The sequence below is a fragment of the Rhinolophus hipposideros genome, assembly GCF_964194185.1.
Source record: "Rhinolophus hipposideros genome assembly, chromosome: 5".
NCBI classification, from domain to species: domain Eukaryota; kingdom Metazoa; phylum Chordata; class Mammalia; order Chiroptera; family Rhinolophidae; genus Rhinolophus; species Rhinolophus hipposideros.
The window spans coordinates 29,009,171-29,150,656 of record NC_138051.1 but is presented as its reverse complement, the minus strand read 5'-3'; the positions used below and the strand labels follow the sequence as shown (position 1 = coordinate 29,150,656).

The window sequence follows — 141,486 nt, the reverse complement described above, 5'->3', positions numbered from 1 at the left end:
TACATATCAAGTTGCTATAAAAGTGGCCCACCCTGCATTTCCGTATCCTCAGGTCACAGACTGGGGTACCAGTCCATGGTCATACTTGGAGTAGCTCTGTCACACAGCACCTAGCACGGCTGCGCACATTTGTAGTACTCAATAAATGGAATAGATGAATGAGTACCTCTGTGTAAAGATGGAGAGAAGCAGCTTGGACAAGATCAATTCTAAAATCTGTCCCAGCTCTGAATTCTAGAAATCCTTTTTTTCCATTGCTTGAGGAGTGCGCTGATCCTGAGAGTGCTCACTGTACTTCAGCTCTCCTTAGGTCCTTTGCAGCACCACTTGGCTCCAGCTGGAAAATTCTCCCCAAAAGCTTCCTGATGGATGAACTGCCACGAGTGGGTTACAAGCTTGCTGAGAGAGTGCTCAGTGTGACCAATGGGGCCTGGGGTCTGGGGCCCCTGCGGACAGCCCTCCCAGGCACGTGCCATACAAATGTCTCCTGCGTAAGTCAGGACATGACAACAGTTGGGAGGCGCTGCCCTAAAAACATAGAAGACTGACAATCCCACTCCTCCAAACCTAGGATTGTTTCTATTCTAGGTATATTTCTAGGAATTCCTTTGTTTCCCTTTCCCCCATTCCATCAGTAAGTCCTGTCACTTCTACCACGAAATATATCTCCAGTCCATCCACTTTTCTGATCTCCCACACACCCACACACCACCCCATCCCTTGTGAAGACTACGGCAGTAACCCTTGGACTGGTCCTCTTGCTTCTGCTTCTGTCTCTGGACAATCTCTTTTCCGGGTCTTTATGAAATGTAAATCAGAGGATGCCAGCTGGACCTCCATTCCTGGGCCCGTAACACCCTGCAAATGGTCTGACCCCTAGATCCTGGGCAGCCTCCGACACATCCTCTCCTCCCTCTCTCTCCCCTCAGCTGCAGTGGCCTTCCTTCTGGTCCTCTGTCTTCCTCACTTCTCTAGCTGCCTGAAAATCTGGTCCCGATTTTTCACACATCTCAGCTCAAAGAGGCTATCCCTGGCCATTCCAAGTAAATTAGTCACCACCCTCCCAGAGCCACGCTCAGTTACATCTCTGTCTTATTTTCCCTCGCATCACTATTTAAAATCATTGGATTAAGTCACATTTGTTATTTGTTTGTCCCATCTCACGCCCAAACACACGCACCATAATATAAGCTCCAAGACCTTGTTTATCTTTTCCCTGATATCTCCTCAGCCCTAGAATTGTTTCTGCCACATAATTGACAATCACTAAATATTTGTGGAACAAAGGAATGCAACTTTCTCCACTTAAAAACTCACCATTGACATGGAGAAGTTTGCCAGATTTAGCAAACAAAAATACAAGACATCCAGTTAAGTTTGCATTTCAAATGAACAACAAAAAAAATTAGTCATATTTGGGAACGATTTATACTCAAAAAAAGTAGTCATTGATTACCTGAAATTTACATTTCACTGAGCATCTTGTATTTTATCTGGCAACCTGAAGCCTGGAGATATGAAAAGTGAACTGCAGGCTGCCCTGGGTGCCACCATGGGCATCTCCAGCCCCTGGAGGTGCAAGAGGAAGGTTCAACGACAGGGGCTGCCCCAGCCGTGCGGCTGCTGCCCAGACCGGCATCGCCACCTGCAGGCAGGGGTCGCCTCTACAGGGACACAGCCTTCTGGCAGAAGGCCATTTCAGAGCTTCCAGCGTCTCTGACATCCATAGGCTATGTGGTCCTCACCCAGATTCCTGGTGTCTGTGACTGCTTGATAGGTCATGCCCAGACTTGATATTTGTAAGAGAGCTGATCCCTTGCTGATCTAGGCGGTAACCATTCTCAAATTAAACCGTTACTCCTCTTTTGACTGCCCCACCTCAATCACATCTGACCACACCCGAGAACAGAGAAAAGGGCTTCAGACACACTCACGCAGACAGACATCCCTCCCCGTAATGCTCCACATGGAAGGTTCAGACACGGAGACCTCCTTGAGGTGGCAGAATCATGACTCTCCCTATCATGGTGTCCTTCCAACACTCCTTCAACGGCACCCATTCAGGAAAGGCACCTCCCAGAACAACAGCTCAGTATCAGGGCTAAGAGTGAGGTCCTGTCATAGAGACAGAGAGTATGTTGGTGGTTCCCAGGGGCTGGGGGGCGGGGGATAGGGAGATTTGGGTCCAAAGGTACAAACTTCCAGTTACACGATTAACAAGATTTGGGGATCTAACATACAGCATGGTGATTGTACAGCATAATGCTGTATTATAAATTTCAAAGTTGCTAAGAGAGGGGATCTTAAATGTTCTCACCAGAAAAAAGAAATGGCAATTATGTGACATGATAAAGGTGTCAGCTAATGCTATGATAGTAATCATTTTGTAATCACTGGTGCACCATAGATTTACACATTGTTATATGTCAATTGTATCTCAATAAAGGTAGGAAAATTAAAAATACCATTTTTTTAAATTAAAAAAGTTGGGATCTAGAGCACTGCTCGTGTTTATACCAGCTCCGACATTTACTTTCTGTGTAACATTAAACATGACCTAATTCTTCCAAGCTTCCTTTAATCCATCTGTAAAATGGAGGTAATAATAATAGCTTTTAAAGAGGAATGTTGGAAAATTAAATGAAATAACATGTGCAATGCACCCAGCAAACGATCTAAGAATGTTGCTGTTGCTGGTTGGTTTGTTTGTTTGCTTGTTTGTTTGTTTTTTAGTAGACTGATGACTAGAGTTCCTGAGAGCTTTATTATCTTCAAAGATGTTCAAAGAAAAGAGGCTGAGTACATCTACAAAATGAAGTTGTGAAATCTGGCAAATGATATGTTGTATTAATCAATGGCAAAATAAATAAAGTGACCCACATCTTTAATTTACTGTCAGTGCTGCAAGCACGTCACAGGGCTCTGTGCTCCCCTGAGACCTGAGCCAGCTGCGCTCTTCCCAAGTTCCTACCAGTATTGGGAGCATGAGAACTGCACCTTCTAGCCCCCTGTTCTATGCCCTCCAAAAGTTGCAAGAGGCTCGTTCATGAAAGACCACAATATAGAGGCCAAGTGGTCCCCAGAGTTTCAGGTAAGAGAGACTCTGAAGACTGAATGGCCTATTAAAGACTGGTTGCCCTTGAATTTGTCTACCCCAGCTCCCTTAAACCTACTGACATCTGCAGCCTGAGCAGCTCCCCAAGGCAGTGAGTGCCCTGGTCTGCCTTTCGGTACCCGAAAACCACGACTCGAGAGGGTCCCTTGAACCTGGTGGGGTCCAAAGGATTCTGTAAGCAAGGCCACTCTTGCCCCACAGCTTGGATCTTGATCACGACTATCACTCAGAAAGGGACTTTATTCCGTTTCCTTTGAGGTGGGCAGCTTTGTTTTTGGCCTTGCAGCGCCCTCTGCTGTTCTAATTAGCCCACCTCCATAAATAAGCCCTACTGGATGTCGATAGGAAATAGGTCAGGGAGGAAAATATTCTTTGTTCACAACTTAAGTCAAACAAAGCTGCTGCTTCTGTTCCCATTGCACTTTCAACCCTGAGACTGGCAGCTGCTTCTCTGTTGGCCCAACGGGCCCATTCTCCCCAGTCACTCAAAAAGGACTATCTTTGAGGATATGAGACAGCACCCTAAAAGGGTGGATGGACATTCTCCTGTCAACAAAAAGCTTAATGCAATAGAAAAGGATGTAGGGAAATATTTTTGGATGGATATGGACAAGTTCATCTCTTTTTCATGAAAGAATAGAAGCGTGATTAAAAGGGAAAAGCTTAGAAACATCTAAATGTGCAGTAATGGGAGTGAGTGGTCTCAAGAAAAGGTTTCTGCATCACTTTCTTCCTGCACCACATTCCATTCCAAGACCTCCGGGACATGCCTGGGCTGATGGATAACGAGAAACATGTCAGAGAGAGATCAAGGTCCAGTAGTCGTCTCCCATTCCCAGGACCCCTGTTTGGGGGAAAGATCTTGCTGGCCCTTTGGGCTAGAAGGAGAATGAGGAACCCTACCATGGTTTGTTGCCCAAGGTCCTCTACAAAAGCTGGAGTTTAAAGGAAAACTGTGAAGAAAACCAGACACTCCATGGTGTTGCTGTTGCCCCTCTGGAGCAGCCTGTGGAAAGAAGAGTCTTGGTCCAACCAGGTCAGTGATACATTTTGTGATGGGGTTGTGTGGTACGTAGCCTGACTCTTGCCAACCAGATTTCTCAAGCCTTCTACAGGGTCTTCTCTCCAATCATTCCTCAGGACAGGGAAGACTAACAGATTATATCTCACTTCCCAAGGCTAGTGATTGCTTGTGGCCATCTGGAACACATTGTTAAAAAGGATTGTGAGGCCACATCTAGACTCAGGAAAAGAGTGATGTGTCTATTAGCACTATCGGCAGTGGGAGCAGAAGCAGGAGGTAACATCACACCGTTTTGCATTTACTATCCCTGTTCTAGATGTCAGTCCTATAATGAGTCCCGCAGAGAAAGAATAATCAGAGCCAACTGTCTATTGGATTATCCTTTTGGTAAAGGGCAAATTTTTAAATCTCTCTTTCCCTTGCCTTCCCCTGAGCCTTCATGAGCCATTTCCCCCACTATCAATTGCTGTTTGCCTGCAGCCTAAGAAATAAAATGTTAAAAATTCATTAAGATGTTCTACATCTCTCTCTAAAATCAAACCATGCGTCAACACCAAACACCTCCCTTGAATGGAGTACTGTTTAACAGGAATAATCATACTTGGGCTGGCCAATAGGGTCCATAGGGATGGGACTACCCAGGGAAGGTCCTTGGTTTCCTGAGTCACATGAAGGGAGCAGCAGAAAACAGGACTGGGACTCAGGTGTCCTGAGCTCTAGCCCCAGCTCTGCCTCTACATACCTACATGACCTTCAGCAAAGCTACTCCTCAGGACTTCAGCTCCTTCATCTTCAAAATAAGGGCGTTGGCCCAGGCAGTGGCTAAGTTCCCTTTCAGGTCTTGCATTCTAGGATGCTAATGTATGAAGTTACAGATCTGATCTGAGAGAGTTATTAGTTTATATTCCCCTGTGGCTGTTGTCTGATCTCCTCATTGCCCAGCAAGGAAGAAAGCAAAACATGCTTCTTCAATGAGGGGATAGCATAATTTCTTGATTCAATATGTGTGACTCATCAGAACCTGGAGGTTCACGCCCAGATGCTAAGTTGGAATCCAGTTATTATTGTATTTGGGAGAGAGAAAGTGCTGAGAACAGCCTTTAGAAAAAAACATCAATTTGGCCAAAAGAAGACGAAGAAGGAAGAAGAGGAGGTGGAAGAGGAGGAGGAGGAGCAGGAGAAGAAGGAGAAAAGGAACCCTCTGCGTCGCGTGATAACATTTTGATATCTTATTATTATCTTCAACCTGAACTCTCCTCTGCTCCCTCCTATCTCTGTTCTGAAAGAGAAAAGGGCAGACCTTTCCCAGAAAAGATAGGCACCTGTGGGGAACAGATTGGTGTCTCAGCCTAGTGAGGAAAGAGAACAAAGTTGACGCCACATCCCTTTCAGCCATGCTGACGCTGCTGGTTTTTGTAAAGGTGCTCACTCCTGTGGGAACAGGGTTAATACGAAACTGACATTTGGAGCCTAGACTGGAGGAATCGTGAAACTCAGCAAGTAATAACTGGCAGAGCTAATTTTTTTTTTTCATCTGAAAATTGTCAGAGAGAGAATCAAGTGTTCCTTAAGGAATATGAACAAAAGATAAATGTTCAATACATTCAATTGCACAAATATTTATTAAGTGCCTATGGTTTTTCCCAGGGACCATCTGGTCCAGTTTCTGAGGAGACACGGTCATTGCCTAAGGGAGGGGGTGTGGTCAGTGGGCCAAGGACTAGATGCATAACAACTGACTTATCTTTGAGATCCAGATGCAGTTAACTGTGGCCCTGAGTAAGTCGCTTAGCTTCGGGGGGGAAAAAGGATGTGCACGACGCATGGATAATCTAAAACACCAGGTAATCAAAAATGTTATTTTACGATTGGCTTTAGCAGGTATTTCATTATTTTGTAGGGCAGGTTTATCGTCCCGATTGTATGTTTTCTTGAGCTGATTTGTAAAGTCCATGGGGCGAAAGCTTTCCAAGAATCATACATTTCTGAAATTAGGTTCCCAGCAGTCAACATAAGAGAAGTGCCACTTTTTATCTTTCCAATAATGAAAAAGGGGAGCCTGACATCCGTCGTGTACTTGATGGCCATGGGGGTCTCCTTCCCCGTTATAGGTCAGATCCAGCAGTGAAGCACCAGGCATTATGGTTCTATAAATCTGTACAACAGGGTGGGCGGCAAGAAAGGGCCTGTAGGTATTCAGGTACAGGGCTCTCCACTGCCCGTGAAGCCAGAGAAGAGCTTTGGGCCATCCTGACACGGCCGGTCCTCTCTCCTCATGGCCTGAGTCTTGGGTTGTATTAGTAGAAAACGGCAATCCTAAATGACCTTGCTCATGAAGCTGGCCCCCACGGGTGCCCTTAATCACACTAGAGACAGGCTATGGTTTGAGAAGAGGAAGTCACAGCCCAGCCCTAAGAGGGACTTTTAGTAAAGGGCCCAGGCACTGTGTGAAGAACACTGAGAAACCAAACTTTGGGAAGGGGACTCAGTTAATTGTAAGCCTGGGTGAGTACCACCATTCAGACTTCATATTAGCAGAACCCCCTTCATTATCTAATACCTGGCCATCAGAGAGCTGAAACTCTTAGCTAGATGATGAATTCCTTTCTCCAGTGAGAAAAGGCTGTAAAGATTAAACCACCTTTCCTATGCGTAAGCAAGAGCCTGTCGTTTATGTAAAGGCATCAGCTCCTGTGGAAAGGAAGGAAATAGGAAATTTACATTTGGAACTGGGACTCAAGTGAGAGTGAAATTTAGTAAGTACTATCTTTAAACCAAAGGTGTTGGTTTATTTGGTTTGGTTTTTTAATTATCTGGAAGCTCCAAAGAAAGAACACTTCTCCCTGAGGATTTGGTTCCAAAATTCTGACTTCAATCTTCTAAAAAGATCAATTGTGAAGGCAGATGGTGGGCTTGAAAAAGTCTATTTCCCTGTATAATAAGTAGAAACGTACTTTTCTTTTGTTTGCTTCTTTGTTTTATTCTGTTTAAGAAGTAGGGAGGAGGAATAGATACCTTGGGAAGGAAAACATTTGCACAGCAGTTTTAGATAAATTAGATCCAGAGAATCCAGTCAAAGACTATCAGCTCAGAAAAGTCCTTAAAGACCACCTAATTCACCTCTTTCATTTTGCAAACGAGGACAGTGAAACTCAGTTTGGTTTGTGAACTTGGTCAAGGTCACCCAGCTGAGCCTGAGCCTGGTACTGGGCATAGCCAGGACGGCTCGTGGCTCTGACCAGGCCAGACCCAAAGGAGAGAAAACACCACGGTCCTTGACCGTGGCAGCTCCATTTGTACCCCAAGCATCTCTAGCCAAGACTTAGTGAGCTCAAAACAGAACTTAGAGTTCTAAAGGGAAATAAAAATCATTGCATGCCTGTTGGGGGGAAAATCTAGCTGAAGTCGGGACAATAGCAGAAGTTAATATTAGAGGGAAGAGGCAGCCATCTACAGACTGAGGCAGGGATGGAAAGAGCCAAAATGAAAATGCTGATCTTGTCTTCAGACAATGACTATGACCATCAAACACTACCTATAAATTCTGCCAAGCTAATTTCTTTCCCAGTGGGAGTTCATATTCTATGATAGATTGCATCAGCTGTGCAATTGCTGGACCACAGAATATGTACAGAGAACTCTCTTGCTGAGCCTGCTGGGGTCTTAAAGTGGCAATCACACTCTGAACAGGCCTCTCAGCCCTGAAATTCTGGGCTACCAGAAAGAAAGACACCATCACATATCAAGTCTTGGAGGCTTGGAAGTTGAAGAAAAATTTTAGTTCTTGGGAAGCTCTGCAAAGCTGGGTTCGTTAAGTTGATGCCATAGGTTTTTGCAAAGCCCTTGAGCACAGTGTTCAGCAAACTGCTTCTAAGATTATGTTTGGGAAGGGAACTCAGCTCACAGTGAATCTTGGTAAGTGGTAGAGGGCATTGAGCCCTCTTCTTGAACGTTATTTGAGATCCTTTTTACTCCAATGAGGACATGGCTGTTTGGCCCATGTCTGCTAATATTCAAGTCCTGCCTGGCTAAATGGTGCCCTCTCCCCATCCCCCAAAATGGTCCACTCGTGAAGGTGCACCCAGGCAGCTGAAGACAGCTTTCACTAAATTCTCACAAAATCACTTAACCCCCTCATCGAACTGCTTGGTGGCTGTGCTGTTGCCCTTAAAACCCTGCTGCTTTACCAGTTAGAGGAAGAGAAGTGCCCACAGACTTTTCAATTTTTAGGTCATTGTGAAAAGAGGAATGTTGACAATGTGTTTGGCTTCTTGGGAGGAAAAGAATGATGATTTATATGAATTGCTTACTCTATGCTAGGCAAGGTGCTACCTGCTTTCTACCCATGATCACATTCAATCCTTATACCAGCTCTGTGGGTTAGGTGCTGTTATTAGCCTCATTTTATAGAAGAGAACTTTTTTATATTTGTATAGATGCATAGGAGGTTGCGTAACTTGCTCGAGTTGATGCAGTAAGAAAGAGGACCTGACATTTAATTCTTGGCACTCAGATTCCAGAGCTAAATGTTTAGTAGTGGGAGATTATGTTTGGGGGGAAAGTCACTGATGCTTTGGTCTCTGAAGTTGCTAAAATAATCCTTGCTGAGAAGTGTGTTCTCAGCAAGTAAAGCCAGGGATGGGTCCACAGGGCCACAGCCACCTGCTCACACATCCTAATCCTTACAACAACATCACCAAATAGTTATTATTCTCCCCACTTGACAGATAGGGAAACTGAGGTGCAGCAAGTTAAAAAACTTGCTCTGATCCCAAAGCCTGAGCTATTTCAAATTAACTGCAACTTCCAACCAGCTAAATTAATGGATGGATGGATGGATGGATGGATGGCAGCAATCTAACTAGCTATCAGGTAAAGATGGATGAAATTTTTCCCACTCTTCCTCTCCCTTTTCAGGAATAACCATACAATTGTATCATGGCACAATACTGTGTTTCTTCCTTGGTGCTTCCCCTGGGGGAGCAGGAGCTGTGGCTCCCAGTGCCTGGTGGAAGGACCTTGGCAGTATTTGTAAAGCAGTGTGTGGGGGTGTAACTCAGGGAGGATCTGAAAAAGTCTTCTTTGGAAAGGGAACGCAACTGACAGTAAACCCATGTAAGTCTAAATAACTAATGCTTCCAAATTTCTCTCTGGAACCCTGATTCCTAAATTTTCCATTCTATTTTATAACCCAAATCCAAACCACAGCCGCCCCATTGGCGGACTCCAATTCGAACAACTGCTGATGGGTTTCTGCCTCATGCAGGACACCGCTCTTTGTGCTCCGATGCTATTTTATCTAACAGATGAGGATGGTAGTGCTAGTGGAGTATGAAACTAAGGAGTCAGACTGTTAGAAAGCCTAATTTCTTATTCTAATTGGCAGGATTTTCCAATGGACTAAGAGAACACTAACTAACTCTCTAACCCTCTCTATATTCTTCTTCCCTAAAATAGGGAACAAATTCCTACTCCTGCTTTCCCAAAGCAGGCGTGTTATAAGGGGATTTCAGCACATATCCACTAACGTGACAATAGTGTAAGGAAAAAGGAGGGTCCCAAGTGTCCATAAACTCTTCCACCAGACCCTTATTATAATGAGCTGGCTTCATCAGAGGGATTCTTGGATGACAAGTCAACATTTAGGTAGATAGCAAGGGAAGTTTGGGCAACTGAGTTTTTGTAGAGTCTCGTGTCACTGTGTAATACCGGAGCCAACAATAAGCTGATATTCGGAAAAGGAACAACTCTGAGTGTTAGACCAGGTATGTTTTAGAAAAGATTATTTGTTTCTAAATGTAAGCCACCGCTCTTAGAAATTCAGCGAAAGATCACTGAATCACTCACCCACTTATTAACATCTTTGGGGGCTTGGTGCCATGTGTATTTCTGGTGAAAATAATAATGAGGGTAGCCTCTGACTGGGGCCCCTTTAAGACTGTTTCCTCAACACCTTTAAGCACTTAGAAATGTTAAGCTTGTTTTTATTATTGTTGGAGATGCGTGTCTGAAAAATGAAATCTGAATTGAAGTTTTAGTGCATAAGAACAGAAAGCATTTAGAAAGAAAGGAAAAGATGGAACAGATTAGACTAAAGTACATCGCAATGGGGGTGTACAAGGCAACCCGATCCAAAAGCAGACAGTGAGATGTAACCTATTGATATAAACAACTGAACGACCACTCTCACGTTATTCACTGTCTTCCCAAGGCCTCCATGTTGGTGCAATTAGGAAAAAAATTATCTAATCCCCATAACTCTCAAAATCTTGGAGCCAAGCTAGCTGGGTAAAGCCATGTAAGATTTTCTGGTGCTGATATTGATAATAAGCTGATATTTAGAGAAAGGGTAAGATTATAAGCACATATTCCAAATAGCAAGATCATGAACTTCTGAAAACATGCCCTAGGGTGCTGTTACCCGTTGCAATTCCAGTGAAGATATTTTTTATTCTTGCCCTGGCTAAGCTCTGCAGCAGAGAAGCCCCTTTCGACACTCATTCATTCCTGTGCTCCTTAGTGAAAACGTGGCAACTAAGCTTAGAAGTGTGAGAGAAGGAGTCCCTAATCCAAATGCAAAAACAACCCTTCTCTCCATCTTGCAAAACCCAGAGGGACATTTTGAATGCTGCCCACCATTCTCAAAACAAACCTAGTTTCAATTAACTTGCATATAGCTGAAATTTTGCTCCATGAGAGGGAGTCTATTTACTACAATGGAAGCTCATTCCAGAAATTTGTTTGGGGTTTAGTGTTTGCTTACAATTCCCAAGAGATACCAGCTACCCAATGGGTACCTCGAAGTAACACTTCTCCTGTCATGGCCAAATTGTTATCCATATTTGAAAGGCTAGAATCAGGATGTCTTAGTGAGGATCATGTTAGCTCCAGGTGACCTTCCTAACGTCTTTTATGCCTAAAACAATACAGGATTTAAAAAAGCATTTCCATGCTGACCTGTGTGTCCAGTTGCTAACTAGAGTCTAAAGAGCAGGTGGGTCAGCTGCTATGTTTTCAAACTGGGTTGGCTATTTAGAGTCCTGCAGATAGTATTAGAAACGATAATCAAGAAAAGCCCATGCCATTCCATTTTTATTTATAAATCTCATCTCTCCCAGAGAACTGTTATAAATTTTCTCCCAAAGGTGTTGGGAGAAACACCTTTTGGTTCCTGTATTTGTGATGTGTACAGAGATGAAATATTGGTTGATATTCAAAAAAAATCCATGAGATTTACCTTAAGCTTTGCCTGTCAGAGATTCTAAGAGCTAAAGAGATGGGAAGCTGACATTTTGGAACTAGATTTAAAAAGAAAATCCAAATTAATCCCAAGGAGCAATGCTCAGTAGATAGTTCTTTAGACATAAGCACGTGAACCCCACAAGCCTACTTGCTCAGTTGGCTGGACTTGCCCCTGTCCTGGGCTTGCCTGGAAGAGAAGCAATAACTTCTTCACCTCAGTCCTGTCTTGGGAAGAGAGAAATGTCAAACTGCAGCCCTAAAAACTCCTTGCGAATTGGTTTATTTCAATAGTTTATTGTTACACACAGTGTTCTGGAAGTAATAGAAAAGTGTATTAGTAGCTCCTGCAAATGGAAATGAAATGTAAATTTAGATTGTAAATATATGACTGAAGTAAATAGATAGCAAGAGAAAAAAGATGAAGAGATTAGAAACTTCCCACATTTCTCTAATCCTAAAGGGGATGTTTCTATAAATAGCATAAAACTGTTGAAGAGGAGGGGGGAGGAGGAAGGAGGAAAACAGAGGCGAACAGATTTTCTCCTAATCCTCTTCATTTTGCAAAACTGGAAATTGTTTTTCAATCAAATTTCCCTGAGCAGAGGAAAGAAACCATGTCTGTTTTCAGACTGAAGGGCACGTGGGTGGGTGGGTTTCTCCAAGACCTGATTTTGTGGAAGGCTCCCTGTTGGTGACAAGTGCTGGCAATGCCCTTGTTGGGGGAAGGGAAGGAGCACAAAAATAAGTCCAAGTCAGTGTGCAGGGACAAGAAGATCTCACAAGGCAGGATTTCTCTGGATCTCCTGCCTTCCCTTCTAGCCCGATGGATTAGGTCCCAGACAAGCAGGCCCCAAGATTCAAACCAGAAATCTTAAGAAGGAAGCCAGCACACACAACTTTATTCAGGAGAACTGGCATATGCTGACTTTAAAGGTTCTGTTCATCTGGCTGTTTTTAGGGAGAGCTCTGTAAAGGCTGAAAGAAATGTTTGAGAGAGAGAGAGAGAGAGAGAGAGAGAGAGAGAGAGAGAGAGAGAGAATTCTATGAAGTGGAGGTAAAGATGTTAAATATTTGACTGGCAGAGAGATTAAAAACCTGATCCATGTCTACAAAGGAGACTAAAGGAGACTTTGTCAAGGAGAAAATAGGCAGGCCCAAAGAGACACTGTCCTAAACCTCTCTGGCTTGTGAGATTCAGGCCATTGTCCGCAGCATCTCAGGTGCTAGGAGAGCAGATCAATCATCCTCCTCCAGGGGGAGAGAGAGGGGCCGTGCAGGAGTTTGTGTAAAGCTGTTTGCTATAGTGTAACTCAGGGAGTGCTGGCCAGAAGCTGGTATTCGGACAAGGAACCAGGCTGACCATCAACCCCAGTGAGTATGAAAGGGTGCAGCTACATGGGATTCCCTTCTAGGCCACATCCTCTGAGCTCCCCTGGAGAAGGAGGACTCGTTTTGCCTAGGTCGTCATAGGGAGGCAGACCAGGAAAGACCAAAAAACCCTCCAACTTCTCCCTACTCATGTCTTTATAAAAGCTCCCTCACTCTGCTCCCCATCTACAATCAGTTTCCAGTCAAACAGCATCTACTGAATTGATGCAATTTCAGTGAAATCGCCTCAAAGTGCAATAAAGTAGAAACTGTGCAAGTGCCAGCCAGGGGTAGACCATGAAGGAAGAAGAAAAAGAGATAAATTACTGAAACTAAGGCGGTGGCTTAGACATAAAAAGGAAAAAAAAAACAGTAAAAATTTTTAAATAAATAATGTAAATATTTATCAGGGCTCCATTGCCTTTTGGAAAGCCAGCTCCTGCCTGCAGCAACCACCTTCTGAGCTTGTTATCAAATGACCTGTAGTTCAGCTCAGAGTTGCAGATCAAGACCATATTGATCCTCTTCTGTAAAAAGCAGGTCCTGTTCCTGTTTTTGTAAAGCCCCCCCTGACTGTGAGAATAGTGGTGGTAGCAACTATAAACTGACATTCGGAAAAGGAACTATCTTAAGTGTGACTCCAAGTAAGTTTGAAGGCACTGAGGGCTGAGGGTGGGATGGTGAATTCTAAGCACTTCTTTCTTCTAATTTAAATTACTTATCCCCCCAAAACATCCAAGGTTAGTTTTCAAATCTAATGCTTGTGTTGGGATGATATGGTCCCCATCGCAGAGATTAGAACTCCATTGTACAAAGACTAAATTACCTTCAGCCAAAAACATTCCTATCATCCATCTTAAACAAGATTATTGGTACAGGGAGAAAAATTGAATACAGGATCCTGAGGGATTCAGCTAAAGCCAGGAACTGTTTGCCAAAAAGATAGAGAGGAAATTGGCATATTGGAACTATGCAAATTCAGTTGACCAAATATAAATCTTCTTGCTGCAGATACTAAAACTCCCCTAAATTTATCTCCTGAAATAATGGAACCCTGCAATTTTATTAACGAATGCTGGAAATTCTACAGTTGTTTTATTTTTTTTCTTCTTTTCCCTTCATTTTATCTCTTTTAAAGGAACAGTTTGCAATCCCCAGTCCAGTAACTGAGGTCCCTGTGGGTGGAACTTTCTGGTTAACTCAGACAGAACCTTTAACCCCACTTTTCCCTCCATTACCAAAATCATTGATTGAGCCTCCAGTTTACTTCGTTTAACTGTGGAGAGGGGAAAAAATTCATTTATCCTCTGAATCGTGAGAATAGAGCAGTACAACCTCTCCTTCAAATATGCACCCACCTTTCCATAATGGTAATGATGTGTGTAAGTACTTGGAAAAGTTTAAAATGCTATATATAAAAGTAAGGAACTTCTTGAAAAAATCTGTGTTCCTGGTGGGCTTCTGAGAATGATGCTTATAAACTAAAGCTGGGATGACTGACAAATTGGGTAAAGCAGAAATGGGTAAAGCAGAAATGGGAAAAATCTGTTGAAGGACCGCAGCCTCCTTTTAACATAAGCTAAGTGCCCTGGTTGCTGTGTTTCATTTATTTAGATGTGCTTTCTATGGTTAGGAGAGGAGGCAGCACCCCCTCCCCCCCCCCCCCCCAGAGGAGTGTGGCAAAACATCCAGTCCGAGCTCTTGAAAAGACTGGCTCAGGGGAGTGATGCAGGGTAGGCAGCTGAAGGAGGCAATGCAGCCCTGGTAGCAGACAGTTTGGAATGTTCTGGGATAGGCCCCGTCTGAAGAACATGCAATGTGGTTAGCCATGAAGCTGTCACGCGCAGCAGTGCCTCTCTCAGTGGAGAAAACAAGCACACGTCTGCAACAACGGAAACAATGAATAATACATGACATTGTTAAATCCCATGTATTCAGCAGTCTCTGAGGTTCTATCTAATGAAAGCTTCAAGGGAATTCATATGAACATCCTGGGAGACTCAAGGACATCACTTTTTAGAGAGTGGGCATCCGAGGCTGGAGAGTAGACAGGAGATTTTTATCTTTGGTGTCTTGCTAGAAACACACTAGAGCAGGGCTCTGCGGTGCGTTTTCCCGAATGCACGGAGAAGCGGGGAACCCCTCTCAGCACTTGGTTGGCCTCTACACTTTAAAATGTCGACAAGAGGCCAGGGAGTTTGACAGCCTAATCATGCAAAGGAAATATCTGTGCAAGGCAAGCATCCTTCTAGAGTTCTGGACATGCCAGATTTGCCATGCAATGGACAGGGTTTACAAAGCAAGGCTGGAGTCCAAGGGACTCACGGTTAAATTCTGTTTTCCCTCAATCAGCAGAACACAGAGATGATTGCCACAGCAACACTTTGGCTCGGTCTGTTTGAGGGCTTCAGCTGAGAGCAGGCATCTGATTCTGCTTATGTCCTGATGTTATGGTGGTTGAAATAGAGTGTGGGAAGCTCTTTAAGTAACAATGCTGCGATATCAGGAGGAGATGGGAAGACTCGTTTTGAATCCCTGGCTGCTGTTCTTAAAGCAGATAGACACTTCTTCATTGCTAAGTAATATCCTTTCTCTGACCCTTTTCATGACGACAAGCAAGCTAAAGCTTTGACCCTTGCAGATAAGTGGTTACTTGAAGAGATGACGGAGGGAGACTATAGCACAAATTCAGTGAAGACAGTTGAAGAGTTTAACAGTTGAATGCAATCACATTCATCCTATCATCCCCCAGAGCTAAATATTCATTTTCTCACCTTCTTTGGGGAGAGAGTTTGATCAACCTTGTGCTAATAATGAGAATGTTTGAATTTTGCTTCTTACTCTTTTTGTGGCAGCCACCAAACACAGCTGAGGAGACCCCCAGGCTTCCTATGGTTCTGACTGTCAGCAATGGAAGCTGGATAGCTGTGTTTGGTCAAAGGGTGAAATTTACAGCAACCCCAGGTAGATCTAGGAGAGCCTGCCTCTAAACAGAGACCTCACTTACCTCTACCACAATGGCTGCTCCTTTGTGATGAGACTGTAAGGTGACCAGCTGTCCCGGTTTGCCTGGGATTGACGGGCTTCCCAGGACACAAGTCTGTTTTTGCTAAACCCAGAATGGTCCCCAGGGTAGTTAATCACCATAACAAAGCTCAGGTGTAAACTCTGTGAAACATCACTAACATTTCACCTGGTTCAAGATTGACAGAAAAGCCACATAAAAAAAAAAGACTGAGTCGACTATGCCCATTGTATTCATTTCTTACGTGGGGCATGAAGGGAAGCTCAGGAAACAGTGTTTCATGAGGCTGGAGCCTAAACCTCATCTAATTCTAGTCAGCCTCCAAAAAGCTGAACACTCTCCTTCTGTCTCCTTGTAATCAATTCATTGTCATCAGAAATGTGTGACACCTAGAAGGGAGGGGAGGACATGTCTTGAAAACTGATCAGAGAAATTGTCTTGAAAATGATGCTGTAAAATGGAAATGAGACCTTTAGAAAGAGAGCTGCTGAACATGAGAAATCAGTGAGCCTCGGGATGGAAACCAGAGGAAGAAAAGAGAGACAGCAGGCAGGGATGATACAGCAGGTCAGTGTTCCAGAACCAGACGTGGAAATGGTCCTCTGACCTTCAGTAGGAAGAAACTGAGCCTCAAAAATCCAGGTCTCTTTGGGTGAGTTTCTTCACCCCAAAATTAAAAAGGAAGATGGCTGTGAGCCTCAGTGGTCCCCTGAGGTTCTTGTAAAGGCCTCCATTACTGTGTTAACACTGGTGGTGCTGGCTTTGGAAAGCTGACGTTTGGACAAGGGACCATCTTGACTATCCATCCAAGTAAGTGTACAGGACACTGTAGCATACTGGAAATTCTGGAATTTCGCCCTGATGTATAGTTTGAGAGAAATGTTTTTTGCCTGGGAATTAGTTGAGGTTAACTAGCGGCCTCCAAGGTCCTGTCCCTTCTTTAATCTCAATATTAATAATTCCCTTTTGGACACTGAGCCATTAGGTCTGTCTCTCTGCCATTGAGTAAACCACAGACCCTGAACCTGCAAAGATAAAATAGCATCTTTGCTGCTTTCAGAGCCTTCTCTGCAGATGATGCCCAACTTTGGGGGCGGAAGGGAGGAATGTTACCTTTTCCACCAGCTCCCCTCAGTAACCCATTCTAGCACTTAATACCGTCCTCTATCAGAAAGTTCTTCCTTACATCAATCTTAAATTCTTCTTAGCTCAGCTGAGACTATTTCCACTGGTATCCACAGTGGAGAGGAATAATTGAGAGCAGAGTTTGAATTGGTAGGTGGCATTCAGTTCAGAATGAGTTTTAAATGAAAGCCGAGTAAAAAACGAAAACTGAATGGGAATCTGAAGTCTTATTTCAAATCCCTCTATGTTCCCGGCATGTCTCCTGCTGTATCTATAGATGCAAAACTACAAAAAGAGGGGAGAAGCGGGGGGGAAGGATGGCAAGAAACACACATCCACTATGTTCATTTCTCTCTATGAAACCACCAGGCAAGGGATTACAATTCATTCCAGAGTTTCAGATACAAGGCTTAATACCTTTCTCCTCGTGGTGACTTGTATCCTTGCTGATAATTAGAGCAGATACAAAGATTTGGCTTTAGTGTGTTTGCGGCTGCACCCTGCCAGGAAGAGAGAGAAACTCTGTTTTTTTAAGGTTCATAAAGTTCCTTCTGTCAGTCGTAAAACGCCCTGCTGCAGGGGGAAGCGTGACAGCTCTGAGAAGCTGATGTTTGGAAAGGCGACATGGTTAACTGTGAAACAAAGCGAGCTGGAAAGAACCCCATGTCTTTTTGCCTCTTTGGCCTTTTGGCTGCTTCTTGCAGGCATTCTAATGGAGTCAAATGGAAATGGATCAAGGAGAGTTTGGAGCCCATGGGTGCTCAAAGACGACAAAAAAAAAAAAAAGAAATGAGAGAAATGAGGACAGGAGGGGGGATATGTCTTTCATCGCAGCTTGATTAAACTGAGATGGAGAGGTGTATCCAGAGAAGGGTTGTGATTGCAGGGCATTCCTTACTAGGCTTTCCATCGAGAAAGTGTCCTTCCCCCCATGCCAAAGGGAGCAGAGTCCAGTCCCTGCACCTCTGTGAGGGCAGAGTTAATCAGGCAGGCAACCTCGTCCCTATGCTGTGTGTGCACAAGGGGCTGATATCACTGTCTTCATCTGCTCCTCTGAGTGGCAGCATCCATTCACCCCGAGTGGGTGTGGAGCTAGAATGTGCGGTGCTGCTATAAGGCTGAATGTTGGATTGTTACGATCATCTTGAATGTGTAAGACGCTTCCAAGGAAAGCCTGGTTCTAATGAGCAGGGGGCAGGTTGGACCAATATTGCCCTGTTTTTGTTGATTTGCTCCAAACCCAGTAATATGAGAGCCAAAACGGAGAGGCTGACATTTGAGCCTGGGATCCCTTTGACTGAAATTTGCCAAAGGGTTCTGAAAAGCCAAAACTGCCTCAAGAGCTCTGCTTTTGTTGTTAACTCTGGCAGTTATCATTTCAGCAACATGCATCCACTTAGAAAGGTCAGCTCTTCATTAGCCAGATAAATGAGAACAACATATTGACCAGAAATAAGGAGCGGGGAACCCAGATCTCAGCCTCTGAGAGCCTGGCATTTCCAGTCCTTCAATCACAGCGTGCCGGTGAACATATGCTCTCTCAGAGAAGGCAGATGAATCGTGCCTGAGGACCTGGTGTCACCAAGTGAAGGCTTGGGGATGGAAATGAGATGCAGATTGGGCTGTTGTGTGGGTGGGGGAATAATAGAGGAGGGAGGTGGAGACAAGGGAGCTCACTGATGCTTTCAAAACCTGCCACATGTTAGAAATGGTAACGGCACCAAGGTGGAGAAGCACATACTCCCAGCAAGGCTCCTATTCTCCCCGAGAGAACCTGGCTCCACACTCACAGATCCCACCCCATTAAAAAAAAGCTCTCTGAGAGGCTTTTGAAGTGGTATCAAGAAAGACTGGTTCTAAGATCTCTGAGAGTCACCTGTCAGTTATTGCAAAGGGTTGGGTGGCTGTGGGACAAACTCTTACTCATTGACATTTGGACAGGGGACAAGCTTGTCAGTCATTCCAAGTAAGTCTCTCTGTGACTTTACCTGGGGGTGGGGGTGGGGGGTTAATAGTCACATGCATGGGGCTCCAGTGGCTGTACTGATGGCATGGTGGTTGAGGACACAAAGCAGAGGGGATCAAGATATATTAACTCGGATCAGAAAAAAAGGTCAAACAATGGCAAATGTAGGTTTAATCTTTAAAAGGTAGCATAGAGAGCTTGGGACTTGAAAATGGCAATTTCAAAAACAAGTCACCAACCTGTGTCCCCCCAACACACATTCTCACTGCACATAGGGGACAAAATATGGGGCAATGAACACTACGTAATGGTGATAATAGAGAAATGAGGCAGGTTGGAGAGGAGCAAGGTGATCAGAGCCTCATACTGGGTTCATTGGAGAAAAATGAATGTTCCAGAAATTTCACAAAGAAATAATAGAATCCTTCCCAGAATCAAAAGAGGTAATAAAGAGACCTAATTAAAATGCACTTCAGACTCATATGATCATCAGGAGAGAAATTAAATCTTAAAAGAAAAGAATGTTTTAAATACCCAGGCATAAAACAAATGGACCTATACCTTTAATTAGACAGCAAGCCACACAAGATGCACATCAGCCTTACCTTTAATTGCCTCTCAGGAGGACTCAGTCCCTCCAGCCATACATGGTCACAGCTGCTCTAAGCCCTCAGGTTCCATTCCATTAATGCCCTTGCTCCTGCCCTACATGGGGAAAGAGACAGACAGTCTGTCTGCCTATGTCAGTTGGTCAGGTGGGAGCCCAGGTGTAAGTGCTGGCTCTCTCTCTGCCTGGTTTTTGTTGAGCTTCCTATCACAGTGTAACATTGGTAACCAGAACCTCTATTTTGGGAGAGGGACAAGTTTGACAGTCATTCCAAGTAAGTCAAAGAAAATTTTCCATCACCATTGTGTTGAGCAAATCCTTTAAGCTCCAGAAAGAATCATCAAAAGCCTGCTACTCTATTTCTCTGCTTCTAGGTATAACTTTATCTGGAATATAGCAAAAAGACCCTCCCATTCACCCCAAGAATGATTGATGCCATAAGTCTTTATTTTCCTGCCTGAAAATCTCTGGGAGTAGGGGGACAGACAATGTTGTCTGCAGGCATGGCTGTCCCCTAGCTCACCCCTCACATCTGCACTGACCAGAGAAGTCTGGCCCTTTGTGGCACAAGCCATAGGAGCAGAGAATGGAGGGACAACTCTCAACAGAGAGAGAATGGACCAGAAGGCTAGAAAAGGGAAATGAGGCCCTGCAGAGAGAACTGAAATGTGGCATGGTATGAAAGGATGAGAAAGATGGCAGGGAAGTCCAGACTCATGCCTGTGTTTAGACCCAAGGGAATTCGCTTATAGCACCTGGAGAAAGAAAGAGGAGTTTTGTTCTCTCTGAAGAAAAATTTGGCAGAAAAATCAAAACAGATCTCATATGTCAAGCCTCTTCTAATTATAGCCTATTATCTCTATTTCCATCAGTTGTTCCAGCAGGAAGTGGTATGAAATGGTCACTGATGGCTTTGACATTGTAGAAGCATTGCAAAGAGGGGGGTCACAAGAAAAAAGACATGGGGGGCCTTGCAGTAGAGTTTTGAGTAGTTGGAGCAATGGTTTTTGTAATGACTTAGAACACTGTGCATTTTCATATGGAAATGAGAAATTAACTTTTGGGTCCGGAACCAGACTTACCATTATACCCAGTAAGTACTTTATCCTTGGTCAGGAAATCAGTTACTTTTTAACTTCCAGGTCACCTGTGTAAGATTCTGGAGTAAGATTCATACTACATCATGCAGGCGTGGAAAGGAGAGTTGCCATCTGTCCTTTTTCATAACTGGTAGAGATGAGTGTCAGCCAAATATCTGAGTTTTCTGGGGGAACTCCAGTCTTAAATATTTAACTCAAAACTAGAAAATATGATTCACAATTCTGTTTTTGCTGCTGCTGCCATGTGTTAATGTGACATATGAAGGGAATTCAGACAGAATGACTGTATCTTCACTTTTATCTTGTATGATCATTTTAACTTTGAATACTGTGTTTGGAAGAAATGGTAGAAACATAGGCTGTCAAAGAGACAAGCAAACCAGGAGACCCAGAAAGGAAGGCAGACAGAATGCCAGGCAGTATAATTTTACAAAACTAGACCATGTGTGCCTTTCTTTGCAGATGGCAAAGGGATCTGGAAAGGTGCTAAGAGCTGATGCTCTGGGTGGGGCTGGCTCACTCAATGGGAAGCTAAGCACTAATCCCAACGAGAGTGTTTAAACTTGGAAAACTTGGGTGGTGGGGAGGGGTTCCAGTGGAGATTATCAGTGTGGCAGCACATCTGCATTTAGTAAATTACAGTTTGGGCAAGGCACAGAATTAACTGATAAAAACAACGTCTGAGATAGATGATAGATGATGATAGACAGATGATAGATAGATAGATAGATAGATAGATAGATAGATAGATAGATAGATAGATAGATAGATAGATAGATAGATAATAGAGTAGATATACATACACAGAGTAATGTACCAAACATGGGCAAATAAATCTCTTGCACCTGAAATTAAAAGCTGTGGGAAATTTGAATACACTCATTTTGTAACCAAAGACAACCTCACGAAATGGAAAGAAAAGCATACTGAAAGAGCAAGAGCTGGAGAGGTGGAATCTTTCCAAGTCTGGATTTCCCAACTGTCTTAACCACTCAGTTACTTAGAGGAATCTTTTTCTTTTTCTTTTTTCTGCATTCAAAATTAAAGGCATGGGTAGTGAGGCTTTGGATGGCTCAGCCACTCATAGTGAAAATTACATGAAAAGCGCCTCCCAACTAGGCTAGATAAAGCACCTTTTACATCAGTTTTTGTCTTCTCCTCTCTCTGGATAGGATAGGAAAGTGGTGCTCTCTTCACTCTGTATCTAGGAACAGGGAGCTCAGAGGGTCCCGGAGTTACAAAGCAAGATGGTGGCAGACCTGAGCTTTGGGGTCTGGGGACCCACTGATGGTCAGTCTGCTGCCACAGATGCCGCAGTAGCCGGAGGTGAGGGAAATGTCCCAAGTGAAAACGGAACACACCAGGGAAAATGCCATGTTCCCTGTGCCCATGTTCCCAAGAGCAACTCAGTGTAAGAATGCTTTCCCCAGAGTGGCTCTAAACCAACTCAGAGCCCCAAATATTTGAAAATACGTGGAAGTCAGCAATAATGAGTTCATTTCCAAGCTGCGCTTCCAGAAATATTTAGTGGTTAGTAGTTGCTATGGGTTTTGAAATTAGAGCACATCACAGCAGAGTAAAATTGTGTGGAACAGGGTAGGGGTATGATTACGATTAATGAGATGAAAGAAAATTCTGGCTAGAGGGCTAGAAAAGTCCTGAAAGAAAAGACAAACTAAACCTTTGGCATGTTCCTTGGAGAGAAGAGTTGTAGCATTGCATTCACCCTAGTCCAAGAAGCAAAGAGCAAACACAAGCCAAATTCCATACACAATCGACCTTTTCACATGTAGAATTTTCTGCGATTATTACAGTGTCCTTGGCTTCTTAGCCAAATACCAGCAGGTCCTAAGTGCAAAGTGGAACAGTCCTCTGTTTCCAGGACCAAGCCATTCGCCCCCACCCCAGCCCCCACACACGCACCCACACACTGTTTTTGTAGAGGAGTGTGATGCTGTGTGAATTACGATGCAAACAAGCTGATCTTTGGTTCAGGAACCATATTGAGAGTCAAACCTTGTGAGTATAAACCACATGCTGGCCCACCCTAATCCCAACCCGTTTCCTTACATATTGAATAGACTCTGGTTTAGAAGTGTCTGATTGTGAAGGAAAAAAGAGTGAGATTTCAGGTGTGACACAAACACTTTACTGGTGCGATGCACTTACGAATGTCTGTGTATTGCCTTTGACAGAGTTCATCACACCAGTGAACTGGTGTGACGACAGCTTTAAAATAGAATTTACTTTTTTATTTTTTAAATGTCAGCATCTCTGTGGACCACCCTGCTTGCTGTTTGGGTGTCTAGACTTGCAAAATGGAAAACTTGGTCTGTTGTCTTGAGCTTAGAGATTGTGACTTAGAGAGCCTGTAACTTAAGATAGGTCTGAGAAAAGAACCATGTTGCTTGGCTTAGGGCATTTCTGGATCAGTGTTAGGAGGAAACTGGGTCAGAGAGAAGTTGGTGAGGTGACACTTGTGACAGGTGTCTACCCTGTTTCTGTAAAGCTGCTGACAACAGTGGGAAGAGTAGCAGTGGAGACAAACTGACCTTCGGGACCGGGACTCGTTTAGCAGTGAGGCCCAGTAAGTCTAAGAGGAAAGCGAGATCTTTATGTCTTTTCCTATCATGTGTTCCAGCCTGATGTTTGACTTGTCCTGTTTTAGATTCCAGATGTACAAACCATAGCTTGTTTTGTGTCCCTTGAAATATTTATGACTAAGGGCCTCCGTCCTACCCATCCTCCCTACACGATGGGGGAGTTTTGTGACCATGCCACTCGCAGATAGGAGTCAACTGTGGGGCAGTTAGTAGCTGTGTGATGGCACTCCCAGTCCTCATCTCTGAGCCCTTAGCCTTAGTGATGTGTGTTTTGAGCTTTTATGACCCAACAAGGGAAGGACGGAAATGATGGGCTATGAGCTCTCCCTAGGATTTGTAGGCTTCAGGGTGGCTATAGAGGTTCTGAGACGTTCACGGCCTGGGTCTCTGGCAGAGAGGTTTATGTAAAGGGTTGACCCAGGGTGTTGACACAAGGAGGTTTTAACCTGCTTGAATTTGGGAGAGGGACACAGCTCATCATTCAGCCCCGTAAGTGTTTCTACCAGAAGATGGGGATCTAAATGCCATCCCCCTGGGGACCTTTAAACGCTGCTGATGAGACGCTGGTACCATGGCTGCCACCAGCCCCATCCTAAACACACAGTAGGCTTTGAGCTGTATTGATGAGAGAGGTGATACAGTCTACTTCAGGGGACTCCTGGGTGCTTTTGTGACTGTAATTTGACTACAAGACCATTATTGGGAATTCTGGGTTCCTGCAGACAAAGGAGATCACTTAGGACTGGGGCACAAACATATGCAGGCCACTTTGTTAGCAACACCTTAGCAATGAAAATGGCTTTCACAGGAATGGTGGAAATGGCTGAGTAGATAGAGGTTTGATTGTTTCTCCTTTTCTGTCTTGATGCCCTCTTCTCTGCCTGACTTAGGGACCTTAAATTAGAACAGTTATTAATCATTTGATTTCTGAGCCCCATCGCTCATCAAGTCTGAAAACAGAGATCCATTAACATTAACATAAAACCCAGAAAGGGAAAGGACAAAGAGCTCAGTTCCCAATGTCTGTAGAGTTGAACTTAACTCCTCAGCTTAATCAACTAGCCAGCGTCTCATGATCAGCTGAAGTCAAAAAGGGCCACCAGCAGGTAGTGTTAGCCAAGCTAGCCCTGCTGCCCTTGTAAGGGTTAACACTGCAATGTTTGGGCAATAGAAACACTATTTCCTGAAGGCTCATCCAGGCTGCCCATCTGGGAAGAAATCAAGTGGAGAGGGTTCTGAGTAAGGGAGTAGAGGAGGTAACCAGAAGAAAATTCAAGCAACAGGTTTCTGTTAGGCAGTATCTCACAGTGTAACCACTGGCGGTGCCAGGACACTCATCTTTGGGACTGGAACGAGACTTCAGGTCACCCTTGGTAGGTAATAGGAACCGTGAAGTAACTTAACTGTGAGTTCCTTTAAAACAAGGGGCACTACAAAGTGGTTATCCTGGCTGGATGTAACTTCCTTACTGTGGGAGGTCAACTCACTGAGGACACTGCATTCGATCAGAGTTTGTGTTATTTTTATTTATTACTGAGGCTTTCTTTTCCACCTGTGAAAACAGACTTCTTCCCTGCTTCTTCAGTCGTCATTACTCTCTGTGTTTCCTCTAGAGCAGTGGGCTTGGGGATTCATTTATCATTAGGACTTTGTCAGTCTAGGCAGCCGAATGAAAAGAGTACTCAAATAGAGACTAGAGCATCCCATTTATTTTGATAACTTTTCAGGGGCGATGTGTGTAAATGAGAGGAAATGGTCTAAAGTGACCATCTAATCTTGTGGAGTGACTCTCAGGAAACTTGCTTAACAGCTTCTGAGAGGAATCGTTTGGTTAGATGCTGAGTGGAGTAAAAGAAAAACCTTGACCCACTGAAAACATAATCAAATACCAACCCTCTCCCCCAAAGCACTGCCATGTTTCATTATTTACCAATTACAAAATGACTACACGAGATTATATAGATGAGTAGTTTGAGTGGTTTGAACCCATAATTAAGATGTAAATTATACAAGTTCTGAAGCATGCCGCCTCACACATAGTGGTCCCTGGAGACAAACAGTGTGTTTGGGCATGACTTGTTTGTGGCATTGTTTTGTACCCAGTTCAGGAACCTGTTTGAAAGCTGATTATATGCCTCAGAGTGCCCATTTGGTGTCTAGATCAGCTGTGCTCAGTGTGCTGAGAAGTGTCCACTTTTACAGCCTAGAAACATTACAAAGTGGCCTTGGTTCTGTAGAAAAAGGAGGATGGGACTGTTGTGTTTTGTGGAATTAGTTGGTGCCTCTCCTCCTTGTCTCTTCCATGCTGGCAGCCAGACTGAACGGTGTCCTAAGGAGGTTTTTGTTAGAGGGTGTATTGCTGTGCCAATAACAACAATAACCCACGCTTTGGAGCAGGGACCAGACTGACAGTAAAACCAAGTAAGTGAGGGATTCGGTGAATCTCAAAAGCCAACCTGAGTGGCAGTGCTATTTTGTGCAGTTTTAGTGGGATGAAAACACTGCCACTCCCAAGAGGATAAATGAACCTAGTTTCTTTGTGCCTAAGCTGGTGGGTGTCTGTTAGTTGGTGAATTCTGGTAATCCTAAGAGTTAGGTTGTGAAGGAGTAGAAATTTTCACTGGCTTCTTCATTGGCTCTGGATATATAGAAAAGTTAATGATAATATGCAAAACCTGTAATCTGTGATAAAACAAACTAAAAAGATCTAACCACTCAGAAATCAGGCATTTCTCAATAGGAATCCCTCGTCCCCAAGAGGAATACAATCAGCTATTTTATGTTTTGGGTTTGTTTGTTTGTTTGTTTGTTTGTTTGTTTGTTTGGATTGCTGTTGTTATTATTCTTTTTAAGAACTCTGGCTCTGAAAGTGGTGTGGTCCCTGGTCCTGAAAACAGCCACTCTCTGACCCTAATGACCACCTGTGATAGGTGGCATGTCTCTGCCTGACCTTGCGATTGTCCCATGTGTCTCAGACATGAGCAAGCCATCAGAACTCAGTGTTCTGGGAGCAAAACTGGTGGTTTAAGGTCACACTCAGATCTATCTGCACAGCCGGCTGTTATTTTTAGAGCAATGTCCCAACTCTGCCAAGCTGGGAGCTGAGACTGCAAAGTGGTGAGACTTCCACTAGAGGGGAAGGTGATCTCACTTGCTCAGCCTCCCCCTCAGCCCCTCCCACCCACTGATTATTGTAAGGCCCCATATGACTGTGTGAATTATGGAGGCGGCCAAGAAAAGCTCATCTTTGGAAAAGGCACTAAGCTCTCTGTTAAACCAAGTAAGTGTTGGGGTCTCAAAGACTAAATCAGTGAGTGCAACTAAAGTGCAACCCAGAGTGAATGAGAAGAAATTTACCAACTGCTTTCTCAGTAATGTCTTTCTGCCCTTCACCTATGAGCCCACAGAATCACTCCTATCCATTGCCCCTGGCTGTCCTCAGTCCAGACGGGCACTTCCCTCTGCTGAACATAGGAAAAATCAACACGTAACATGGTCCCCTCCCCCAGGATGGTACTTCTCAGGAGTGATTGCCCACCTCACTGTGGTGAGTGGGTGACCTTCTCAGCAATGATCTCATGGCAGATGACCGCGGTCTGCGTGACTGCTGGGTGATTGGTTTTTAGGCATTAGATTTAATGGAGGATCACACGAGGAGATGAGGCAGAGTGCTACTTGAAGGGGTTTTTGTTTAGGGACAATGCACTGTGGAACTCAAACAGCGGGTATGGACTCAGCTTTGGCAAAGGCACCTCCCTGTTGGTCTCGCCCGGTGAGTTCTTGTGGTTAACAAATTATCCTTTCTGGAAAGAAATCCAATGGGAACTGTTGAAACACAGTAGAATTTAATCGATTCGTTTAGCATGCAGTTGTTAACTATGTCAGATGTGTGAGCAAGATATGAGTACATGTTTCCCTGGAGGCTGGATTTTGTTATCAGGTCTATGGGCAGTTTGATAAATTGTATTAATACTGCAGTCAGTGTTTCTCAAAAGTCCGCAAAGCACGTTGAGGCTTTGGGAAAGCGACAGAGATAAGAGGAAGAAAAGCTTTACGATAGAGACAGAAGCGAACCAATGGAAAGGGAGCCTGCCGAAGTGGCTGTGTGTAGCCAAGGAAGCGTGTCCTTAACAGATAAGTGATGAGGACCCAGTTGAGTTTATGCCCGTGTCACCTGGGACAACTGGAAAACCCGGCAAGTGGACTGAGGACTCGGGTGAGGAAAAGGCAGTAAGCATTACTAGTTTCTCACGGCTTTTCTCTCCTGGCACAATAGCAGAACGATAAAACTTTCTCTGGAGAGAGGACAGCCCTTGATGTGTCATCTCGGTAGACAGCCCCGTTCTTCTCCCCAGGGACAAAACAGTTCCCCACACGGACTTCTCCCCTTTACCTTGGCTGGTTGAGTCGACGCTGTGGAAGGAAGAAAGAATCCCAGTACCTTGGAAGGCTCCTCCACTGAATTATCTGTGATAAAGCAGAATGTTTATCTGAGTTGTGAAGCTGTCAGGGAGAGGGTAATAGAGATGAATTATAGAAAGCAATACTGAAAATTTACAGGCTATTGCCACACTTGCAGAGTTCAGTGGGTGTTTTGTTTTGCTTTATTTATTTATTTATTTTTCCTATTAGAATTATAGAATCTGGGGTGCTTTCCATGCAGGCACACTATTTGCAGAAATGCCTGCCATCTCACATTTCGCTATTGTTTCATCCACAATCCTCTGTGCCTGAACCAGGTGTGACAATAAGGTAATGGAGCCGATTTTGTTAACAAGTAGAGTTTATACAACTAAATGAGCGGCCCAGGGAAACCACTCAGCTTGAAGTGGCTCACACTTTAGTCCAACCTGCTCCGTTCATTGCTCGCTTCCTCTTTTGATTTTGCCCCCAAAGGTCAAGGCACGTTCTTCTTGTAGCCTCCATGATGGCTTTCTCTTTTGAAGGTAGATTTTATTTTTGTTAATAACCAAAAGCCTTCTAGAGCCATGACTAAAGGAGGGACTCAGACTAGTTACTAGTGCTATTTTGGTTCCAAAATGAGCTATGACTATAAAATAACGTCACCGGTGTGTTTGTGGAGCTCATAAAGTGACTCTCATAAAAAATCATAAAGCAAGTATTTTGAAGGGTTCAATAATTATTTAGATGTTTAAATCCTGATATGTTTGTTAAAACAGCCTCTTTGCTTAATAAACACACTTAAGATAAACATAGCATGAGATTTAGGAAGTTTGGCAACCTCAGACCTAATCAAAGCAGTGATGACTTTCTGTTTGAACTGAGATATTATCCCAAATAAATTCCTTTTACAAAAACATGAGGTCAAGACCTTCCAACAGGGAAAGTGCGTATGATGTCCTACTAATTGACAGCAAAGCTATTCCAAGAAATGGTAACCGTATGTGGGTTTATGTAGAGCCACATAACACTGTGATACCTCAGGAAACAACAAATACGTCTTTGGAGCAGGCACCAGGCTGCAGGTTCTAGCAAGTGAGTATTACAGGAAAGATGGACTTTATGTTACAAGTTGTTGATGTTTGAGGTACAATGGAAAGTAAAATAAGGGAAGTGCTTGTTATAACCTATGGAAGCAAAAATGACTACTATCTGAAGTGACAGTTCTGGACAGGAGGGATGAAGGAAAGCTCTGAGGCTCAGCAGGATAGACTTACTACCAATTTCATAAGAATTGTATTATCATTAAAAAAATATTTATTGGCTAAAGCCCTTGAGAGACTCTTCTAAACATAGGAATTCTGTATTCTTTTGAAACTATATCACCAGTCCACATTTTTCACTCGCGTTCCCTACCCCTCTCCTCTGCCCACCTTCATCTGGGCATTCATATTTTAAGAAACCATCATGCCCACTTCTTAGCCAGTCACTTAAGGCTCTCTAAAATCTGGGCCCTTTCTGTTCTCCAAATTTATTTCCAGCTATTCCTTTTCACTAATGCTCTGCTCCAGGAAAACTGGACACATACATCCCCTGAATACTTGCACATGCCCACACCTGTAATTCATCTCCATAAATCAGACACCATGGACACACCACTGAAAACAGACATGTGTGTGAAACAAATTGTTTCTTAGCCAGGCGACCAAGCAAGCACAGGTGTCATCAGACTTAACTTCATAGGGAGAATTTGAGTAATGATATCCCTTTTGAAAAATTAAGAAAGAAAAAAAAAGAAAAATTAAGAAGGCTTGGATAAGAGGTGAAAAGCAAAGTAGGAAGGAACGAGATTCTTCTGTAACAGATATGGGAAAGTGGTATCTGTCCATGGGAGATATTCTCTAGAAGAACATGCCATATGAACAACACTGATTAAATCCAATAGGACATTTGTGGGCTGCCCTATTACCTGCTTGTTTCTTGTTTTCCCTCTAGAACGGCCCATTCCTAATTGGGCATAATTAAGCCCCTGGTCCTCCAAGCAGTCAGGGGGGGAAGAGTGAAGAGCCCATGTTGTACACTCAGCAGTGGTGCCCAGGGAGTTTCCTTCTCAGATTTTCCTTCACATTACCTCCAAATTGAAAGAGGCTCAAAAGGATCCCCTAGATAGGATAAGAGACGCTACGTGTAAGAGAATGATTTCAGGTTACTCCTTGAGTTGTGTTTTTTCCCTGGAAAGTGACAGAGAGAATGGGAAAGTGTCCACTAGGACAAAGATAGAAAGTGGTGAAAGTCTTTTTCCTGATGACTGTCTAAGCAGGGGATGAAAAAGTCTGGATTTGGAGTCAGGAGTTTATTCCAGGGCTGACCAGTGCCTGTGATTATTTCTAGTTCTGTGAAATGAGAAAAGCTAGGAAGCCTCTTAGATGTTCCAGAAGCTGGACTTCGGTCAGAGATGTCTGGCTCCAGCACCATCAGGGGTGGACCAACATGCTGACCCCGCTTGCCAGGTGGGAAGTGGCAGCACCCTGAGTCTCTAGCATGGTGATGACAGTATCTCTGACTGTTTTATCTTTGGTGCCATGGGAATGAGCTGTTCCTACTTTGTCTAAATGAGGTGTATGATCTTCAGAATCCCTGGAGAATTATTATCTAAAACACCAGAGGATATGCTAGGATTTTGGCAGCCAGTACTCTGGGCTTGTGCAGAAAAACTCCTTCTTTAGAATATTCAGAAAGAATATCCTTCATTTATCCAAAGTAGAAACAGTCCTGAAATCCAAGGCTAGGATTCTGTGCCAGGTTATTACTGTGACAATTACTTAATATTCTCTGTGCTCACGGTATCGCTCCTTCCACAAGATCTTTAGGGAAAACTTAGTGCAGTTTCTAGAAGGTTTTTGCTGAGCTGAAGATCACTGTGTGAATAATAATGCAGGCAGCACACTCACATTTGGAGGGGGAACAAGGTTAATGGTCAAACCCTGTGAGTATCTCTGCTGAATCCATATGAATGCTCTAATTTCCAAAGGCAGCCATAGCACTGAGTTTCATTTGGAGGCTGTTTTCTCTACCCAGTTTTATTTTTTATGTTAATTCTAATTAGTAATCCTAATGATTATATAGTGTATATACATGCCATATGTACATGTGAGAATGGGCACAGGAACAAACGAATCAGAGAAAAACAGATTCCTTGTTCTTTTGGTCTTAACCATTTGGGTCAGAAAGTCTGGTTTTGTTGAACGTGGGGGTGAGTGAGCATTGGAGTGGGAGAAGCCTTCTTAGGGCCTTTGTCAGGATTGAGCCTCTCCTTGCTGGCCCAGTCAGCTGCAGCTCAGTCTGGAGGTACAGGAATAAACTATTTAACCTCAGAAAAGCCTTTCCATCCTGACCATGCTGTGAATTGACCACGATACTAAATAGTCTTCCCTGCGCCTGTTTGGCCAGGGTCCCAGCTGGAGGAGCATGCCGCCGCTGGATTTGGGGATTAAAAAGGATTTCCTGGTACACATTGGCCTGGTCGGTTTCCGTAAAGCTTTCTATGACTGTGTAATATTGGCAACAGCCGTAAGCTGATTTGGGGATTGGGGACAAGTCTGACAGTAAACCCAAGTAAGTCTTCAAATTAACTCTCACAAAGCTGTCCATGCAGTTTGAATTATCTCAGAAACTGTCTCCTTTTTAAGCTCCAATGTTTAAAATGTGCAGTTATGGGTAGTGTTTTTCCCCTGTCCACCCAAGCTGAGCCCTTGCCTATCCTATGCTTCAATCAAAATAACTAGATGGAGGGCTCCATGAGTGCATGGCAGTTGGGGTATGAGACTCTTTTCTTACAGAGCAAACAGTTGAGTCCATGCCAAAAAGAAGGCTATCAGGGAGCAGTGCGAGTCAGAGAAGGTGAGGATATGCCTCACCTACCACAGCCTTCTTAGTCCATATGCGCCAATCTCACCATGGACCCGTGGTAAATACTGTCCCTCCAGACTCCAGCCAAAGATAAGTCATGTGCTGCTGGGAATACCCAGGATTTACATGTATCCCAGGGACCTCCCTAGAGAATATCTCCCCAGCATGGATTATCTAGAATTTCTCAACCTGCTATATAATTTCTTCATCTTTCAGTCCTTGTTGGCTTACGACCTTAGGGTGGATTTGCTAGAAGTAACAGAAAAGCAATTGGTTTCATCCTAATTCTGGCCTCCCCTGAGAAGTTCTCTCCAAGAATCTTCAGGAACATCTTAGAGACCACCTACCCTCTTCAGAATTGTGCACTGTACAAGCAGACTGTGTTCCCAGCAGTGTTGGCTGTGGCTTTGGCTGGAGGTAGCTCTCGGCAGTTCTGGAGCTCCAGGCTTGGCAAAGCTTGGGGAGAGGAAGGGGAGTTGTGCAGTGGAGACAAGGGGCTGCAGGAAAGGCATCATTGATACAGGCGTTAATGAATTTCTAAATGAGTGTCTGTGTATTAACCTGATAAGACTTCCCAAGAAGGCAGTCACCCTTACCTTTGCAGCTCTAACTGTAAGACATGTGTTGCAAGAAAAAATGGGAAATGTCAATAGCAGTGCCAAAATGAAGAGAGTAGATATAAATATTAAACCAGTTTTAATGTTAAGTTTCCGAAATGTAAGCCTTTCAGAAGAACTGATTCAAGGTACATTTATTAGCATCAATGAGCTATTTAGTCAGTTTTACTGGTACACGCACTTTAATGGAGAACCCAAAACGGGAAGAAGAAAAACAAAAAGCTAGTGAAGATATAGTGTGGTGGTTAAGAACATGAATTTTGGCATCAGACTACCTAGGCAAACCTAACTCTGCTACTTATTAGATGTGTGGCCTTGGGCAGGTTACCTAATCTCCTCATGCCTCATTTTTCTCATCTGTAAAATGGGGATAATAGTAGTACCTCGTTCACTGAATTGTTAGGAAATTGAAAGAGTTTATACCTGTAAAGGGCTCTGCATAGTGGCTGGCACATAGTAAATCTTCAATAAATAGTAGTTATCATTACTAGATCAAGTTTCTGGAGGGAAAGAAGGGGGGAAATGATCTCCTTTTGAAGTTTTTGTAAAGTGTAGTATTAGAGTGTAGCTCTGGCACAGGAGGAAAACTCGTCTTTGGGCAGGGGACAGCATTACAAGTAAAACCAGGTAGGTTTGAATGTTCCCGAGTGAGCCACAATTGCCATCTATTTTCATTTTTTTCTTGGTAAATCTTCTCTGCCTTTTCAACTTCTAACCAAAGAGCATTATTTTTAAGTTTTATTTTTCTTTTATGAAAGTTAGTAGAATGTGTGTAAACTACTTAATAGGGTCTTTTCTAACCCCTTTCGTTTCAGCTAGTGGCAAAAAGAGTGGCAAGACTTGAGGGGAGTGGGTCTGGAAGTTCTAGGCTAAGGCAGAGAATATCAATTTGGCTGACTTAGGAGAAATAAAACATCAAATGTGAGAGTGTCACAAAAAAATAAAGGTGACTTTACATTTATAGTATGTTAGAGTAGAAACCACCCCTGTAGCCACTAGAATTCTTTAAGAACTATCTTTCAAGGAGAAAATTGTCTTTCAATCGTGGGAATGGCTAGCTTTTATTTGGGAAAAAATGGGGAAGAGAGAAAGGAGACTGTTAGTGATTTGGATTTTTTTGGTTAAAGAGGCATGGAAGATAGCCTTTTCCATAGGATGCTTTTTAAAAGACCATCACCAAGTAGAAGTCAAAATGTGTAGAGCATACTCCTGGAGAGTGGTACAGAGGAAGAAGAAAAAGAAAATTTAGCAGAGCAAAGTGTTTTTGTACAGGGCAGAAACACTGTGCCAATTTCTGGGGCAAACAAGCTTGTCTTTGGAACTGGAACAAGAGTCACCATTATTCCCCGTAAGTCCTTTGCCACTTGAAAAAAGCCCTTAATCTATAATGACCAGCTCTCACATCCCAGGCACCTAATGAATTTCTAAATGAGCTTCCGTGTGTTAACCTGATAAGACTCTCCAGGGAGAAGGTCACCCCTACCTTTCTGGCTCTAAACGTAAGACGGGTGTAGTAAGGGGAAAAATAGGAAATGTCAGTTGCAGTGCCAAAATGAAGAGAGTGGGTGTAAATATTGGACCCGTTTTAATGTTAAATTTATAAAATGTAACCCTTTCAGAAGAACCATCTCAGGAACATTTATTAGTGTGTGTCTACACAGCACAATTGTCCGGTTAATCTGATTAATGTCAGTAGCTGATCCGGATATTTAGGCACTTCCTTGAGAAACCTTCCTTATGCTTTAAATTGCCTGAATTGACTATCACATTACCTAAATAATTGCCAGATCTGTTTTACTTTGTGCTTTATAGACTCAGCCTAATAAAAACAAATGCTGTTGTGTTTTCTCCCCCAGTCTGTCTCCTCTCCACACAGAAAGTTTCCCTTCTATTCAACAGCATCTCTTCACACAAAGAAAAGATATCCAGCAAGCCGGTTGATGTATAGTGGCTGCTATTTTGCATTTATATGACTCCTCTCCTTGGAAGAGATTAAGACACTTCATACGACTTATTAGCTCAACAGATTGACAGCTTAATTAGAAAGAGAGAAACAGATTCTGAGTATCTTTTTGTGGCTGCTGTGCCGGCCCCTTATGTGGAACATTTGGTCAGATGACTGCGAGGCAGAAAGAAGACAGGGAGGTGGGCTCTGTGTGTAGCATGGGCCTTCTCAGCTGCATGTGAGAGGTTGGTACAGGAGAGAAAACGGCACTAAATAGGTCAGGGCAGCTGACAGAGCCAGGAACAGTTCTTTCCCCTAGAACGCCTGTGTTCTCACAAAGCAGAGCATGACGAATTTAGACATCAGCTGTGTGTCTACTCTTCTTACTTTTGTTTTCAGACCCTTCCACTCCACGGCTACCCTTCCATCTCTGACTCCTCTCCTTTCTCTTTCCTTCGATTCCTGACGACCATGCATACCCCATGCATACCCCAGCACCAACCCCACCACATGCTGCCGCCCGCCTCCTTAGCCTGTCTGTTGAATTTCTGAGAAGTTTGTTAGCTTCTTGCATGATCCCTAAATGGCTCAGGCAACTGAGGGAGTCCTCCCCAAGGGCGGACCCCAGCAGAGTTCCCACCGAGGTGGCAGTGGCCACCATGGGCGACCAAATGCCTACATGGAGGCCGGAGCTGGGCCCTGGATGCCGAAGAATCTCTGGAGGAAAGTCTGCCACAGAATAAGGAACACCATGGCTTTCACGATACATGTGTCTGAATCTTCTCCTACCTGGAAAATTGTAGCTTCCACCTGGGCACGTGTGATGTGTGGCTATGAAGAGGTGGCAGGGTTTTTGTAGTAGAGTCAGTCATTGTGCAGACAGGTTTTGGGGGTATGCTGTTTTTTGGGTCCGGCACTCAAGTGATGGTTACACCAAGTAAGTGTGTCTTTTTTCATTTCTGTGGTGTAGTAAGTCTATAAATCATATAAAGGAGGTCTTCTGTGACACACACACACACACACACACACACACACACACACACCATTTCCCAGGTAAGCACAGGACAGATGGGATACAATTTATGGACCTAACTACACTACAAGTTTCACCATTAAGATGGTCAAATTCATTTTTAAAAATAACTTTGGCTGATTTCATTTAATGCTGCCAACAGCAAAGGGAAATTAGCATGTCATGGAAACCTAATCTATGCTCACTGACTGCTGTGGGAGGGCAGTCATTTCTTCTTATCCCCTGGCAGTTAGACCTCAGAAGTCAGCGAACCTTTTCCAAGCCTGTCTCTTCTGGGAGATGAAGGGGTGGTATCCACTAACTTTCTTACGGAAAAACACAGGAGACAGATATATTCTCCTTCAGTTTTTACGAAGAAAGCTTTTTGTTAGTTATTTTGACAATAAACTTCAGCTAACATATTCCCTCCTACTCGTGTTCATAATATCTTGCCTTGAACAAGCACATTTCCCCCACATTATTCAAAATGCATTTCTATGCTGTAACCCACTGCACTACCATTTTTATCTTCATAACATTCTCTAATAAGGTAAACAGCATCACATATCATCAAACATAGACAGAAAAACCGAAGCACACACACGTTAAATAATTTAAATCAAGCCCCAAAAATTCAGAACTGGAGTTAGAACTTGAGATTCCTTGTTTTCTTCCAGTGAATTATCTGGAGCTGTTGTCTTTGTGAATTGGAAACATAATCAGCACACGCCACAGGCATTTGCAGAGAATGAAACTTAACAAAAACTGATTGTTTTGTTGCATTGGTGTGTTAAGTGCATCCGCAAGTCTTCTTTGCAGTTAGTAGTTATTTGGTGCCCGGGATGGATAAGAGCAGAGAGGGCAGACGTGGAAACAGAGTGCCCTGCTGGGCCCAGGGGTTTTTGTAGGCCCTGGTATCACTGTGTCCAACAACTACAACAAGGTCATCTTTGGGGCTGGAACCAGATTGCAAGTCTTTCCAAGTAAGTAGTAGAAATCAAGGAGCAATTCTGAATAGGTGTTTTCTAGAAGCAGCCAGCTCGCTTTGGTACGTTCTCAGGGTGGTGCAGGCCACTGTCCCCCACACCGCTCAGTGCAGGGGCTTCCATGATTCTAGCTGCCTGCATCCCTATTCCTCAGGATGCCATTTCTCACAGATAGAGCTGTCTGTACACCAAATCGGGTTACTCTACGCGTGAATATCATGATTCTGACTAAAATCTTATCAGCAGTGAAAGTAAGACACTAGAGAAGCAGATGCATTATGACTCCAGACAAATGATCTGTTTCTCTCTTTTGCATTTTTATTTCAAAATGTCAGGAAAGGTGAAGCAAATTCAACTTCTCCAATTTGAAAACTGTTTACGAATTATGCTTCCCTTATATGCAGAGAGACCTAGATTAACTTTAGATGTTTAGTCGTTCGATTTCATCATCTGTGTCTGGAATCTATAATGGGCAAGGGAATCAAATGTAATTAAATTGAGCAAATAATCTTCAATAGTCAATATTCCTACATTGTTTCATGTGCTTTGCTCTGGACTTTTTATCTGGGATTTATCTCTAATAGGCTCCCCAGAAGGACAGTGAAGGTTTTTGTTAAGGTTTTTGTGTCTGTGTAGATAGCAACTATCAGTGGATCTGGGGCTCTGGAACCAAGCTGATTATAAAGCCAGGTAGGTCTCAGAGATGTGACGGTAAGGGAGAAGAGAAACGGGTTGAATAATACATGAAGCATAGCGTGCAAATTATATTTTTAAGAACAATCCAGCCTGCTGGAGACAATGCATTTGACCTAAATGGGGTTTTCACTCCCAGCGAGAGGCAATGTCAGCCACCCACTCTCTTGTTTGGTCTAGTCGCTTCCAGAATAAATAATGCTTAACTTGCCCGCTAAGGGAGCAGAGCTGGGTTGTTGAGGAGTATCTAATTCCCTCTCATGTGGTTGGAATTCTTTCCCAAGGATAGAACGAGCCTCATTCCATTGAAAGAGCAAATTTGAAGAAAAGAGAAGGGTCCACAGTCAAAGACCAGTGGGTGAAAAATTGTGTGCCGGCTGCTTTCCCCCAACTTGCTTCTGGCTGCTGTCCCACGTGGGGAAGAGATACCTGCAAAGCTCTTGGTCACTTACTGGTGAATCACCCAGGGTTCTGGGCCTTAGAGCAAACCCCACAAGGACATAACTTAAAAGGCAGTGTCAGGGCATGTCAGCGGAATATGGGAGCTGAAGGGATACCTGGCAAGTCAGCCTTTGCTGTAGTGGGACTGATGTGCTCTCTTAACCTGGAAAGATGAAGCCCATTTTCACCCCATGCCTCCATGCCTTTCCTGAGGGTTATTGTAAGGCTCTAAAGGGCTGTGTGAATTATGGGGGTGCTGCAAACAAGCTCATCTTTGGGACTGGCACTCTGCTTTCTGTCCAGCCAAGTACGTGAGTAGTGGGATTCTGTGTGACAACTGGGCAGTAACAGCCACTCCGGTGAAAAGGAGGGCTGAAGGCTGACTTAGTTCCCCAAAGTCATCCCTTATCTACGACAATACGGCAGGCTCTCAGAATTTCCCATTCTCCTGGATGGCACCCCACAGTCAGAGAAGGGAAAAGGGTGCTAGTATCTAGATAAATCCCAGGAAGAAAAACTACTGTGGGAAAATTGCTCTCATCTAAATGGTGTAGGTTTTCTGTTCTGTGAACCCTATGTTCAGGCCACTTCCCAGCTCTGGTTCTACCTTTACCTGTATAGATAAACCTCTGCTAACTTGATTCTACAATTGTGTGTCAGTTGGTCCAAACACCTTCGTCTATCAGCCATATCTTCTTTTTCTTCCAAAAGAGACTCTAAAGGTATACTGGGGGGATTGCTGAGAAGGTGGGCAAAACTGAACTTAGGATGGAAAGAAGGAGGGGTGGGGGGGAAGAAGGGGTGAGAGGAGGGCAAAGACGAGACTTGGGGTAAGTCAGCTCAGTATTCAAACTGACCCCTATATATAACAGCTTCCCTGAATTTCCTACATTTGCTTCCTCTTCCATTTTCCCTAGAAGCCTTTTAGTTTGTTCTGGACACCTACTGCTCCCAGGCTGAGAGGAGAGAAATAAAATCAGTTTTGAACTCTTTCTATTGAAATCTGAAGAATCAAATCACAGTCATGTTGGGGATGAATTCAAGTCTCCTTCTCTCTCCACACTTAAAATTCTGTCACTTATGCTCTACTTTCAACCAAGACCTGGTATCACTATCTTGGACGCTCACCCCTTTCTCTCTTTTCTTCGATACTTAGTGTATATTAAAATCCAGCCAATGCCCAGCTTTGTAATAAAGGAGCTCTTGTGTGTTCTCATCCTTGCCTTTAAGATACAACCTTTCTTATAACAGAAAATGTTCACTTCTTTCACTCATTTCAGGACTGGACTTTAGGGCTGTGGCAGATGGTGTGTCATAACTCCCTAGCCTTGTCTGTGTGAACCATCATGTGAGGCCATGGTGGAACTTCTTTGGGGATAGATAGGACTGTTCACCTTTTGTTACCCTTCCCTGGTGGAATCTGTGCTTAGGCAGCCACATCGACACTGTTACGTGGTGAGAAAGCCTTTGAAATTACTTGACCAGTGACTAGGGGACAGGACTGTGGAGTTTGGGCGGAGTCTGGATATGTTCAGATGGCTGTGCAGATGGAAAGCATCCCTGTGGATATAGGAATGCAGCATCCCTTCAGACTGAGTGTCTAAGGCTGAGCTCACACATATGAGAGCAAGAATTGTTAACAAATTATTTGATTCAGCTTTGGCAGATTTAAGCCTAGAAATGCAAAGCGTTTTAAAAGCTCATAAGTTTGGTCTTTTTAAATAGAAATGATCTGTTGTATGTAGCAGAATCAATTTTTTTCTTCCTATCATAAAAGGTCCCTCTCTAGAGACACAGAAATTTAAAAATCACGGAGAGTCCAACTGCCTCATCACCACGGGGCCTTATATTCGTGGGGTTTAGTAGGGGTTTCAGTAAAGGCAGGAAATACTGTGGGAATGATAACACGAGACTGTTCTTTGGAACTGGAACCCAGCTGGTGGTAAAGCCCAGTAAGTGACCATGTTCTATTTATTTTTGACCCAACAAATCCTGTGAAGTTGGTGGAGATTTAATATGTAGACGATTGTACGTTTTGGAAAATGGCTTTTGCAAATGCATAACACATTTGTGATTGTTGAGAATACAGCACTAATGATAAATAATGCAAAATGAGATCATCCCAAATTGCCTTTAATATGATAGCTCAGCTGTCCTTCTTCCAGAGATATAGGGGCCATGAGTTATTTACAGCGAAAGTATCTCAACTGTTCAGCAATGATTTGTGTGTTTACTGTGATTTTGAGCACAGAATTTGTCTTCCATTCTATTAAAAATGAGAATCTATCTCATTTTAAATGCCACTAATATGTAGAAGGTACCTTCTTTGTCTTTCATGCCTACATACGTATTTTTTCTAGAAGACTTAATAGGAAACCCAAACATTGTCTCATTTTGACAAATGTCCACATCTAGTCCCATACATATCAAATTGCACTAAAAACAGCTGTACTATTCAAATGCAATGGGGGAGGAAACAATTCAGAGATCAATTGATGATCCCAGATGGCTTTATAAACACCTAAAAGGAAATTCAGAGTGATATAAAATGGCAGGCATGATGGAAAGATTTTTGCTTAATGATCAATTCCTCCATGGGGAGTAAAAACTTTTTAAACATACCTCATTGGAGAGGAGAAAAATAAGAAATTCAGGAGCTTGACATTCCTGAGGGTGCACCTGGGGTGTCAATTCCTCCACGGTGCCATTTTGGGGACAATAGAGCCCATCAAAATGTCAGTCAAAAAATAATATTAAGAGGCAGGTGTTGACAAATTGACTGATGGGGTTATTCAGCCCTACAACAGGTTATAATTGAGACTATGGAATGTTCAATCCAAGGAGCTTTAAAATAGGATAGGCTATTTTTGAATGGTTTACTTGTGGGAAATGCCCAAAGACAAGGAAACCAGCTAGCTGACTCTATAAATTTGCTTTCGATCGAGTAAGCATGACCAACTCATGTTAATCTTTTTTAATGACTGCAAGAAAAAGTGTTTTGGGGATCAGGTGGACAATGAGAGGGAGACAGTGGGACTTGGTTCTTTATGAGTCAAACAAGGGTCCATTAGGGCTAATGGTAATGGCATCAGGTTTCCGTCACTTGGTGGTAAGAGACCATAATCACAGCCTGTGAAAGGAGAATCTTCCCCAAAAGACTGGGATTCCTCTGGGCCAAAATGAATGACGCCCCACTACCCCCAGCTAGGGCAGGGCTGTAATGAATGCAGTGAATATGTACTTGGCCTAAGGTGAGGTATCTTCAGAGTTTGGTGATATGACCACTCTAGAACAGAGGGCTCTGTAATGCAGTTCTATTTCAGATGGAAATTTAGGGGTGTGTCTGACATGATCCTTTCCTGCCCTCATCTTCTGGGGGGCTCTGAGAGTGGATTTCTAGTATGGCTGGCTGCCCAACTTTTTTTTTCTTCCTGAAATAATACAATTGTGTTTAATATCACAAAGGAATTTATGGAATTGTTGCTTTTATAATTCATTCTCAGTTTCAAATGAGGTTATCGAATTTCTTCTCTGCACATTTGCAATAAGCAGCATAAAAGTCAAGCAAAACAACCAGAACACACAGAGAAAGATGGCTGAAGAGATAGTGAGGCCTGTTTATTAGAGTAGAGGAGGCAATGTGGGAATTTAAGATCCATGAAGATGAATCATCCATCGGGGATGTGTAACTTTCTTGAAAAGAGTCATTAGGAGTTTTTGTTATGTCCCCAATCACAGTGTGAACAAAATTATAACAACATTGTCTTTGGAAAAGGAACTCAACTTCATGTGCTACCCAGTAAGTGCTGTTCATGTGATTTTCTGATATTGATTCCCACTGAGTTCAAAGTGTTTTTGGTTTGGATGGGAACGTTTCTTAGGCTCTAAGACATGTGGGTCGTCTCCGGGTCCTGGGCCCCTCTGCTCTCCCCGAAGCCTAGTCCTCAGCCCTTCCACAGCTTAGCCAAATACCAAAGTCTTCCCTTCTAGAGCTGGGAAACTTGCTGCCTGTGTTCTGCTGCTTAAATATCAATTATCTTTGTTGATGTGTATATATTACAAAAAGTAAAAAATTGTGAAACTGTCCAGAATCCATCTTCAAGTATCCCCCACCCCCCGCCCAGGTTTGTCCCCAGTGGACTTGTTTGGACACGTTGTTAAACCCAGTATGATTTCTGGCTCCAACCACAGTGGTTTTGGAAAGGAATCCAGCCTACTAAGACCCCTCACCTTCCACTCCTCATAAAAGACCGATTTCTGCCTGTGCTGAGATTCTTGGCTCTGATACCCCATGCTTTCTCATTTCCCTCGTTCCAGGGATGGAAGATAACTTTTGTAAGACCTACTTTAATGCCAGAGGCAAACAAAGATGGTCATCAGCCAAGAGCAACATCTCGTGTTCAGCCTTCTCATTCAGTGCCATTTTCCAAATCCTTTTCTTTGTTTAGGAAAAGTAGCCACTCCTTTTTATTTCAAGCCCAGCAAAGAGTTCGTTATGAGGCCAAAGACAGGGGTTTCCTTTGGAATATTTTTCATAGGCTAACAATAAGCTGGAAGTTTGCAGGTGGTTCAGAAACGCATTCTTGGGCCACAACTCCACGTATGAAGCTCTCATCGGCGAAGTTGAGAGTCAAAGCCAGGGGCATCTTAATCATACCACATTTTACAGAGGACCAGGGAGAAAGAGGCAAAGACATGCTAAGGGAAAACAAAAGCTATGGGTACGTGGGGAGATTTCTGGCTGATTCTACCAGGGAAGAAGGTTAACAAGAGGAAACATCCAGAACAAACAGTGGCGTTAGGAACTCAGAGTTTTTGTTCTGGAGGCGACCACTGTGGGGCCTCAGGCGTCAAACAGCTTGTCTTTGGAAAGGGCACAAGACTTTCTGTGACTGCACGTAAGTGTCCCTGCCCATCCCTGGTTTACATCAGCAACGGCTTCCTCCCTCAAATAGTGTGTCAGTGCAGCTAGGAGTACTTCTGCCCTTCAGAAAGGTCCGTTAGGGGCTGGGAGGTTAGTGCTGAACAAGAACATGCATAGGGTACTCTGGCATAATTCCAAAGCCACTCAGATTGTCATGGGCAAGCACATGTATCCCATCGTGGCCTCAGCACCCCCAGCTTGCTCTGACCACACACCCTGGCCCCGTTCCCTCCTCTGATCCCAGGGGACCAAAACCCCAGGATGGAGAACCTCAGACTCCTTAGGCTGGGGAGCATCTGAATGAAGGCTTGTTGGAGATCCCAGATCCGTTTTTAAATATATCGTGGGTTTTTACTTAATATTGTTATTAATTTTAATTTGAGTAATACACGAAAATGTCTCATCGTAAAAACAATTCGGACATGACTGGTTAGCTCGGTTGGTTAGAGCACGGTGCTAATAACACCAAGGTTGCTGGTTTGATCCCCACATGGGCCATTGTGAGCTGCGCCCTCAAAAAAAAAAAATTCAAATTACAGATACAGTCAATATTCACCTTGACCCCCTTCCTTCAATATGAGTTTCTTCCCCAAAGGTGACCACTGGGACTGGCTAGGTATTTTGTGATGAGTTTCTATTTGGGGTATGTTGACAAGAACTCTGTCTTCAAGAAGGGAAGCTTGAGACATAAAGAATTCAGACTGCAGGTTGCAGATTTCAGTTAGATGTAAGGAACAGTTGCTTGAATGCAAAGGCTGTTAGCAAAGGAGAGCCACCTTCCCAGGAGCTCTTAAAGACGAGCTAGGTCTTTGGTCAGACAGCATCTTGTCTGAAGACAGGAAGATGGACTAGATGACCTCTGAAATCCAGCCAGGTCTCTGTAGGACTCCAAGGCAAGCCTCTGTAACCACGCTTCTCTTTTGCCTGTCATCTGGTTATTGTTAGTCTGAGCTTTCGTCAGCACTACGCCTGTGCTTTGAGTGGTTTGATTTTCTTAGCATCTTCAGGGTTTTTGCAAAGAAAGGAAACTCTGTGCATACTCTGGAGTTGGGGGTTACCAGCTCACTTTTGGGAAAGGCACCAAACTCTTGGTCACACCAAGTAAGTTCTTCTTTCTGGCTAATTATTCTTCCCAAGAAGCCCATCTTCCATCATGCAGAAGCTGTCAAAACACAGGTGGTGTTTTCTTTGCTTGGTTTGTGTTGGGTGCTTCGTGATACCGGTTGGAAAATAAGGTTATTAATGCACATATTCCCTGGGGCACTGTACTTGGCTTTTAATATCCATGCAGTCTCTCCCTGAGAAAACATGTGAGCCTCCACAAGGAGGAAGTTCCAGGGAAAGTAGGGGGGCGGGGATCGGCAGGAATTGGATGAAAATAGACAATGGGCCTGCAGAAATAACAAACAAGATGGGATCCCAGGAGACCAAGCAGTAGCCACTTGAAGTGAATTTCCCAGGAGTTGCCCCTGCGAAGGCCTATTCCTTCAAGGAACATTATGGCAAAGAGCACCAGGCTGGGAACTTGCTAGTTATTCGTATTCATCCCACGTTCTAACCTAATTACAAGATTGCTTTGGCCATGGGCAGTCATTTCAGGTTTTGTTTTCCTGCTAGCCTCCTCCACCTCCACCTGTCTTCCTGAAGCCCCAGTCAAGGTTATTGTAATAGCACTGAACACTGTGTAACAGCAACACAGGCAAATTAACCTTTGGGGACGGGACCACACTCACTGTGAAGCCAAGTAAGTTGTGTTCTTCTTTGGCTGGGCCTTCAGGGGCTATCAATCAACTCATTGGTTTGAAAACGACTTTAATCCTGTGCATCTGCTTGAGCTCTTTATTAATATTCTTTCCCCAGGACAAAGAGAGTTGGTTCCCTTCTCTGCTTTAAAATGAGATGCGCGTGTGCGCGCGCGCGCGCGCGCGCGCGCACACACACACACACACACACACACACACACACACACTTGGTCTGGCTCATGGTGAGGGACCCTCAGGAGCATATACAACATTTCCAAATGGATAGAGATGTAAACAATAATTGAGCCAATGAGAGTGTGACGACAGACCTCCGGAGGGGGCCCAGTGCCCTGCCACCCCTGACTTGGCTTCCCTACATGCTCCCTGGCCATGTGGGATATGCTTTGGCTCCGTCTCATGCTGTCGGGCAGGAAATTCCTCAGCTTCTCTCTATAATTCCAAAATTGAGCACACCTTACTGCTAGAAAGTACTTTTTTACATCTAACGTTGACCACTCACCCCCACCTCCACTGCAATTTAAGTCTCTGAAAAGAGCCACTAGAACCTTGAGCATCTAGTTAAGAAGAAAGTTTCTATTGTAGGACATTAGGCTCAGCACTGAGCCTACTTCTACAGCATCTTGAGATGCCATGCGTCCCCTCTGGAACATTTTGAAACCAATGATTACGGATTAGGCAGTATAGCATGAGCTTTGGAGACAGAAAAACCTAAATTCAAGTCCTGGCTCCACTACTCTACTAGCTCTGTGACCTTTGGCAAATTGCTTAACCTCACTGGCCTCAGTTTCCCCATCCAGAAAATGAGGATAAAAATGTACCTATCTTACTGAATTATTGTAAGGCTCAAATAAAATAATACAGCTAAAGTATTTAGCATAGGGCCCCAAACATAGAAGAGCTCATTAAACACTAGCGATTAATAATAATGATAAACATCATCTACAACACACAGTAGAGCTTTTGTTTCACCCCTCGGGCTCTTCTGTCAGCCTGTCAGGCATCAGGAGAAGAGCTGGTGTGAGGGGAAGGTGGAGAATGTCAGCCTGTTCTATGAAGTTCTTCACCTGGGATTTGAAAGTGTCTAAGTGGAAATAGAAAGAATCGTGAATAGTTTAAATACAAAATCATGCCAGTATCAGAGGGAGGAGAGAGGTTTCTGCAGAAAGCTGCATGGCTGGAGCTCCTGAAGCTACATGCAAACCCCTGGATTAGGGACTCAGCTCACAGTACTATCCAGCGAGTGCTGCAGAAACTGAAACCTTGCAGCACCACCCTCTCACCACGCTGACCCCAGTGTGACTTCCCTCCAAAGTGCCCCAAGCCCCTTCCCAAAACACAGGCTCCCCATGTGAAAGGACAGGGACAGAGAGGATAGAAGCTTCACACGGAACAGCAACTTGTCCCCAAATTGTCCTTCTGCTTCTCTGGCTAGTGAAGCTCATTAGCAATATGGCACCTGAAAATAGCCCCTTAATGAAATTCTGAGACCCAGAGACAGAGAATCAGAAAGGCCTATAAAGGCAAATTGGGGCAGTTAATGTTGAAGAAAAGAGATTGAGTGTAAGGTGGACATTGGGTCACATATCTAAACCTGGGAAAGGAGGCTTTGAACAAAAGCTGCAGAGGCTGTGTTCTCCAGTTCCGCCAGGATTCAGACCACAAGACACAGCTAATATTGCAAGAAGAAGGGAGTGAGGTTAGTGGTAAAATCTTCCTAATAGGTTTTTGAACAGTAAAAATGAGCTGTCAGGCATAGTTGCCAGAGCACTCTAGAGGGGTATTGAAAGGAGATAGACACCCTCCTATCAGGGGTGATTGAAGTGCAGCCCTGCCTGGAGGCAGGTGGAGAAATGAGAGAACCTCTTTCAGCCTCTTCCCAGCCCCTGGAGCCTCTCCCTGTGAAAAAAGAAAAGAAAAGAAAAGAAAAAAACCCTGGCTCATTAATGCTGAGCTGCATCCTTCCCGACACCGCAACACCAGAGTTGCTGGGTTAAGTTTTGGAACCTTTGCTTGGCATATGCCAAACACCCTTTGTTCTCAGGTCTGGACAGAACAAATGGGCTGACTTTTTCATCCTACACAGGTGCTGGATAAAAACACAGGTGCTGGGTCCTGGGTGGTTTGTGGTGTTGAGATGGGGCTGGAGGGCACCATAGGGGTTTTTGCAGAGCCCAGAGGCACTGTGGGAATAACTATGGCCAGCGATTGGTCTTCGGTGGTGGAACCAGATTGTCTGTGCTGCCCTGTAAGTACAGTAAGGTGGGAGAGGAAAGCAACCATGTGTTCAGCATGGGAGTGAGCTGGAGGGGCTTGAGGCATGGGTCCATGGTGACCTCAGGAGCCCAGATGGAGCTGGAGGAAGAGAGGGAGTGACAACAGAACTTGAGGACAATAAGAAGTGGGAGGAATGCTTATTCAGGGAGGAAAATCACAGGCCTTTGTGAATAATACTGGAAGAAAAATACATTGGAGATTTCCCTTCTCAAGAGGGCTTTGTGTGGGGGAAAGCTGAGTTGGCAGGTTTTTGATGCTGAGATAATCACTGTGGGAAGGACAAGGCTTCTCCTTTATCTTTGGGAAGGGGACAAGGCTGCTTGTCAAGCCAAGTAAGTGGCATATAATTTAAAATTATGCACTGAATACAATTATCTCCAAAAGCAGACCTGCTGTCTTTTCCACAGAGACCTTTTAGGGTCAGAACCTTGTTAAAGGGGCTGAGCAGACAAAGGCCCAGTCCCTGGCCATCTTCCTCATCCTTAAAGGAGCTCTGGAAGGAGTGGAGGGGAAGAAACCCACCAGGATTTCACCCATAACCTGGCCTTGGGGTCCATCCACTCTCGCAAACTTCTAATAGTGAAACCACCTGAGAGCAAGTCTTCCTCAGGAGGAGATTCCAATAGTTATTCCCATTTCATAGACTTAAACATTGAGGCAAGTAGAGGCCAGTGATTGATACAGTTCCAACAGGAACAGAGCTCAGGGATACCAGAACAGTTTTTCTAGTAGACTCATTAATTCAAAGCATCGGGTTATTTAAATGAGAGCATAGCAGTGGTAATCAGCTATAATCTGAGCCCCTGTGGTGCTGAGGACTGGGTTTGGTATTAGGTAACCTCCTAGACGTGGGATTTTGTCACTGCAGAGTCTAGAGCACTGGCCCAGCTTCTTTAACCCTGGCAGTGCCATTCTCTAGCCCAGCTGCCCAGGAAGTGCAGCTCTTGGCACATGTCATCCTTGGCATCTTGAAAGAAGAGAAATTAGATGAGAAGTGGGGGGGAAAAGCTTATATCTCATATCATGCAGTTACCTCATTTTGTAGCAAGATTGTTTCCCCATGAGCAGTTTGTCTTCATTTAGCAGCTGTCTTCTCTGGGGAAGCCATTTTGTAGAGGTGTTTGTCACAGTGTGACAACTGGCGGCTGGGGGAAATTGGATTTTGGAGCAGGGACCCAAGTTATGGTCACCCCAGGTAAGCCTGATTCCCTGGAGCCTTAATTTTAACACCTGTGTGCCAAGTATTTCTAGCCAAGACCATGAGGAACATATTTGAAAAGAAGCCATTTCCCTGAACGGTAATAGCCAGAGCCATTAAACAAAAATGAGAGATTAGTTTGCTGTTAAATAGAAACATTTTTGGATAAATAGGAATTCTCATTATTCTCTACCAGTCCCCTGTGTAAGTACCTTACGCCCCTCCTAAGGAAAAGAAGTTACAATAATAAGTATAGCCATGATTCATGCTGGGGTGGGAAAGATCTGCTGTGGCGTTTTGTGGGTGGAGGATTAGAAATGTGTTCAGGAAGATTGGATGTGTTCTTGACAGGATATGTAACACAGTGCGAATTATAACCAGGGAGGAAAGCTTATCTTCGGACAGGGAACTGAGTTATCTGTGAAGCCCAGTAAGTATAAAAGTATATCCCTGGACTAAGTAGTTTCTGTAGATTAAGGGCTGATTTAAGCCCAATTATACACTATAGGAAGAATGTTTAGAAAGGGTGAATGAGTATCAAATGGAAGGAAGACAAAAGTCTCCCCGGCTAGGAGCTGACAACTTGGTGCCCCATGGGCCATGGAGGGGAGTCTCTGGGAATAGATCCCAGAATATATGTGATGGAACTAAAGATGTGTGACTGATTCCTTGGGGTCCTGGCAGGGCTCTGTAGCCCTGGATACAATAATTAGTGACAAGACTTTTAATTCCTTAACAAGCCTCTTAGGCACTCTTCTCTTTGGCTAAGATTATGTCAGTTTATAGAAGGAACCCTGTAAACAATGATTATTGACCAAAATCACTGTGATTAGCCTCTCCCAAAGTCTGAAAATAACTTAAAAAGAACAAAAGTTTATTCATAAGTACTGTGGAACACTTTCTGTTTCTGAGACTTTAGGCCAAAACTTTGTACCACATAGCCTCATGGAGCAGAGAGAACCCTTCCGATCACGCTTTCTGACTGTCTCCTTTTATGAGGAAACCGAGGCACGCTGAGGGAAAGACTGATCATGTCTCCACAGATGTTTATGGCTGAGCTAGGGCTAGAACTTAAGTCTCCAGTTTGCTGAATTAATTTTCCCGGCCGGAAGTTTGAGGAGTCCCCAGGACTCATCTGACAAATATTGTTGTGCACCTATTTTATGCCAGTCTCCGTGCTCAGAGTGCTATTGCCCTCAGGGTAACTTATATTCTGGAAATAGATTCCATTTGTCCTCTCACATATCATGGTCCATATCCTGATCCCTCTTGGGCATGACCCTTTTATACCATCCTCACTACCTTAGGAAATATTATTACAAAATATTATCATAAAAATATTGATTTTTGTTGCAGTTTTAAATCAACATAGGAACCACTTTAGTCATGAGAAAGGAAATGGCCCAAAAGTGAAGTAACAACTAGAAATTTCCCCGATAATTTGATTATTATAAAATTATTTTATCAATATCAAACTAATTGCCAAATTGACTAGATAATGCCAGCTGTATACCTCATTTAGATCCTGCAAACTCAGTCTAAGGAGGACTCAAGAACTTGGGCAGTTTCCTGGTGGTATAACCCAGGGATGTCCAGAGTGGAAGAGAAATATTCTCTGTCCTGGGCTTTATGAGTCTTCTTAGAGGAAAAGATAAATGCCGGTTTGACATCTAAAATCAGAGGGCACTTACTCCACATGTATATTGGAAGCTTGTTTGATACTTAGAACTCTATAGTAGAAAGTGGGAAGCAAAGATTCCCCAAGAGGGAGTGGGAATGTAAAGACAAAGAAGGATTTACTTAGGATCTGTAGACAAGCAATTTGGTTACTCCAGATCAAATCTAGATTGACAGTGATACAAGCCTAATTCATAAAGCAATTGCCAACTTTGTACACGGTGCTCTGCCAGTCTGGTTTTTGTTTTGGGGCATATCACAGTGTTTCTTCTGGTTCAGCCTGGCACCTGACCTTTGGATCCGGGACCCAACTGACTGTTGTACCTGGTAGGCCACCAAAATAAGATAATATTTGCACTGATTTATTAATCTATAAATGTACACTGTACACATATGTAACTTAATGGGCCTGGGGTTGAGGTGGGAGAGATACACCAAGAATGCATACTTGAAAGGGTAATGTAGGAAGAGAATTATTTATCAAAGACCAAAGAGAAAAAGGAGCCTTATTGCTAAGATTGGAATAGGAGTTGATGAAAAAGGGTAGGGAAGAATCTATCTTAACCTAGAAGAATTGCTGAATAATACAAACAGATTCCATAAAGGGAACCTGTTTCTCCTAATATTCTCCCTGGAACCAGCAAAATGCTACAAGATGGTTTTACCAGGAACTATCTTAAACCAAGTCTAGTTAGCCAGCTAACATTTCTAGCCTGTTCTAGCTTATTTCTACATAAGTCACTAAACATAAAGGTGCTTGTTTAAGATATTTAAATGAAGCTCGATTTCTACAGCTCTCTGATGTCCTTCCAGCAAATCATTCCTATTACACACTGCTTCTCATTTCTACAAGTAAGAACAAGTAAGCCCCTCGCCCTCTAAAACTGCATAAATATTACAATTTCTTGGCTTAGACTGAAGTCACCTCTGTTTCATTTCTCATAACTGTGTTCATTTGTTGAGATTTGTTTAAATCCAAACTGTGTGGGTGTCTTGTTGGCACTGAGGTTTCCTATCTCTTGAAACTGTCAGCAAAATATTTTGCTCGTAAATAATGTTTCATCTAGACTTGCAAATGACAGACAACACTGCAGCCTCTTTTTTTCCACCTTGCTAAAGGGAATATGCAGGCAGAAAGCAAACAAAGAGCCAAAACGTACAGTTTCATTGTGGGGGTTGGGGGGGGGCGGTGTCAATGTGGATGTTCAAGTACATTTGGTTATATAATGTAGGTACTTTGACAGGTAGAATATAGTGATCTTGTTAGATCCTGCATACAAAATACAGCTAGCTAGCTGGCATGGTTCAGGACGTCATTAAGAGAAGCTCAGGTCAAGTTGTCAAGTACAACACAGATGCAGGTACAGACTCAGGGAGAGAAGCTTCCAGACAGCCCTGGAACTAAAGGCAGAATAAGGACTTTCCTCACAATCCAGTCCACCTGAGGAGAATTTTCATTTATAATTAGAAAAAGGTAAAGAGCATTTACTCTCAGTGCCCTTGTCTCAAATATTGTGTGTATGGAGCACAGAAGACACAGGAATGAACCCAAGCAGAAAACTAAAGAAAAGAAATCGATAAAACCACTGATGAAAATCAGTTGCCCTTTCCTTGCCTGTCTCTGATAATGAATGTGCTTTCTTGGTTCATTCCTCACTTTGGTTCTTGAAATGTTCTAAGAAAATAGCAAAAAACTGATGGGGTTGGGTTAGTCTTGGCTAACTTGGTTAGATATCTCTGAATAAGACACCTCCCTTTTAGGAAGTCCAAGGAGACTTTTTGTAATGACAGTAAACATTGTGTACAACAATAATAGGTTTTACTTCGGATCTGGGACCAAACTCACTGTAAAGCCAAGTAAGTTATAATTGTCTATAAGAAAAAGTCACCAACGTATTATCCTAAATTCCTCTTAGCAATCTGTATGTTTTGAGCTATTCTGTGTTTTGGGTCCCCACTCATAACATTTTATCATTTCTTGTTCATATGTCATTAAAAACAGATCTAAAATGTAGTAAACAAATCCTATGATTCAGTAAATATTCTGAAACTGCCAACCATCATGGGATGTTATCCTATGTAAGGAAAATTGCCAAATTTTAACTATTGCTAGTTTTACTCATTGACAAAAAAAGCATTTGGATATAATTTAAAGTAGCGATAAATATCCAGGATTTTGGAGAGGAGATAGGACAAATTAAAATTGCACATATTTTTAAAAGATGAAAAGAATTAGTCTTGATAATCTAATAATTAACATTTACTGAACACTTGCTATGTGCAAAGTACTGTGTGAATGCCTCTCATACTTGAACTCATTTAACCTTCCTCACAACCCTCTGGGGTAAATATTAACATCCCCACTTTCACAGATAAGGAAACTGCAAAGGTTAAAAACAAAGAAAAAGGTTAAAAGTTACCCAAGGGCTCATAACAGAGAGGGGTAGGGCTAGGCTCGGGGCAGCCTACCTGTCTCCTCACCCACTCAACAGTGTTGACAAGTTGACAAGGTTTGTGTCAGAAGACCTAGCACTGTGGTAATAATAATAACTACAAGTTCACCTTTGGAGCTGGAACCACAGTAACTGTAAGAGCAAGTAAGTAAAAAGGAAAAAGTCAGAATTATTTTAAAACAAAATGGTGGGTACAATTATGAGCAATTTCACCTGGGAACCGCAATGGTCAGTAACTAAATTTTAAAAAGCTTTCCCAGTTTGTATAAGCATCATAACCTTTCTACCTCACATGTCTCCCTCAGCTCCTCTTCTACCCCAGGATGGCTCTCCTTCTTAGGTAGACCTTTACTATGATTCATTTGTTGAGGGCAGAGGCTTCATGGTCAGATAAAAACCAATCTAGCTATCTAAAATTGTCTCAGATCCCTGAAAATAGCGAGAAAGGATGTCACGGGACTTTATTAAGATGAGATATAACTCTTTTCAAATATTTGAAGTGACAAGGAAGAGGTTAGGACAGAAGGCAAAATCAAAACCAATGGATGAAAGGAGATGTGTCTCAGCCTCCTGTAGAACCTTTTTGAACGAGTAGAACCAGCCTGTGGTGGAAAGGCTGGCTGCTCTGCGAAGGGCAGAACTCTCTTTCCTTGGAGATCCTCATGCTTGGTCCTTAAAGCTAATCATTGAATGTTATAGAAGGGATTTCTATGCCATTTTCGATACTGAACTGAATCATCTCTAGGCTCCTTTTCAACTTTAAGTGCCAAGATCCCATGACTCAAGCCCACAGGATGAAAAGGTGAGCTCAGACCTGTTTCTTCTATTATTTTGATAGCCCAAGAAATAGGTCATCAAATTATTCATGAGCTAAAGCCTATCTGGGATTTTTATGTCTAGAAGATGGTGGGCTATGATTTCCCAATATAATAAGTGGAAAAATAAAAGGAGATATCAGGGAGAAAAAAAAGAGAGAAAAGAAAAAGGGAATGCCTGGAGGGAGAAGCAGAGGTTGCATGAGGAAAATGAGGTGATTTTATGGAGGACAGATCTAGTCTGTCAAAGTGTTCACAAGTTTAGCTTTGGGAAGGGAGCCAAACATAATGTCAATCCAAGTAAGTGAGTAGCCTTTTATACTGGGAAATAGGGCCAGGAAAACAAAGTTCCTTCCAATTTAAACACTCTCAAAAGGACAGGTAATTGCTTTCTGCTGGGAGGGAACTCTGAAGGTGGGAAGACTATTGTTACCACAGACCAATTGTCCCTTAAAAGAGAGCCTCTGATGACTGACCATCCAGCTTAGACAGCTGGCTGCACAAGAAAAAGACAGAAGGACATTTAAAGAGAATGGAGGGGAATTTTCAACCTATCCCCCAGGGCAAGGGAGAGGGTGCTGTAGAAGAGTAAGCCCATGTTCATGTAAAGGGGGCCGGCACAGTGCCGATAGAGGCTCAAGTCTGGGGAGGCTGTACTTTGGAAAAGGAACTCAGCTAACTGTATGGCCTGGTGAGTGGATTGCTTTTACTCCAGGGAAACATTACTGTAAAGAAATTGAAAAGAAAAAAGAAAAAGAAATTGAAAAGGGAGATGAATAAATTCCCTTAGTCTTGAAACTAAGAAAATATGTGTATTGCCCCTCCTGGAGGACACTCTTTCCTAAGTAGACTGGGAGGGGGAAGTGAAAGGGAGGTCAAGAAAACTAGGGTCCCTTTTAAGAGCCTGATGATCTGAAAGGAGACTTGTTCATCCCACCAAAAGCAAAGGGCAGCCCCACTACAGTGTGTGAGGTATTCCGAAACACCCACCCCTGGTCTACACCTTGGGGAAGAATATGGCCCTCAGCACAGAAAGGGCATGCCACATTGGAAAACAGATTTACAAGGTTTCTTTTCCATGAGTCCTGTTATTCTTGGCCATCTCCCTGTTAGACGCTCCATCGACTATTGCAGTCCTTTCTCTTCAAGAATGACCTTTCCATCGTACTTTGTAAATTTTCCCCAAGAAGCCTCCTCACCTTCTTCCTTTGTACAAGTCTCGCCAATGGGTGGGCTCTAGAATAGCTGGAGGAAGTCTGGGTCTGAACTTGGACCAAGGAAAGTAAAGCTGATCCACAGTGCACAGCAGCTGGGAGAGCTTGGGCGAACCCAGGACTTAAAGTACCCTTCCGCTCTTTGGGGCCTTCCCTGGGCACTAACGTGAATATAGAGACCCTAACAGGGTGCATACCTGTGTATGCGTGTGTCCATCAGCATGGGTATATGAACAGTCTGACCCCGAAGGTTTCCTGAGCTTATAGGGTGTCCTGTTCTCAGGTTCCTTTGTGGGTTAAAAATAGTCAAGTGGGTCCCTGAATGAGGTTATGTTTGAGAACGATTATCCTCATTCACACAGATCCAGGTCCCAACAGCCAAAACAAAGAAGTAAGTAAGTATATGAAAGAATCAGACCCAAATACGTGCCCACTTGAAAGCATTCCGGCTCTATCAAGTAGGTACAGCACTAGAACCCAGGATTACCCTGAGCAGCACACACACTCCACCACTTTGCCAAGACCATAGGAAGCGTCCTACACACACCCCACCATTTTGCCAAGGCCATAGGAAGCGACCTTCGTCAGGTATTTAGAGTGTGATTTCCTTGGTCCTTGTGGTTTTCGCTGGGCCTCAAATCACTGTGTAAACAATGCTGCAGGGAACAAGCTAACTTTTGGAGGAGGAACCAGGGTGTTAGTCAAGCCAAGTGAGTACTGGGGCTTAAGCCGCAATTCTGTTTCCAATATTGAAGGAGGAGCCTGGTCATCAATTTTAAAATGAGTGTGTTGTGTTGGCCCAAATTAATCTGTCTCAAACTTGCCTTAAAAATGTTTAGTGTTGCTCTTCTGCATAAGCACATATGTATGTACAAATTCAGTGTGGATAAAGGATATCACTATCTTAATATTTCCTGGGTTCTATCTTCATAAGAGAAGAAAAATAATTAAGGTACTTTCCCTATTTCTTCATATCTCTTATCTGAATGTCCCAAGAGGCAGAAGAAAGTGGAAAGGGGTGATTCTCTCTATTCAGAGTGGTTAAGTGATTTGAACATAGTCATAATATCAGGGCAAGGACCCGCGTTTTCTAAGATTCAGTATATTGCCATCCATACGAGGCTGCAGCCTCTGTAACCACCATTCTGATTTCTCTCCTCTGACCCTCATTTTTCCCAATTAATGCAACCAAAATATTGGTAACTCTTTTATCTCCTGGCTCACAGAAAGCATGTGAGCATTAAAAAGACATGGCTCTGAAAAAGAGTTGAGCTAGAGGTTCATTTGGGTTGGCTATGGGGGATTTGGGGGAGAGGGTGCAGGAGTAGAAGTATGGGTTTTGTTGTTGATATTGTTTTTTTCATTGGGGAAGGGACTAAGAAATGGATGGATACCTGAAAGGCAAGGTAACATGACCAATACATAAACATGTACAAAATAAATCATGAAGACATTCAGCTAGGACACTGTGGACATTGGTTGGCTATTACCAACCACATGGCCATAAGAAGATGACTCAAGCCCTCTAAGCCTCAGTTCATCTCTAACATGGAGTTCATGATTCCCGCTCTGCCTAGCTCAAAAGATTCTGTGAGACTCAAATAAGATAATATATGTGAAATCTCTTTGAAAAGCATGTCAGATGATTCATAATTTTAAAAAGTTAGATTTTATGAAGAATTTCATTGGAAGGTAAACTTGAGTGTGCACAAGCTCAATGGACTTCAGCTATGGCAGAGAAAGGGTTGAATTTGGAAATAAGGTGAGCCTTTCTAATTATGAAAAAGTAAAACATGAGATTTGGTGACTAAGACTGGCCTTGAGATCATCAAAAACCTGAGATTGCTCAGGAGGGAAATGTGTGAGGTTGGAAGCTAGTAAATGGTCTCTGAGGTTTCCTACCATTCCAAAGAGTGTGAGTTTAAGACCTTGCTTGAGTTTACCTAAATATGTGCTTGGTGTTGAATTGGGTTTCAACCAAGTGAGAATTCCAGTGCTTGAAAATGAAGTATGCTTTGGTTTCTGTGGTGAAATAGATCACTGTGGGGTTTACAAACTCCCAGATGCTGTTTTTTGGAAGGGGGACCATGTTAAAAGTGGATCTTAGTAAGTATTACTATGAATTCTGAATTCAAATAATTACTGAGGTAACAAGCTTTTTTGGAAATTTAAGTGGGCTGCCAAACATCCTCGATTTATTCAGATTTAATTGAGAGCAGCGAGCTCTCTATGCTTTCCCCATCCTAACTGCAAGAGCTCATTCTGCTAGGCAATGGTTTGCATTGTTTGTAAGAGGATGCCAACTGGAAGAGGTGTGGGCATCTCAGAGTGGGTTTTTCTGATGGAGCTGGCCACTGAGATAAGGAGACTTCTTCCATTTACTTTCCTATTAAGTTGGCAAATAATGCCTCAACGGCCAGTGCCACAGTTTACAATTACCCAGATAACATCCCGAAGTCACTCTGGAAAAAGCTCTGTCTCACTTTATCGTTTCTAGCCAGGAATTTACATGTTAGAACTAGACCTAACATTTCAGCAGAGAGAAGGCATGATCTAAGCGTCCACGTCAGTGGTTGATGCTGTGCGATTTGGAGGTAGGCTTTGATCTTTCAGGCCTCAATTTACTTATCTGCAAATGGAAGTAAGTCATGATTAAATTCCTCCATGCCTGGACCTCACTTCAGATGTCACCTCCTCAGAGAGACCTTACCTACCCAGCCAATCTAACAAGCCACCAAACACAGCTGCTGCCCGGTTGTTCTCCATCCCATTACCCAGCCTGATTTTATTCATGCACTTTCATCACCTGACATATTACCTACGTATTTGTTCATGTGTGTCTCCCATAAGGACAGGGACGGTGTCCTTGTGGCTCTTCGCTGCATCCCTCGTGCCTAGCACAGCACCTTATATGCAGAGGTGCTCAGTGCATAGTTATTGAGTGAGTGAAGGACCTACTACCATCTCCCCTCTTTCTCATGAAGCGACAGAGATTTGTCCTTACACATCCAAACATTGAAAGCCCACTGAGTTCCTTGCCAAGGGCAAGGACAGAATACAAGCTTCCATTGTTTATAGTTAAATACAAGGTAGAGTGAGTGAGTGAAAGCATGAGGTATTTGCAGGGCCTCATTTCACTGTGGCTACCAGGCAGGAACTGCATTGATCTTTGGGAAGGGAACCACCGTGTCAGTGAGTTCCAGTAAGTACCTAGTTATTATTGGTCATAATGCTTGTATTTATCCTGCAGTCTTATATTGCACTGGTGACTAAATGTCTTCTCATTCTTTAACTCAGGGGTATTAGAGTTTAGTAATGAAAGCCATTAAAACAAAACGAAAAAGTGAATGCTGTCCCCCATCTCTAATACTCCAACTACATCCCATGCTTACAAAAATGTTTAAATACATTAAAGTAATAAAAGAAGGAAAGATTACCTAGGGATAGGAGCAATTTGCTGAACACTGGTAAAATGAGCTTGTGTCTAGGAGTTGATTCCTAAGTTCCAGTGGGGATCAGAGTTGATATCCTTTGGCTGGTAAAACAAGATTACTCAGTGAAATTTTGCAAACCTTTCTGAAGGAAAAAGGTGTCAGAATTGTCTACAGAATATCACTTGGACTCTTCTCAGGCTTTCCCCTACATCACTCTATGGTGCCCTAAAAAGAGGCTTCGCAGACTTAATTCCATGGCTTAGTCTTTATTCCAGTAATAAAAAAAGGGGGGAATCCCAGCCAGAGGTCCCACGAGGGAAGAGAGATGCATGCTAATCATACTAATCTATTATTAAGGCAGCTCGGGCATTGTTGTCAGGCAGCACCGTGCTATGATTTATAACATACTCATTTTTGGGAGTGGGACAAGATTATCGGTAAAACCCAGTAAGCAGGCAATATGTCACTAACGTAGGAGGCTTAATGTGGCTACTGAGGCCCATTGAACTTACTGCAGTATTTGTAGGGCCCAAGTGTCAAGAAATTAATGGTTTATGCAGACTTGAGTGCATTCTGATGTAGAAAGAAATGTTAAAGTAATGGCACAGAGGATAGAAAGATCTAGCTGTAGAGAAAAATAATCATGCAGATGAACCAAAAATAACAGCGAAACAGCTGAGTCACAGAGCTGATCCTAAAGAAAAAAGCAGGAAGTTTGGCTAAATACTTCCAGTTCTAAACTTGGCTTGACTAGCGCATCAGGGCCACAATTTCTTCATCTGTAAACTGAAACATTTAATATCACCTCATAAGTTATTTTAGAGATAAAATAGCTATTAAATTATAAATTATAAATGATTTAAATTATAAATTAAATTATAAATAATTTAATTTAGATATAAAATAATTGTAAATGATTAAATGCTATCCACATGTAAAGTACTATTTGTTTTCAGACAAAAGAAAAAGCTAGGTCAGCTATTATGATTCATTCAACATAAAGAGAATATACATGTAGGTTCTTAGTAAGATAGCTATTTTCATATGGATATATAGCCATAGGCGTTAGTAAAAACCACTCTCTCTTCTACTGAAGTAGCGTGACTTGAACGCTATCGAAATGAAAGTGGCAGGAGATAGGAAGCCATTTTGTAAAGGCCTGCCTTACAGTGTGAATATTGGGGGTAACCAAAAGGTTACCTTCGGAACTGGGACAAAACTCCAAGTCATCCCAAGTAAGTCTAAATTCCTAAGGATTTCTTCTTCCTGGTGTTATCTCCTCTCAGATTGTAACATTTGGAGAACATAACGGGATATAATAGGCCTTTTCTGGCCATTTTCAGAAGAGATTGTAGAAGGATCCCTCATCTATCCTTCAACATTCTAATAGCATATGTTCCATCCAAGTTATGTTCTTTCTTAATAGAAAAGAAAGCCAAGACATTACTCATGAAGCCAATAGAAAACAGTAGATTTGCAAAGGATAAGAATTAAAGGGAAGACAAGTGGTGGTGTTTTGTTTGTTTTTAACCAGACCTGAAGCAGACTGGGTATCCTTTAATCAGAGGGATGCCTGGCTTCGGGGGCAGAACAGAACTTGAATAAGTAAACAAGGCTACCACTGAGTCTACAAAACAATTTGATCGGGAAGAGCAGAAAGCTGTCACTCATAATGATCTGGATGCTGTTCCATGAAGTTTCAGATTGATGGAAGTTAAAATTAGGAGAGACACTAGGGCAGGAATCTAAAAATTGATAACTGTAATGGAGATAAAAGAAGAACTAGATACGACTGTTGGACAAATAGAACTGAAAATCATGAGTTTGATGAGGATAGAGATGTGGGTAGATAGACACTTCATTTTAAGTGTTGCACAATAAATGCCCAAATTTGAGTCAAATGGCCTGTGTGTTATGTGGAACATAAAAAGAAAGTTAAGATATAGCCCACTTTGTAGGTGAAAGGGCCCTATCTCTTAGTCTCAGGATATGTAGCTTGTGGATGTTTTTGGCTGACTACAAAACACTGTGGGAATAGTGGAGGATACAAATGGATCTTCGGGAGTGGGACTAGACTTCTGGTCAGACCTGGTAAGTGGGTTTTCAGAGGACTCACAAAAAGATTGAGGATAAAATCTTCATGCCTCAAGAAATAATCGTGAAATGGAGGATGAACTAGAGTTTTGGGGGATCACTATTACTAGAGTTCTCATGTCTGGTTCTAGCAAAATAATTTTATATTTGGCAGCAGTATCACTCTCGTAGGAACAAGGAAGAGGAGTCTTCCCTCATAGCTCCTCCTAAGATTTATCTGTCCTGTGCCTGTTTCTCTCTCTCGTGCATCTAGGCTATCTGTGCCTTTGGGAACAGTGCTGGTTCAACCTGCTTCGTCTTCACATCACCTGTTCTTGATTTGTAACATAAGAATAATAACCTCTAAGCTCGTGCCACAGTTGTGGCCCAAATGAGGTAATGTAATATATAGAGATTATTAAGGTTATCCATAAATATGGTTTTCTTTCCCCTTTCCTAAGTAAATCAGAGGTTGAAAAGCCCAACACGGCATATTTTTGTAAGGGGGTTTGCTATGGTGTGAATTCAGGATACAACACACTCACCTTTGGAAAGGGCACTAGGCTTCTAGTCTCTCCAGGTAAATGTTGACCTTCATCCCACCCTAGTTTTCTCCTTATGTGATTTAAGGCATCTACATGTTCTTACTGTGTTTTATCCTTATAAGTCATCATCCTTGTTTCATCAGTTGACCTATGAATTTAAGGTTGAGCCTTCACAGAAGGCTTTTCAAAATGAAAATCGCTAACAGAAAAGTTGGAAATAACAGTAAAACTAATTTTCTAGGTCAGAATGGAGTAGAAACTAACATCCTAGATGCTGCAGACAAACCTGGCTTCTCCATGAATAGCCTGGCTTCCTGTGTTGAGCCTGGACTATAATCTCTCCTCAGGCATCCCTCCCATTCCTCTTACCCTCTACATCCCAAATTTAGCTGTGGAATCTTGGACAATCTCCATGCACAGCTACAAAAATCTTTTATTACTGAGAAGATCTGCCTATTAAAACTGAAAGATCCTTGCGAGCAGAGTCTCTTCTCATATCCTGTGAAGTGTCTCATCTGCAAATTGGGAAGTAGAGCTAGATGTCCTCTCTGATCCCCTAGCACCAACAGTCTGTAAATTTATTCCATTAGGGGTAATGGGGAAAGCTTTTTTCTCATATGAATATATTCAATCTTGAGTGTCTTCTAATTCATTAGGTAAATCAGGAAAACAGGTGAAGTGACAGAAGGGAGTTTATTCTGAGGCATCAGACACTGTGGGACCCATGGGGAGGAACAAACAAACTCATCTTCGGGACAGGTACCCGGCTAAAAGTGGAGCTGAGTAAGTGTGAGATTCTATGATGACTACAAAATGCATTCTGGTGATGGAGAACGGGAGAAAAGGAACGTCATGTATCTTATTTATAATTTACTATAATCTAGTGTTGACGTATTAAGAATTGTGGCACCCAGATAAATTAGTGAAAGTACTTAAAGACTATATGAGCATATTTTCTTTGGGGTGGAATTTAGCAAACCATTAAAATTTTTCCCAAGATATGAAGCTGATAGAGCTCTGTCCAGTATTAGAGTTTTTAGCACTAGAATTGAGCTAAATGGAGCCTGATAAAAGAAAAAAGTTAGGAGAGCAGAAAATTGCCTGGCCATGATCTAATAGACCCTTTCTTCTTCCACTGCCGTTGATTCAGAGATGCATTGTGGAGAAGATAGTCAAGGTCATTTTATCCATGGCCCAAATAAGCCATACCCAGTTCACTTTAGAGACTGTGTCCCTTTACACTAAACATTGTTCAAGAAGAGTCAGTGACGTGCAGAGAAAGGAGCCCAGGGCTTCTGGTTTCAGTCTAGTTCTAGATTTGATTTGGCCCCAACTGACAATGTGACATGGAACAAGTCATTGCCCCTGTGTGTGCCTCATACTCTTCCAGTGTGACAGGAGAAGGTCAAAAACCTCAAAATCTGTGGTTCTGGGCTCTCCCTCCTTATACCACCCTAGAGTTTATATGACTCAAGGGTATGGACTCTTATGGCTATTTCGTAAACAAGTTCAATAACACCAAGGAAATAACCTGGTTAATCAATAATCTAACTTAACATAGAAATAATAGCCACCTTCTCACTGCCTATCATGTGTGAGTATGACGCTAAGTGCATGACATACGGTTTGTCTTCCAGCAACTCTATAGGGCAGGAAACAGTAAGCATCCCTATTTTACAGAGAAGGAAACTGAGGCTCAGAGAACTGTCCAAGATCCCAGGAGTAGTGAGTATCAGGGTCTTGATTCAAACCAGGGTCTGCCTGCCTGCTCTCAAAGCCTTGCTCTTTCCACTACCTGATGTCACAGGCCTTGTGCCAGGGCTTATTTAGAAATGAGAGACTGCCAATTACGGTGAGCAAGGAAACACATGGAATTTATCTTTTGTGTTGCCAGATATTGCCATGGCTTAGAAATGCTTTGGAAAATCTTGACTTGAATGCCTCAAATATCCAAAGGATTCTCTTCCCCATTAATGAAGAAACAAAAAAGTTCAATGGCTATGGGGAGCATTTACCCCCAATGGAGAGAGGAGAAAGCGGAGCTGGCAGCAGCCACTCCCTTGTTCTGACTTTCCCTTTTCCTCACTAGTTCGGGTATTGTCACCAGTGTAACTGATCTGCAAGTGCCGGACTCGTCTGTGAGTTATAGAAAAATGCAATGTTGGGGGCTCTCTGGACATTGTTGGATCATAGAATTATAGCCCTGGAAGGGAGCATAGAAATTATCTTATTCAGACTCTTTATTTTTCTAATAAGAAAATTATGCCCCAGGGAGGTTAATTGAATTGTCCAATATCATAATGTCAGTGAGAACAAGGGCTAGGACAAAAACATGGGGATCCTGGTCCCTGGATCTCACAGAAGAGTGACTAGTGTTTGACGAACTAACCTTCCAGTAGGTAGAAGGTGTGAGATATGTTCATGAACAGGAGTTAAAAATGGGTTTTATTAGGGGAGTATAAAAAAAGTGCTCTTATTATTAGCACCTTCCTATAGGCTCCCCAGACCTGCTTCCAAGCTGTGGTATAAAAATGGAAGGAGAAGGAAATGGCCCATTTTGTCACAGCACAAATCACTGTGGGAAATACTGCAGGCTTCAAAGTTGTCTTTGGGACAGGAACAAGACTAATTGTTAAAGCGAGTAAGTTCCATGAAATAACCTGATTTGTATTACAGTTGAGAGACATCTGTCTTAATTGATTTTTTTTTTTTTGGCATAAGTTTGTATGCTATTTAAATAAGAAGATAAGTGGGCAATGATAATGTTGCATTCTTTAGTATCTCTGAGTGTCGTTCATGCAAGAAACAGATCCTGAATACTTAGTTAAGTGTGGATGGATTAAACTACCCTGGGTCCTGTCTAGAACTGAAACTCTGTAATTACATGAGTGACTTTTTCAACCTGAATAGTCATGACATTTTTAATATAATCCACTGTATACAAAGCAGGATCTCCTATTGGGTTCTGCCTTTTTTCTTGTCATCTTCCAATGGTCTTGAGAAAACGAAGGTCACTTTGGTACATGCACAGAGACACAGGAACCCGCTTAGTAACTAACTTGTGTGTGATTCAGGAATGCCAGGCTATGGCCCAGTTACAGGGTACCATTCTGTACAGAGATGTTTCAGAGTGTGAATACAGGCTATCAGACACTTACATTTGGAACTGGCACCCAACTTTGGATCATCCCAAGTAAGTCAGATTTCCAGACATGTGTAGCCCCACCTCCAATATAGCGTTTACATTTTTATATGTGGCATATCGCATGGTCTACATAGAATATCATTATTATTCTTATTATTACTACTACTGCTATGTTATTATTGATCATAACAATGCTGCTAACTTGGAATATATATTTTCTGCCATATTATTCTTTTTACCCTTGAAGGAGAATCAATGTCAAGATATTAGAAGGAAAATATTTGAGTTTATTTTGGAATCTAGGACCTTACTTATTCATTCAATTTCCCCCTTTGCTGAGGTCTCCTATGAACCTCCCAAGGTTTTGGTTTTCACACTGCCTCCTGATTATTCCTCTTAGAAAGGCTTCCTTGGGTTTTTTCCTACCTAAGCACTTAAATTTTGCAACTCACATTTACCAAAGTGTTCTTAGCTGTTAACCTCTCCCAATACGGGCCTCCTTCTCCCGATAATTATGCACAGTAAAAGTCAGTTCAACTCATTAAATGATTATTGAATATCATCAACAAGCCAGGGACCATAGTTGGTTTTTTAAAAAGAAACAAAGAAAAGAAGAAGCATAAGAAAATGCCCCCTCAAGAACTCCCAGTCCTATCCGAGAACTAAAACCATGTATATGTGAATGTGCCAAGGTGGGTGATGTGTTTGGTCCTGCACAGGACGTGGGACCTGGCAGGGGTCCCTGCAGGCTGGAGACAGGACAGTAGTAAAAATGGACATTCCTAGGCAGAGAGCAAGCACGATCTGCCAGTATGTTTCTAGAAAAGGACTGAAGTCTGTTATCTGCTGAGATGTTGGACTTTCTTGAGGACAAAAAGCCCCCTTGGCAGTAAGCTGCCTTAAGTGAAGTGAGGACAGAAACAGAAATGAGTCAGACTGAGTCACCAGGACTCTCGCTCAGTGCAAGAGGACACGGTGACTTTGAGTCACGCCAAGGCATGTTTGTAACATGTGCCCCAGCACGGCAAGCTGAAAATGCTCTTGCACCTACTCTTTCTGGCAAAGTGAAAAATACATTTCTGTATATGTCCCTAAGAAAATGGTGTCTTCTTGTCAGACGTGGCAGCTGAGGTGGGAAAATACCCGGCTGCAGCCTGGTGTCTTTAGAAATATTCACACCCACCCAGCCTATGTAGAACACAGGTTTTTCACCAAGTTTTGTAAAGGCTGTTTTACCTAGAGGAGAAATAGCCAGAGGCTGTGTTTGCTGATAGCTGTGAAGAGGAAAATGGAGGCCAACGGGTAGCACGGGTGCTGGTGACTTTATACCCAGTAGGAAGGCTCCTTCAGGTCCCCAGACCACCCATTACAGAAAAAATATTAGGGGCAGCCTTCCCAGGTTCCCAGCTTTCAGAGCTGTGGTGAAGAGAGGGTGGAGCTTTTTGTAATGCGCTTACCCAGAGTGTGGCTATGGAAACTACAGAGTCACTTTTGGGAAGGGGACCCAAGTGGTGGTCACAGCAAGTAAGTAAGCCAGGATCCTTCTATAGAAATGACACCCCCTTCACCCCACCTACTCTGTTCCTACTCCTAGTGCTGGACAACCTCTGTTCTCCATGGGAGAAAGGAAGGATGTGACATTCATTTGTGCCACACCTAAGTTCTTAGATGGTCACTGTGCCAAACCTTTGCCTGCCCCTTTCCTCTGCCCTCCCCTTCTCTCAGCATCTCTACTGACCACACTCCCGTCCTTCAGTATTTCTGAAGAGCCCCTGCTCTTCCCTGAGACGGGATTCCAAACTGAACAAAGGACCTCAGAAGTGAGAGCTGGAAGGGACTTTAGGGACTTCTTGCTCATGGTACAGGGCAATCCAGAGGCCCTGGTCTACGCATCTGTCCAAAGCCATGCTGGGCAGGCAGTTCAGGGCCGGGTCAGGGCTCCAGCCCCTCACCCCCATCCTGAGTTTGGCACAGCCGCGCAGCTCTTTGCTAGTGTGGCCCTCAAGCCCAGGGGGAGGCCAGTTGAGGGCCGCAGCACTCAGTAGCCAGGGAACTGAGGGCTGGGTTCCCACCTGCGCTTGGGGCCGTGACTCAGGCCATGACTTCTATGAGCTTCAGCTTTCATGTCTCTGAAGTAGGAGTATGATCTCTATTTCTTCCCATCTTTCAAAAACCTTACGGAAATTGTTGTGACTGTTTTCTCTGTCCTCGGCTTTCATAATAGCAGGGCCCTGTCTGAATGAAGGTCATTAGAAATAAAGGAATCAAAGAGCTTTGGGTGCCTTGACCTATTTCCAGGTAGTGAAGAGGGAAGGATGAACACACCCATCACAGCATGGGCCTGAATCCTGCTTGGAGGCTGGCCAGGGACAAGGATATGCAGGGACCAAGAGCCTGGGCCTCACGTGGGAAGAAAGCAGAGAAGAGGAAGCTTCAAAGAGCGAAGGAAAGGGAAGGACAAGAACAGGAGAGCTTCAGGAAAGGCAATCAGAACGCCTTCAGCACAATATAATATAAATCTCCTTTGCGCTGCGTCCGCCGAGCGCTTTCAGGAGCCCCTTGTACCCGACAACAGAGTAGCAGAGTGACCCCAAGCAGGCAGGATGGTGGTGGTGGTATTGGGGAGTAGCTGCCCCACTTCTCTGCTGACAGGAGAGAGTATTTTCTCCTGGGGAAAGGGAGTGAGAGGCTCTCCAGTCGCCAATGCCTGGCCGCCGTCACCGCCCTCGGCCAGGGGCTCCAGGACAGCTGTGGGAGATTTCCTGCAACTCTTGAGCATAGGCTAGTGTTTCCTTGGATTGTTGTCCCAACCACTGAGCAATCAGTGTGTGTGTAGTGGGGAGAAGCAAGGGTGTCACATGAGACAGGTTTTAGCAAAGGTTTTCCTCGCTGTGTGTATCAGGAGGAAACTACAGGCTTACATTTGGAAGAGGGACCAGCCTTGTTGTCCATCCATGTGAGTATTACAGAAATGATGGAGGGAGATTTTGTAGACAGGAATATATTTTGCAAGGTTGTCGCAATAACGAGGGCCTGTAATGTGGTCTGCTCATCGTTAAAAGCATCCTTTGTTGTCTGGGAGTAACGGATCAGTGTGTCAGGTCTCTTGAAATGACTGAGGCTGTGATGGACAAAGGTTTTTCACAGGGCTTTCGGAGGACAAATGCCCAGGTTTTGAGAAAAGAGATTTCATTCTTGGTTAGGTTCTTCTTGGCAGCCAAAGGTTCTACAATGCCCCTCAACCCTGTGGCCAAAGCTCCCTGTCAGCGCCTGCCCTTGGACCCGTGAGATATTTGTCCTATATAAGAGTATCCCAGCCAGGGTGCTGAGAAATCCAGGTGTGCCGGGAGTTGGGGGGGGGGGGGTTGGGCAGCGACTGGTCTCTGGCTGCAGGAAGCCATGTCCCTTTCCTGCAGTGTAAAGCGTTGCTGGAGTCACACTATAATTATCTCTATTTACTGAATGTCTGACATGGGCCAGTGACTATACCCTGTCCCACATATAATTTCTCATTCAGTGTTCATGTCCATCCTAATGTTAGGTAGCTGGTCTTATTCCCATTTTACAGGTGAGAAAACAAAGGTTTGGGGCAAGTAACTTGTCCAAGACCACACAGGTAGGAGTTTAATCTGTTTGACTCGAAGGCGTTATTGTTAACCATGCGACTATATTGCTACCGCCATCTTTCCTGCACTCTGTGAAGGAAGACCCCCAGACCTCACAGCCCACCTGTTTGATCCATGGCTGGCCCTGGATCCTGAGCCTTCCTGCCATGGTGACCATGGCAGCCTTGGTCCAGGACTCAGTATTTCTGAAGATATAGTAAAGTCATTGAACTGGGCTGGCAGGATGTAGGTATGACAGGGAGGAAAGTAGAAAACCAGGGGTCTGTTCATGGAGCATAAGGTGACACAGAGAAAGAAATTTATCATCAAAACCATGGAACAGGCTATTTAAAAGCTCTGTTCCCAAGAGTGAGGGCTGTAACGTGGGAGAGGGCCAGGCAGCCGCCCCACGTGGCAGACGACAGGTATTTGTACTGCACTGTACCAGGGTGCGAACACAGGCAGGACACCCACTTTTGGGAGTGGAACGAGACTCCAAGTGTATCCAAGTAAGTGCCTGAGCTTAGACTCACCAAAGACGCGGAAAGTCCCTAGTTTACCTTCTAATAAGATGAATCTGCACTTCCTGAGTTAATTTCTCGTGTTTCTTTATGAGGCTTGAATGTTTTGAAATTTGGATTCCCAACCACTGGCTCAGTAATGGTTTCTTTTCTAACAGTAGTTAATTGCCAGTGGGAATTGGCCTTTTCATCATTACAGAGGTAGACTCTTTTTCTGTTTTTAGGTTCCTTTGAGACAAAAGATCTTTATCAGAAAAAACACTGTGACTGACTACACCAAAAAATTTATTTTTGTTACCATCCAGTCTTCATGAAAGGTGATAAATTAAACTTCCCAATGACCTGGGTATTGGACACACATTCATAAAACGCCACATCTAGTCAAGAGATAGGGAAAGAACTTAATGCCTAAATAATGCAACAAAAACAATAAAAAGATCAGGAAAATGAAACCATAAGAACTTAAAAGAGAAATGAAACAGTCTTTATGAAAGAAGATAGACAGTAGGACTGCATTAAAAATGAGTTAAAATATTTACAAGGCTTTTTGATTCAACAAATATTTACTAAGCAACTATTATATTCTAAGCACTATGCTAGATATGAGGAAGGAAGGGAGGGAGGAAGGAAAGTGCAGAGTCTCTGCCACCCAGGATCTTACAGTGGGTAACCATCTGTACAAACAGATAATTATGCCTAGTGTCACCCTGTTGTAGAAGCCCACACAAGTCGCAATGGGAAGAGAAAGGAAGGCAGATCCAACCTCCTATCCTAGTGGCCTGGTATCTCTGTGCACCCTGCCTTGCACCGTAAGCCCTGTGAGGCCAGGACCCTCTTTCCGTCATCTTTCCTCCTCCACAGGCAGGTCGGCACAGTCCTGGCACATAGGAGTCACCGAACAAATGATTATTGAAAAAATGCCTTCTGGCAAGGAAAGTCAGGGAAGCCTTGAGTGGAAGGGTAGTAACTGTTTAGAACATATTGGCTTAGACTGTAGCCAGTATTCTCCAACAGAGAGAGGTGTTAGACTTCAAAACAGGGAGATTACAGAATCCATCCAAATGTGCATGGGTGGGAGAAAACCCATCTCTCTACTGAAATTTCCTTTGTATTACCTGTTCATCTGAGTGCTTCGCCGAAGCAGTTCAGGCTGAGTTTAGAAAGCCTGAAACCCATCATATTTCTCAAGAACCAGAGCTCAGAGGCAGAAGAATTATAATACCTGTGGTAGGGAAGCAGCACAAATGGATTTGAGTAGCAAAAATGAAAGAGGTCTGATGACAAATACATGAAGTCTACACCTCTAGTTGAGAGTTCACCCAGGAAACTTTTCTCCATTAGGACCAGAATCTTCTTTGAAGCAGTACACAGCTCAAAGGTGTGTAGGAAGGTATGTGAAAGGAAGACCAATAAATTCACATGTGGGAAAGGCTTTACAGTTGCCACTGTTCCTCGTAGGTCTACCCTGCAGTGTTGGGGCGCTGTGTGTACCTACCCTCGAGCTGTGTCAGGAGAATTGCTATACAGCTGACTACATGTTCACCCAAATAGAATGAAGTTGTTTCATAATGATGAGAAAGAAATAATCAGCATCAGTGAGGCCCCTCACTGTGCCCACAGGACAGGTAGCAGAACAAACAGATTCAGAACACAGAAAAGTTAAGGATAAAATTAGGCTAAAATTTAGGATGGAATTTTAAATACTTGAAACTAGAGAAGGGACTTCCAAGGAGTATATATCTAAACATGCATTATGTTAATGGATGTTTTAAAAAATAGATTATTGGATCAAATAACTTTGAGAAGCTCTGGACGTTTTTTACTGCAGGATTTCTCAGAGCCTTTAAGATGCTAATGTGCATGGTCAGTCTTCAAGACTAAAACATAGTATATAGCAATTTCCAAACTTATTAGGGCTTAGAACCTTTTTTGCAAAAAAATTTAGGGCTGGAGTTCTGTGAAATCCTCACTGAGAAGTACTTGGATAAATCACTCTCAAACTTTGGAGACTTTTTATTCCCCATATGAATCTTAGAAACCTCCAGAGAATGAGATTCTCGGGCCCCACATATAGCTCACACCTGATTCTCACAACCTTCATAGTTAAGTCCTCTTTGTGCCTTTATGTGAATATTCCCATGGCAATTTTAGTCTCTCTTTCTCTGCCCTCAAGGAATAATAGAACTACTTCTTAAAAGGAATGCCCTTCATCGGCCACCATTCTATGATTAAGCCCTACCCTAGGTTTTCCATTTATTCCAGTGCTATACATTTTTCCTTAAGATTCATTTCCCATATTAAGCCCTGGCTCTTCTCCAGACTCTTTCAATTTTCCTTCTTCACTTTCAGTTGTGGAAGCCAGGATGGGCATCCACCCACCAGACAGCCGGCTATGAGGAAAGGGTCTGTGGGAATTAGGAAGCTGAGGAATTAGGACTCAGTGGACCACACTTCTGTCTCATGGCAAAGAAAGGGTGGTTTAGAGGAGCCTGTAAAACAGGGAGGGGAGACATTGCTGTCCCAGCAAGGCTGACCCTGCTGGGTTCGAGTTCTTGTAAAGCACCCTCCTATTGTGTGCTATATAGTAGCTACAATAAGCTGATCTTTGGAGCCGGGACCATGCTGGTTGTACACCCATGTGAGTATGACCGTGCAAATGACCAGGGCAAGGGTAACTGATGACTTTCTATGAGAAAACGGGCATTGATTTATGGCAAAGTCAGGGATACATGGAACACTTGTTTTCCATTTCTACAAGCTCTCGGTGACTTAAAACATTCCCATTTCTCGTATTAAAGACAGAAGTGGAAAGAGCCAGTAGAGTAAATAAAAATCTGAGCAGAATAATTTACGAAAACATAAAAGAGGTTCCAAATACTCGGTACTTTCAAGCGAAACCGATGATATCAGCACCACATAATCTGAAGATTCTGGAAATTAGCTTAGTGTCCTTGGGGGAAAGAGATGAGTTAATGGCAAACAGAACATCTCTTTTATTGCAGCAGGTAGCTAAATTCCATGGTTTGGCTAATGAGCATAGTATGGGGATATCTGCTCACAGAATCGTCATCTCTAGAGTTTAGTAGAATTTTGAACCTCGCTCAGGATAAAAGTGACCCCGACCCCTATTTAAACGGCAATTATACCATGTGAAATAACAAGGCATAGAGGCCGGATGATACGGAGTTCATAGCACAACTTGGGAGCCTGGCAGATCTGGAGAAAATTCTGGCTCTACCATCTCTAGCTAATAAAATCTCCACCTTCTCAAGAGTCAAATGACAATAACATCATGTAAGAGTCAAATGACAAATGACATCATAATAATATGAGACAATGGCCAGTATATAGCAAGTAATCAATAAATGGTAGCTTTTTTCTATTACTATTATTATTTATTATTATTATTATTATTATTATTATTATTATTATCATTATCAAGACTTTGCTATACTAAAGCTTACATTATTATAAAGGGAAAGGGGAATAGCTTCCCTGGGAAATAGGAGAGCTAAGAAACAAAGACCAAGGGAGCCTTTTAGGATGGTGCTTTCTGATCCTGGGGGGTTCCAGCAGATTAACATCAGGAAGGTTATTGCAAAGATCTTACCTGTAGTGGGGATATATACCAGTGGTAACAAGCTAATCTTTGGAGCAGGGACCAGAGTGAGTGTCCAGCCAAGTAAGTAGAATGGGGCAAGGGAAGACATTGACAACTAATTCTTCTTTGTCCAAGATGCTGGGCTGAGCCCAGGTCTTTTCTTCCAGAGGATCCTAAATGGTTCTTTCTACCCATCCCTCGAAAATCCTCCCATCCAGCACTCAGTGCTCCAGAAACATGGTTAGGCTGCGGCTTTAAGAATCATGAGGCAGGTGATGATGAGCAAGGAGTCCCGAACCTTCCACAAAAGAATCCAACATACCGTTGCTCTGAGCAGGGGTTTCTGCTCCACTGAATTCTTGGCTTATTGAAATCACAACCTCCAACCCAGGGCACTGCAGCAGGATGGGACAGGAGTAAAAGGATTGAACACACCAGAGACTATGTCTCAACACAGAAGAGCAGAAGATCTACCCCTAAACAGTGTGATTCTCCTCTCCCTGTGGGAAATCAGTGCTTCTGCTTTTGAAATAGGAGGCAGGGCCAGTGAGTTTCTGTAATGGTGTCACCTGCAGTGTGAATACTGGAGGAATGACTGGTAAACTCATATTTGGGAAAGGAACGCAAGTGTCCATAATATCTGGTGAGTCCTCCCACGTGGCACCATTGGCAGCCCCATGGGTCAGTGTCACTAATCCTTCTCCTTGGGAGATCAGTTATTACTATGATGAGGCCAACTGTAGGTGTTATAACTAATTGTCTTACAGAGGCCTCTGTAAAGGGAACCAGTATCACTTATCAGTCTTATAAATCTGTAATTCTCTAGGTCAAACATATTAAAATTTGACTTGAATCATTCAATGGATATTTTTTAATGCCTTCTATGTAGCCATCACTCTATACAATGTTAAACTGAGTATGAAGATAGACTAAGATAGATTCCTGACCTGTCCCCAAGTGGTATAAAAACTTGCCAGAGGGAAAACTATTGTAAATATAGCAACCTGAAGACTATTTGAGTATTAATCAATTGGTGATGTCAATAGGCTCATGAGAGATTCACAGGAATAGGATCCCGGCTGACAAGCTGGCCTAGAAGAAGAAGATTTTATGCAGTAAAAGGGTTCGTGAGCCTGAAGGATAGACAAAGAAAGGAGAGGAAGGGGGTTCCAGGTACAAAGAACAATAAGAAAGAAGGCATGACCTTGGGAATAAATAAGGCACATGCATTTTGGCCTAAGTAAACATATCTGATAAGAAAGTTGGATGGAGAGAAAAGCAAAGGTGTCTTCTTAGACAATAGAGAAAAGGAATACTAGAGAGAATAGAGTCAATTAAAGCCAGGGCCAGCCACTGGGAAACTAGGAATCCAATTTAGAAATGCAGACTGGATATAATGGTGGAGGGTCCGTGAATGCTCTTGCCATGGGGGGTTCATGGCCTAGGGAACTCCCCTCTCCTTCCACAGTAAGCTCTAAAAGGAGTTACCCCACCCCTCAGAGGAGGAGAAACCTAGGGTTTCTGTAAAGGAGACATTGGGAGTGGTACGGAAGTGTTGCCTCCGGGTTACAATTTGGCAAAGGCACCAGAGTTTCCATTACTCCTGGTAAGTCTTCCCCGGAATTGTCACCACTTCCTAACACTGGCCACAGCCTCGGTGGGACTCAGTCAGTGTTGCTCACTCACAGCTCTAGGTTCCTGGTGCCTAACTACAAAGCACAGATTTGGCGGTAAGGGAGCGGTCGATTGCTGCTGTGCCCCTGGGGAGCTAAAGCACCAGAGAGCATTGGGACATGTGCGTCTGTGGTTAGTTTTGAATTAAAATGAAAGGTTAGGATCTAGAAGAGCTGAACTTCCACACTGAAAAGTTGATCCAGTCTTGCTAAGGCTACCTTCTGAGATATCAGCCATGGTAGGATATGTTTATCTTGCTAGGTCAGAACAGGAGGTCTCTCGCTCCAGGGCAGATAGACCTCCAAAGCCCTCCAAATTAAAAGTGACTTACTTCTTGTTTTCAGACAAAAAGAAAAAATTAAGATTGCACCAGAAGTAAGTGGGGGTGAAAATAAAATGGGGCTAAAAATATCACGTTTAGGGAAGAGTATCCAGTGTCTTTGACTAAAAAGTCTAATAAGCAGAAATTTTACAAACCTGATGGTCACTAGCCCATGTAGTTACTCAATGATTGTTTCTTGAGCACCTAGTATGTGACTGATACTAGGGATACAAGCAGTAAACCAGAGACACACCTTTGCTGTCCCAGAGCTTATGCCCCAGGGAGCCAATATGAAGAGCATTGTACAGCTGTACTCATACAGAGGATATAAAGGACTTGAGAGAGGAAATTCAAGATCTGGAAGTCCATGGCAGCCCCTGAATGTCTTGCCAGGAAGTTTGGGCATTATCCTACAGGCAATAAGGAAGTCCCTGATTTATTTTGAACAAAAGGTGACCCAATCAGCTCCATGTTTTAGGCAAGTACTTTGGAGGGTGAGCTCAAAGGAGAGACTGAGATGGGGAATGGGGGGACCAAGACAGGAAATCGGAGGTAGGGAAGCTGGACAGAAACAACAGCAAAAATGCAGATAGGGAAGCCCCAAAGGGTATCAACTGGTAAAAACAAGATGTGAAAAAGGCTAAAGATCACCTCACTTCTTCTGATTTATTTATTGCTATTCCATTTTGATCTCTCACTAGCAAAGCTGAGCGATTGGCTGCCCCAGGCCATCACCCTTTCACCACCACAGACTTAAAGGTGGCTTTTAAGCCTCACATTGAGCCCGATTGCCTTTCCTCAGAATCTCATGGATTTTTGCTCTCTCTCCAGACCAACATTGTCCAGCAGAACTTTCTTTGACAATGGAAATGGTCCACAAATCTGGGCTGCCCAATACTAGTAGCATGTGGCTATTGCGCTCTTAAAATGAAGTTTTAATTTTTAATTGGATTTTTCATTTTATTTAATTTTGTTCAGTTTTAATTTAAATAAATTAAATTATATATAGCTAAAGACAATCACATTGGACAACCTCCTCCAGCCCGACACCCACTGGCCGTAGGACTTGGGTTGTTTAACCCGGACTCAGAGTTGAGCACCTGGCCCCACAGTTACCTCCTCCCCCTGCTAAGGCCAAACTGTATCTGGTAGTAGCTTGTCCTCTGCCTTCTTCTTGAAGCCACATTCTCTCAGCACTTCCACACCCTTCCACGTCCCACCGCACCTCCCACTGATGATTAACAAATCCATCGGGGTTTGTGGGTGGTGCTAATGGCTTCCCATCTCTCCCCTCCCAGTAAAAGATTTATGTCATAGGGCCTTAACCCACAGTGATGCCAGACCCCCCAGGTATATGGAGGAACAGACAGAATCCTTCGGGCCAGAGCTTTGTATGCCCTTCACATGTGCCCATGGACCCACCCCTGCTCTGCTGCTCCAGGGGCAGCCCCACCCACAGGCGGCTCTGCCTTGACTCAGCACCCCAAGGTCATGCCAAGAGCAGATTTCCCAGGTTTCGGGTCCAGCTGGATGTCTGCATTGCCAAGGCCACCCTGGCTGGATCAGCAAGGGGGGTGCATCACTGGTCTGAGCAGCTTTGTAGGCATGGTGAGTTGCTGTGGGAGCCGAGAGCCACAGGGACAGGAAGAAGCTCTAGTCTCAACCTTGCTGTAAACTCTCTGGGTGGCCCCAAAGTGCTAATCCTCTCTGCAAACCTCTGTTTCCTCCTCTAAAGGCAGGAGGTCTGAAAGAATAAACACTGAGAGTTGCATTAAAAACACAAAATCCTATGGAAATACTGAAACATGAGTCTCAGCTCTGAGAAGGCTTCAGCAACTCCCGCCTTCTGTGAGTGAAGACTAGGAACTGACTATGTATTAGTAGCACATTATCATGGTGATATCCTGGTAGTACCCATAGCTGCAATTCCTTACATTCGTTCACTACTTTACAGTTTATTAAATATCATTTTAGATGGTGAAACTCTCATTTGTTTCTCAGAAAAGCCTGGTTAAGAAGGTGGATGGGGCAACACCTTCATGTTACAAATGAAATTCCAGAAATTTAAGTGATGGCGTGACTTGCTCAAAGCCTTGTATCTAGTAAATGGTAGAGCCAGGACTCAGACAGAGGTGTTTTGATTTATAGTCTAAAACTTCTGTAGATGAGAGAAATCTCCTGGTGATGTGACCCATCCTCTGACTTAAGTCCTGCCTATCATAAACCTCCAGTTCCCATCAATGCCTAAGTGTGGGAGACCACCCCAGATTCCAAGACATACGGCATGCTTTGCTGGGCCTTTCTTCTATGCTTGCTTTGTCCTGCCAGAGCTATGGTGTTGTTTACTAGGCCTGCTGAACCTTTGAAGAAGTTCCCATTAAGGAGAAGAATGAGCAGTGTCATTAAGTAGGCCTTCATTTCTGGTTTCCTTGAATGGCAGGCAGGGCCTGGAAGAAAGCGTTCACTGACATTCTGGCCTTTTGGCCAGGACTCATGGCTTGTGCGTGTCCTGAATCCCAATCTGTTGTGAACAGCTGGTTTCTAGAATGTTCTTTGCCATCTAAAGCCTAAGAATATGACTTGCCAGCCCCACAAAGACCTGCTCTTGCCCATCATGGCATCTGGACTCAGGTGTGGGTTGGGGCAAGAAAGGAAATGAACATCTCCTAACCTGGGTCCTTTTGGCCAACAGATATCCAGAATGCTACTCCAGCCGTGTACCAGCTGAAAAGCCATAAATCCGACACTCCCATCTGCCTATTCACTGATTTTGATTCTAACACGAATGTGTCAGAGGTCTTGAATGACACAATAATCAGTTTGAAAAATACGGTGCTGGACATGAGAACCACGTCTTCCAAGAGCAATGGGGTCCTGTTCTGGAGCAAAACCGCCGATTCGGGATGTAAAGGAATCTCTGATGAGATAAGCTACCACTCCAGCGCAGGTGAGTGTGGTCTTGGTGGCTGTGCAAGCTGACGATCCTCATTTTGACAGGCCTGGTTGTGCCCAGAGCTCAAGTCCATGGTATCTAAATGCTACTCTGATGGGTGGTCTCAGCCTCATCAATTGTCAGCAAAGCCCCCTACCCTCTTGTTACTGAACACCAGGTGAGCCCCACCCTGGCAGGCCATAGAATGTCCTGGGCAAAGAGCAGATGGGGAGAAGGTGGCAGGAGAGGGCACTGGCCCTCAGTCTCACCCACTCTGAGTTCCCACCACCCTGCCTCTGCTCAGGCTGTTTGCCCCTTACTCTTTTCCCAGGCCCCATTCTAATGCCCTTCTCCAAGATCCCTCCCCTTGTTTCTTTCTCTTTCCCAAAGATCTTTCCCAGCTCCTGACCTCACTCAGTCATTCATCCATTCAACAAGCACTGATTGTGCATGTACAACATGCCAGGTGCTGGAGTGGAGGAAGAAACAAGCCAGATGAGGGGTCTGCCCTGAGGAAACTCCATTCTAGTTGGGGGAGACCATTCATCAACAAGAGGAAACCTAGATAACTTCAGACTATAATATATGCTTTCACTTGGAGCATGGTGGAGTTGAGGAAACAGCCACCTTAGGGACAAGAGTCAGGAAAGGGCTCTCCCAGGAAATGCTATTTGAGCTGAGATATAAAGAATGAGAAGGACCCCACAGAGAGAGGACCCTGTGGAGGCCTCATCCAGGAGCTTAGTGAGAAAGAGGAAGAGCAGGAGGAAAGGAGATGGAAGAAGTGGGCAAGGGCCAGATCACAGGGCCCCATAGGTCAGGAGAGGGCAGATGCTATTGTAATTACAATGAGAAGCTATCATCTGGCTTTAAGCAGGGAAATGACATCAGATTTACTTCTTTAAAAGAGCACTCTGCTAAGTGGAAAATGGATTATAAGAGTCAGAGTGGAAGCAGAAAGGAAGCTATTGCAGCAGAGAGATGATGGCGGCCGGGATGGGGTGGTGACAGGCTAGTTGAGTGGCCAACAGTATTTGGGATTCAAAGGTAGAACCATGAAGGGATGAGAAGAAAAGGAGGGGATCAGGAAGGCGGCTGGGTTTTATGCCTGAGCAGCTGAGTCAATGCTAGTGCCCTTTACTGGGATGGGAAAAACAAAGGAACACATTTGGGGTGTAGGGATTGAAACTCTGTGGAACACATGGAAGTTTCTATACCACTTATGGCACTAGTCACTGTGTATGTGTATTGCCTCTTTCGGACTCCAGCCTGGAACCTGCCCAAAGGTAGGGTCTATGTCTGATGGTTCCTTATGGCCTTGTGTCATGTACATGGACTTGACACAACCAGGGATTGTTAAGTGGATAAAATGGTGCCCAGAAGCCAGGGTGTTGTCCTGCCAAAGCCAGTGGCTCTCCCCAGCAGGTGCCCATATGCGATAAGTTACCCCCAGATCTCTCCATGAGGAAGTGTGGAAAGGCTACAGACAGTCACTTGCCCAACTCTTAAGAGGTCTAGGGTGGGAGAATCAGCACACTCTGACTCTAAGAAAATGTCTTTGTTTCTGCTTTTAGAAATTCCCTGTGATGCCAAGTTGATAGAGAAAAGCTTTGTAACAGGTAAGAGTGGCGTCTATCCCAGCTTTGCTCAGGGTTGGGAGGGCAATGAACCCACAAGAACCCTGAATGGGTAGGGGAGGTGGGAAAGAATTTGTGGATCTAGGAGGGAAGTTATCAGGAACCCCACTCAGAGCCTCCTGGGGTCATTCTTGAATCCCCAGGTTCCTCTCACCATCTCTAATTTTCTTTTTCATTCTGAATATTTTGAGGATGAGTCTCTAGTTTTACTCGACCAACGACTCACACCTAGACCTCCGTATTCTTTTCAATCACTCCACTGTCGGGAGAGCCACCAAGAGCTTCGTGGTGGCTCAGCTGTGAGATTTCTGATGGGCTAAGTGGACAGCCCTAAATTAGCCCAGTTATCCTGGGGACATTTGCCCTCCATAACCAGGGGGTTTTGCCTTTTTTCAAAAACAGCAGCAGAGCTCATGTAGGTGGTGACACTGTAACGGACCCTCACCAGGCCTCACCTCCTACCCTGGGCCCCTATTTATTTCCATTTGAGCTGTTTTTATGAGTCATCCCTCCTGTGGTTCAGCCACTGGATTCTCACTAAGGGGCCCAGACCCGAGGGATTGGAATAAATTCTGAGCACCCACCTCATCCTCACCCTGAGGGGCTCAGAAATAAAATAAGAACTAAGTGCAGTTGGTGTTTCCCTTCTGAAATGAAATGCTGTTGACCCTGAGCAATGTACAAATGTTTACGGGGGGATGTACACAGAAGCTCAAAGAGAGAGGTGCAGCCAGAAGCTGAAGCCCACCCCCCTTTCAGGAAAGCCATTGGTGTGTCATAGGGCCCAGTGCAGACTTCAGGCGTGCATGCTTATAACTGCTGTGGCCTCTTGGTTTTGCAGATGTGAACCTAAACTCCCAAAACCTGTCCGTGATCGCGTTACGCATCCTCCTCTTGAAAGTGGTTGGGTTTAACCTGCTCATGACGCTGCGGCTGTGGTCCAGCTGAGGTGAGCGGGCATCTCAGCTGGGAGGTGGGGTTTGGGGGTCTTAGGGGAGGTCCCCACGCTCTGAAAGCAACCTTTCTGTCCCCCACCCCCCAGGGTCTTCTTTTTAGAGCCCAAGTCTGAGCTCACCAAACTCCTCCATTTTCTACCTGTTAGGAGTTCCCCTTGTTAATAACAATGACCTGGAACGACTGTATAACACAATACATTCCTCAGGTGACAAGAGTCCCCTCGGTTGAGTCACGTCTCCCTTACAGAGTAGGAAGAACAGTTGTTACAATCCTCATTTTAGAAATGGAGAAACTGAGGCCAAGTAACGTCAGGAGCCACACGTTGAGTGGCACAGAGAAACTCAGGACCCCAACACTCATTCATGCCTTCTATCGTATCCCTTTCACTGCAAACCTAATGGGGCTCCCACTTCCTTTCCTCGTGTCCTCTGCCTCCAATACAGTGAGAAGACATTATACTCATAGTACACCCTCATCCCGGCTCAAGTCTCCCATTCCTCACAGTGGCCCTGGGCATCCCATCCCACCAGTTCTTCAGAAAGAACTCCGGGGTCCCTGCTCCGAGAACTCGACAAGTAGAGGCGTCTCCCACATCCCTCACTGTCCTGGGCGTCTCCTCAGTATCCAGCCTGACTTCTGTTCTTCCTCTTCCCAGGCCGCCAGGAATGGGGGAGCCCAGCACTCCGGCTCCTCACTGCCCTCCTCTCCGTCTTTGAGCAGAGAGGCACTCTCAGCTTCCATGGAAAAGTCCCCTCTGCTTCTCTGTAATGCCACCAACTGGATCCTACAAGACAGTTGTGATCAAGATGCTGAAGAGCTGCCAAACACTGCAGCCATCCCTTCCGTTCCCTCAGTGCTGCTTGTCACTGCCTGACATTCCCGGCAAAGGCAGGGGCTGGGGCTGCCTCTCCTAGCTGTGGAGACTCCCCCTACCCCTGCCCCTGATGTCCCACTGGGTGATGGGTCCCCAGGGGGTTCTCTCAGGCTCTAGCTCCTGAAAAATGTTGTCAGGGGCTTATATTTTTAAATAATGCTCATGAAGAGATACATATTACCCTTTTCCCCAAGATGTGGGGAAATTATCTCCTTATCTAAGCCTCGCTGTGCTGTATATCTGAGCCACATTGTGTATTCTGCTGCCATGATTTCATTAAAAGTGATTTAAAAGAACAGAGAGTGCGCTCCTATTTGACTGGGTTTGGTCAGAGTCATTTTCAGCTTGCTGTTGATCACTAGCTGGGCAGAAAGAAACCAGGGCATCTGTCCATGATGACATTCAGGGAGCTTAATTCAACAAGCTGCTTAAGTCAACCTCTTCCTGGAATAACAGCTACAATATTCCACTAAGAAGGCTGTGCTTGGGTCCCCGCTCTTCCGTTTTCATGCCACATGGCTGGGCCACATGGCAGGAGGCCCATGTACATGGGTGGTAGTGATCTGTCGCTGACATTTGGCAGACAGGGACCACACATCTAGTGTCCCCCAAATGCCACCCACTGTGTCTTGCCCCCAGGACCATTCTCTTTGCCTTTGCTTTCAGGCTGGATTCCCATTGAAACTGTGCATTGCCCCACAAATTCATGGCTGGGGCTACCTACTGCAACCCAACCCAATGCCTAGCCCCTTGGGGTACCCAGTCCAAGAGAGCAGGAAGGGAGGAGATTGTGGCCCTAGCCAGACTTTACATTCCCACCATCCTGATGTAAGGGTGAGGAAAGGGAAGATGAGCTCTCTGCCCTGGAGCCCAGAAACAGGCCAAGAAGAGTAGAGGTATGAAGCCCTCACCTGGAGGATGTTCCGGAGCCTCCTGCTGCCTGAGGACCTTTCCCAGGGTCATGGATGCTGATGGGAATGCCCCTCAGAGACCACTCAGCCATCTACCTCCTGATTACTGCTGTCAGGACTGAAGCCCAATGCTCATCCATTCCCGGGGTGGGAGGGCATCCGGTCTCCACATACCTGGATGGTTCACCAGCATGTCGCTGACCACACCATGCAAATCTTTCCAGCTACAATTCAGACCAGCTGCTTTTCACAGGGACCACCAGCTCAGTGGCCTAGGCATGTCCCTCCCCTCCATAAGCTCCAAGGTCACCACCTATACAATGTCAGTTGAGCCTACAGTCTGCCTCCAGCTCCATAGCTCTCTGATTCAGTGGCCTCTCAGAACTCAGAACCACCGTCCAGGTCCTGGCCAGCCCTACTGAGGGTAGTCACAGAATATCTGAGCCGCTTGTCTGGAGCCTAACACAAGTCCCTTTAAAGATTACTAATAGGAAAGGTCTCAAAGGAAATCCCATCACAGTCGCTCACTCTCACACATAGGAGGACAGAAACCTCCTTCCCAAAAGCAGGACCTGCCACCTGCGGAGAACACAAAACTACCTCATCATCTGACACAGTGCCAGATTCCACCACTGGGAATTTCTTTTAATTAATTCTCTTCCCCATATTCAATGATAATGTCCCTGGGAGGGTTAATAGGGCAGGCATTTATCAACCATGAAAAACTTAGGGCAAATTAGTTTGTCTTTTTTTTCCTCCTAAAGTGGTAATTCACTTTGGTCTATAAACAAAAGACCCAGGCTAGGGACAAGTGGGTGGCCAGGGAGGCGGGTCTGCTCCTGAGAGGTGGTTGCAAAGATACTAAGGCTGCAGAGGACACAGGGGTTTGGGGCAAGGACCCTGGAAGGCAGTGAAGGGGCCAAAGACCCCTCCAAGAACCCCGGAGGAAGCCCAGACTGAAGGAGGCCAGGGAGTCTGTGGAGTGGTGCCAGCCAGGGCCCTCAGAGGGCAAGGCCCTGTAATCACTGGCCCCCTAAGTCCACCCAAGAACCTATGACATGATGTGGCAGCAACTGGGGATCCACCCAGACCCCTGGAGGGAGACTCCTTCCATGTCCAGTCCAAGTGGAGGGTGACAAGGCCTCGGGCAAGTAGGAGGCCACCTGGACATCAGGGTCAGCCCTGCCCCCTGAGGATTTTCCAACTCAAACCAGTGTTCCTCATACCATCAAAAACCTTCCCTCAAGTCTGAGGCTGTGAAGCCTAAATCCGATTAGGGCCGAGTCAGAGGACAGACCAGGAGCAGGTGGGCGTGCTGATGGGGTGGAGCAGAGGCTCTACTCAACCCTGTCCACTCTGCTCTCATGTCTGGTCCCAGGCCCCATGGAGGATGTCAAGGGGAATTAAAGTGGCCTTGTGAAAAGGCCCAGGGGAAGACTTCCTGTGCCTACTAGGAGGGTCAGCGCTGGACCTCGGGCCACTGCAGCAGAGTCCCTCAGTGCAGTAAGGGACCAGGTCATTCAGCCTGGTAGGAAGAGGTCAGTGAGGAAACCTGAAGGCATGGTCATTCAGTCCATATGAAGGCCCAGCCCTAAAGAGCCTGAGTCCCCATGAGCAGGGACCAGCTTCAAGGAGGGAAAGCTGCCATCCGGGCAGGGAATGTGTCACCAAGACCAGTTGATTTCTCTGGACAGAACCACCACTGCCCTAAAAGCCGTGAGCTCAGGTCAGCCTTGCAGGCAGAAGAATGGACCAAATTACTTCTTATCACCCCAGGCCTAAGATTCTAGAAGATTCTCTGACACTTCACCCAGAGACATGCCCTGTGAGCACAATTGGAATCACAGTCCTGTCAAGAGAAGGGCAGGCTAAGCAAATATGTGCTTCAGGAATACCTGCGTGGAGTCTTCAGCTCCAAAAGAGTGACCCCTTTGCTGTGACCCACCTTAGAGAGGCAGCCGTCTGAGTCTTGAAGGATTATTTACCTTCTTGGTTTGCCAATAAAATTCAACTCTCCTGGAGTCACATGTAAAGCCCTTAACAGATTATTAGGCAATAAACATCTTGGTTATCAGGTAGTATCTTGGCAAGAAATCCCAGTAGACTATGCGTTCCTTGGTGTGGGAAGTGTGCCTTGTTCATCCATGTGTCTGCAACACCTAGCACAGTGCCTGGCACACAACAGATGTTAAATACACACTTAACCATCAAAAGAACGAATAAATGATTAGTGTGATTGGGTACTGGAGAAGAAGCCACGTTGGAGACGTGGAGCATAAAAAAGGAGAAAGTGGGATTAACAGAGGAGGTGGTCTGGTATCCCTCTATTTCACAGTTTTCCCAAGAGCAACCTGTCAAGAATTATCAGGAAAAGTAAAACCTGAGTGATGGCCCCTTGGCCAGGGCAGCTCCTACGCAGGCACTCATCCAGTACAGCCCGGAGGAGGTGATTCCGGGAAAGTACACAGGGCATCCAGGAATCAGAGGTCCATTACCGTGGGACCCTGCCCAGGTCCGGGGCTGAAGGATCATGACCATTCCATCTCTCTTTCTCCACATCCTATCTTAAAACCTCTTCCCCCATCTATCTCCTGGAGCAACGTGTGGGAAGAAGAGCTTCTGAATAAAGGGTGGGCCTGGAGGGAGCCAGCCACCTGGAGACCCAGTGCTGTCACTCTGTTAATAACTACACTGACGGGTGAGGACTCAGCACCGGCAGGGCCCTCGCTCTGTGTGAGGCCACCTGATTTACAGGCCTCATTTCGCCCAGACACGTGTAAGGTTTCTTCAGAGTGTCACATGTAGAGCTACATTTTGAAATTAATAAACAGGTCAGACAGTAAGTCAGTAGCCAGAAGTAGGACAGGAAATGGAAAAAGTCTTCCACTCCCCTCCAGGTGTTTGGGGGCTTGGGACGGCCCCTCCCATTTCCATGACGTCATGGTTGCGGAGAGAGGCAAATAGGGCACCCTTTGAAGCTCTCCCGCAGAAGCCACATCCTCTGGAAAGAAGAGTTAAAAATACTGAGTTGGAGATACCATCACCCTAAGCCACGTGCAGGGGCCAGGCAGGCTGGGCCGTTACACCGCCAACCGCAGGTGCGACAGGAAGGCCACCAAGCTGGGAGGGGCTGACTGGCAGCCCCACCCAGCAGCAGGCTGGGAGGTGCTCACACCCCGTTGCAGAGAGGCCTCCCCGGCCCCACCTCTGCACCCCACCCCCGCCTTCAGAACCAAACCCTAAGAGCAAACCTTGGCCTCACCTAATTAAACTTTTGCTTAATACAGGACAGGTCTTCAAAGCTGCTGTCCAGCCCACCTTTCCTTAGGAGGTATGAGGAGGTATGAGATTATTAATCTGCCCACAAACACAAATGGAGATTGGTCCTCTGAGAAAGGCCCCTACTCCAGGCAAGGCTGGAATGCTGGCTGACGGTCCTGACGGACTTCCGCTTCTCAGAGATCAGAAGACCAAGATGCAGGACGCCAGGAGACAAGGGACCTAAAAGCTGAGACCAGCACCTGAGACCCACAAAACCGTGGGCTTGGACATCCTGCTCGGTGGTAGTGTCCTCGGCCATCCACCTGGAGGCAGCAGTGCTCCACCAAAGAGGCTCCTTTTCCCTAGTCTGTTCATTTGGGAGATGGAAAGACCCCAAAGCTTAGGAAATTCTCTTTTCTGAGGAAAGCAAAAGGGCAGGTGGCTTTTATTCAGCGAGCCCCTGCCCTTTGCCCGTTGCTGCCCTGGGATCCCGGCTCGGCTCATGTGATCCTATCACATCCCATGAAGGAGAGAGGGTCTGGGTCAGGCCCCGCAGGCAGCAGGGGGCACTGCCTGCCCAGGATCATCAGGCTCGCCTTGACAGAACTAGAAGGGAGCCCTGAGGGAGGGACTGGGGGGGCCCTGCCACCTGGGGGAGCAGCCAGAATCAGGGAGCCTGGGCTGGGGTCCAGGACCTACCCCTTCCTGGCCTCGTGCCCTGGACAGGTCACTAATCACTCACAGCCTCAGTTCCCAGTGGGGTGAGTGCTCGCTGTAGGGGAGGTTAAGAACCAAGGCTTTCTTTCATATTACATACGTGCCACGTGCCAGACACCACGCCAGACTCTGTACGCATCATATTAACTCCACACAGGAAAAGTTCAAGAACAGGCAAAACTAACAAGGGTGATAGAAATGGAATAGTGGTTGCCGCTGAGGTAAAAGGACTGACTGCAAATGGACACAAGGAAATTTCCAGGGGGTGGAATGTTCTGTATTTTGATCTGGGTGATGGTGACATCGGTGTATACATGTGTCAAAATGTGTCCAACTGTACACCTAAGATTTGTGCATTTTAGTGTGTGTATAGTATCTCAGTAAAGTACTGTTCCCATCAAACACAGTTTCTGTCTTCAAGGAGCTAATATTTCAGTGAGGACATGGGCATGAAAGAGGTGTGGCAATGACTGTAATTGCACGATGGAGGTTTTGTTATTGTATTTTGGAGATGAGTCTGGGGCAGGGGTCTGGAGAAGCATTTGTTACCTGTAAGCTTCACTGCCCCTCACTAGCCATCTCTCCTAAGGCTTTTCATTCTGAGTTCCATTTTTTCCATCGATCATATAGATAAAAACAAGTATCAATGTTGTTGAAGGGATTCAAAGAAATAATGTTTGTGAAAACGCTTAGTAAACTAAAATGCAAATTATATTACAAGGGAATGCCCAGAAAGGTGAACTGCATGCGGGATCGGCTAGGCTGGGTTAGACCGGACCACCACAATGAGATAAAAGTGGGGCTGCCACTTAACTAAGCCAGCGCCTGGGTGAGTTTAGGGCTCTGGGGCCCAGCAATGTGTCACTGTTTCCCATGGTGGATGGCCACTTCTCCCCTCGCTATGGCCCTAGGAGCTATGGCCCACAGCTTCTGGCTTCTGGGAAAGCTTGCTGAAGGGAAATTACAGAACCAGGAGGCACTAGCAAGCCTGTGGCCAAGTTTCTGACAAAAGCCAGCACTCGTGGCCCAAGCACTCTGGGCCTCTCTGAATTGTCTCACTGCATCATCCCTGAACACTCTTGTTTCTTATCTCCTTCTCATCCTCTGGCGGCCTCTCAACCATCAGAAGGGCCCACATGACCCCTGGCAGGACACAAGGTCGCAAAGTATGAAGTCAGACGTCCACAGCATGCTCCAGTGACCATCTTCTCTGGGCAGCCATTTTCTATCAGGCCAATACCCTCAATGGCTGGGAGGGAGGTGGGGAGGTCATCACTTTTGAGAAGAGGGGAGCCCAGTCTCCCTGTTTGCTCTGGAAATGTGGGTAGGCTCCCATTCCTGAGGTAATAGGACCCAGGGGAGAGATCCCTCCCATTTTCAAAGCCTTTCAAAAATCTCACTGAGAAGCACAGGCAAGTGAGTGCCTGTCTACTCTTTCCCTGAACCACCCACGTAAAATTCAGCAAAGGAAAAAAAGAGAAAATATTAGGGGAAGAGCATATAAATGTAAGAACAGGTTGGCAGGACTTAAGAGAGTTTAAGTAGATGAAGGAATGTGGTTTAGAGTGGTGAGCAACTGGTCTCCATTTCATGCTTCCAGCCTTGATGGGAGGAAACTGGGTTAACCTTAAAAGGACTTCTCTCCAGTGGAGAATTCAAGATACTATTTTTAGCAATCTCTGGGGTGTCCTCGCTTCTCCTTGCTGATCCAAGTTATTACAGTGATTTACCAAGGGACATGGGTGGGGCGACCTCCTTATCTAGAATCTTTATGAATATCTTGCATCTGTACAACACCAAAGCAAACATCTCTTTTGATCGTGGTAAACCTAAGCAGTAGGCAGAGTATTATCTCCCTCTTTCACAAATGAGGAAACGGGAAATGGCTTGCTTGGGATCACAGTGAATTAGGCTCGCATCAGCACTAAACGCAGATCCCCTGGCTTTCCACCAAGCACTGTGGACACCCAAGTCCCAGGTAGTTCCAGACGCAGCCATCATAGAGGAAGGAGCATGAACAGACTGGGGTCTCAGGATGCCCCCAAGATCCGTTGTCTTGTATTCTGCCTGGATATCCCTTCCCTTTTCTATGACTCTGTAGCTACCTGATCCCCCTGTAGGATCAGCTTACAATGGTAAAACAGAGCCCTGAACATTGAGAAGGCACTCCCCCAATAAATGGTGATGTTAGTAGTCTCCTGAGGCGAAGCAATTTTTTATACATGCAAACTCAATTCAATCATCTGCCGAGAGGTAGCTAAGTAATATCTAGACACACCCCCTTTGGCTTTCTCAGCTCTCAGATCTCAGCCTAATTGTCACCTGCTCAAAGAGGTCTTTCCTGACCATTGTGTCTAAGCAGCTCCCTCCCCACCCCCACTTAAGATCACATCATACTGTTTATTTCCTTCACTCCACTTACAACATGATTCTATTTATGCTAATTTGGCTCTCTTCCCAAGTAGAATTTAAGGCTCAGAAATAGGAAGAACCTTGTCTGCTCTGACCACCTCTGTTATCTCTAGTACCTGGCACAGAATAGTCACTCAAATATTTTTTTAACTAAATGATGGTGTTAATAGAAAAAAATGAGCTCTTTCACTGGATGTCTCTTATTTGGGTAAAAGATTGATCATGGTTGAAGCTGAGTGTTAGTATCTGGAGTTTATTTTACTTACCTCTTGATGTGTGTGCACATGCAAACATTTCATTAATAAAAAGTTAAAAACAAAGTTGTTCATCCCAGGGATTTAACAAGTCAGAGCAGACCTGAATAGCAGACCCTAATGGGACCTGCCAGGGAGGTCTTCCTGCCATTGGCCACCACAGTGCTTTAGGTGAAAGCCAGTAAAACTGGACGTACCGCCGAGGGAGACAAATAGTATCCTGGAACAGTTCTCAGCATTTCTGATGACTGTTAGGAGAGTACTGATACATTTATAGAGCTCTTACATTACCAAGGCACTTTCACTTACATTTTGTTGGGACAACAGCGTAAAGTATTATTATTCCCATGCTCATTATTTTGTTTCATTCAAAGCCTAATCTAAATGCTTTGCAATCAGACAGAAATAAGATTCAAACCCTAACGCTTGCAAACTGAGTTTCCATTTCCTCACCTCCCTGCCTCCCTGCCCTGGGATTATAGGGAAACATAAATAACAGCAGGACGCTTAAAACCATGGCCAGACATACCGGTAGTCAACGTTTTGCCCTCACCCTGGTCATCAAGGGTGGTATCTTTACTTTTATATTCTTAGCATAGTACCTAGGTGCCTAATTAATCATTTACTAAATTTTAAAGACAAAACAAAAGGTCAACAGGCAATAAGTGGCAGAACAGGTCCTTGAATCAACACCTTCAGATCAAGCCAGTGCTTTCTACACCAGGTTGCCTCTCTGGTGGTTTGAAAACACACCTCTTTGTCATTCCATTGACAGAAGTTTTACGTAAGCTTGGACCCACTTATTCATTCAATGTAAACAAATAAAACATTCTTTCATTTAGTTCTTCATAAGCTTCCTCCTCCTGTTTTCTCGTTTCCTCATCTAAGGTCCCTGTTCTGGAAAGTGTTGCGATGCCCCACAGATGAAATCTGTTTTTTGTATTTGCTAAATTTTTCTCAAATGAAATGGAGTTAGAAAGTTGTATAGGGCTGAAACTTGAGCCTAGACACCTAGAGCTGCAAGCCACCAAGAGGGGAGGACAGCAGGGTCACACGGAGTATGTACACAAACTGCCCAGCCTCTGGTAACTGGCCAGGGCTAGCTTGCAGCGCCTCCAAAACCAGGCAACAGGTCTCTGTGACCTCCCCGAGTATTTCCCAACCATCAAAACAAAAGGGTTTTGAAGTACAACATAAAAAGATGTGATCAAAGAGGCCAAAGGTGTAGGCTGCTAAGAGAAAACAGAGATGGTTTCCATGTGATAGGGAACAGGAAATGTGTGGGCAGGAGGTGCTCAGGGCCGGGCTTCCCGCCACTGCAAAGAATGGCAGGGAACAGACTATGTACAGTGGTTGTGGCAAATGGCTTCCGGCCCAACAAAAGAGCACAGAAAATAAAAATAAACCCACCCTGAAAGGAGTGGGGCTAGAGGCAGCAGGAAATGCTAGACCATACCTCCTCCTCTATCCCGTAGCCCAAATCCACTCGGTCAGTGTGCTATACTGAGCACCCCTGCGTAAAGCGTATGGAGCGCGTCACTACCACACAGAGGGTGGGTATTGAGAAAGAGCCAGACACGAGAAGAGGTGTCTAATGATCACATTACCTATCCTGGTTCAGTGCCTCTCATGTCTTAAGAACTATCATGTCTTAAGCTACTTCAGATAAAAGAAAACACCTAAGAATCAGAAACTCAATGAAAGGACTGGGGTGACGGATAATGCATTTGTTTAAGTTTGAAGGAATGGTTTCCACAGCCAGTTCTTTTGTATAGAGTTGAGCACCACTGAGCAAGTCAACAGAAGCCTAAATACAAACGAGTCCACTGTAATGAGCTTTTAACTAAATCTAAACTCAAGACTCCAAAAGCATCTGGAGACTTTTGCCCTACTGCGCATGGTGGAAAGACACACCAAAGACAAGTGCTTCCTGTTGACTGATGCTAACTGGCTTGGGTAAATCACCCGTGACAAGAGCTAATCCAATAAATGGGAACTTAGTACGTGCCCCATGTATTCAGGATTATTGGGAGACATTGAAGAAAATCTGTGTATTAAAGGCTCTGAAAATTGTGTCTTCCTTGGTCAAATTACTATTATTCCCAGGTTTCAACCCATTTCTTGAAGTTCTGATGCTTTTCTTATTCAAAATACCTGTTTATCAATCGAGACTAAAAATAAGCCATATGATATCTACATAGGAAAGTTTTAAAGCAAATGAAATTGTTCGATCATTATTTTGGTGACCTAGTATCCCAGGAATGGCAAACCATGGCTCATGGACTGCAACAGCCTGTTCTTGTACTTTTATTGGAACATAGCCATGCCAGTTCATTTAAGAAAAAAATTGCTGACTTCTGATCTAGCGCTGTTCTCAAACTTAGTCCATATCAGAGTTACAACATGGAGAGCTAATAACACAGAAGCCCAAGCTTTTTACCCAGTTCCCTCGTGGTAACATACACCAAAATCTGAGAGCAACTGCTCTAGGTCAGTGCTTCTCAAACTTTAATATGCACATGAACGACCTGGGGACCACAATAAAATAAAGATTCTGCTTCAGTAGGGTCTGCGGTGGGACTCTGCTTTTGGAGTCTTGAGTTTAGATTTAGTTAAAAGCTCATTACAATGGACTCATTTGTATTTAGGCTTCTGTTGACTTGCTCAGTGGTTCTTTTCAAATAAGCTCCTAGGTGATGTGGATACTGCTGTCCGTGGACTACAATCCGATAATAAGAATCCAGAGCAGAGCTTCTCCCGCTTGGCTGCCATGAGAATCACCTGGGTAGCTGTGCAAAGCACAGATACCACCCACAAAGATTTTAATTTAATTGACCTGCCGTGTGGCTTCGGCACCAAGATTTCAGTTTTAAGTTCCCCAAGCAATTCTAATGTGCAGCCAACTTGGAAAACCTCTAGAGCACCACTCATCATCTCAGCTAAATTTAAATAGTGGAATTCTCAACATAGCTTATTTTTTTCCTGTATAGAGCATCGGAGGTGGAAATGGGGCTGCTAGCACGATACACGTAAGTACGCCTAGGCTTCGGCCAGAGGGCCTATTGTTCTACCCAAGCCGTGTCGTCAACTCTGATCTTAAGCAAGTTACAAATCTGAGCTTCCACGTCTTCATCATCTAATGAGGACTGGAACACAAGCTAATTCCAAGAATAACACGAGAGAATATTCGTGAATATTCAGAGAGTACTGTACCCTGTAAATAAACATAACCCCCACTTTTTGCACTCTGCTTATATTTCCCAAGATATATTTCTCTTTTCACCACAAAAGTATATGAAAACAGCTGTAAATGTGGAAGCACACACTTAGTACAATTTCTAACAAAGTGCTTCATGACACAATTCCAGGAATGCACTGTGCCCTAAGAGTGGAACCAGCTGTAACAACTAAAGGATTAGTAAAGAAGTACCAGCTCCAGGGAAAAAACAAAGGACTGTCTTTCCGGGGCTTGTCAACCTTTTCTCAGGCCTTTTGTCATTAACTTCATATACATACTTAATGAAAGCACGGAGGTAGATTTAGAGTTGCAAATTATCAACTCCTAAAGAGCTTTGCACAGAGGACTAAAGGAGAAAAAGGATCCTAATACCAAGAATAAAAACAAAAGAGAGTCAGAGGCATAGAAAGGAGTGCAATGGAGTTTAATTTAGAAGGCAAAAAGGTTACACTTAACGGAGGGAGAGGTCTGTTCATAAATGCTCATTACAAAGTTGTTCTGACACAGAAGCAAAGGGAACATCTCTGGCTCTCCACTAGCATACCAAATCAGAGATTATCAGAAAGTATAAATCTGAAGAAAATCCACGTGTCCAACAAGCTGCCATGTCAAGAGCTCTTCTCCAGGGGAAATCGAAAAGTGAACCTAAAAGAAAGAAGTAGAAAGGTAAAAGGAAATATCCAAGCTTTTTAAAAACGTCTTATGGTACTACAGACAGGCCCCCAAATCCTTTCACTTAAATTCTAAACGCACAAAGACAAAGACATTTATGGGGTTCCCAAATCCTGGTCTGTATTTAAGCTAGGTTAGAACCAGAATACAGCAAATATTTTTCAGAGGGATTATTTTTAGAGGCACCCATAAAAACAAAATGCTCAAATCTGAATTCCCAGCACACCAAGGCAAAGCTGACTAGGAATTGGTAGACATGGGTTCTAACTACAGCTCTGCAATTAATTAATTACGTCTTTACATACGTCTGTCTGACCTCTCTGGCCCACAAACTCTTTAAGGTGAAGAGGTTGCAATTTAGCAGAAAGGGTTGTGCTGGACTTAGAAAGCTTATAAAGCACTAAATTCCAATTTGGAGGAGGATGGAGGAAGGAAGGATTCAAGGGAGAAAGAGAAAACTTCCCAATCTCAGGTTTAACAAAGGAAATACAGAAGAAATCATTTCGTTTTCATTTAAAGATAAGGTTCTTTTTGGCAAGAAGGCAGAGAATAACTCCCAGAGAAGTGTCCACACTGCTGCTAGCGTCAGATGAGATTGGGATCTGGGCACTGAGGTGGAGCCCTGCCTTGCAAACACAGGCTTCCTTTCTGGTGCCTTCAGCAGAGTGCAGTAGGACAGTAACCCCTGCGCAGTAGGACAGTAACCCCTGCACCCCAGGGCCTCCAAAGTCTCTAGCCAGTAGTCCCATTTTCCAGCAGTGAGCCATAAAAATTCTGTAATCTTCTGTGTGTGTCATAATTGGAAGAGTTGGGAGACACCACCTTTCAGAAGAGCTGGGTGACCCCAGTAGGTAAAAGGGCGCCACCTTATTTTATCTGGCACCTTATTTTATCTGGCACCTTTATCTTATTGGTTCTGACCTGGAGATTCCGGCATCAGAGCTTAAAGGAAAGATCTTAGACTTACAGCCAGAGTGCTTTTATTTCACTAACAATGGTATCTAGAGATGCTACATAACTGCAGAACATTCCTACATCTGACGGAATTGTAAGCAATGTGTAAAGAGCAAAAAGAGGGGAAAAAAGCGTTCACGGGGCCAAACAAGAACAAACAGACCTATTAAAACTCACCTTTTCACTCCATCAAATTTTTTAAAGCAACAGACTATGAATTAATATAACACATCAGCTCCAATAGCCAAGGTGGGAGAGGACTAGAGCATAGGGCCATTTCAGTAAAGAGTCATGAACATTTAGAACTATAAGAGAAATCCTAGTTTCGTACAAAAGTCTAGTTTTGACATTCTATGATATTAAAATATTTAAATCTAAGACAGTGGGGCTGGTCCATCTAGAAGGCAAAAACGACTCGGAAATCTCTTTGATAATGGTTTTCAGAAAATTCCATTTACAAAGTTCTGCTCCCTTCTATTAAGGCAAAAATATATTTACCAGACAGTATTCTAAAAGCAGAGCTTTTAGGATTCTTTGAAATGTTAGCTCAATAAACTTAGACTACTCAACAGCTCAGAAGAATGGTTTCCACTACCTCCAACCAAGGGATAAAGGTTTCAGGAAACTAATAAAATTTCTTCCCAATATCAAGACATGCAAAATGGAAGACACCTGAGAAAAGTTAGCATGACTTCTTCAGTCTATTTCAATCATGCAGAAAAGAAAGCAGCACCAATTGATCAGTCTTTCTAATCATCTTAAAAGAAAGCAAGGCATAACACAAAGAACTGTTAAAAATAATTACTCTCTGTTAGATACAAAAGATAATGCCAGACAGGGTCACATCTATTTGGAATCTGTATTCTTCTCCAGCACCATCTCTATTCAGACACTAGCACTGAGCAGATATGCTCAAATACTGATTTTCCTTCAATTCCATCTCCTCCTGGATCCTGCTCAACCAATTAAAACTGAAATTAGAGAAAATGTGAATCAAAGCCCATTCTGCAGAAATTCAAGGTTCAGAGCTCAATTTCAATCACCACAATTTCAGAAGGCACAGATGGTATATTTCTAAAAACGAAAGGAGCTTTAGAGATCAGCTAATCGAATCCTCTCGTTTTATAGATGAGGAAACTAACCTGGGAGTTTGACAGATTTGTCCAGAACTATTCTGTCCAATATCATGGCTACTTAGCCATGGGTGACTATTTAAACTTAGTTAAAATGAAATGAAATTAAAAATTCAATTCCTCAGTCACTTAGCCACATTGCAAACGTTCAACCACATGTGGCTGGTGGCTACCGTACCCGGAAATGCAGACTTAGGATATTTCCACACTGCAGAAAGTCCTATTGGAAGTGCTGGTCCAGCGTTACCCTCTCTGGATAAAGTCACTTCTCTTGCATTTCTTCTGAGTCATATTAAAAGATGACCACTTTGCTGAAACATTTTAGATAGCCTCACTTCATCCTTTCTTATCAATGTCTATGGTTTCCCCATTTAGAAAAAAGAGAAGTTAAATAATTTTTACAAAAGCCGTCTAACGAGATGTATATATTCATCATCCAAAAGTCTCTGAATATAATACAGAAGGAAAACAAATTCTGGGGGTCAAAATGTTTGTTATTAATTTCCCACGAAGTCACTTATGAGCTCCAGGGCCTAAACAAGTTAACTGAAATTTCACCAGTTTAATTACCTGATGTACAAAACAGGAAGAGTGCTATTTGCCCCATCACAGGATGGGCCGTGAGGATCACATGGCTTAGTGTGTGGTTAGTGTGTGTGGAATGTATGAGTCCCGCAAGCCTGGTGATAACTGTAAGACATCTTACAAATGTTGTCTGATTTTACAAAAGGTCTTGTATAAATATTGTTCATTTTGTTACTAACTTTCCACCTCATGTGAATGGAGGATGGAAATCTGGTAATATGGACAAAAAACAAAATTTGAAGAAAAAAGAAAAAGAAAGCCCAACTGAAAATCGACACAAACAGCCCAATCCTCAAACACACTGGGAACTATCCTGAATTCTAATCAGAGATTTTAACAGCTCCAAGAGACTGATGCAAATCCAGACCAATCCCCTTACTGTGCGGACAGGGAAACGGGGGCTCAGGGACGAGCTTATTTGTCCATTCCACCCACTCCACAAAAGAGCAAAGTCCACAATGCAGGTCTTCCGACTTCATGTTTGTGCCCGCCCCACAGTCGCTCGTATGACTTTCTCGTTGCTTTCTTTCTTCCACAGTACCTTCCACATGTTTTAGCATGCACACAACCATTGATGTAACTTATATAGCATTTTCTTACAGATGAAAACGAGTCATTCAGCATACACTCATTCAACAAACATGCGCTGAGACTGAGAGCTTGTGCTAAGCCCTGAGGTCCCACCCTCAGTGAGAGAGACAGGGAAGTGAATGAATAGTTTCATAACAATGTACTAAGTGCAGCATTAGAGGCAGGCACAGCGGACCCCCGAGAGGCCCAGCAGAAGCTCCAATGCAACCTGGGGGCACAGATGATCTGGAGTAGGAATCATCAAGCTGCAAGGATGGAGAAAATAAGGCAGGGAGTTAGGGCAGCAATGAACTTCATAAACACAAATCTTCTTGATATTCTTTCTCTCGTGCTCACATGCTCGCTCTCTCTGGCTTTAGATGGATGAAATACAAATAGAGCGCAATCACCAATTAGAGAGTGATCAATTAGTGGTTTTAGTAAATAAAATAAGCAGATTCAAGGTTTTAAGAATAGGTAAAGAATTAATCTCACCCTCTGAGGAAAAAGGAGGTTGAAAAAATGTTATGCTGTGCTTAGCTCAAAATATGTTCCACAAATTCAGAAAAGTTCCTTTTCTGAGAACTTATTTGGTGGCTGAATCTAATTCCCTTTAAGGTGAGATGTCGAAGAGAAAATGAAATAAAAAATAGTGTTTCCCAACAAGAAAAACTAAAGATTATTGCCAGTGGGAGGTCATATTGAGAGCAAATACAGGTCTAGAACAAACCAAAAGGGAGCTCCTGAACTGACAAGCTAAGCAAAGGAAATAAACCCTCCCTGCACACCATCTTCCTATGGAACAAAAGCCTTGGGCCACGTAAAGGCTCCATGCCCCTTGTGCCTGACTCCACACTGCCCACTTCTGGCCAGAATATAGAGCAACCCCGACCCAGCATCTATGCCCACTTGGACCTCTGCTGCCCTCCTGTGACTGGAAAAAAACTAGGTTTTATCACAAAGATATCAGGGGTTCTTCCCCCAAACTCATCGTCTCCCATGCTTTGTAGTACATTCTCTCAGCATATGAAATGTACAGTCCACTAGGTGGCAGGAGAGCCTAAAGAATACTATTCAGAATCCTTTCCTGAGATAATTCTCCAGATTGCTATACTTCACTGATGAATTTGGAAAAGCCAACAGTAATTGCGTATTTGTAAATAGCACTGCTTGTCAGTTATGTTCTACCCAGACCTGTAGCTCCCTTGCTCCAGCCAGGATTAAACACTATGAATTTTTATAAAGACCTCTGAGAGAATGGCCTCCATTATAAAAACAAAAACATTAACAAGGTTTTAACACAAGCATTAGCCAAACAATCTCCACCAGGCTGAGCACACTTCCAAGGTCAGGTTCATCCCTTTGTGCCCATTTTAATTTACCCTCTCATCCAAGTCCAGGAACTTTCCTTTCCAAACCATTACCCAATGTAGTTATGTCCCTCTTTTCTTCATTTCCCTTCAGAACACTTGAGATAGACTTTTTTAAAAAGAACTGCACAAAGAGACATGGGAAAACAAAACAGAATATAAGTACAGAAAATATGAAAATTTTTAAACATTCAAATCTATTGAGCTTGTGTCACACATTCATTCAGAAAAGATTTACTGCCACCTAAGTACCAAACACTGACCATCATTTTAGGTGTGCATAAATTCTCCCAACTTAGAAGCTTAGTAGAAGCATTTTTCCCTTTTGCATTTTCATTTTTATGATAATCTAAAAAATATTGAGTCTGTTCTTGACCACTGGGATAGCCATCTTTAACTAGTGCTGCCAACTGAGCAGCTTTTACCACAGGGTTTCTCACACTGCCATCTTTGGACATGTTTTCAAGAGACCAAAGTTTAAAGTTTGGAAAAGGTTGTGTTTAATAGATCCAGGTTTTACATCAATTCTGGCTGAACAAAATTGGCATGTTCAAGAAGTTCAAGTCTCACAGCAGAGGGATGAAACTGGCACTGGAGAGGAATTTAAAGGGAACTTCAGCTGAATCTATAATGTTTAATCTGCTCAAAATCCGTTAATTCCAGGTGGCAGACACATGGGTGTCTATTATATTATTCTCTGTACTTTTCTGTATTTTTTTAAATGTCGTAATAAAAGCAAAGAAAGTAATAAAATAACTGTGGTAACTTTTTAAAAACATTTCTTTAACTTTGCCAATTATCAACCTTATAGTAAACAACCTCAAGCAAAAATGGGATAGAAAATTTTTTTGATGTCCGACTGGATTATCACACTTATTAGTTAAAAGATTTCCAGCTAGGCTCTCTGAAACTCAGTTTCTCATCTATAAATGGAATTAACAAGCCAATCCTCGTGTAATTTTGAAAATAAGACACAGAATAAGAAGCACTTAAAGACAGGCTCATGGTGAGTCCTGACTATCTGTTAACTTCTGTACTTCTCCTAGAATAAATTTATTTTTTTAACTTGATCCCATTTTCTTTTGATCTGCCTTTTTCAGAGTAGCTCCTGGTTTTAAATGTTGCTCCCAAATTCATGCAAAAGCAGTACACTACAGATGTTTATTCTTTTTATACCCAACTTTCAATGTACTTGGCAAGTATGGCGAATAGTCGGTCAATCTGTTTTGTCCTACCTTCTGAGTTGGTATAAATATTGACGGCTCACTTGGAATCTACTTTGAAAGTGTGGTGGCACACTGCACATGGAACTGAGTTAGAAGCACATAAAAAGGGCAAATAGATGTATGTTAAAAACTGAGAGCAGGACAGTAAAGTGTATATCACACGAAGGATCTTTATGAAAATTCCCTGGGCAGTCCCTCTATAAAATGATTTAACACTGCAATCTGGAATTGGAAGGTTTTGCTGTACGTTGGGCCCATAATTTCCAGCTGAACAGGGGGCCGTAGGTCGTTAAAACGGTATGCAGTACAGTTTCTGCTGAGCTTGCTTTTTCTCTGTTTTCGTCATAATTTTGAAATACTAAGCTCTCTGCAGCAGAGGCCTCTTCCAATCACGACAGCCCTAGGAAATAATTCTCCATGATTTGGTATCTCCCTAAGCCCAGAGAACATCCTTGAAATGTTTGCGCTGTCCCTTTCTTAAGCATACACATGACTCATCTAGAAAAAATAACTAGAGTAAGGCAATCAGAAGACTTCTGACCTTTCCAGCAAAGTTACTATCAGAGAGCTCAAAAGTTACTCATGTTGTTTGCAGGTTTAAGGTCAATGTTGGTGGGTCGGCTTTCTAGCTGTACTCAATGAATTATCGTTGGTCAGACACCTCATCCGCTACCTGTTCCCAGATGACACAGTGGCTCCCTTCTCTGGACTCCCTCAGCACTTTGTTCACATGTAGTGTGGCTCTAACTACGCTAGAAATGGAAAGTCCCTACTAGAAGGTAGGAATCACATTTTACTTTAATTCTTATTTCCAGCAACAAGCCATTGACTAGCACATAGAAAGGGGCGAAGGGGAAGGACAACTCACGTCCTGATCAGTTATCCAAAAAGTTAAACTGTATTAAAATAGTACATAAGAAATGGTTCCCAAACTTTTCCACTGAAATAAACGATCTCTATCAACTTATTACCACCAACAAGAAAACCTCACCTGAACTAATAGAACTGTTTTTGAGGTGACATCAATAATGAAAAGGCTCTATGTAATATTATAACTAATTAATTCATGCCAGAAATTAAAGTATAGTCATTGTCACATTATTGTATTCACTTTGTATATGGTTGCTCTAACTCTTGTATTGGATTTCTGATCAGCACAAAATGACAGATTTCCTGGCCAGCCCGGTGGCTCAGGTGGTTGGAGTACCATGCTCCTAACGCCAAGGTCACCAGTTCAATTCCCACATGGGCCAGTGAGCTGTGCCCTCCACAACTAAGATTGTGAACAAGAGCTCTCCCAGGAGCTGGGCTGCCGTGAGCTGCCATGGGCTGCCGTGGGCTAACCTGTGCCGCCATGAGCAGCCGTTAGCCAGTGTGAGTGGCCGGCAGCCATCGTGAGACGCAAGCAGCCAGCGAGAGCTGCTGTGAGCAGACCACCCATGACCGGTGACTGACCGCCTCAGCCGGAGAGAACGCAAGGCTCATAATACCAGCATGGGCCAGGGAGCTGTGTCCTACACAACTAGACTGAGAAACAAGGGCTGATTTCCAAGTAGTGACAGAAAGAAGTTAATCCTGGGATATTCTTTCACCAAAAGGATAACATTGTTTAAGGTTCTCTTTTCTCTACCACCCAGTAACAGCAACACTGAATTTTGTAGTGAAAAGGCAAAATAAAAAAGAGTGCATTCATTCCTCAGTAAGCTGCGTGGGGTACTGCAAGAGCACTACTGGATACGGCGCTGTTGTACAACCACTTATCTATCATGTGGCCAGGGAAGGCGATTGGATTGTTCCGGCCCTCTGTTTTCTTATATATGAAATAAGTACTGATATATAGTTTGGAAAGAACCCATGTACTTCTCAGAGCTTTCAGATTCTGCTTGGGAGGGAGGCATATCACAAATGAAGGACAGTCCAAGTAAAGAGGGCTTTTCAACTTCTGTCAATGCAAACGACTCCAGCTCCACTGCTGCTTCATATACTGAGATTCTATGTAAGTTTATTTAGAAAAAAAAGAGCTCTACAGTTAAAAAAAGAAAAATGGCAAATAAAACAAACAGCATCTCATCCTGTATTGCAAAGTGTTCTCCCAACCTAATCTAATTTCCCCATTTATTTCTACTTTAGCACACATATTAGCAAATGGCCAGTCATTCATGCAGCACATACTGGATGTCTAGCAGGTGTAAGCACTATCCTAGGACCATGGGGACAACGGCCTAGCATTTAAAGTCATCTAAGATCAAAATCAGAAAAAATTAGAGCACATCTAAAAGCAAAACTACAATTTTTGTCTCTTCCAAGATCTCAGTTATTTTCATGGAGTTATTGGTGCAGAAATTAATGTATTAGCTACAGGCAAACTCTCATTTTCTGTTATCTTAATGATTTGCAGAACAGTGAGAAGAGAAGGCAATGACCGAAAGCAGCGGCACTGATGAATCATGATGATATTAATGCATACTTTGCAGACCGATGGAAAATTCTGCAAACATCTTATCGGCAATATGGGAACCTTGCCAACCATGAGCAAAACCAGCCCCATCCAATTTCCATTTCTAAAATCAACATGATGGTACAAAGGCTATGATCATAACTTACTTACATTCTTCTAGTCTCCCACTCCTCAATTAAGCAAATGGGAATGATTCAGCCAACGAAGTTCATGACCACAAGATGCAGGATGGTGCTGGCAAAGAGAAAGTCAGCAAAGGCTCGCTCCGGGGAGATGCCTTGGAAATCCGCTTTGTTCTGTGGATTGATCTGTATTCTCAGACAAACTGTACAAAAAATAAAACACAAAAATGATTATCTAGAAGTATAAAACAAATATGACTGCTAATGAACACTCACATACCCTGTGACCCAACAACTCCATTCTAACAGAAATGATGTATAAAAAAATCAAAAGGCATGTACACGAATGATACCCATGACAGCCCCAAACTGGAAATAATCTAAATGTCTATCAACGGTAAAATCGATAAATTACGGCACACGCATACACTAGAACACTAAACAGCAATGAAGAGGGTAAGCGTGGAATTAGAAGAAGGTGGTAAAAAGGTACAAAGTTCCAATTATAAGGTAAATAAGTACTAGGGATGCAATATACAGCATGATGGCTATAGCTAACACTGCTACGTGATATACAGGAAAGTTGTTAAGCGAATAAATCCTATGAGTTCTCATCACAAGGAGAAAATTTTTTTCCTTTCTTCTTTCTTTTCTTTTTATTATACCTATGGGAGAAGATGGCTGTTAGTTGAACCTATTTTGTTATGGTAATTATTTCACAATATCTGTAAATCAAACCATCATGACACATGCCTTAAACTTATATTTATGTAATGTCAGTTATTTCTCAATAAAACTGGGGGGTTAAAAAAAAAAAGAAAGGAACTACACAACATGGATGAATTCCACAAATATATGTTAATTAACACAATCCAGACACAAAAAACACATGCTGTAGGATTCCATCTATATAAAAAAAACAATCTATGGCAAACAAGTCCGGATAGTAGTTTTTATCTTTCACAGGAGGAGGGATGACAGGTAACGTGCAAGGTAGAGGCCTCTCGGGAGTTAGGAATGTTCTTATCTTGAGCTGATGCCTAGATGGGGGAATTTAAAAACTCATCGAGTTGTAAATTTAAGTTTTGTGCTCTTAATTGTTAAAGAAAAATAATATAACCTCTCAAAGTTAGGCTAAAAACTAAAGGCTTACTCAGGAAAACATTATGTAAATATAACAAAAAAAATCTTCAGAACTCTTATCTCCTGATTTAAGTTTATAATTATACCTAAACTGGAATGTAGTTGAGGCAGTAACAAAGGAGCTGGGCTAAATGACAGAAAGTTATTAAACTGCAAATTATTTTCAACAGAATGTGTATTAATATTGAATAGGAGAGATTATGAACATCCATGAGGACCTCACAGTTGTAGAAAATCTTTGATCTCAAACTTCTAGCAGCTGTTCGTCTCAAAAAAGGCAAGGGACATAAGTTATATTAACTTTGACAGAGAACTCCCTACTGCCCTTGAAGATTCCAACCTGATACATTAACCGCAATCACCATTTGACATGAAAAGGGAGCTCCAGGAAGACACTCTTCCAAAGTATCTTTATGCCTGTAATAAATGATTACACTACCAAAGAAAACCCAAATTTGCTTCAGGCTAGCAACCATCCCTTCACTAACCAAGAAAAAGAAACGAACTGAAATCTAACCCAAAGGTCAGAAAACTACCAGACTACTTCTCCAGAGCTCATCACCATGGCAACAGTTTTCATTATGCTTCAACATGTAAACACTGTGGAAGCACCACTGATCTTTTCAAGCACTTGCACCCTTCAAAATATGACGGACACTGACTAAAACAAGGGCAACCAATTAAAATCCTGCTGTGAACGGGGTACAGATCAGTTCATGCGTTTGGGAGAGCAACTGGCAATATCTCTTAATATGTTAAATGTTTTTACCTTTTGACCAAGGAAGTTATCTTAAAAAGGTATTCTAACAGCATGTTTGTAAAGCTGGAAAAAAGTGAAGAGTCCAAATGTCATTAAAGGAATTATTTCAATAAATTGTACCATACATCTGCTGTGAAATACCATTGAATTATTCAAAAGAATGAGATAAACTCTCCACAGATTGATAGTAAAGATATTCAAGATATATTAAGTGGGGGGGAAAAAACGAAAAACGATTCCATTCCATATCTCTCTTCAAAAAATAAAAATAAAAAAATAAAAAATAAAAATATACATATATATGTGGAGAAATAGACACCAAACTATTAACAGTGGCTACTGGGGTGGAGGACGGGGTAGTGTGTCAGGAAATATGAGGGGACAAAAGAAAAGAGAAGCTTCCCCTGAAGGTAGATAAAAATTGATGTGTTATCATTATCATGATGACAGTAACCCAAGTTATTCCAACGACAACATAAGAATCACTGTCCCCCAGAGAAGAAAAGGACCCTGGGGGTCATAAAGATCGACACCCCATTTAATGCATAAAATTCCCAAGAGGTGGTAGTGGTGCGCGTGCTGGGGGAGGCTGCATGAATCACCTGGGAATCTTTCCCAAGTATACTCACCATTCCTGAGTCTCATAAGCCATCCCCAGGTGGAGAATCACAAACCTGCAAGTCTACCAAGAGGGATGTCATATCCCTCAGATGCACTGGCGTACACAAAAGGCAAAGAACACCTGTCAAGAGCTCCTCCATAAATAATCCTTCAGTCTCTCCCTGAGCACTTACAAAGTTGGAAATTTACTACGTCTAGCGGCAGCCTGTTTCATTTCAGTAGTTCTAATTTAATCTATCTCCTCAAATGTTCACTCATTTAGCAAAATATTTACTGAGCGTCTACTATGTGCCATGTATTGTCCTAGATACGGGTGTACGGCACAAAACACAAAGAGCTGGCTCCTAAGGAACTTACGTTCCAATGCAGAGACACTTATAACAAATAACAAATATACAAAGAAATAGGAGGTAGTGATATGTGCTATGAAGAAAATAAAACAAGGTAATAAGAGAGTGGCTGAAAAGATATTTTTCATTTGGTGGTAACAGGTCTAAGAAGGTCCTTTTTAAGACCAAAATTGGAAAGATAGGAGCCAACCATGCAAAGATTTAAGGGCACAGCCTTCCACATAACAAGAACAACTGACATGTTTTTGGTATAACAGGTCAGACTGACCAGATTGAAGTGATCAAGGACGAGGGAAACAAGGACCAAGCCTGTAGGGCTTTGTCAGCTTCAGTGAAGAGTCTGGATACAGTTCTAAGTGCAACGGAACATTTCAGAGTGTTCAGCAGATGAGTGTAACAGTCTGATGTACTTTTGCTAAGGTTGCCAGACTGCAATGTGGAGAATAGTCTGCAGAGTTGAAAAAGCAGAGGAATCACATAGAAGAGGTCAGGTAATGGTGGTAAAAATGGACAAAAGTGAAGAAATACAGGCTATATTTTGGAGAAGATAGGGACTGCTGAGGAAATCAATGTGGGAGATAAGAGAAATCAAGGGATCAAGGAAACTTCCTAAATTTTGGCTTCAACCACTCAACCAATGTTGACACCATGTACTGACAGGTAAAGAGTTAGGTGGAGGAACTGCCTATCAGACATCAAGTGAAGATGTCAAGTGGGCAACTGGATTTAATTTGGAACTCAGGGAACGGGTCAGAACTAAAAATATAAATGTGGTAGTTGTAGTTACGTAGACATTATTTAAATTCACCTATGGAAAGAAATACAAAGAGAAGGGGTCAAAAACCACAGCCTCAGACAGAGAATAACCTAACACACACCTTGTTCAAACAGTACGAAGGAGAAACCAACAAGGTGAAAAGGAACAACCGGGAGAGAGCAGTGTTGTGAAAAAAAGAAAGTACTTCACACAGAAGGTAGCAGCCAACTACTGTGTTAAACGCTAAATGCAGCTGAGCATTCAGGTAAAGTGAGGTAGATGGCCCCTAGATCTAGCAAGATGGCAAGAGTACCTAGTTTCACTTAGTGGTGGGGAAAGACCACCACCAAGAGTGTGTTAAGGAATAAATGGAAAGTGAGAAAGCAGAAACTGCAACTAGTCTGTTCTTTCAAGGAATTCGGTGATGATGGAGAAGAAAGAAATGGAACGGTAGCTGAAAGGGTATCTGGGGTCAAATGAATTTTTTTTTAATTGGACATTTTAGACAACATTAGAGCATGTTTGTATGATGAAAGGATCCAGCAGACAGAGAGAAATTAATGATGCAGAATGAAAGGATGACTGCAGAAGCTGAGTCCCTGAGTGAGCAAGAAAAGACTGGGTCCTCTGCACTTGAGAAGGAGCTGGTTCTGATAGGAAAGGGACACATCATCTACCATCATGGGAAGTAGGTCAAAGAATAGGGGTGCAAGTGCAGGTGGGCTGCTGTGATTCCCTGGTGGGAGGATGAGAGGATTCCTGCCGATGTTTTTAGTAAAAAAATAAAGCAAGATCATCAACTGAGTATAAAGGAACAGAGGAAATATAAGAGTGAAGAGAGAAATTATGAAGCATATTTTGGAATAGCAGACATACCTGGGAAGTATAGGACCACTGGGCAGGGATGAGTGCCCATTTGTGTTCCGATTCTCACCGATACTTCTTATCACAGCACTATGTCCATATTTCCTTGTCTGTATTTCCCACTAGATTATAAACTCTGTGAGACCAGAGACCAGGTGTGCTTCACAGTAGAATCCTCAGTACTAGGGCAGAGAACCTGGCACATAATAGCTCAGTATTCCTTAAATTATTATAGGCATGCTCACAGTTTAACATATAGTGTTAAGCACTGAGGATGCAGAGATGGAAAGACAGCCCCTACACTCAATCGGTTCACCTTCCAGAGGAAGAGACATGCAAAAATACAGCACAATATCAAAGTGCCATCTCTCTCTCTCCCTCTCTCCCCCTCTTTTCCCTCTCCCTCTCCCTCTCTCCCTCTCTCTCTCTCTCACACACACACCCCAAATAGGAATATAGGATAAAGGCCGATGCTGGGAGAGTCAAGGAAGAGTTCCAAAGGGAAGGAGCACTTGAGCTGAGATGTCTACATAGTGAAGGAATTTCCCAGGCAGTCAAATTTCCCAGGTAAAATAGCTTGAGACTTCAAAGCATGTTTAGGGAATAACAAGTAACTCAATAATGCTGGAGGATAAAGGCCAGGGGGCAAAGACAAAGAGATAAAGCTGGAGATATAAACAGGATCCCATCATGAAAGTACCTATATACTTTGAAAATTTGTTTAACTTTTCTTTGGGAACCACAGATACATTTTAGGTGGAGAGTGGCACAATCAGATTTGCAAGTCAAATCAAGCCTACAAAACATAGTGGAAGATAGACTGGAGAGGCACCAGAGGCTAGGCGATCGATAAGGAAGCTAACAGCGTCTTAGACAGCCTGCCTCACTGAGGAGGGAGAGGTACCAATAAATATGGAAGAGATTTAGGGGACTCAAAGGCACAAGGCTGGCAAACTTCCGATCTCTTGGATAGCAGTTACGGGAGATACTATAAGGGCCCATATATATGACGGGTGGGTAATTCCCAAAGAGATGCTGGACCCCAGTCCACAGCCCAACAGCTCCCAGAATACATTCTGGATGAGGCCTCTTTGCCTTTGAAACCAAATTGCTTTTGGATATGCAAACTAAGGGAAACAATTTTTTAATCCAAAATAGTTTGGGATTAAAACTATTTTTTAATCCCAAATTGTTTCATATACATTACAGAACAAAACAGACCAAAGTTGTGAAATGACTTAAAAAACTATTTCAAGATCAAAGATTTACTCTAAGAACAGTCTTAATCTTTTCCACTTATCCCTCCTACATAGCACTTAAAATGAGCAGAAAGGGAGATTTCAGATAAAGAGGAAACCAGACAAGTTGTCAGCACTGGAACGTTACTCTGAAAAAAAGGACAGATGTCCACCTCTAGCGGTATCTATCTAATCACAAAATAAACAGTCAGCTGTTGAGGATTTTTGAAATCCATCTGGAAGAAGAAAAGTATTCTACCTCTGAGGTCCTTTTAAAGCCTAATATATTGTACACTGTTGATCAAAAAACAGAGCGAGAGCAAGAACGCGAGAGCGAGAGCGTGAGAGAGAGAGAGAGAGAGAGAGAGAGAGAGAGAGAGAGAGAGAGAGATTTCTCAATGGCAATTTTCTTGAAATTTCCTGGCTCCTTCTTGAAACTATCGGTAAGTCTCCCAAACGTGGGAATAGAAGAAAACAGATCATTTTCATAGGGCCCAAATAACACCAGTCTTTTTAAAGGTGTTACGGTAGCATTCTATGTTGGTTTAAAATGTACTGATGGATTTCCAAAGAGCATATGCTAAATACACACATGCAGAAGGAATGGAAGAGAACAGACTGCCAAAAAGAAATTAGGAAGCCAAACTAAAGAACTTCTCCCTCCAATTCATCCTACACACTAATGCCAATTTTTAGTCTCTCCCTTACTCGAATTAAAAAAAAAAAAATCCTTAGATGCTTTTCTATTACCTACAGTATAAAATTCAAATTTGTTGGCCTGGCTCAGTTGGTTGGAGCACGAGCTCTGAACGACAGGGTTGCTGGTTCAATCCTCACATAGGCCAGTGAGCTGCACCCTCCACAACTAGATTGAAGATAACGAGCTGCCGCTGTGCTTCTGGAGGAGCGGCTGGATGGCTCAGTTGGTTAGAGCACGAAGTCTCAACAAGACTGCCGGTTCAATTCTGGCATAGGATGGTGGGCTGAGCCCCCTGCAACTAAAGATTGAAAACAGCAACTGGACTTGGAGCTGAGCTGCGCCCTCCACAACTAGATTGAAGGACAACAAATGGGAGCTGATGAGCCCTGGAGAAACACAATTTACCCCAATATTCCTCAATAAAATTTTAAAAAGTTGGAAAAAAAATTCGTTGGCCTGGCACTTAAAGATCTAACCTGCAATCTCCTACAATTCTCTTTCTCAACCCTCTCTTCCAACAGGAAACACACCACAGGGAAGTTAGAAACTGCCAGCACCACAAATAGGTAGGTACAAGGCTTCCCTTCCCAACAATCAGAGCAAAGGATAAACTTCAAATACAAATTTCCCGTTAAAACTAGTCCCCAGTTGAGGACCAGGCTAACAAATGGCAAAGGAAGTAGGCTTTTAGTAAGGTCTCAGATGCTGTGAAAAGAAATGCAAATGATACCCTTCGTGATAACTTATGAATTGTCAAGAATCCTTTTTTTCCCTGAAGGTACATTCCTGTCTCTGGCCCAATTACCTTTTATCTAACAGCTTTGGAAATCCAGATTCCCCACATTGACTCCATTATTAAAGTGCCCTTTCACTAGGCACTCTTCAGTGACAAGCCATTGTCGTTGGGGAGGACAGAAGGGAATCTGCCAGTTCTCTTTTAGGCGCAACGGCCTCACACAGGACTTGGCATAAGGAAAAATCATCTGCTCAAAAATCTGGTTTTATCACAATAATAATCTGCACTTCTAGTCCACACCCACTCTTCAGCAAATCTCCTGCTTCCAAGTAGTTTTGATGAGTCATTTTAACCCTAGAAGCTTCTGAAGCCAGGGAGATTTCAGAATGGAGAAGTCTTTTTTTTAAATCAGCTTTTAGGCCCTACCCTATACCTATTCTTTTCAGACCTGGAAGACAAAATCATCGAACAAAATTCACCAGAGATTCAAGATTCCTTCTCCTATCTGGCCAATAAAAAGTCTTAGTCATGAACGGTATCTGGGCGAATGGGAGGCAGAGTCTAGAGCAAAGAGGACAGTTTCTCTGGTGCATCTGATAATGGTACCATATCGACTCCTTAAGACCAAAACGCTTGCCAGAGAAGGCAAAATTCAAAGATAACGAAATATCTGACCAACAGGGTAACTGCAACTCCAGACAAGGCTAGTGCACAAGTCATCAGGTCCTCGGGCTTATTTTAAGTTCTGTGAAGGAGAGAAGGCGTGAGTCTGAACTAGCAATTTAAATGTGTAAAAAGCATTCTACAGATAACTTTAAGCTATAATGTATACTCTCCACTGTAAATGAAGTCTCCAGGCAATTTTAATGCTGTATTTTGTCTGTGTCCCAACTAGACTGTAAACTTGAAGGACAGAAAACATATACTTGATATATACTTGATATATCCTCAAAGCTTTTACTATAATACCTCGTTATTAGATTCAAAATACGATTGATGGCCTGACTGGTGATGATCATGCTGGGGGTCAAAAAAGAACATGACTTCTGGCATGTTTTCAAAGTCATGGGGACGTGATACCAGTGACTGGGAAGGTCCATGTGGTGGCCACCATAAACTGGACTGGCTAACACTCCCTGAGCCAAGTCTGGACTCAGCATTCATGGAATCCCTGTTGAACTTAAGGTCAGATTTTTGGCAAAAATGTATGGGGATAGTCAGCTCTCATTCAATGTCAGTCTACAAGGCATTAATGCTGGAAATCAGGAAAAATAATAAAGCTAAAAATAGAACTATGTGAATAAAAACTGAGCTCAGGATAGTGAAATAACAGCTTCATCCACAAGAAATAAGTAGGAGCAGCTAAAAGCCAAAAACAAGCAAAGGTTGATTCAACAAGCAAAGCTATACTTGTATTTCTTACACTGTTCATTGAAACCTTTCACCAGAGGTTAAGATTAGGCCAAGGTGAGAGATGCGTCAGAGCTGGGTTTTCTATTTTAGAAGTCTACCAACTTAAAAAGGGTGTTCAAGCTAAGTGAACGTCGGAATGGAGTTTTCCCCGGATCAGTAGGAAGTGAAGTGGATCACCTGGTTGAGCGGCAGCATAACGGTAGTTATTTAAAAAAAAAAAAAAAAAAAAAGGTAGTTATTTTACAGATTAAATTCCAGCTCATAGGCGGCTGTTTGGTATTAGACACGTGACAACCTTTCTGAGACTCAATTTCCCCCCTTTACAAAAAGAGGGCGATGCAGGCTCCTCTCCTAACTTCACGAGGCGGTGATCTGATACATAAAAACAGAGTGGGAACAAAAGCAACGCACCTAGTAACACACTATTATTGCCATTACTTATGGAACCATACCCGCTAGGATGAAGCTCCCCACACAAGAGATGAAGCCCGAGAGGAAAGAGTTGAAGGGGAAGGTCCCCACGAGGAGACAATAACCGAACTGCAGCGCCCCGGTCAGCAGTATATACAGGAGGTACGCGTCCAGCAACTTCAGGCGCTGAGGAGTGGTGCTCAAGTACTCTTCTAAGAACCGCGAGATGACTGACACTACAGAGGCCGACATGACTACAAGCTGGGTACCCCGGCCTGCACTCCCCAAACTCCTAGCACACCCGACGACCACACCGGATGTAGCGTCTGCACATGCGCACCGCTGTAACCCGGCTCCGCCCACCCGGATTGGCCAATTTGCGCAGGCGTGGAGGCGGGTCAAAGTGCGAAACAACTAATGCGCAGACGCAAAGTACATCTGCAAAATGCGAACTACAACCAGTAATAGCAAATGCGCCTGCGCAATGAATCTGTCTCTGTGCCGGAGACGTGTTCTCTTTCTGTCCTATTTCCCCAGTCACGTTGGTGACGCCCACAGTTGCTCTGGCAACAAGACGCTGTGGGAGGAAGAGGGGGAGAGGTTTTATAGCGGACCGCGCAGCTACCCGAGGGTTCCGGCTTTCTTTGGTCCGCCGGTCCTCAAAGATTAACTGGATCTGCTTTGAGGCAATGCCAGGTGTTCCACAGGTTCAGTACCAGCTCGGCCCTGATTCTGTCAAGGGCTCTGATTGCATAAACCTGTCCCAGATCGTTACAGCACATCAAGTTCCCCGGCAGTGAGAACCACAGCGACCAATCACTGCGCTGGCAGTTTTGAAGTGGTTATTGGAGGAGAAAGGTGCGGGGCGGAGATAAGGAGTGAGCCTTGACCTCTGCAGGGCCCTGAGCTGGATTCCAGATCTGGCCCTGCGAGTGCTTTCGAATAAGCGCGGTAGAACCTAAGCCCAAAGATATTCATTTATTCAGCAAACATTTACTGGGCCCCTCCTGGGGCCTGAAGTTCTTTAAGTTGTAGGTACCTTCAGGGAAATCAGACACAGTCGTAAAACAGCCGGTGGTGGCGGAGAGGGAAGAATGACGCGGGGTTGGGGCGGGAGAAAAATCAGTTGATTGATATGCATAGAGTATATGATCAAGTTCAGCAGCCTTCTATTCCCAAGCTGGCATCTTGAACCTGGTGGAATATCCCAGGATGTCAGCGCAGAAAGGCCCGCAAGAACGATGCTTGCTTAAACCCCTACCCATTCCAACTCATTTTGCAGGAGAAACTGAAGGTTTGAGGTTTTGTATTTTAACAAGTGGGATTATTTATATGTTGCGTTTTAACTTTTTTACAAAACAAGGTCTACTTTAAATCTGGCTTTCGTTGCCCTTTGAATTTCACATGAATTTGACCTTCCAGACCTAGTTCATCTCACCTTTCAGTTGCCGGTAGCACATAACCAGGTACTTTTTCAGCTTATTTACTTTGAGCTGTCCTAGCTACTCAAGCAAAATTTCTAAAACAAGTGAATGACAGCATTCCTTCATTTTTGTTTTTTATTTGTGTTTAGACTGAAAACTCTATCAGCATCAACAAATGTACTGATTATCATTTGTGGAGAAAGCCTTGCTTAGGTTCTACAAAGAAGAAAAATAATCCGTGTCCTCAGAAAGCTTTACAATCTATTTGAAGAAATATATTCATATTTACACCCACAGAGATTTGCACTGCTACATGAACTTAAGTTCAGCTTAAACTCTGTGATGTTGCTGGGGGGCGGGGGGAAGAGTGGATAACCAAGCCAGTTCCTATTTCAGTATAATATGGCAAGAAGCATCAAACTCTCAGACAAGTTGAACCTTTCTCCTTGCTTCATCAGCAAGTAGGAGGGTAGTTTCCTCACCACTATTCAACTTTCAAACTGTAAAGGCTGGGCTGATGCTTTTTAATCATTCTGGAGTGGGTTCTTGGGGACTGGGGGGTCTATTCCATCATCCAGGCTCCTTCCAGCAATTTCTCCCTTAAATTTTGTCTCCCTTTGATCCATGTCAACTGTCATCGTTAGCATTTCCACAGGAACTCCCCAGAAGCAGAAGAGATGAAAAACATCAAATTCACCTACAGAATGCATCCTTTTCTGAGACCTGCAAATTCAAACACCAATATAGTGAACTAAAGCTGTCCTAGATTACTTAACACAGCAAGAACATGTCTTGTACTGTTTCCAGTTTATGATTCTATAATCACTGAAACATTTTTCCTGATCTGTCAATAGGAAATTGCTAATACTAATGTTTCAATAATTTAAATCAGAATATTAAAATATGTAAAAATTCATGTCCAGAGTAGTGAATAAGAGTGCAGGCTCTAGGGTAAGACAATCCTGGATTTGCACCTTGATTCTGCTGGTAGTAATCTAATCCTGGACAAGTTAGTCTGATTTGTCCTTTTCTATAAAATGGAAATAACAATGCCTGGTTCCTGGAATGTTTGGATCAATGTGATGATTAAATGAGATGTTAAGCATTAAGCATTCAGCATAGTACTTGAAACACAGTGAATGTTCAGTAAATATTTGCTGTCTGCTTCTCTTACTTCTCTGAATAATTAAAGTTGGCCAAACCACAAAGCCTCAATATTTTGGGCGTGCAAAAGATGGCATTGGGAGGACTGCAAATCAGATGGCTCTCAAAAGGCAAATCAAATTCTAAGTTGAAGCTGAAGTCAGAGTAGACCTTACGAGTTTTATTACTAAAACGCTATTGGAGAGTGTTACAAACACGACAACAGTCCCAAAATGGAGTCACTTATGTTAAGTCCCACATCACCAAACTGAGGCTTACCTTAATTACAGTTTTAGCTCTTCCAGAAATGGAATCTTAAACCAGTCAATCAGGAATTACTTGATTAGCGTTAGATAATCTGCTTGATGGACCCCTGCCATCCCCTAAAGGAAAGTAAGCTTGTAATAAACAACAGACTTTTTTTGCCTGGTGTAAATTCCTTGTTCCCATTCCTTTCTGGTTATAAAAGTCTTACATTTTGTACAGCTCCTCAGAGCTCCTTTCTGACTGCTTGACTGAATGCTGCCTGACTGGAATCAATTTTTGCTCAAATAAACTTAACAGTTTTAATATGCTTCAGTTTATCTTTTAACAAGAGGAAAAATTGTTTTCTCTCTACCCATCTTAGGTTTATTGGCCCTGTAAATTAGACTGACAAAAGACAATTAAACAAGAGAAAAACAAACAGATTAACATGTGCATTGCACATACACCTGGGAGCGCTCAGTTATGAGTAACTCAAAGGGGTGGTTAGAATTTGCGCTCGTATAGCATCTTAATAAAAAAGCAATTAATTTTTAGAGAAGTAATAAGCCAAAGAAAAAGGACTTTGAGTATGTAGGATAACAAATTATGGTGAAGTAAATATATGAGAAAACTAATGAAAAATAAGGGCTAGATAATAAAGTTTATTAGGTAGATTCCTCTGGTGCCCTCTCCGGACTAAGGATCTAGAGTTCTTCTGTCCTTACTGGTAGAGAGGAGAGGGGGGACACCTTTATAAATTTATGTCCTGCGTTTAGGCACACAGAGGAGGGCAGAGAACTTTTCTCATATCCTGGTTCTTCTTTATTGCCTTCAGCTCAAAATAATCCTTATGCTAAAGTGTCATATTTTGGGCGGGCAAATTCTGCTACCATTCAACACCCAACATCATAAAACAATTGGGAAAGGGAGGGGCAAGAGAGTTCCCTTATAGGCAAAGGTCATGATTTTATACTGTGACTCTCTACAATAAGTAATGTCATTCTTTATCAAAAGAAACACAAATCCTCCAAAGAAAAGGACTCTTCTAAAGAAATTTCTGCATGGGAAAGAAGTCTCTTGTCTCTTTTCCAATTATATTGTATTTTCACTGTGTCCTTCAAATCCCTCCTTTTGTTTCTATTATATGTGTAACAGCTCTGCCTTTTAAAATTTGGCCCTAATGTGGCCACAACCTCCTTTCCTTATATGATATTGTGATAGAATAAGAAATATATATTTGGGGGCGGCCGGAAGGCTCAGTTGGTTGGAGCGCGAGCTCTGAACAACATGGTTGCTTGTTCAATTCCCACATGGGCCAGTGAGCAGTACCCTCCACAACCATTGAAGACAAGGAGCTGCCGCTGAGCTTCCAGAGTGGCAGCCGGATGGCTTAGTTGGTTAGAGCACGAGCTCTCAACAACAAGGTTACTGGTTGGATGGTGGGCTGCGCCCCCTGCAACCAAAGATTGAAAACAGCGACTGGACTTGGATCTGAGCTGCACCCTCCACAACTAGATTGAAGGACAATGACTTGGAGCTGATGGGCCCTGGAGAAACATATTGTCCCCAAATATTCCCCAATAACAATTAAAAAAAAAAGGGAAAGAAATATATATTTGGTTTTCATCTCTGGTTCCTGGCACAGAATTCCTAAGTCTCTTGTAATTTCCTAAGATAAGAGCAATCTTTTGTTATAATATTTGATTTTGTCCTTAGTTCTGGGATTAGCTCCAGAGCAATAACAGTGAAAGGAGCATCTTTTGTATTCATAACAAGCCCTTTTCACTGAAGGGATTCAGAACAGGCCTCCCAAAGATGTGCCACTTTGGCGTGTGAATTATTTTGAACTTAAGGCAATCAAGACCGGGCAGGTTCACGAGAAACTTTTATCTCTCCCTTAAGAATTTAAATTGGGGTCCTTGCCCATAATCAGAGTCACCACCAGAAATAACTTTTTATGACCCATGTATAGGGCAAACTTTTAATTACTGAATATCTGATCTTTTTATTCTTTTGAGAATGATCTTCCTCCTCTCTGAAGCCCCGAGGTACTTTGCCTCATCCTTAGCTAGGAATGCCAACTATACTTCATTTTCTCTTTCTGTCTCTGAACCTCTCATGTATGTGGAGTCTCTAATTCTCTCATGTATGTGGAATGCCAACTATACTTCATTTTCTCTTTCTGTCTCTGAACCTCTCATGTATGTGGAGTCTCTAATTCTCTCATGTATGTGGGGTTCACACATATGTACATATGTAATTAAATTTGGTTATTTTCTCATGTTAATCTGTCTCATGTCTATTTGATCATTAGACTAGCTAGAGCAACCTAAAAGGGTAGAGGAAAGTTTCTTCCTTTTCCACACAACCACACTTGAGTTTATGTTAATAAGGTGACTTTTGGAAAACCCCTAAAGGTGGGGGCAGGTTGCCAGGGGAAACAAGTATGTGATTAGAGAGTTGGAACTTTCCGTCCAATACCCTCCCACCCACGATCTCCAGATAGGGGAGAGGGACTGGAAGTTGAGTTCAGTCACCAATAGCCAATGATTTAATCAATCATACTTATATACTGAAGCCTCCATTAAAAAAATCCCTAATCAAAGAGGTTCAGAGAGATTATAGGTTACTGAATACATCCAGGTGTTGAAAGGGCTAGACACCTTTCATGGAAGCTCTGTGCCCCTTCCTCCATTCCTCGCCCTACACATCTCTTCCATATGGCTTTTCCAGAGTTATATTCTTTTATGATAAATTAGTAATCTAGTAAGTAAATTGTTTTCCTGGATTCTGTGAGCCATTCTACAAAATTATTGAATCTGAGGAGGGAGTGGTGAGAACCTCCAATTTATAGTTAGTTGTCAGAAGCACAGGTGACAAACCTGTACTTGAGATTGGTGTCTGAAGTAGGGGTAGGGGACAGTCTTGTGGGACTGAGCCCGTAACCTACGGAGTCTGCACTAATTCAGGGCAGTTAGTGTCAGAATTGAGTTAAACTGTAGGACAGTCTGTTGGTGTCCTCCAATAATTGGAAAAATGCTTGGTGTAAAAGCACCCATACATTTGGTGTCAGAAGTATTGACGTGAGTACAGAAAAAGAAATCATTTTTTCTTTTACCTTGTTTCCTAATAGAACAGGTTAATAGATTATTATTTTCAGAAGAAAAATTTTAAGAGGAATCAAATTGCAAACAGCACAAAGTCAAATTACTATCAAATTTCCAAAGTATCAATTTTCTGATCTAAGTCCTAGTAAAGCAGCAAATATCTTCAATGAGTCCATCTCCCTTTATCCTAACAAAACTGTCCTTGCAGTCCCTGATGGAGTGGAACAACTTTGCAGGCTCCTTTGTCAGATTTCCTTCCCTCTTAGCCTTTGGGAGTCCCATAAAGAGAAGCCCTCAGTCTTGCTTTACTCTTGGCACCCAAGACAGAGTCTAGCATACTGTTCTTTCCAAGGGCAGAACACTCTCCATACATGGGGCTGAAATCATCAGTGCTTGAGCAACATTGTCCAATATAATTTCCTGTGATGACGAAAATATCTCTGTGCTGTCCAATATGGTAGCCACTAGCCACATGTGGCTATTGAGCAATTGAAATGTAGCTAGTATAACAAAGAACTTTTATTTAATTTTTATTAATTTGAAATCTAAGTAGCTATAGTGTGGCTAATGGCTATCACACTGGACAGAGCAATTTAAGAGCTATTCCACTCAGTTCCTATGTTTAATCCAAGGGCCACACCTTGTTCATAGTTCATTCAAAAGGCAATAACATCCATTTGAAACCAAAGATGATCCATTCCTGCCAGACCTGAGTTATCAGGTTCTCAGCTCTACCTACTTCTGGAATACTTAATGCGACTTACAGGCGCAGAAAAGAGGGTTTGCCAAAATTAGTTTTTATCCATAAAGACCATATTAGTACTTCAATCATACATAAAATCACACATTTGGAGGTAGAAGGAAAATATATTCTTTCATTCTTGCACATATTGTGTCTTGTCTTAAAGATAAGGATAAAAAAATTACCTTACATTTCTCCCCAAAGGCCTGCTTAGAGCAGGAACTGAGTCTTCTCCACTCTATAATTCTAGCAGATCCAGCCCAATCCTGAGATAGCCCAGCTCTGAGGACATTGTAAGGGATCTATTAACTTTGGTTATAAAAGGCATTTTTCATATGTTCAAGTTTCCTAGCTCCAAGCCAGCTCTAATGTAAAGCTGGTTTGGCACGTGGAAACAAAACACAAATGCTTCTCTGCATTTCCTCTTGAGATGTGGTCTAGAGAGATCAAATACCAGTTCCAATCAGCTCATCCTTGCCTCAAAAAGTTCTGCATCTTACAGGTTTTCAGAAAAGTGGGAGATTTTGTTGCCCTGTCTCAAAGTAATGTAACCTGGAATTTCCTATATGGTACAAATTAGAATACAGCTCCCCAAACCTTTGACACTTAGCACATTGTTTTATAGGTAATTGTTTATACAGCTGCCTCCTTGTTAGACTTTTCATCCATTTATTTGCCTAATAAGTACTGAGCATCCACTCTGTGCCACATCCTGTTCTAGGTGCTGGTGGCAAAGTGGAGAACAAAACAGTCACGGTCCACCGTGAACCTTAGGCTCTAGTGGAGGTAAACTAATAATAAATGAGTAAACAAATATGCAGGACAATTTCAGATAGTGATAAGTGTTATGAAGAAAATAAAATAATGTGACCTAACCAAAGAATGACCTGAAATCTGACAGCTGTCCAGGGACATCAGCCCCACCCCCCACCACCCTTTTTTTTTACCAGTTCAGGTAAAGTTTAGAGCCAGCCTAAAGATCTGGCTCCTCTGCTGAAATACACTCAGAACCTCTGAGCTAAGCCAGCCACCCCATCCCCAAGTCCCCACACCGCATTCCAGTTACCTAAAGGAGACCCAGCCTTATAGATTAGTCCTTCAACTGCCCCTACTGAGGGGAGAGGAGGTGGGAATCCTTCAAACTGTGGGAGACCTGGGGTTGAGACACATCTTCCTGGGAACTACATTAGGAAATGTCGGGAGGCAAGGGATTGCATCTTGGCGCATGTCACTCAGGTTTAGGGTTGCCAGATAAAATTTGGGATGCCCAGTTATATCCCAAATATTGCATGGGACATACTTATTCTATAAAAGTATTTGTTGTTTGTCTGAAATCCAACCTGTGTTTTATTTGTGAAATCTGGCGATCTTCTTGGGGTACAGGCGCCCGGGGCCCTTTGTGGGAGCATTCAACCAGTGGTGTGGTCTCCACAAACATCAAAAGCATCTGGTTTTAAAGAACACCAGGATTTGAGGGCGTGATGGGTGACCCGGGGGAGCAGAGCTATAATAGGGAAGCCCAAAAAATGTTTGTGGAGCCTGCAGGGGTAGTTCTGTCACTTTTTAATGACGAGAGAAGGGAGGGCTGGTGGAGCTCCTCCTGTGAAGGACACAGTTGTTCGGTACTACTCATCTCCCTCCAATGTGTGACCGGGGTGACCGTCCTAGTCTGTGAGACCGCAGAGACCTCTCCACCGGCCCCCGTGTCCCGGGCCCGCCCCCCCCGCGGAGGTTCGAGGCCAGAGTCTGAGTCTGGGCTGGGGGGGCCGCCTCCCGGCAGGACGCGCTGGCCACGCCCCACTTTGTTATCCGACCCATTTCTGGGTCAGCTGGTGCTGGCGTCAGGGGGAGGGATGTGTAGGCTCGGCTCGACTCGGCAGGGCTTGTTTACTATGGCTGATGATCTGGAGCAGCAGTGAGTGAATCCTGTCTCTTTCTTTTTCTCTTTCTCTCTCTGGGCCATGATCCCGGGCGTCTCTCTGGCTGTGGAACACTTTTAGACACCTTCCCGCCTTTCCTGTTTCAGGTGGGCTTCAGGGGAGGGCGGGGGTTTGCGTTTGCTCGCTTTGCTTTTCCGGCGGCAGAACCGGGGGAGCTATGGGAAATAAGTTTGCCTGCAGCCCAGTGTTTTGGACTCTCCACCTTAGTCTTCGCCTCGCTCGCTGCTCGTTCTCCTCTGACCGCTGTACTTTGGGATTAGATTCAGTGGGCATGTCTGAGAGATACCCCGAAGCACGCTTAGGGGACGCGGACGCGGGAGTAGCAGCCAGGTCTCCTCTTCTGGATTTGCCCCAGCGTGGAAGTCGGGGTGTGGGAAGAAGCTCGCTTAGCCGGGCAAGGAGAGGGCCTGGGAAGAGGAGAGAGGGCTCCACCGCGCTGGAATAGGTCTAATTGGAGTAAGGGGCTTGCAAGCTGTGTTTAGCTCTCGCCCACCAAGACACTTTGCAGCTTGCGATCCTAGTTGATAATGTTTTTCATCATCATGACAGTATCCTTTATGATGTGGTCTCAAACGTAGAGCTTTGGGGATTTCTTACCACTGTCCCAAGGGCATCAGGTTTGCATCACGGGGTGCCACCTGTAGGTGGTGTCACTAGCCGTTCGCAGCGTGGTAGGAACCAGGAAAAGTTTCTTGCAGAATGACTCAGCTCCCAGCCAAGCCTTGGTTTCACCAGAATAAGGCCTTTCCTGGATCCCGTGTTCCCCCTTTACAGAGCTGCAGAACAGGCAGCTTACAAAATGAATTAACTTTATGACAGTCACCAGCTTCCTGTGCTTGAAGGAACTGCCTAGGGCCGTGTTGCTTTCTATGATGAGTTTTCCAAGAAGAAATGTCCAATAGCTACAATAACTTAGGGAAACACAGTATTAGAGCTGGTTGCCACGCGGGTAGTTCAGCTCCTTTTTACAAATGAAGAAGCTAGTACCCATGGAAGTTAGCAGACTTGCCCAAGATCATAGAGGTCCAACAGGCTTCTGACCCAGCACAGAACCCCTTCTGCCTCACTCCAATCAGATAAAAAACGCTCTAGGCCGGGCTAAGTTCTTGGCTAAGTGACTTCTCTGCTCCTTGCCCCAATCCACTTCCTCCCTCCCCACCCATAGCCCTCACCTTCCAATTGTATTGAGCAGATACAATGTGCCAGGCACTCTTTCCAGGGCTATACCTGTAACGTTTCTGTGAAGAAGAGAGGCAAAATAAAGCTCCCCGAGTATCTGCTGAGCAGCTGTGGTGCTGTTCCATGGAACAACATTTCTCCCGATTGCTGCTTTGGGCAGTTAAAACGCAATGTGGGGTCTAGATGCAGTGGTCTGACTTGTCACAGTTTCTATGATGTGGAGAGAAAGTTTGTCTCTTAAGACTGGCGAAATTCTGTGGTGTTGGTGCACATGCTTCAAGTTTACATGGAATTCCAGTGGAGAATTACAAGGATTTTGAATCATGTTGGATTGATTGAGACTGACAACTCCCACCTGGCTATAAAGTCATCGATGTACCACTCTCAACTGCAACCCCAATATTTCTTTCAAACCTCAAACTGTCATTGACAGTTGCTACTTGCAAAACACTGGGAATGTAGACAGCCTATGATTTAGCTGGGGGGAGGGGATTGTTTATTGGGAGTTTATCTTGTGCTCGGCATTATTCTATGTGTTTTAGGTGCATTAACTCAATCTATAACAATCCTATGAGGTAGATACTATTATTACCTACCGTTTAAAGATGAGGAAACATTGACATAGGAAGGCCAAAATCATATTGCTGGTAAGTGGCAGTGCTAGGATTAGAACTTGGGCCCTCTGGCTTTAGACCACACCTCCTTACAGAATACAGACTAGTGTGAAAGTGATGTCATATACTGTGAGTATTCATGTATGGCCTTGAAAAGCTGAAGCTGCGTGCTCGCTTCGGCAGCACATATACTGAAAAGCTGAAGCTGGAACGTCTAGAGGAGAGGTACAGGGAAATCTGGATTTGAGGTCTGGTTCTAGTTCTGCTTCTTTTTCTAGTTATATGACCTTTTTCGGCATCAGTTTGCTCATCTGCAAAATAAAAAGGCTGGGCTAGATGGTTTCTAAGGAATCATCCTAATCTAAAATTCTGTGATTCAAATAATGTACTAGGATGCCCAGTGTGTCCTAAGCGGGGGAGTTGGTAATAGTTCCTCTTGTTCTCCCACAGAATGAACCTGTATGACTATGCCCACATTCATAGGCCCTTCCTAGAGCTGGTGGTGTCCATCCTGTAATCCCCTTCACCCAGGCAGAGATCAAGAAAAGGGAAACGTCATACGGGATGAAAAAGGAATAATAACTCATTCATTGAGTATCTAATTTGTCCTGGGAATCTTGCAAGTTTCCTTACATATCTAGATTCTCAGAGTCGGGTTATTTATCAGGCCAAAGCTATTCTGCTCATAATGATAATACTGTGACTCAGATGCAAGGTCTTCTTGGTCTGTTTGTTCTTTTAATTTCAAAACTGGTGCTTTCAACTTCTACCCTGCAATGACTTAAAGTTCTCTGGGTATGGAGGAGAAAGCAGAATAGCTTATTGTATCTGTTTTATTGCATGCCATGGGAGGTGAGGATTATGTGAAGTTTCTACTCATTTTATAATCTGGAATACAAGTCCAGCGGCAACCTGTGTCTAGTCGGTGAATCACAGCAGGGCCTGAACCCAGGTCTCCTACCTCCTGCTCCCTGCCTGTCCCATCTTGTTACTCGAGGATTGCCTGAGAGCCCAACTGGCAGTGACAGTACTCTGTACTTCCAGGGTCTTGGAAGAAGGCACACACAAACCCCAGTGCCTTGCCAGGAGAGTTGATGACATGGGAATTTGTCCTACTCCGAAGGAACATCCAGTCCTGGGGATAGCAAAAGATAACTGAAACATTAGTTAAAATTGGCTTTTTAAAACCCCTTGTAATCTCCTTGGACATTATGAAAATTAGTAACAAGGGGTTATGAAGCTCAAATGAGATAACAAATGTGAAAGTGCTTTGTAAACTGTAAGGTGCTCTGCGCATGGTATTCTGAGTACCTTGAAACAAAAGCCATGTGGTTATTAATAGCCATTTACCAGGGAAGAGTAGCAGTCTATCAGGCAGTGAGGGAATTGCTGACTGTCACAGTGGGAGGTAATACCCTGCCCCCTGATAACTGTTTTGTAACTGTCAGCAAGGCTCAGGGCATCAATGTTTCCTTTCCAATGTTGCCAGTGAGCGTCTCTGTGTCTCCTTGTCCCAGGCCTCAAGGCTGGCTGAGTAGCTGGCTGCCTGCTTGGCGCCCCACTTCGATGTCTCACCTCAAGAATGTGGAAGCCAGGATCCTCCAGTGTAAGTAGAAGGGACGACTTGTGCCGCCTCCCTCAGGAGGCCCAAGGAGGATACAGGATCTTCCCAGAGTTTGGTACACTGAGCCCAGTGATTCCTGATCAACAATGCCTGGGGGTGGGAGGAGGGGCTGTCAGTGATCTGAGGGAAGAAATTTGTAGAGAGGACACCATATTCTATTAGGTTGGTGCAGAAGTCATTGCAGTTTAAAAGGTTAAAAATAACTGCAAAGACCGCAATTACTTTTGCACCAACCTAATATAATGGTTCCTCGATATCTCCCTCCCTATTATCATGCTAGCTAGCTCCTGCCACATCCCATAACTTCACTTCCAACCCTATACCAGCTATTCGCACGCAACACACACAAATATACACATTCTCTCTTTGATGCCTTCTTTCTCACCCTATTCTTCTCTTCTTCCTCTCTTCCTCCCTCTCTCTTCCAAACACACAAGCACTTCTTAGATTTACCACCTTCCTACCCAAGGATCAGCAGTCCTATAGTCTCAGTTTTGGGACAGGAGTTTGGGATTCCTACAGACCAGCTCTCATGGGCGGGGCATCCCATGAGCAGCAGCAGCCACTGGCTCAAACAAGACCTTTTGGCCACAGCTCCCTATATTTCTTATATGATCTTAGCCGCCTGGTACCACTGCCCCAGCCATCGCTACCCTTTTTCTTATGGGCCTGAGTAAATACAACCAAAGAGCAGCCACAACTTTTAAGCTTTTGGCCAGGATCCAGGTGACTTCCCCAAGGCAGCTCTGTCATGTGACAGCCTGCACGCCAGCAAAGCAAGCACTGCCCATCTCGGTCTGCTAAGAGGAATAAGAGACACGGCTCAGGGTCACATCGATCACCCCCTCCACCTGGCTCAACTCCAGTTAGAAGCTGCCCTCCCACCTACCCTCAGTGAGGACACTTCTGTCCATCTGTCAAGCCCCAAGATACAGATACAGGAAATATGGATGCAGCAGCTCTGTGAGGTCAGTGGGGTCACTGCCATCCTAGGCACAAAGGAAGCCAGGCAAACAGCCTGGAAGAATAAGATGGCCCGTCTTCTTACCTACACACTAGATGGTGTCAATTTGTATTAGAAGTTGAACTCTTAGGATGTATGGTGAGAGGGTTATGAAAGGAAAGAGGTGAGAAAAGGGCTTGGGCATGGAGGGACAGAGCGGGAGCGGTAGTACAGGCCAAGTGATAACGCTGTGGGGCTTATTATTCTGCCCTGGATCGCCTCTCCCCAGGTCTGCAGAACAAGTTCCTGGCCCGATATGTGTCTCTCCCAAACCAGAACAAGATCTGGACGGTGACCGTGAGCCCCGAGCTCAGGGACCGCACCCCCTTGGTGATGGTACATGGCTTCGGGGGTGGCGTGGGCCTCTGGATCCTCAACATGGATTCACTGAGTGCCCGCCGCACACTGCACACCTTCGATCTGCTTGGCTTCGGGCGAAGCTCAAGGCCAACATTCCCGAGGGACCCCGAGGGCGCCGAGAATGAGTTTGTGACCTCGATAGAGACGTGGCGGGAGACCATGGGGATCCCCAGTATGATCCTCCTGGGGCACAGTTTGGGAGGATTTCTGGCCACTTCTTACTCTATCAAGTACCCTGAAAGGTAAGGAGGAGCCATCCTCTCGGTCATGACCTAACTCCTTGCCTTGCCGGAGCCCTTCCAGTGTTAGTTTCCAATAGTTCTCTTCTTCCTGGGCGATTTAAGGGCTATGATACCTCCAAGCAAATACAGCATCTCCTTTGTCCTCCTTTAGAGTTAAACACCTCATCCTGGTGGACCCGTGGGGCTTTCCCCTCCGACCAACTGACCCCAGTGAAATCCGAGCACCCCCAACCTGGTTCAAGGCTGTGGCCTCTGTCCTGGGGCGTTCTAATCCACTGGCTGTTCTTCGAGTAGCTGGGCCTTGGGGTGAGTAGCCTACGGATAAAGAAACTATCTCCTCAAACCCAGGCTGTCCCATTCTAGAAGCTCCACTGTACCTGGACTCCCATCATCCCCACTCGTTCTTGAAAAGTAGGAATGGGCCTAGCGTTGTTATTTAAAGCTATTAATCTGGACCAGATCTCAGTCTGCAGTTTCAGAACGTTCTTTTTTTCTTTCACCTGCATGGAAAAAGCTTTCCTGTACAAGGGACAGATGGAGCAGAACTACTACTCTGTGTGTTGGCTAGACCTCAGAGAAGAGACAGAGAGGGGCCACGAGGTGCCTCTTCCTCTGCTGGGTTCCTATGCTACGTGTGTGTGAATTTATGGCAACCTGATGGCGAGTCAGCATGGTAACCACCACTGGCTCCCATCTCTGCAGCTCACCTGGCACCTGCAGCAGGGAGATGTCAGAACCATAGCCTCCAACACAACCCAGTGTCAGGCAAACCCCTCAAAACCATGCCCTCCTCCAGTCAGACACCACATCTTCACCATTCAGTAGCGGTCAGCAAATTCTGTGGCTAAAAGGAGGGAAGGATTTCTGGGTGGGGGTGGGCGGGCAGCAAGAGTAAGTGGAATCAGTAGGTCCCAGGCTTCTGACCTCACACTGCCACCACCCTAACTTTCTGCGGAGCTTTTTACTCTGATGAAGTGAAAAGCAGATTCCCTTTATGGAAAAGACTGGTGCCCCACTTATCTTACACCAATAGCTTATGTATACATAGTAACGTTCAATAGCCAATTATCAGTTAATTGCTACTCACCAAATAAGAGTTGTCTCTCTAGGCCCTTCATGAGAAACAGAATGATTCTGGTAGAGAAAAATTAGCATTTGAGTAGAAGGTAGGAGATTAAGAGAAGCCCAGCTCTTACCACTCCCGTTGTCTAAATTTGCATCTGGCCAGGTTCATGCATGGGCATGAGAGCTAATGTGGTTAGGGCAGTTGGCTGGCAGCCCTGGAGGAGGGCCAGAGCCAAGGAGATCCTGGCTGTGCTTCCCTCTCACCCCTGATTTCTCACATGCACAGAGAAGACCAGAAGAGAAGGAGAGGTCAGAAGGGTGACCATTAGGTCCAGTTTTCACAGTCTTTTCTGGGTGCCATACTGCTTTTTCATGAACTATATAAAGAAGGTGAAGGGAACAGATTGCTCTAAAACTGTGCCCCAAGTCTGAGATGCCAGGGTTAAGTTTGCCTCTGCACTCATATTCTGTTACAAGCCTCAACATGAGCAGGCTCTTGGGAGGTGGTCTAGTTTCATCCACTGCCTTCAGAATATTAAAAGGCCTTTAGGATCTCGGAGAATAGCTCAGACTGTAAAAGGAAAGCCTCTCAACCAAGGACTCTATGGGGCTTGCGATCCTTGGAGGAAAAGATCTTGGGACTTCGTTGAATTGAAAATAATCTGATTCCTCAGTGAAGTTAGACTGTTAAAAATTCTTTGGTAACCAACTGACTCTCATTTGTAGTCACCTGGAGTTTCCCGAAAGGCTCGCAGACTCCTTCTGCCACTATAATAATGTTAAATGTACAAAGCAAACAAACCCTTAGGAGAAATAATCTTTGGTGAAAGTTGTTAAAACATTCTCCCCCACCACTGGCCACTCCATGGTTTTCTATCCCCTCCCAGGGCCTGGCCTGGTGCAGCGATTCCGACCAGACTTCAAGCGCAAGTTCGCAGACTTCTTTGAAGATGATACTATATCGGAGTATATATACCACTGCAATGCACAGAATCCCAGGTGAAGGCAGCTCCCAGAGCCAGCTTGGGGTGGACGGGTTTGGGGATAAAACTCCAACTGCTGGGAAACTACGGAACTGTCCCGGGATCATTCTGTGCTGTATTTCTTCTTCCACAAATCTCTCATTCAGTGAGGGCACCAGAGGCATTAGCACGCTTGATCATTTCCAGAAACTTCCTCAGGGATAGGCACACAGGGCTAGCGAAGATAATAGATTAATTAAAATTGCCATTTTCTCTAGAGGAGGACTCTTACTTTTCTCTGGAGATAGGCCGTTAGCCTGATAGGCAAGAGTCTGGAAAACATGTGAAAAGATCTTTTTTATTTTTAATACTAAAAATATGATGTGGACATTGTATTTTTATAAAGGCAAAAAAAAAAAAAAAAAAGAATGAAAGACCTCTTCTGTCCCAGACCTGTAATTCCCAAATTTCCTTGTTATTTGCAGTCAGCTAGCACGTGACATTGCTTCAGAGAACCTCCTTGCCTATCTTCCTTTGCACATGTGTGACTAGGTCTATAGACTACATTCCTGGAAATAGAATTGCTAACGGAGAGAGTGTGCATTTTGAATTTTAATTATGTGACCCTTGAAATACTTATTGTTGGAATAGGAATTTCTTCCAACTCTTTTGGAGATTTTGGGGTATGCCCAGAATCTTGAGAGGTTCATATCTGTGACTGCTCATACAGCTGGCCCTCCAAGCCTGTTGCTCTGCAGTCTTGGCAGCTGACAGCCCAGGCAGAGTCCGTGAGGTAATCTTCCCCTCAGGCCGTGCTGTGCGAGTGGTTGATACCAGGAGGCTGCATTGGTGGCACCCTCTGTGCTGGCTTCACCCCAAGCTGCTGGGAGACATCTCAGGGGAGCCACTGTTACTGGGAGCAGCAGCACTGCCCCACCTCATTCCAGGCCTGTCTAGGTCACCCGTTGTGAGCCAAAGCTGTGAAGAAGAGGGGGGTTTATAATACTGTCTGAGCATTAGCCTCAAACCCAGACAGCTTTCAGGCAGCGTGGGAACTGCCCATCCAACATTCCTCATGAGCTCAGCTAATTGAAAGGCCCCACTTAGGCAGCAGTAGAGAAACTCAGCTCAATAGTCAAATCAGGTAGCCCCCTGCTTCATGCTCTTGACCCCTCTTTCAGCCCCCACTGGGCTCAGTGCCAGTCTCATACCCACTTGAGGCCCCACAGACCCAAACCTACCCCTTTCCTCGGAACGCTCCCCAGTCCTAGACCTAGTTCTGTATGATGAATGGCCTCCCAATCTAAGCCACAGAATATATAATCATGGGACTCATTCCTGTCCTGGAGGAAGCAGAGATGACATCAGTGAGAACCAGTCCCCTCCCCCCAAATACCATCACTCAATTTTATAAACCCCTGAGGGTTTCTGAGTTGTAACACTGACAAGCTCAAGGTAACTGTTACCATTCCCTTGGGAAACATGAAATTTGGCCAAGGAAAAATATTTGGGGGGTGGGGAGGTGTACCTATTTCATTTCACCTAAACTTAAGGGCTTTGTACATGTTTCCACTTTCCTCACAATGACCTAATAAAGTAGGTATAATTCCTCTCCAATTTGTAGAAGAGAAAATTAAAGTGTGTTCTGGTTACATGACTTGCTAAGAGAGTATAGCCAGGATTTGAAGTCATGTCTCTCTGACTCCAGAGTCTGTGATATTTCTTATGCTATGATGTCTTAAGGAAGAACTGTTTCTGGTGGCCTGTGCAGAACTCAGGCTCCCCTCATCCCAGAGGTGCGAAGGAGACCAGGGATATAATACCCTGAACAGCCTGAGCCTGGTAGGAGGCAGTCCCTCCTCTGCCTCACGCAAAGTTACAGACCAGCCCAGAAAGCTACTTCCATCCCAGGCTTGCAGACCACTCATGATATGGCTTAGTTCTACCTAAGGAAATTACCAGAAAGCAAAGTAGATTTGCTTGGCAGTCATTGCTTTTCACATAGCACAAACTGCTGCTTTCCTCAGGTCCCCACAAGACTGATGTTTCTTTCCAGTCTACTCAGGAAACCCTTTATACTACTATGGTACTGGCTTTTCAGAGTCCACCTCAAATGAACTCCTTGACCTTCCTCCACATCTTTCAGGCTAAGTCCTTCGTCTGTGTTCTCATGACACTCTACCAACCTTTCATAATTCTTGGAAAATTTGAAGTTAAATAATTAATCACATAATTCATTATCTAATGCCTAAAGTGTGAGCTAAACTGTGAGCTGCAGGAGGGCAGGTATAGGATCTTGTTCAAATGTTCCCTTAGCTCAGAGCATGACACATAAATATTTGTTGAATAAATATTAACTCATTGCATATTTGGACAATACTCAGTGCCCTGGGGTTTTTACAAGCATGTCCCTTTAATTGTTCTGTGCTAGGAGGTCTCTGGAGATTCAGTCCTATCTCCTAATCTTACCAATATTTAATGAGTCTCAAACCCAGGGTTTGAGAGGAATACCTAGATGAAGAAAATATGGCCCCAGCCTCTGAAAAGACCAATAAATTGACATTTTATGTTGTGGGGTTTATTCTACTAATTGCCTCACCTTATTTTGCTTCTTAGTGGTGAGACGGCCTTCAAAGCCATGATGGAGTCCTTCGGCTGGGCTCGGCGCCCCATGTTAGAGCGAATTCACTTGATTCGAAAAGATGTGCCGATCACCATGATCTATGGGGCCAACACCTGGATAGATACGAGCACAGGAGAAAAGGTGAAGCTGCAGCGGCCGGACTCCTATGTCCGAGACATGGTACGTTGGCCATCCAAGGAGCAGGGCTGAGGTGGAAAACCTGTGCATTCAATGCTAGCACCTGTTGGTTGACTCTCAGCATGGATGAGCTCTCAGGGTAGAGAAGGGTGAGGAAAAGAGGGATGGACAGATTGAGATGGAGCACTGGATTTGAAAGGGGTGGCTCTCTGTTATTTCATAATTAGGGGCCGCTCACTTCTGGATAGCCCAGTTCAGTGAAAAGCAGGTTCTTGCCCAGTAGCCAGACACAGACATCACACTACCCCTCCAGCCCCCGTGTAATTCCCACTCAAAACCAGAGCTGTGAACAGTAGAATGAGGAGTAGACGCTGCCATGACACCTTCTCACCACACTCCTGCCTTCCCCTTTTTCTTAGTCCCCTCCACCCTCATTTGCTAATGAATGTGCTTAATTGGGCTGGGTGCCTACTGGGCCCTGGTTTACCAGACCTGTAGGTGAAATGAGCACATCAGTGTTGGGGCTAGCATGGAAGGCAAGATGCAGGGAATGGCTATGGGAGGAGAATGGGATACTGAGAGTCATTGGCTCCCACAGGAAAGTGCCAAGATGTGGGGAGAAAAGTGGATCATTGTTTCTCATAAGTACTTAATGAGTGATGGGCAAGCAGGTCTAAAGGAAAAGAAATGGTTCGACAGCTGTCCAGTGCCTGGAGTAAAGGGCTTTCCCACCCTCGGCGGGTTTCTCTCTCCGCAGGAGATTGAGGGTGCTTCACACCACGTCTATGCAGACCAGCCACACATCTTCAATGCGATGGTGGAAGAGATCTGTGACTCGGTTGATTGAGCTGCTCTCCCTAGAGGAAGAGGAGAAAGCCAGAGAGTCGCCTCCCTGTCTGCTTACTCACCCCTCTGTCCTTTCCTCACCAACTAACATGTGCCAGCCAGGCAGAGTCTTGGGCTATCCTCAGGACAGGAACACAGTGAAGAGCACTCCAGCACACTAAGGGCTTGAGGCAGAAGCCACAAGAAGCCTTGAGCTCCTCACGCCAGGGAAGAACATTCCCTCCATGCCAAGTGTCACCCAGATGGTGGTTGTCAAGGGCCTGCACCCAGCCACGTTTCTTCCCTGCCAAAGGGAGGGCAGCCTCTCTTCCCCAAAGGAGAGGCTCCCAGCCTTTCCCAGCTCTGGGATGTTTGTGGGGGTAGGTTTCACGCAATAGCGTTTTCCTCCTCCATCAGCCCCTGGCCCCCATCCCATGCCAGCGTCCAGGGTCTGGTTGGCACCAGTTCCCGCTTAACTACCAAGAGCAGGTCGTGAAGCTTCCTTGTTCTGCAGAGTCCCTCCCATGACCTGAGGGGTCACATCCTGTTAAGGCCTCATTAACAGATGAGGAACAGGTCAGGGCAGGACATGGCTGGCCCATGGTGATAAAGCTCTTTTCCAGGAAAGCTCAGGCTAGAACCCAGGGCTGCCTACACCCAGTGCTCATTGTGGACTCCATTTGCTGAGGTTTGAGGCAGGCACCATTGCCATGGGATAACTGGCCAAGGATAAGTCCATCCCTGCCACACATTCCAGCCCCATTGCACAGGGTGCTGTTGTCCTGCACTGCGTCTCAACTCTGGCTGCCTAAGCGGGAGACACTCAGTGCTTTCTTCCCTTCCCCCTCTTACTCCCCACAGGGAGGTCCCTGGGCCTCCCTCTGTGCCTTGGGCTCTGAAGCCCCACTTGTAGTATAGAGCAAAGGTGGCCCCTGGGGAGAGAAGGGAAAGGCCCTTCAACTCAGGGCCGAATCTGGATTCCCATGCTCGCCAGGGTTTTTCTACCTGCCCCTAGAGCTGGGGCCACCTGGAGCCCCTACTCATGGTGCAGTAGGGAGCCTCATGCCAGCAGTTTCCTGTCCTCATCAGCCACAGGATGGTTCTCACTGCCTGGCCCTTTGTCCCTGCCATCTAGCTCCAGTTCATCCCACCCAGCCTACCTGTCACTTTTTCCCAGGGGCAGGGTCCAGGTACTGCTGTGAGGTTTGGGGCAGTAGGCTGGGCCATGCCCCAGAACCAGGGCAGCTCCTGCCTGCCCTTCTCTTCTGTAAAGCCAACCCTTACACCAGAATATTAACTCCTGGTGCTTTGTACTACTGGTCCAGCTACCTTGGGCTCCTTTTCTACATTAATAAAGAAATGAGTGAAAACTGCTGGCGGTGTTGATGTTTAATACTGCTCCGACAAGAATGCTGGGGTGATGCTGAACAGCCCATGTAATGCCTGAGGCAGAGAAGGGGGCCTTGAGAGATACCTGCTGACACGGCTTTCCCTCTCCCCGTTAGCGTAGCATCCGCTCTTTAGACCCAGATTGGCACAGGCCATCCTACCCACTCAGGATGGATGGGGAGTGCAGACGGGCCAAACCCTAATTCACAGGAGGAGAATTAGGCAGACCTGGGTGCTCCCTGCTGCTCAGTAAATAGCCTTCTGAAGTTCATGGGGACTGTCCCCTATAGCCTGTTCTAACTCTTACTCATCCCCTCAAACATTCCTTATACCCTCAAATATTCCTTAGCCTGTCTCTGGCCCCTCAGGCTTGACTTGGACCCCCTCTTCTGTGTTTCCATGGCACACTCAACTGCCCCTTTTGTAAAACTCAAACATGTGGTCACTTGCTTAATGTCTGTCTTTCCTCCCTAGATCATAAATTACTTAAGGACAAGAGGCACATCTGGCATCTAGTTCATGTTCAATAAATGTTTGTTTTCATTGAGTCAAGAGAAGTGAGATATGCCAAATGTTCAAAATAAAGTGTTCAAATCATTACCAATAATGCCCGCTGTGTTCTGGCTGAACTCCAGTTAGGCCCAGAATTCCACAGCTCAAAGTAACACATAATACTACATATGTCATGATGAATGAATGGAACCCTTGGGTATAATTACAAAGCTGTGATCCATCTCAAGACCCTCTGTCTTCTCTGACTAAAGATTGCCTGATGGCCAACTCAGCTGTCTGAAGGAGAGGGCAAGTATTTGGAGCTTATTGCATGCCAAGAACTGAGACTACTACTTCACTAATAGTGAAGAAACATGGTCCCTGCCTTCATGGGAAATTACACTCTACATGGAGAGGCACACTTAATCAAATTATTATGTAAATCAATATAAAACTGCAACTGAAAAGGCCTACCCTTGAAAGGTCAAGAAGGCTTCCCTCAGAAGTAATGACAGCTGAGGCTGAAGGAAGTGCAGGTAGAGGGAGGGGAAGGAGTGTCTGGAGAGAACATGGAATGTAAAGGCCTGTTAGCAGGGAAGATGGCTGTGAGACAGGGCTGGGGAGCTGGGTGGGGAGCCGCTCACATAGGCCCTCTGGCCACGAAAAGAATGTTGAGCTCATCCCAAAAGCAATGGAAAAAAATAACTGGAGTGTCAGGACAGGGTCTGGAGTGTGACAGAATCCAATTTGGGACTTGAAATGACCACACTGGCTGCTCTGTGGAGTATAGATTGGAGGAGGATGAGTCCCTGCAAGGGAACTTTGAGGCTACTGCAGTGGTCCCGGCCAGAGACGCTGGAAGCTTGGACTTGGCCAGTGGCTAATGGACACAGAAGAGAAAGATACAAGAAATGTTTAGGAGTTAAAAGCGAAATAGTTTGTCAACACTGAGTGATGCTACCACCCCTTTGGAGGCAGTAGTCATCAAACCTGTTCACATAACACAACAACCCAGGGTATTTTTAAAAATATAGATTATTGGGCTGTATTCTCCAGAGTTTTATTCAATAAATCTGGATGGAGTCTGACCATGACATTGCATTTAAACACATTCCCTAGGAGATTCTGAGGCCCCCTGTCTGCAGGCACTGGACTAAGGGACGCTATGTCTCTTGACACTTGACCCAGATGGCCCCTGTAGAGAAGTACGACCTGTGGCCCTGAAAGTTCATCTCTTGCTTGCTCCAGAACCACTTTGGAGGGCCACACATGATCTGATTTTCCCAAACCCACACAATGCAAACATATTCCTCAGGAGCAGGTGCAACAAGAGTCTGCGGAAAATCACCCAGAGTGCCCTGGTTACACTACCAGGCCCACATATACACACACTCCATCTGACTTGTTAGGTACAGCCAGACGAATGAGTCACTGGGGACAAAAATTGGTCTGTTAGAATTTATTTGGCCTCCTTGAGCTGCGAGAGTTCAGGTTACAAAGGACCATAACCTTGCCGTAAGAGAGGTATGGAGTTTTATAAGGGGGGGTCACAAGCAAGCAGGGAGCAGGACTAGGTGGCTTCTAAGATAAGATGGTTTCTATTCAGCACATTCTGGACGGTTTCTCCAGGCTTAAGGCAGTTTCGGCCTGTAGTGGAATTTTCTATTGAGTTCGGCTTTGTCTGTTGGGGTGGGGGAAAGGTGCAGTTAAGCCGGTCTTCTTTGGCAACCTTTGCATATGTTCCGTAGATTTAAGTTGGAGCCAGGAGTGGCTCCCCTGCTGATGCAAAACCTCTCCCAAGTCACAGGACCAGCATGGGCCGAAGTCAATAGAAACATTGAAACTCGTGTGCATAGTAAAGGTATGGGAAGCAGAGGTATTAAGAGGCAAAGAAAGAAAAGAAAACTTTCAAAAAGACCAGAGATCCAACTCTTGAAATAGAAGATTTAGTGCCACCATTACAATCCCTTGTCTTAACATGACTAGGGCATTCCTAACATTCCGAGGGCTGGGACTAAGAAATCACTATGAACATACCAGCCAATCAGCACCTTTCCTGGCATGTTCTAAAGATTTTATGGTAACAGTTCACGCAATAAACTGGAGCTCAAAGGACTAGCAGTTTACAAGGAGAGATTCCAGAGAGAGACATAAAAGACTGTGACTAACCCAGGACCAGGGAAGTCTTTCCCTGTTCAGTGGCTACCAGGAAGTGTGCTAAATTTAACTTCCTCCTTGGGGATAGACACCAAAATATGTGTGCTAAAAAGCCAGTCTGGTGTCATTACCCAAAGAATGATGAAATCTTGATGAGTACCTCTCTCCACTCTGACATCTCACACTGTAAGCCCACAACTGCAGGTACCGTTCGCGACCAGCTAGGAAATAATCCTACTGGCTAATAAACACAATGTCCAACAAATGGTGCAAAATATTTCTTTTCTCACCATAGACCTTTCAATTCTATGGTGTCCAATTCTATGGTGTCTACAGAGTCCTCCTTGGATGGGGTCTGGGCTCTTTCTTTAGATTCCCTCTTTCTTCTCCCCACCCCCAGGGTCCTTGCAGAAGCAAGGAAGACACTTCAGATTTTTGAGGGTCAGTCCCAACCCCATCCAGGTGAAATAGTTCAAGACAAACCATCTCTTCACTTGCTAATAGTGACTGTTTTCTCATAGCACAAGTTCAACATTATTATGCTAGAAAAGTCTTTGTCTTTATTCTGTTAAATACCACCCTTCACTAGGATTAAGGAGGAAAGACAATCGCAGCCTGATAATTTTTTGAGAATAACACATTCCTAGACAGAATACTAAGGGGGTTCATTGATGCCAACAGATGCACAGAGCCCTCCCCCCAATGCAGGAAGGGAAGAGCGCATTCTCTGGTTGTTGACTGTAAAAGGCCAGGAGGAGCCCTCTGCAAACTTGGCCTTGCTAATGGTTAGGCGCACCTTCCTTTGTGTTCTGAGGCCTGATGGAGAGTTTGTTAATAATTCGGCAACTTCATATTTCAGTTGATACTATCAAAACCAATTCTACTACCAGAAGAAACCTGGGACATGCTAGTTTACTGAAGAGGACTCTGAGGGACTTGGGATTGCAGGTGATATTTTCATCTCCTCACTTTGACATTGAAAAAGAAAGAGCAGGAAGCTGAACACCTGACAACTAATATGTCAGAGAACAGGATTTGGGAGAGGGCTTTTTTCGTATAACAGAAGATTTATGGGCTTCTGACAAATTATGAGGTAACTAACACACACACCAAAAGGGTATCAGATACTTCCTAAAATTTTCAAGGAAAGAGAAAAGTGTCCATATAAAACTACAAAACCATGTATTGTAGCAACGGTTTCCTACACCGGCCTGTGGGCTGGAGCTGGTCCACAACAAAGTATTTCTGGTCTGTGATGAAATAAATAACATTTTTTTCAATATTTTTAAATTCTGAAATTATGTCCTTCCTAAACTTTTTCAGGATTAAACTATTGTTCTTTTATGAAAAGATGTTGATATTCTACGATTGTTTGTGGGAGGAAATGTTACCTCTTATTGCCAAACATATCAATTTCAGGGATTTTTTTCCTTGCAATTTTAATTAACGTTAGTAAAATCCTAAAGTCCAGGAAGAGCTACATTATAGAAAACCAGAGTGGGAAAGGAACTTGAATTTTATCACAAGATTGATGCAGTGGAACTCATGACTGAGAGGGTGGCTGTGGAAAGATGACATTGTTTGGAGGAAGCTCATCTAATTCAAGTTTCAACAATCATATATGTCAAAAAGGAAATCATAAAACAGAAAATGGAACTGTGTGGATGGAACTGAAAGAAGAAACAAACAGGAAAATAAAACCTGGCAGGAGTACAGAATAGATGTTAAGATAAACAGAGGACATGGACAATGCTTTTTAAAATTGAGACTAAAACTGACCGTAGGCTGAATACAGTAGTGCGGGAGGTCCCAAGCATCAAGACATCTACTCATCGTCTCCTGCTGCTGGAAGCAGAGCTCCTAGTAAATTCTTGCCCTACTGACAAGTTGATATACTAGAATGTTGAAGAAAGGTGGTCAGACATAAGTTTTATAGATTTCAGGAAGTCAGATTTCAAAATGTTCCCACGAAAATTACCTAAGGGGCTCAAAAGGGACAGCGAGTGTGAAGTTTCAATAGGTTTTGCTCCAAAGGATCCTGCTGGGGAAGAAAAGAGGCTTCACCAATCAGAAAACAGCTACACCAGTTGTCTTATCAGATCAAACTACAGGCAGAGATGAATGTCAAGTTTCTTACATCAAAAGATAAATGAAACAAGTACAACAAGGACAGTTCATGTGAAAAGGTTAAGCCAATATACCAGTCTGGAGGTTTTAGTGGCCTAAAGGCTCAGATTGAAGCAGAAAAGGATGAAGCTGCCAAAGAAGTTAATGCAACGTTAGGTCTCATTCCCGGCTTGGTAGGAGACTCGTGGTTCCACTACATGGATATGGTTTCACTATACCCTGATCCGAGTGGAGGTTCAATTCTGAGAACATTTTTCTTTATTTTTATGTAAATAGAACATTTACATTGTAAAAAAATTAAAGGACTTTTAAAAAAACATAATTACACTACCCAGAAATAACCATATTAAATATTTTAATATATATGTGTATATACAGAGGGTGCCAAAAAAGTATGCACATTTTAAGAAAGGAAAAAACTGTATTAAAATTGTAATACTCAATATATACTGATAACAAAAGATGAATACAAGTCACATGTATACATTTTTTGGCATCCCTGTTATATATACATATATATTCTGAGAATATATATGTATATACACACACATACATGTTATTATATATAAATATATATTTACCAGAATGAAAGAATACTGACAAAGTGCTTTAGGAAATTTTTAAAAACTTCTATATTATAAATCTCTACATCAATAAATATAGTATATAAGAAATTTGTCATTCTTAATTATATTCCATTTTTTAGATTTTCCACATGTATTGATCCAATTTTCTATTGTTGAGTTTTAGAGTGCCTTCCAAATGTTTTTCTATTAAAAACAATGTGTTAAGCACCTTGGACATTCATTTTTGTCCTTTTAACCAATGATTTCCTTCCTAGATGTAAAATTGCAGGATTAAAAGGGTATGCAAAATATTGAGGCTTTTGATAAACAATGAAAATAGTTTATGCAATCAGAAAAGGAAAAGAAACTCAGCAGAAAAATAAATGTTTTTTTGTGTGTACAGGGCAAAAAATATGAATAAGCAATTCACAGAAGATATATAGATGACCACGAACGTATGAAAAGAGGCTCAACCTCACTAGTAATAGAGAAAATACAAAACAATAATGAGAAACTATTTTTTTACATGCAGACTGACAAAAAAAATTGTTTAAGGTTGACAATATCTAGTAATACCAGTGGTGAGTGACTTGACTTCCTTTGAGCCCCCCAACTTCTGCCTGCTGCAGCCCAGAGCAGCAGTCTGGGAGGTTAACAGGCCACAGGCAAACGGGGGCTTTGGGAGCCACAGATACATTAAGAAAAAGAAGTAATGTCCTCTCCCACCATCATTGTATGAAATGACCTCATACAGTGATGGTGGGAGAAGAAAATTGTTACCACATTTTTGTAGGCAATTTGGTGGAATCTACCAAACTAACCTACTGAAATTTAAGATAGACATACAGTACGAGGCATGAGTCCTAATAGTAGGCATTTATGCCAGTAAATTTTAATGCCATTAACAAAATACTAGAAACCTGTGTCCTTTGGTTACAAAAGTAACATCTAAAAATAAATTATGTAATTTTATAGGTTTTGATATGAAAACATATTTTAAAATATCAAGTTGCAGGCAAATCATATAACATCATCCCGCTTTTGTAAAACAAAAGCTACGTGTGTAAATAAACACGCATATGTTCTATAAATATAATGTTTGCTGCTGGAAAAGGGGAGTTGGTTCTCATGTTTTACTTTATACACTTACTATACTGGCTGAAATTTTAAAACAAATGTGTATTTTTATAATTAAACATTAAAGATTAAAAACAAAAAGTCTCTCCAAAGGTGATTCTAATTTTGATTTACATCCATGATGTCCGTTTCAGAGGTGAGCTCCCAATCTCTTTGAAATGTATATAAATCATTTAAAAAGCTAAAGGAGACTCTGACCCAGGATATCTTTCTGAGGACCTGGGAACCATCTATCTCTTTGAAATGTGGTCATCAAGAAAGATAGCTCCCCTAGCTTCTGGTCTCTGCAGGAGGCTAGGAAGCTAAATTCCAGTGGACACCTCGCTCCCAAACTAACTCCTGCCCTAAAGATAGGAGATGTTTATTTTTCCTTGGATAAAGCTAATTAACTAACAGATGGTCACCCCACCTGCCAAGTGAATTTAGGATGTGTGACAAATGGTGCCATCAACTCCTCTTACTTGAGGACTAGCTATTTAATCTAGACAAATGTGGTTTTTTGATACATAATTCAGTATATCTGCTTGGCTATATGAAAAAACAAAAGTGAGAATTCTTTCTGTCTTTGCAATCCTTAGTGGATTTTTGATGCTCATCACTATCTGGTTTAATGTGTACTCAGTAATAAAGTTGTTTTCTTTCTCTTCTACCTTTATGGAGAAGTTTTGGGGTTGGCAGAAGATTTTGTTTTTAATTATATTTCCCCAACAGCTGCCGAGTATCAGATGGCCATATGTCTGTGGAGGCCTGGGAGCCCCTCAGCTTCTGCCTGCTGCAGCCTGGAGCAGCCCTCTGGGATGTTAACAGACCACAGGCAAATGGGGGCTTTGGGGGTCACAGATATATTAGGAAAAAGAAGTCATGCACAGACTAGAGAAAGTCTGCTGGGGCCCACTTGAGCACAGCCAATCCCCAGGCTTTCTAGGACCAGGTGACAGGCTATCTTTATGACTCAGTCTTCTGAAGAAGGGGGAAAGCAACTTCCTATTTGGTCTTGGAACTAGCATGAGTGTAAAAGTGGGAGCAGGTACAGACCAACTGAGGCAAAGTTTTCAAACAAAAAAAACCTGTTTTCTTGACCTTCATCCCCACATCTGAACACATGACCATTTCCTGATACCCACCAGTCAGAGGCCCTCCCAGAGCCCTCAAGTGACTTCCTCCTCCATTCTTTTCAAACCTTCTATCAGACAGGCTGAACTGTTTTATTTAAATGTGAATGGCCCAATCCAAGTCCAAGCTAAGACGTGCATTTTTTAAAAGGACTATTGCTACACTGAACCATTTTTACATTTTTTAGTAGATATCTACTGAGCCTACCTAGTGTGAGAAACACTGTTGTAGATTCCTGGGAGAAATAGGGCAGAGGACCCAAAAATTAACAACACCCAGTCTTCTGCCCTCAAAGGCACTTGGCTGTTTCTTGGAGAAGACAGATTGTCAAGTACACCAACCTCACAAAGGGTGAAAATGCTTAGAAGAAGGAAGTGAACGGAAGTGTTTGGCTAAAGGTTCATAGTGGGAACTTGGAAATCTGTGGCTGTGTTTAAATCCAAACCCAGTCAGTGGTTTAAAGACTCCCTGGAGCTAAGGAAGAACAACTGAGGGGTCATGAACGTCCAGGTGTTTTAAGTGAAACATTTCCAGCCTTGGAAAGTGGTTCTGAGGCCCTCTCAAAGCCCTACAGAGAAGCAGAGGCCTAGGTTCCTTCCCTCCACTAATCCAACCTTAGACTCGGCTTTCTCTTCAATCTCCTTGAAGACTGGGATTCAGAACCTTAACTGCTTTGCCAGATGTACGGCAACAGGGAGCTGCTTCTAGTGCGGGTGTGCCCTGGGCAGGACTTACCAGCCAAAGGGTTTAAATCTTGGAGCTTGGGTCACTCAAAGAAGCAGGGTCCCCAGTACATGAAAGAGCCTCTTAGTTTCTACAGCTCCCACTACTGGCCTGCAAAACCACTCGTAAACTCTGCTTATCTGAGCTCACTTTTCATCATCTGCTACTCATGGGATCTGGTTGTCTGTTTTTGGAGGACTGTCTATCTGCTTAAACTTTAAAATGTTTCAAGAACTTTAAATGTGTTAAGAACTGAGACACTGAATACACAAAGGGGCAATAGTCAGACCACACGTGAGAGTAGAATTCTGACTCAAAACTGAAGCAACCAGGCAGGGAAGTCAAACTACAACTTCTGCAGCAATCATCCCAGAATAGTCAGGCCATGGTTAAGATTGCCAACTTCCCTATTTTTTGCCGTCTCCCCGACCTGGTCCCCACTCCTTTAAACTCAGGACTAATCAGAGATAACTACATATGCTCCCCAAATCAATCACAAAAGATGCCTCACTTGTAGTTAGCCCACTTTCAACTTCCCCATACCAAAACCCTCCAATCAGAGCATACCTGAGCCTTACCCTCTTCATCTCCTATAAAGCTTCCCCACTCCCTGCCTGCCTTGGAGTCTTTGCCAAACCAAGTGATGGTGGCCGACTCCTATGCTATATCCAGTTCTGGATAAATAGACTCTGTTCTCATTTGAGTGGTCTTCATTTGTTTCCACAGCACTCTACAGAGTTTCTTTAGGTGTGTGATGTCCCTCTGACAAGTTCCACAGGGAGTACAAGTGTTATTCAGGCAAAGTGGGTGCTGTAGTGCTAGAAGCTGAAGGGAGCAGGAAAGAAAACCTCAGTATGTCTGATACACTGAAAAGTTTGGCTTGCACGGACCTGAACCATAAGCTTAGGTGGTTCCAGTCAAACATCCCAGGCAGTGTTTAGGCACCAAGAATTCAGACTAAGAGTTCAGTTCAAAACAGACATCTTTTCTAGTTCCTTGGAGCTAGAAAAGGGGAGGGCTGCACTTGGTGCAGAGAGAAAGAGAGAGTGCTTTGTAGTCAAGCTGCTTTTTGGTCTCGAGGAACAAAGACCTTCTCTAAAACAGCTTAATAAAAAGGGGTTTGATTTATGGGTACAAGCAACCTTATCGAATCAGGAGGAGGAAACACAACTGCCAACTCCCTGACTTGGGAAGTCATGAGAGACGAGGGCCTTTCACTCTGTGTCTCTGCTGCTGAGAGGGCTCTCATCTAGCTCTTCTCTGTTTTTCTCTCCACACCAACTCCATTCTCTTCAGTAGGGAGTCTGGTTTCCTCTCATTATTCATCAGCTTGTACATGCCCCCCAAAATGGCCACTCCAGGAGCTAAGCCTACTTGAGTTTCCAGGGGGAACATCACCATTATCTGGTAAGTCTCTGCATCTCTTGGTTCAAACTCTCAAAAAAGAGACATTTGTTTGTACAAGTTATCTGTCCCAGCCACGCCACACAGGTTATACATACATCACTGGTCAGGCAATGAATTATGCCTTCAGTCAGCTTATCCATCCAGTATGGGCCAATCATTGGAGGCTGAGGGAACTGGGCCATGTCTTACATTAGAATGTGAGCACATTGGATACCAAAAACATGTACTATTACAGGAAACAGTATTATTAAATAACACAGACTACATATATCCACCACAATCATTACAAATGTTCACTGTGGAAAAATAATGGATTATGGGATATAATGATGGTCTGGAGAATAATAAAGGTTATTCCTAGAAAGATTCCTAGAGAAGATGGAAGGAAAGAGGGCCCATGCAGAGGGGACCAGGAAGCACTCTGTGCCAGCTGATAGAAGAATTGCATTCAGGATCCATGAGGAAATGGAGCCAAACATGTTAGGACTTTGAATAGGACACAGGTTACAAGGTCCTTCTATAATTCTGAGAATAGTCAGTGTGGATGGGACTTAGAGATCATTGAGTCCAGCCCTCACACTTCAGATGAGAGCACTGAGGGTCACAGTGGCTAGTGCCACAGTGACACAGCTCTGGCCACAGAGTTCAAGTTAGAACCAAGGCCAGAGTTCAAGTCCCTATCTCCAAGCTCAGTCTTCTGTCCACTATAGACTGTTAGGGATCCCTTAGCTAGCTCAGCCCTTTGCTAAGGTAAGTCCTCTCTTTCTACTACTGGGGATTTGTACTGGATACATGGTGGTGAAGAAGACGGATTGGCCCCTCCTTAGTGGTCTTTGTAAGATGACAATTTGCTCCTCAGCATTGTCATCATTCTCTTTTCTAGAACTACTTGAAACCTGACCCACAGGTCCTTGAGGGCCTTCAACACTGTGTCATTCCTCAGAGTGTATATAAATGGGTTGAGGAATGGAGTCACAACACTGCTCAGTACTGAAAGGACCTTGTTGACCTCCAGATATTCTTTCTGGGACGGAGTCACATAGATAAACACCGTGATGCCTCCAGAAATCATGACTATTGTCAAGTGGGAAGCACAGGTGTTAAAGGCCTTTTTCCTTCCACTTGTGGAAGGGATGCGTACTATTGTCAAGATGATGTAGGTATAGGAATAGGCCACAGGGCTATGCAGCAGAGGATGATGGTGGACGAAAGCATAAACTTCATCAGCTCAATGACAGTGGTGTCTGCACAGGCCAGGGCCAGGCACTGTCACAGAAGAAGTGGTTAATGATGTCGGAGCCACAGAAGGGCAGCTGGGAGATGAGGATGATTGAAAAGAGCAGGATAAAAAGCCTTCCACCCAAGAGAACACAATGGTCCCAAAGCAGACAGTAGGTCTCATGATGGTGCTATGCTGCAGGGGGTAACAGACTGTGGCATAGCGATATCATACGACATGACTGTCAGCAGAAGAAACTCTACGGTGCCCAGGAAGAAGTAGAAATAGCACAGGGTGACACACCCAGCAAAGGAGATAGTTTTACCCCCAGATGCTAAGTTGGCCAACACTTTTGGAGAAATGACTGAGCTGAAGAGGATGTCCAAGATAGAGAGGTTGCACAGGAGGAAGTCCATGGGTGTGTGGAGGCGGGAGTAGGACAGCACATCGAGACGATGAGCAGGTTCCCCAGGAGTGTCAGCAGGAACGCGGGCAGCAGCAGCACCGGGAACATCCATTCCTCCTGCCTGCTCAGGGGAAATCCCAGCAAAATAAACTCTGTCATGGTGGCAGTCTGATTCTCCATGGGCCTGGGGGCTGGGGTTCAAGCCCTCTGATGGAACAAAGGGGATAATGCTTAGGAGCGTGTTCAGTGTACAAAACCCCCTTGCTGTTCATGAGAAAAATATGAACATCAAATGTGCTAATCCAAATTAGGTATGAAATCCAAATTTAACTTGGTTTTAAATTACTTGCCTATCAAATTGAAACCTGTTTTTTTTTTAATGATAATGTTTACTGTTAACAAAGGTGCCTGCCTTGACACTTACACTGTCACACGGTTTATATAAATTTTCTAATAAATAATATAACAATTTGTATCAAAATCCCTAAAATTGAACAAATCCTTAGACTCAGAAATCCTACTTCCATCTCGAGAAAATAATCATGGATATGTTAAAAGATTTTGCCACAAGAATATTCACCACAGAATTGCTTATAATAATGAAAATTTGGCAACAAGTTAAAAATCCAAAAATGGGGATGAAATACATAAATTATGGTACATCTAAATAACGTATCATGCAGCCATTAAAAATTATATTTTACTATAATATGTAAATGACAAAATTTATGTAATGACAAAATATTCCCAATGTATTATTATTATTAAATTTTTAAAAGCAAGTTACAAACGTAGTAACATGATTTTGGGGACAAAATGTAAATCAGTAAAGTCCTAAGATAGTCAAGACATTGCTGAAGAAGAAATTGCGGTGGGGGTGGAGTGGGGGGCTTGCCCTAGCAGATATCAAGATTTATAAAACAAGAGTGATTAAAGCAAGATGGCATTGGCACAAATACACACAAACTGACCAACAAAACATACAGAGCCAAGAAACAGACCCATACAAATAAGGAATAGTGATATGTCAGAGGTGAAAGGAAGCTAGTACTGCTGGTTGTCCATATGGAGAAAAAAAAGTAAAATTGGATTCCCTACCTCATATCAGACACTAACATCCATTCTAGATGGATAAAAAAATTAAATGTAAAAATGAAAACTTTTAGGAAAATATAGGAGAATATTGTTTTTGACCTTAGGGTAGAAAAGAACTTGTTAAAGACGATCAGAAAAGTGCTAAACAACAACAAAAATATATTGATAAATTAAACTACATTAAAATTAAGACTTTTTGTTTATTAAAAACCCCCCAAATAAAGGCAAATCACAAATGAGAGAACATATCTGTGACACAGATAATGGACAAATGTTTATTATTAACTATAATATATAGTTAATATATTGATTCTTATAAAGCCATAAGAAATAGAAAAGCAATCCAATAGAAAAAAAATGACCTGAACATTTGATCTGAATTCTACTAAACAGGAAAGAAATATAGCCGATAAATGTACAAAAAGAGGTTTGATCTCAGTAATTAGAGAAATGCAAATTAAGACAAGATACCATTTTAACCCACTATATTGTTTTTTAAAAAAAGAAATAGAAAAAAAAAAAGAAATAGGACAATAGCAAGTGTTGGAGAAAATGTGGATCCATAGAAATTCTTTTATATTGCTGGTGGGAGTGTAAATTTATATAATTGCTTTGGAAAATAATTTGTCATTACCTTGTAAAAGTTAACATTCATATGATCTGTGACCCAATAATTCTACTCCTAGGTAGAGAAATTTGTACATGTGCACCAAGAGACAAACAAG

The 141,486-nt window shown here is 43.7% G+C and overlaps 3 protein-coding genes and 1 gene segment (V, D, J or C); 2 read left to right on the top strand and 2 right to left on the bottom strand.

Annotated features, from left to right (window-relative positions):
• The first annotated feature begins 46,010 nt into the window (after positions 1–46,010).
• LOC308498375 (T-cell receptor alpha chain constant-like) lies at positions 46,011–79,106 on the top strand. The segment is given in 5 exons: positions 46,011–46,111; positions 75,110–75,364; positions 76,924–76,968; positions 77,828–77,935; positions 78,599–79,106.
• A 10,905-nt stretch (positions 79,107–90,011) lies between these two features.
• Positions 90,012–108,017, bottom strand: DAD1 (defender against cell death 1). Of its 2 annotated transcripts, none has more exons than XM_081050241.1 (3): positions 107,735–108,017; positions 98,725–98,903; positions 90,012–90,255 (listed from the first exon to the last, which is right to left on the bottom strand). In XM_081050241.1, exons 1-2 carry the CDS (start codon positions 107,943–107,945, stop codon positions 98,773–98,775), a joined length of 342 nt encoding a protein of 113 aa, XP_080906367.1. In that variant the 5' UTR covers positions 107,946–108,017; the 3' UTR covers positions 90,012–90,255; positions 98,725–98,772. The 2 variants fall into 2 exon arrangements, with proteins under 2 accessions (XP_080906367.1, XP_080906366.1); XM_081050240.1 differs by having other exon boundaries at positions 98,729–98,903.
• An 8,017-nt stretch (positions 108,018–116,034) lies between these two features.
• On the top strand, positions 116,035–128,876 carry ABHD4 (abhydrolase domain containing 4, N-acyl phospholipase B). Of its 4 annotated transcripts, none has more exons than XM_081050236.1 (7): positions 116,035–116,270; positions 119,606–119,694; positions 120,945–121,317; positions 121,469–121,623; positions 123,270–123,381; positions 125,961–126,147; positions 126,863–128,876. In XM_081050236.1, exons 1-7 carry the CDS (start codon positions 116,209–116,211, stop codon positions 126,950–126,952), a joined length of 1,068 nt encoding a protein of 355 aa, XP_080906362.1. In that variant the 5' UTR covers positions 116,035–116,208; the 3' UTR covers positions 126,953–128,876. The 4 variants fall into 4 exon arrangements, with proteins under 4 accessions (XP_080906362.1, XP_080906365.1, XP_080906363.1 ...); XM_081050239.1 differs by having other exon boundaries at positions 116,193–116,270; positions 120,992–121,317; XM_081050237.1 differs by having other exon boundaries at positions 116,199–116,381.
• A 9,988-nt stretch (positions 128,877–138,864) lies between these two features.
• Positions 138,865–139,846, bottom strand: OR6J1 (olfactory receptor family 6 subfamily J member 1; the record flags this gene model as incomplete). Its single annotated transcript, XM_081048941.1, is given in 6 exon segments — positions 138,865–139,217; positions 139,220–139,306; positions 139,309–139,383; positions 139,386–139,485; positions 139,488–139,711; positions 139,714–139,846. Coding segments are annotated over 6 exon segments (972 nt in total).
• Positions 139,847–141,486: the final 1,640 nt, after the last annotated feature.

Coding starts and splice junctions, on each gene's coding strand:
- ABHD4 (XM_081050236.1), top strand. CDS start 116,209: ATGTGTAGGCTCGGCTCGACTCGGCAGGGCTTGTTTACTATGGCTGAT. Junction 119,695..120,944: donor GGAAGCCAGGATCCTCCAGT/GTAAGTAGAAGG, acceptor GCCTCTCCCCAG/GTCTGCAGAACAAGTTCCTG. Junction 121,318..121,468: donor TCTATCAAGTACCCTGAAAG/GTAAGGAGGAGC, acceptor GTCCTCCTTTAG/AGTTAAACACCTCATCCTGG.
- DAD1 (XM_081050241.1), bottom strand. CDS start 107,945: ATGTCGGCCTCTGTAGTGTCAGTCATCTCGCGGTTCTTAGAAGAGTAC. Junction 98,904..107,734: donor GGGGAGCTTCATCCTAGCGG/GTATGGTTCCAT, acceptor TTTTTTGTACAG/TTTGTCTGAGAATACAGATC.